The following is a 144,179-nucleotide window of genomic DNA, read 5'->3' on the forward strand; positions in this document are numbered from 1 at the left end:
CAATATGGCTATATGGCATCTGTATCCACATTTGGACCGATCTGGGCTTAATTAACGAACGATGTTGAAGGACCTGACAAAACTCACTGTACCAAATCTCAGAAAAATCGAATAATAAATGTGGCTTTAATGCTTTAACCGATCAGAGCCAAATTGATGAAAGATGTCGAATGGCCTAGCACAAATCACTGTCCTAAATTTCAGCAAAATCAGATAATAAATGTGGCTTTATGGGCCTAAGACCCTAAATCGGAGGATCGGTCAATATGGGGGCTATATCAAGATATAGTCCGATATAGCCCATCTTTGAACTTAACCTGCTTATGGACAAAAAAAAAAATAATCTGTGCTTATTTTTTGTGGAGACAAAATGCTTATCATGCGATTTGGCTTATCCCCGTCTGTTATCGCCAATTATTAATGATATTGTTGGTAAGGTTGTTAAATGGGAAAACATGTGGTGTCACCATTTAATTGGAATGACAATACCTAAAGGAAAAGAAAGCGAAATTATTTAATACTTCAACGTTCTGGTACTGAAAAAATTGTGAAAAATTAACAAGTAAAAGCGTGCTAATTTCGGCCGGGCCGAATCTTATATACCCTTCACCATGGATCGCATTTGTTGAGTTCTTTTCCCAGCATCTCTTCTTTGGGAAAAAAGGATATAAGAAAAGATTTCCTCTGCTATTAGAGCGATATCAAGATATGGTCCGGTTTGGACCACAATTAAATTATATGTTGGAGGCCTGTGTAAAATGTCAGCCAATTCGAATAAGAATTGCGCCCTGTGGGGGCTCAAGAAGTAAAATAGAGAGATCAATTTATATGGGAGCTGTATCGGGCTATAGACCGATTAAGACCATAATAAACACGTATGTTCATGGTCATGAGAGAATCCGTCGTACAAAATTTCAGGCAAATCGGATAATAATTGCGACCTCTAGAGGCTCAAGAAGTCAAGATCCCAGATCGGTTTATATGACAGCTATATCAGGTTATGAACCGATTTGAACCATAGTTGGCACAGTTGTTGGATATCATAACAAAACACGTCGTGCCAAAATTCATTCAAATCGAATAAGAATTGCGCCCTCTAGAGGCTCAAGAAGTCAAGACCCAAGATCGGTTTATATGACAGCTATATCAAAACATGGACCGATATGGCCCATTTACAATACCAACCGACCTACACTAATAAGAAGTATTTGTGCAAAATTTCAAGTGGCTAGCCTTACTCCTTCGGAAGTTAGCGTGCTTTCGACAGACAGACGGACGGACGGACAGACGGACGGACATGGCTAGATCGAAATAAAATGTCACGACGATACGCTCAAGAAGCGTAATTAGGAAACCGGTTTATATGGGAGCTGAATCAGGCTAAAGATCGATTCAAACTATATGAGACACGTATGTTGAAGGTTAAATGGAGAAGCCGATGTACAAAATTTCAGCTAAATCGGATAAAAATTGCGCCCTCTAGAGGCTAAAGAAATCAAGATCCAAGATCGGTTTATATCGCAGCTATATCAGGTTATAGACCTATTTGAACCATACTTTGCACAGTAGTTGGAAGTCATAACAAAACACTTTATGCAAAATTTCAACCAAATCGGGTGAGAATTGAGAATCCAAGATTGGTTTATATTTCAGTTGTATCAGGTTATAGACCGATTTGAACCATACTTAGCACAGCTGTTGGAAGTCATACTCAACTCGGATGAGAATTGCGCCCTATAGAGGCTAAAGAAATCAAGATCCAAGATCGGCTTATATCACAGCTATATCAAGTTACATACCGATTTGAACTATACTTAGCACAGTTGTTGGAGATCATAACAAAACACTTCGTGCTCAATTTCAGTCAAATCGGATGAGAAATGCGCCCTCTAGTGGTTCAAGAAGTCAAGATCCAAGGTCGGTTTATGTGGCAGCTATATCATTATGTTCCGATTTTAACCATACTTAGCACAGTTGTTGGAAGCGATACCAAAACACCACGTGAAAATTTCATCCGAATTGGATGAGAATTGCGCCTTCTAGGGGCTCAAGAAGTCAAGATCGGTGTATGTGGCAGTTATATCAGATTATAAACCGATTTCAACCATACTTAGCATAGTCGTTGATAGTCATAACAAAATACTTCGTTCAAAATTTCAACCAAATCGGATACGAATTGGACCGATATGGCCAATTTACAATCCCAACTGACCTTCACTAATATGAATGTTTTGTGCAGAATTTCAAGCTCCTAGCTTTTCTCCTTCGAAAGTAAGCGTTCCTTTGACAGACGGACAGACATGGCTAGATCGAGTTAAAATGTCATAACGATCAAGAATATATATATACTAACGTGGTCTTAGATAAATATTTCGAAGTGTTACAAACGGAATGATGAAATTAGTATGCCACCATCTTATGGTGGAGGGTATAAAAAAAAAAACAATTATGAATTCTGAGTATCGGTAAATAAAACAACCCAATTGTATTTTTGTGTGTAGACATTAACTTCATAGTACTAAGGTAAAATTGCTTTAGAGGGCACAACTAAATATTAAAGAATACAAAAACACATTTTCGATAATGGTGTTCTCTTATAACACCCCACTACCACCTACGTGAGCCATTATAGATATTTTGTCACAACAAAAATATATTTTCTCCAATTATAATGACATTTTATTAACATTGCATTATAATATGTTATTCTTATTTCACATTTGCGGTTTTTCTATAAACTTAGTTAAAAAGAATTTGCTAGGATTGTGTATTTTTAGTTTGGCTTATGATTCATTGAATTAGTAAATAAAATGAAGGCAAAGAAAATATACCAAACTATGCAAAGTCAAAATATGTTCGAAATAAAAAAGGTAAAAATTTTTAAGTTTGGTTGGGCCGGACTACCACTAATATATTTCTTATAAAAATAATATAACTTTAAGCTACTTACTAATGGCGCTTACTTGAATAACACCCCCTGCTTCATTGAACAAAATCGTCAAAAATTCGAAGGCGGTTTGACTTATTTTTAAAAATTTTTAACGTCTGCTTGCTTTTTTTTGTATGGATCACTTAAAAAAAATTAATTTGGTTCATTTAATAGCATTCCCACGATTTAATCAGTTTTTGATACTAAATTTTAGTTAAAGTAAAAAAAAAGTAAATTCACAATTAGCAAAATTGGTCGAACTTAGACCTTTAATGTTAAACAAAGAGAAGCCAAATAGTGATCTACAAGGAATTTGTACATTAAATTAACTATATATTGGTTGCCCAAAAAGTAATTGCGGATTTTTCATATAGTCGGCGCCGACAAATTTTTTCACAGCTTGTGACTCTGTAATTGCATTCTTTCTTCTGTCATTTATCAGCTGTTACTTTTAGCTTGCTTTAGAAAAAAAGTTTAAAAAAAAGTATATTTGATTAAAGTTCATTGTTTTATTTTATTAAATATGCATTTACTTTCTTTTAAAAAATCCGCAATTACTTTTTGGGCAACCCAATAGTTATAAAAGACTTGCCAAGTCCCCAAAGGTATTTCAAAAATCTCAAAAGATATGTCAATAATGAGAAAATTTGAGCGGAAAATTTACACATTAATATTCCATTAAGGAACAGGGGGCAAACTTGTCACATACCAATGAGTGCTGTCCGAATCAAGTTTAAGCTCTATGATGAGGGCCCTCCTTTTTATAGCATGCCATTCGAACGGCGTTCCGCAGTGCAACACCTCTTTGGGGAGAAGTTTTTGCATGGCTGCCATAAAACAATTTTTTCAAATGGCTAGTTCCTCACAAATGTCGAACCATGACATTCAGTGTCATTGGCGGACATGTTAATCTTTAAGTAGAACTGATTATTCTCTGTTATACTTAAATTTCCTTGATTCAGCTGCCGAGCCCTCCAAAATTATTTTATCGAAAGAAAACAATTTAAATTTATTCTAAACACTAAATCTTTCTTTAATGACAAAATTTCATTTTTATAACATTATATAAAAACGGATCATGGTGCTTTACATGCCATCCCAACTAGAGTGGGTTGTAAAGCCCACATCTGAATTTAAACAGGGCTCTTGAAGACGATTTGCTTCACATTGCTATCCTATTCTTTGAATAGAAAGCATATAACAATGGTCTAAGGCCGGACAATATCCTGGAATGAAATCTCAATAGGATTTTAAGACCAAACAAGTAAAAAGGCGTTAAGTTCGGCCGGGCCGAACTTTGGATACCCTCCTCCTCGGGTATATATGTAAACCACCTGTCATCAAAATCCGGTTAAAATTACATACCTTATGTCCCATTGCAGTTATATCGAAATATGTTCCGATTTGGACCAAATATTGGGTTGCCCAAAAAGTAATTGCGGATTTTTTAAAAGAAAGTAAATGAATTTTTAATGAAACTTACAATGAATTTTAATTAAATATACTTTTTTTCTAAAGCAAGCTAAAAGTAACAGCTGATAACTGACAGAAGAAAGAATGCAATTACAGAGTCACAAGCTGTAAAAAAATTTGTCAACGCCGACTATATGAAAAATCCGCAATTACTTTTTGGGCAACCCAATACTTATTAGTACAAGTCATTGTTCAATTATGTATAACAAAATATTGGCATATATGGCAGCTATATCCAAATCTGGACCGATCTGTGCCATATTGCAGAAGTATGTCGAGGGGCTTAACTTAACTCACTGTCCTAAAGTTTGGCGACATCAGACAATTAATGCGCCTTTTATAGGCCCAAAACCTTAAATCGAGAGATCAGTCTATATGGCAACTATATACAAATCTGAACCGATCAGGACCAAATTAAAGGAGGATGTCGATGAGCATAAGACAGCTCCCAAATTTCAGCAAAGTCGGATAATAAATGTGGCTTTTATGGACCTAAGATCCTAAATCGAAGGATCGGTCTATATGGCAGCTATATCCAAATCTGAACCGATCTAGGCCAAATTGAAGACGGATGTCGATGGGCCTAATAGATTTTCGATCGATTTTAATAGAGTTCGAGAAAGAATTAAGCCACATCATTTAAGCAGAATGTAGATGGCTCGTAGTAAAAAAACAATTATCAAAATACTGAAGCTGATTCGCCGAAACTATCACTGTAAAACTAAGATATTCGCAAAGACAACTAAATTTAAAAGGATTTAAAAGATTAGGAGCGGCCAATAAATAGTGTGTTGAGAATCTGTATAAAATTTTTCTCTGACCTTAAGACCAAATGTCACCGCCAATGAATCAAATTTTGCACATAGTAGCGACCACAATTAAAAAAAAAAAAATTGAGTTATCTTTACTAATTTAACAGTATCAGAAGAAGAATTTTACAATTGTTCGATTTTAAAAAAATAAAACCCTAGCTTTGTTCCTGACGGTAACTATTCCAGGTTATGAACCGATATAGACAATTCTTGGCGCAGTTATTGAAAGTCAAAATAAAATTTCTCTGCAAAAATTTACGATGAGGCGCAGAGGTTAATATGTCCACCTATGACGCTGAACACCTGGGTTTGAACTCTGGCGGGACTATCAGAAGAAATTTTTAGCGGTGTTTTCCCCCTCCTAATGCTAGCAAAATTTTTTTAGGTTCTATGCCATGTAAAAACTTCACTCGAAAGAGGTGTCTCACTACTGAACGCCGTTCGGCCTCGGCTGTAAAAAGGAGGGCCCTTATCATTGAGCTTAAACACTTTAATCGGGCTGATATGTGACATGTTTGCCCCTGTTCCTTAGTGGAATGTTCGTGGGAAAAATTTGAAATTTGTATCAGGTTATGAACTTATTTCCGACAAGCATTCTTCTCAGTTCTCACGTTGAACACCTCCATCAGGAGACAAAGATCCTACCCGTGCGAAAACATAACTTCCTGCTGTCTAAGCAATTCCTGCGGGGCTGTTATCGCAAAGACCATCCAAATCACTATCTTGTGATCTTGAACTTCTCCTGCAAACTAGAATAAAGGGTGATTTTTTCGAGGTTAGGATTTTCATGCATTAGTATTTGACAGATCACGTGGGATTTCAGACATGGTGTCAAAGAGAAAGATGCTCAGTATGCTTTGACATTTCATCATGAATAGACTTACTAACGAGCAACGCTTGCAAATCATTGAATTTTATTACCAAAATCAGTGTTCGGTTCGAAATGTGTTCATTCACCGTTCAGCGATGAGGCTCATTTCTGGTTGAATAGCTACGTAAATAAGCAAAATTGCCGCATTTGGAGTGAAGAGCAACCAGAAGCCGTTCAAGAACTGCCCATGCATCCCGAAAAATGCACTGTTTGGTGTGGTTTGTACGCTGGTGGAATCATTGGACCGTATTTTTTCAAAGATGCTGTTGGACGCAACGTTACGGTGAATGAACACATTTCGAACCGAACACTGATTTTGGTAATAAAATTCAATGATTTGCAAGCGTTGCTCGTTAGTAAGTCTATTCATAATGAAATGTCAAAGCATACTGAGCATCTTTCTCTTTGACACCATGTCTGAAATCCCACGTGATCTGTCAAATACTAATGCATGAAAATCCTAACCTCAAAAAAATCACCCTTTAGTTCTGACTCAATTACGATCCGTAGATGCAGCCGCCTCAACTCCTACAGAGCAAGGATTGATGCTAACGTGCATGATGTGTGTCTCAATTGTGACCTGGGACAACACGATACATGTAAACTGTTTAACTGCTCAGCTGGCCCCACTCGACTCAGACCTAGACAATGTGTCCATGAACCAATTTGGACTATTCTTATCAACAGTTAATGGAAGTCAGAACAAAACACCTCATGCGAACTTCCAAGCAAATCGGAAAAGGCTCACGAATTTAAGATCTGAGATCGGTTTGTATGACAGCTGTATCGAAACATGGAGGGATATTGCCCATTTACAATCCCAACCGACCTTTACTAATAGGAAATATTTGTGCAAAATTTCAAGCACCCAGCTTTACCTCTTCGAAAGTTTTTAACGTGCTTCGACAAACTGACGGACATGGCTAAATCGATTCAGAATGTTAAGAAGATCAGGAATATATATAATTTGTTCAGTATCAGATCAATATTTTGATGAAATTCGTATACCCCCATTCTATGGTGAAGGGGGTAAGTCGATCTAGCCATGTCCGTCCGTCTGTCTGTCGAAAGCACGCTAACTTTTGAAGGAGTAAAGCTAGCCGCTTGAAATTTTGCACAAGTATTTCTTAAAGGTGTAGATCGGTTGGGATTGCAAATGGACCATATCGATCAATGTTTTGATATAGCTGCCATATAAACTGATCTTGGGTCTTGACTTCTTGAGCCACTACAGTGCGCAATTTTTATCCGATTTTGTTGAAAAATTGCATGAGGTGTTTTTTATGGTTTTCAACAACTGTGCTGAGTATGGTTTCAATCGGTCCATAACCTCATATAACTGCCATATAGACCGATCTTGATTCATAATTTCTTGAGCCACTAGAGGACGCAATTCTTATCCAATTTGTCTGAAATGTACAACGGCTTCTGCCATGACCTTCAACATATGTGTCAAATGTGGTCTTCTACTGTGGTCTCCAATATTCATTCCATTAAAGTCCGAATCGGACCATAACTTGATATAGCTTTAAAACATAGCAATTATTGTCTTTTATCCTTTCCTTTCCTTTGTTTGCCTAAAAAGAGACACCTGGAAAAGAACTCGACAAATGCGACACATGGTGGATGGGATATAAGATTCGGCCCGGCCGAACTTAGCACGCTTTTACTTGTTGTCCATACGCAGGTTAAGTTCGAATGTAGCTATATATCTTGATATAGCTCCCATATAGACCGATCAGCCGATTTAAGGTTTTAGAACCATTAAAGCCGCATTTTCGTTGAAATTTGGGACATTGAGATGTGTTAGGATTCTCGACGTTCTTGTTCAATTTGGCCAAACCGATCTCTCGATTAAAGTTTTGGGCCCATTGCAGGCACATTTATTGCCCGATTTCAATTAAATTTGAGATAGCGAATTTAGTAAAAAATTCAGCACGATGCAGAAGAAAATGAATGCAATCTGTGCAAGTTTAATAAAAAGAAAATATTGAACATTTTATCGGCCCATGCCCAGTATTTCATGGGAATAGATTGATGATATTTGGAAAGGGGCAACTGACATTGAATGAGATAAATGATGTTCTGGATGGTCAAGATCCAAAAAACTGGAACAAACTTAAGTGTATGATATCGAAATTCTTTTTGAATGAATATACCGATGGCACATACATATGGAGAAAGAAGTTACAAAGTAACTTGGTTAAAATAAAGATTCTTTCAAATCTTTATGATATATAGTAAAATGTTTATATAGAAATTGTAGAAATTGAAGAGCTGGTGTAAGCATCACAGTGGTCTAAAATGTCTAATTGAGTGTGATTGCAGTCTACCACTTAAAACTAAACTACTCTATCTGGCATCTAACCCAACTTTTCAATTTTAAATTTGCTTGGCTTTTATTACATCATCTTCTAGCATTATACGTATATGAATTAGGAGTGCAGTGATATGTCAATCATCCCATTGGTGACAAAAATCGGTATCCATCCATTTCGTTTCATATTTCTTCATTCTACTCTAACAATTCGAAATGTGAGCTCAAATTTACTTTCTCTTGGTAATATCCATTACCATCCCAAACAATTTTGGAAAATTAAGAGGAAGGTTTTATTGCACAAACTTTCAACATATGTAGGACATGTTTTGCCGCTCTCGTCGAAACTCATCAAAGTATATATCTGAAAGATTTTGGATAGTATTATTATTTTGCGTCGATTAAGAGCTGTCCGTCTATCTATCTATCGAAAGCGTGCAACTTTGGTATGAGTATGAGTATTGTTGATCAAGTTCGGTTTGGATTTGATCTGATTCTTGACACTCTATTGATCTTCAAATAGATGTTTAAATTGATCTTCAAATAGATGTTACCTCTATATTAACAGTTAGCTTTATGCATTTGCCGATTTGATTTCTGAAAAATGTTTTATACTAAGTTAGGTCGTGCGTACTCTGGGTTTGTTGAGAGGTGCAGTGTGTAAAAATGGTTAGATTATCACTAAATTGTACCAAAAATATTATGGTAATTGGTTGCATGAACCCATAACAATATTTTAATTTTTAAAATATATATTCCCTTATAGGATCGACGATATTTCGAAGATGGCATACGAACAGTTGATTTTGTACTCGCATTTAACAGCGATGATTATAAGGTGGAAAATTTGAAGAAGAGGAAAATATTCGAAAGCAATCTTGAGAACGAAGGTCTTCATTTAGAGCATGATAGAAGCCAGCACATATATTTTGTTAAAATTCATGCCCCCAGGGAAGTTCTGTACCGTTATGCGGAAATACTAAAAATTAAATTGCCAATGAAACCGGTAAGACAACTTCAATTAAAATTATACAAAGAAATGCTAACCGCGTTTTTTTTTTCTTCTCCATTTCGAGGTTCCTGGAGAGCAGAAAATATTTGAAGAGGAATGTAAATTAAACAACGACACATTTTTAGAAAAAATATTTACTTTCGTGAGAATTCCAAGTGATAAATTTGAAGCTAAGACTAAATGTATTCATGCAGAATTTCAAAGGAAATACATCACTTTGTAAGTAAGTTTTGATTTGCAATCGTACATTGAGAAGGCGTTAATAAAAATATAGTTAGCATACTTGGGCATTCTATATCCCAATCTCCACAATTTCACGTAGCTAGCTTAACCCGTTCGACTGCTATCGTTATTTCCACAGTCAGACGCAAAGTTCAACAATTATGTTTTGAGTCATTCGAGGAACCCATATGCAATATTTCGTGACGTAATCGGTTGGTACTATTCCAACATTAATCCAAATATATAGGAGCTATTTATACAGTCAATCAAATAAATTCACGTACACATCGTTTATTCAACAAAGAACCAGCAAAAAATGCTCATGATGTAAAATTTCTTAATATGGCTCTTTCTACTTTCCGTAAATCTGATTATAAATGCACCTTTTTTGGGACCAAGACTTTAAATCGAGATATTGGTCTGTATGGCAGCTATATGCACATCTTGATCGATCTAGACCAAATTGCAGAAATATATTGAGGTGCTTAACTTGTCCTAAATTTCGGCAACATCGGACAATAAATGGGCCTTTTATGGGCCCAAAACATTAAATCGAGAGATCGGTCTATATGGCAGCTATATCCAAATCTTCACCGATCTGGGCCAAATTGAAGAAGGATGTCGAAGGGCCTAACACAACTCACTGTCCCAAATTTCGGCGACATCGAACATAAATGCGCCTCAAACCCAAAATCGGTCTATATGGCACCTATATCCAAATCTGAACCGATTGGAGCCAAATTGACGAAGGATGTCGAAGGGCCTAACACAACTCACTGTCCCAAATTTCAGCAAATCGGATAATAAATGTGGCTTTTATTGGCCAAAGACCCTAAATCGGCGGATCGGTCTATATGGGGGCTATATCAAGATATAGTCCGATATAGCCCATCTTCGAACTTAACCTGTTTATGGACATAAAAAGAATCTGTGCAAAGTTTCAGCTCAATTTCTCTATTTTTGAAGACTGTAGCGTGATTTCAACAGACAGACGGACCGACATGTCTAGATCATCTTAGATTTCTACGCTTATCAAGAATATATATAATTTATAGAGTCGGAAATGGATATTTCTATATGTTGCAAACGGAATGACGAAATGAATATACCTTCATCCTTCGGTGGTGGGTATAAAAATACAATATTGTAGTTGCTGTTGTAGCAGTGTGTTGTACACTAAGGTGGCAGATCTTGCCGATGAAGGACTCCATCGGGTCAATCCGGTACGTAAATCCGGCTGTCATGTGTACAATAACCTGTGCCGCAGCAATGGTGTGGGGTATAAATATCCACCACTTCGCGTAAGTGTAAGAAGCCTTGTTATGTAAGATAACAAGCGATACATTTTGGATAAATGGTTTGTCATGTTTGCTTGTTCTAAAATTGAATTTTATCCAAAGTTTTACACTTCTTTACTTTTCCAAATTAGTCTAAAGATATTCTCAAATTTCTTTTCAGATTTGATTGTGAGCGTCCAAACTTTTTCGATTCTGGCACACGCATTTATATAATTAATTTTATGTTAGAACGACAACATTTTGTTGGGGGTAAAGAAACTCCTAATAATTTAGGAATAGAAAAACTTTTAGCCGATGGAGTCTATGGTTGGGCATACACTCTACATGATGTTCGTATATTTCATCAAGGTATCACCTTAGAAATAAAAAAAGTAACCTTCATTTGCAGGAAGACGAACGAAAATTATTACTGAGCCAATGGGCTACATTAAGGAAATGGATATAGTAAGTATTTCTAATGCATTGATTTCATATAACATCGGATAGCTTAATTCGTTCGATCGCTACCGTGATTTCGACAGGCGAACGGGCGTAACCAAATCGACTTAGAATGTTAAGACGATCAAGAATATACCTGTAAACGTTTTTCTTCATAGCTGAGGTAGTGCGCTTTGTTATGCCATTCTCTTTTCGGCAACACTGGTTTAAACAGCTCACACACGTTTCGTGTTTTGTTTCACAGTCAAACATCTTCAGTTTGGTCTATAATTTAGCCATGAATCGTCTTACAAACGAACAATGCTTGCAAATTATAGAGCTTTATTATCAAAATGAGTGCTCCGTTAAGGAAGTTCATCGCGCGCTTCCATTTTACGATAAAGCTCATTTTTGGCGCAATGGGTGTAAATAAGCAGAATTGTCGATTTTGAAGTGAAGATCAGCCAGAAGCATTGCAAGAGCTACCAATGCGTGAGATACCGGCCGAAATGTTAGAATGAGTATGCTAAAATTGGCGGATGGATCATTTCGCAGTCACGGTCAACATTTGCATGAAATAGTCTTCAAACATTAAATTATATGGACCGTACTATCGATTCTAATAAGGTTTTTTTGTAAAACTTTCCTATAGGTCTTAAAAAATCGCCTTTATATAGTTTAAGCTAATCCCCTGGCACTTGCCGACATTGATCCTACTCAGATCTACCATTACTAATTTGTTTTTCTTATTTTAAGTCCATTTTAAAAGGTCCCTTGGCTTGTTTTTTTCTATTTCAAATGTGTAGTACCCAGATTTTGGAACTCAAACTTTTATGGCCAGTTCGAAGCATGCATTCACTAACATTGCATTTGAGTACCATGAAGTCTATATGACCTTAGGGACATTTTTGGGGTTTGGGCGGCCCCAGACTCTTGGTGCCCAATTTTTATACAAAACTCATTCGTTATCTACTTCCAAAAACCTTTCATTTGATATCCCAATTGTCTCATTCGGTAAACATATCATAATTGGGTGGTTTTTACCGGATGGAGCGGCCTACCAGACACATGTCCTGAAATTTCTATATCAGAATTATACTTTTCTTCCAAATATATTTCATTTGATATCCCTATTGTCGCAATTGAAAAAATGTCTCGTTGGAAGCCAATGGGGTCAAATGTTTATATCAGACACTATTCTGAAATACCTTTCATTTGACACCCATACAGTCCTGATCGGACTCGGCATGGGAAATTTAATATTTAATATAGCAAAGAGAGTGAAATACTCTCTTTGAGTATTTTTAATAATTTTTTTGACCGAATGATTGGTTTTTTGCAAAAATAAAATAAGAAACTTTAAATACTTTTTTATATCTTCCAAGCGTTTAATCAATAAGAAATCATTGTTTTTTGAAATACGTAAAAACAGAAAAACGATGCGTATACCCCTGCGCTTGTTCATTTGTTGCTGTCTCAACAACGACTGAAAAAAGAGAATAAATAAAAGTTGGACTTGCCATCAACGCTACCGTAAAAGGCTGGGCATCGATGATTTAGTAGCAAGTTTGCAAATAAAATTTCGGTCCGAGATATATCTGTTCAATACATTTAATTGTAATGTTTCCCTGTATATATGTATTAACAGTTTACAGCCCTTGGATGCTATAAAGGATTATTTTGGTGCAAAAGTGGCCATTTACTTTGCATGGCTTGGTTTTTATGCTCACATGTTGATACCACTCAGTATTTTGGGCATTCTATTCTTTGCATATGGATTTATGACATGGAACTCAGATCCGATAAGGTATGAATTAATTTTGAAATTATAGACCAAGACCTTAGTTTTCAGACCTCAGAACTTTTCAACTAATTTCAGCAAACAAATTTGTGACATGAATGAAACAACGTTAATGTGCCCCCAATGTGATAGTAAATGCGATTATTGGGATCTTAGAAAGGCCTGCCATGCTTCGCAGTTCAATTATTTAATCGATAACAATATGACGGTTGTATTCGCCTTTATGATGTCCATGTGGGGTAAGCCTAAACATTTTTTTAAAACACATACCCTTCATTTTTTCCTTTTAACACCAATAACGATAACCCGTGCCGACCCAACGTTCAAGGTTGCGTGTGCTACTTTCTCTTATGTTAGGAAAATTTAGGAAAGTATGGAAATCAAATCCTATTACCAAAGAAATTGCATTAAGTTCATTTAATTCGAATAAGAATTTAAATTGTTTTTTTCCCCTAATACCTGTTACAAAATCGTGAACTTAAGTTTAAAAATACTATCTGCAAGTAAAACAATATCCACAATTGTAATCAGTGGCATACTACAAAAACTTGTGTGGTAAAAAATCTATGTAGGTAATTTTTACTGAAACTTATTACCATCGATTTTAGGACTTGCTCGTTTGAAGTTCACCAAGTCGCAGAAGCAAGTATTTCCCAGAAAAATTCGAAGTTAGTGAAGAATATAAATAGGTATATATTATCCTTAAAATGTGTAAGTGCCCTCTTCGTTGAAAGGAAGTAGTGTTTATTGACATTAGTCTTAAATCTCTGGATGTCAGTTTTGATTTTTATACCCATCACTATTTCGTCATTCCGTTTGCAACATATCGATATCTTCTTTTCGATCTTACAAAGTACCTATATTAGGGTGAGGCGATATTAACATCTTTGCAATGATATGCGATCACTTTGGGGTATCCGGTTGATAAACATCTGTTTTTATACCCTCCACCATAAGATGGGGGGTATACTAATTTCGTCATTCTGTTTGTAACTACTCGAAATATTCGTCTGAGACCACATAAAGTATATATATTCTTGATCGTCGTGACATTTTATGTCGATCTAGCCATGTCCGTCCGTCCGTCCGTCTGTCTGTCGAAAGCACGCTAACTTCCGAAGGAGTAAAGCTAGCCGCTTGAAATTTTGCACAAATACTTCTTATTAGCGTAGGTCGGTTGGTATTGTAAATGGGACATATCGTCCTTATTTTGATATAGCTGCCATATAAACCGATCTTGGGTCTTGACTTCTTGAGCCTCTAGAGTGCGCAATTCTTATCCGATTAGAATGAAATTTTGCACGACATGTTTTGTTATGATATCCAACAACTGCGCCAAGTATAGTTCAAATCGGTCCATAACCTGATATAGCTGCCATATAAACCGATCTTGGGTCTTGACTTCTTGAGCCTCTAGAGGGCGCAATTCTTATCCGAATGGAATGAATTTTTGCACGAAGTATTTTGTTATGATATCCAACAACTGTGCCAAGTATGGTTTAAATCGGTTCATAACCTGATATAGCTGTCTGCACAAAATTGGGGGGTTTTCCTATGTGTACGTAGCGGGGGTGAATAGAATGAGCGGATTAGCTGCGGTGTGTCGATCTTTGGCCTTGTGACGTCACTATTGGAATTCCCTCTGTGAAACAAGTGGACTGTATGTAAGCGGGTTTACTACTTATTATTCCTCGTACACAGAGGAATAATAAGTAAAGTGAAAGGTTGAGGTAGCCCAAAAATTAAAAGTGTGAAATAAAAGGATGGTTAGATTTCGGTTTATGACGAGTATATGGTGTTAGGGTTTATTGTGGAAAAAGAGGAGAAATAGCTTGTGTTGCTCACCTTGACTGCGGTTGTAGAGTAAGTGAAGTGAGTGGGCATAAAAAGTTAACAGCTAACCTTTTGTACTAAACTCTTAAAAACAATTAATTCACAATAACTTAGATTCTATTACATTTCAATAGCAAACTTAGAACTAAATGGCAATTCAAATCTTATGTTATAGATAATTCACAATAATACTCTATAATTCAGGGTAATAAATTCAAAAATATTTAAAGCTTAAGTTAAGGACAAATGCAAATTTGTCCACTGTCATATAAACCGATCTGGGATCTTGACTTCTTGACCCCTAGAGGTCGCAATTATTATCCGATATGCCTGAAATTTTGTACGACGGATCCTCTCATGGCCATCAACAAACGTGTTTATTATGGTCTGAATCGGTCTATAGGCCGATACAGATCCCATATAAATCGTTCTCTCTATTTTACTTCGTGAGCCCCAATGGGCGCAATTCTTATACGAATTGGCTGAAATTTTACACAGGTCTCCAACATATAATTTAATTGTGGTCCGAACCGGACCATATCTTGATATCGTTTTAATAGCAGAGCAACTCTTTTCTTATATCCTTTTTGGCCTAAGAAGAGATGCCGGGAAAAGAACTCGACAAATGCGATCCATGGTGGAGGGTATATAAGATTCGGCCCGGCCGAACTTAGCACGCTTTTACTTGTTTTTTTTTTTTTTAAATTACTGGCTTCAGCTTTATTCGCTTACATATAGTTTAGTGTAAGTCTGCGGAAGGAGCGTTTCAGTGCTTTTGCGATGTACTAGAGAGCTCTTAACTATTGTCTTGGCTACAATTTTTATTATAGTTTTGGAGGAAGGGCCCGTTTTTATACCCACCACCGAAGGATGAGGGTATATTCATTTTGTTATTCCGTTTGCAACACATCGAAATATCCATTTCCGACCCTATGAAGTATATATATTCTTGATCAGCATAAAAATCAAAGACGATCTAGACATGTCCGTCCGTCTGTCGGTTGGAATCAAGCTACAGAGTTAAAAAAATAGAGACATTGAGCAGAAACTTTGCACACATTCTTTTTATGTCCATAACCAGGTTAAGTTCGAAGATGGGCTACATCGGAATATATCTTGATATAGCCCCATATAGACCGATCCTCCTATTTAGGGCCTTAGGCCCATAAAAGCCACATTTGTTATCCGATATTGCTGAAATTTGGGACAGTGAGTTGCCTTAGGCCCTTCAACGTCGTTCGTCAATTTGGCTCAGATCGGTCAGATTTGGATATAGCTTCCATATAGACCGATCCTCCGAGTTACTGTCTTAGGCCCATAAAAGCCACATTTATTTTCCGACTTTGCTGAAATTTAAGACAGTGAGTTGTGTTAGGCCCTTCGATATACTTCGTCAATTCGGCACAGATCGGTCCAGATTTGGATATAGCTGCCATATAGACCGATCCTCCGATTTAGGGTCGTAGGCCCATATTGTCCGATGTCGCCGAAATTTGGGACAGAGAATTAAGTTAAGCCCCGTGACATACTTCTGCGTTATGACACAGATTGGTCCAGATTTTGATATTGCTGCCATATAGACCGATCCTCGGATTTAGGTTTTGGGGCCATAAAAAGCGCATTTATTGTTCGATGTCGCCACAATTTGGGACAGTGAGTTGTGTTATGTCCTTCGACATCCTTCTTCAATTTCACTCATATCGTGAAATTTGGGACAGAGAGTTAAGTTAAGCCTCCCACATATTTCTGCAATTTGGTCTAGATCGATCAAGATTTGCATATTGCTGTCATATAGACCGATATCTTGATTTAAAGTCATGACCCCAAAAAAGGCGTATTTATAATCCGATTTAACTGAAATTTGGCACAGTGACTTATGTTAGGCTTTTCGACATCCATGTTGTATATGGTTCAGATCGGATTATTTTTAGTTATAACTACTAAAAAGACCAATATTTTGTTATACACAATTGAACAGTGACTTGTACTTATTAGTATTTGGTCCAAATCGGATCATACTTCGATATAACTGCTATGGGATATAAGGTATGTAATTTTCACCGGATTTTGATGAAAGGTGGTTTACAAATAGACCCGAGGTGGTGGGTATCCAAAGTTCGGCCCGGCCGAACTTAACGCCTTTTTACTTGTTTTCTATGCACAGATTAAGTACTCTAACGGGCAAAATCAGACCATATTTAGATATAGCTGCCACATAAACTGATCTCCCTAGGGCATAATAAATATGTTATGTTCAGCTGGATCGAATCCTTTCAAACCTCCAGCATAGATTCCAGCATAGTCATCAAATACAACGAGTAAAAGCGAGCTAAGTTCAGCCGTGCCGAATCTTGGGAACACACCACCATGGATTCTACTAAAAATGTATACAAAATAAATTAAGTTGTAGGGCATAATTCTATTCTACATACGAAACTTTTGTCAAACCAGCAAAAATTAAAGCTTTTAGGAACCGAACAAGGATGATCGAGAGACCAGTTTACATGGGAGCTATATCAGGTTATAGACTGATTTTGGCCGTATATGTGCACAGTTGGAAGTCGTAAGAGAACACCGCATGCTAAATGTCAGTCTAATCGGACAAAAATTGTGGCTTGTAACGGCTCAGGAAGTCAAATCGGGAGATCAGTTTATATGGGAGCTATATCAGATTAAATACCGATTTGAACCTTACTTAGCACAGTTGTTGGAAGTCATAACAGAACACTACGAAAAATTTCAGCCAAATCGAACAAAAATTGCTGATTCCAGGGGCTAAAGAAGTCAAATCGGAAGATCGGTTTATATGGGCGCTATATCTAAATCTGAACCGATATGGCCCATTTGCTATCCTCAAAGACCTACATTGATTTTAATTATCTGCGCAAAATTACAAGCTTTATGCGTTTGCCCGCTATTGTAATTTCGACTGACGGACGGACATAGCTAGATTGACTCAGAACGTCGAGATGATCAAGAATATATGTACTTTATGGTTTCTTAGATCAATATTTCGAGGTGTTGCAAACGGAATGACTAGATTTGTATACCCCCATCCTATGGTGGTGGGTATAAAAAGACTATGGGATGCCGTAAAAGAATACCCTTATGGAATTTTTATACCCTCCACCATAAGATGGGGGGTATACTAATTTCGTCATTCTGTTTGTAACTACTCGAAATATTCGTCTGAGACCACATAAAGTATATATATTCTTGATCGTCGTGACATTTTATGTCGATCTAGCCATGTCCGTCCGTCTGTCCGTCCGTCCGTCTGTCTGTCGAAAGCACGTTAACTTCCGAAGGAGTAAAGCTAGCCGCTTGAAATTTTGCACAAATACTTCTTATTAGTGCAGGTCGGTTGGTATTGTAAATGGGACATATCGTCCATGTTTTGATATAGCTGCCATATAAACCGATCTTGGGTCTTGACTTCTTGAGCCTCTAGAGTGCGCAATTCTTATCCGTCTGTCTGTCGAAAGCACGTTAACTTCCGAAGGAGTAAAGCTAGCCGCTTGAAATTTTGCACAAATACTTCTTATTAGTGCAGGTCGGTTGGTATTGTAAATGGGACATATCGTCCATGTTTTGATATAGCTGCCATATAAACCGATCTTGGGTCTTGACTTCTTGAGCCTCTAGAGTGCGCAATTCTTATCCGATTGGAATGAAATTTTGCACGACGTGTTTTGTTATGAAATCCAACAACTGCGCCAAGTATAGTTCAAATCGGTCCATAACCTGATATAGCTGCCATATAAACCGATCTTGGGTCTTGACTTCTTGAGCCTCTAGCGTGCACAATTCTTATCCGATCAGAATGAAATTTTGCACGACGTGTTTTGTTATGATATCCAACAACTGTGTCAAGTATGGTTCAAATCGGCCCATAACCTGATATAGTTGCCATATAAACCGATCTTGTGTCTTGACTTCTTGAGCCTCTAGAGGGCGCAATTCTTATCCGAATGGAATGGAACTTCGCACGAAGTATTTCGTTATGATATCCAACAACTGTGCAAAGAATGGTTTAAATCGGTTCATAACCTGATATAGCTGCCATATAAACCGATCTTGGGTCTTGACTTCTTGAGCCTCTAGAGGGCGCAATTCTTATCCGAATGGAATGAATTTTTGCACGAAGTATTTCGTTATGATATCCAACAACTGTGCCAAGTATGGTTTAAATCGGTCCATAACCTGATATAGCTGTCATATAAACCGATCTTGGGTTTTGACTTCTTGAGCCTCTAGAGGGCACAATTCTTATCCGATTTGAATGAATTTTTGCACGAAGTATTTCGTTATGATATCCAACAACTGTGTCAAATAAGGTTTAAATCGGTTCATAACCTGATATAGCTGTCATATAAACCGATCTGGGATCTTGACTACTTGACCCCTAGAGGTCGCAATTATTATCCGATATGCCTGAAATTTTGTACGACGCATCCTCTCATGGCCATCAACAAACGTGTTTATTATGGTCTGAATCGGTCTATAGCCCGAAACAGATCCCGAATAAATCGTTCTCTCTATTTTACTTCGTGAGCCCCAATGGGCGCAATTCTTATACGAATTGGCTGAAATTTTACACAGGTCTCCAACATATAATTTAATTGTGGTCCGAACCGGACCATATCTTGACATCGTTTTAATAGCAGAGCAACTCTTTTCTTATATCCTTTTTTGCCTTAGAAGAGATGCCGGGAAAAGAACTCGACAAATGCGATCCATGGTGGAGGGTATATAAGATTCGGCCCGGCCGAACTTAGCACGCTTTTACTTGTTATATATTTAGATAATAAAAAGAATCCCTTGTTCCTTAATGGAATGTTCATAGGAAATTTTGTATTTTGTAGATAAGAAAGCTTTTTGTAGGTGCTCATTATGTCCAATTTAGAGATCGGTTAATATAGGACTTACATATAGTAATGGACCTCTTAGGCCATGCTTGGTATGGGTATTGATGGTCTTAACAGAAGTTATCGTGCGAACTATCATCCAAATCGGATAAAAATTGCGACTTAAAGAGGCTCAAGGAGTATAATCAGGAGATCGGTTTATATGGGAGCTATTTTAGTGTATAGAACGTTTCGGGCTATATTTAAGATAACTTTAAGGGGAGATATCATCGCGAAAAACTGAAAATTTTCAGCCAAATCGGATCGAAAATTTCAAGACAATCTATGATATATATACTTTATGGTGTCTTAGACGAATATTTCGAGAAACGTATATGAAAGGTTTTATTATACCCTCCACCATAGGATGGGGGTATGCTAATTTCGTCATTCTGTTTGTAACTCCTCCAAACATTCGTCTAAGACCCCATAAACTTTATATATTCTTGATCGTAATGACATTTTAAGTCGAACTAGCCATATCCGTCAGTCTGTCGAAAGCATTCTAACTTAAGAACGAGGTAAGATAGGCGCTTGAAATTTTGCACAAATACTAAAGGGTGATTTTTTTGAGGTTAGGATTTTCATGCATTAGTATTTGACAGATCACGTGGGATTTCAGACATGGTGTCAAAGAGAAAGATGCTCAGTATGCTTTGACATTTCATCATGAATAGACTTACTAACGAGCAACGCTTGCAAATCATTGAATTTTATTACCAAAATCAGTGTTCGGTTCGAAATGTGTTCATTCACCGTTCAGCGATGAGGCTCATTTCTGGTTGAATGGCTACGTAAATAAGCAAAATTGCCGCATTTGGAGTGAAGAGCAACCAGAAGCCGTTCAAGAACTGCCCATGCATCCCGAAAAATGCACTGTTTGGTGTGGTTTGTACGCTGGTGGAATCATTGGACCGTATTTTTTCAAAGATGCTGTTGGACGCAACGTTACGGTGAATGAACACATTTCGAACCGAACACTGATTTTGGTAATAAAATTCAATGATTTGCAAGCGTTGCTCGTTAGTAAGTCTATTCATGATGAAATGTCAAAGCATACTGAGCATCTTTCTCTTTGACACCATGTCTGAAATCCCACGTGATCTGTCAAATACTAATGCATAAAAATCCTAACCTCAAAAAAATCACCCTTTATTATTATCGTAGGTCGGTTGGTATTGTAAATTGGCTATATCGGTCCACGATTTGATATAGCTGCCATATAAACCTATCTGGGGTCTTGATTTCTTAAGCCACTACAGGACGCAGTTCTTATTTGATTTGGCTGAAATTTTGGATGAGGTGTTTTATTATGACTTCCAACAATTGAGCTGAGTATGGTTGAAATCGGCCCATAACCTGATATATCTGTCATATAAACCTATCTGGGGTCTTGAGTGCGCAATTCCTATCCGATTTAGCTAAAATTTTGCATGACGTGTTTTGTTATGACTTCCAACAACTGTGCTAAGAATAGTTCAAATCGGTCCGTAACCTGATATAGCTGCCATATAAACCGATCTGGGGTCTTGAATTCTTCAGCCTCTACAGGGAGCAATAATCAATTATTATCCGATTTGGCTGAAATTTTGCATGACATGTTTGTTATGAGTTTCAACGACTGTGCTAAGAATAGTTTAAATCGTTCTATAAGCTGGTATAGCTGCCATATAAACCTATCTGGGGTCTTTAATTCTTGAGCCTCTACAGGGAGCAATTCCTATCCGATTTGGCTTAGATATTGCATGACGTGTTTTTTTTATAACTTTCAACAACTGTGCTGAGTATGATTGAATTCGGGCCATAACCTGATATAGCTGTCATATAAACCCAAGACCCCAGCTTGACTTCTTGAGCGTCTAGAGTACGCAATTCCTACCCGATTTAGCTGAAATTTTGCACGACGTGTTTTGTTATGACTTCCAACAACTGTGTTAAGAATAGTTCAAATCGGTCCATAATCTGATATAGCTTCCATATAAACCGATATGAGATCTTGACTTCTTGAGCCTTTAAAGGGCGCAAGTATTATCCGATTTGGTTGAAATTTTGTGCAACGGTTTCTCTCATGACCTTTAACATACGTGTCGAATACGGCATGAATCGGTTTATAGCCTAATGCATCTCCCCTATAAACCGACCTCCCTGTTTTACTTCTTTAGCCCCTAAAGTGCGCAATTCTTACTAGATTTCGCTGAAATTTTACAAAATGACTTTTACTATTGTCTTTAATATTCAGTTCAATTATGGTCCGAAATGAACCATAACTTGATAAAATTCCAATAACTTAGCAATTCTTTTCGTTTACCCTTTGTTTGCCTAAAAAGAGATACCGTGCAAAGAGCTCGACAAATGCGATCCATGGTGGAGGGTATATAAGATTCGACCCGGCCGAACTTAGCACGCTTTTACTTGTTTTAATAAAAACATATTTTCCGAAAAAAAAATTACTTTGGAGCAAGACCTACTAAACTCCGCAACCCTGGTAGAATTTTATTACATTGAATTTACCACCATGTTTTGACAGCAGAATATGATATATTTAAAATACAATATGGTAAAAATGTGTAACCTGCCAGAACCTTTGGATTCAACATTTTTTCATAAGTAGTGATATTCATTGCTTTAATTTTTATATATTTTTTTCATTGTTCAGCTGTTACATACTTGGAACTGTGGAAACGTTACTCTGCCATACTAGTACATCGCTGGGGCTTAACCGGTTACTCTTTGGAAGTGGAACATCCTCGCCCTCAGTATTTGAAAAAACTGAAAAAAGATCGTAAAATAGCCAAAAAACTCGAAATGATGGATGAGGAAAGTTTGTCTAATTTCGAAATGCCTTTTTGGAGAACTCAATTCATTCCGAGCCTCACCAGCTACAGTCTCATGCTTCTTTCAGTAAGCTGGTTGAAAACTTATCAAGATATGTCGCATGTACGTTCCATTCAATGGACTTTTGTTTTTACAGGTTAGCATCTCCTTGATAGCCATATTTTCCATGGTTGTATATCGTATGGCCCAAATGGCCTCCCACACAATTTTTGGTGATGCAAATTCAATGGCTGCTAAAATTATGGCTATGCCTGCAACAGCGGGTATGATTGACTTAACCATCATCACTCTGCTCCACTATGCCTACACCTATTTGGCCCGGATACTAACAAATTGGGAGTATTGCCGAACCCAGACGGAATATGATGACAGTTTGACTACAAAAATCTATATTTTCCAATTCGTGAATTACTATTCTTCGCTCTTCTATATAGCATTTCTTAAAGGCAAATATGTTGGTTATCCCAAGGAATATAATCGAATATTTAATCTTCGCCAACAAGAATGTAATCCTGGTGGTTGTTTGATGGAATTGTGCTTGCAATTGGCCATCATAATGGTTGGTAAACAGGTCCTAAATGCCATAATTGAAAATCTATTTCCATATATAATGAAGAGTATTAAGAAATGCTATGGGAAAAAAATGCAAACGAAATTGGAAAAGCGGAATCAGTGGAGTGAGGATTATCATTTGCAACCTTGGAGTTCCTCTCTAATGTTTGGCGAGTATTTAGAAATGGGTAAATACTTTGATAGTTTTAAAATATATATGTATATCTAGTTTGTTTAAAATTAAAGTTTGACTACTATTTTGTTATCCATCACCGGAAGATACAAACTAAGAAGATGTAGGGCACGGGATTATTTGGCACAAATATAAATTTATTTACGGGAAAGAGATAACATGAACTTTTATACCCTCAACCATAGGTTGGGTGTATACTAATTCCCCCATATATGTAACGCATCGAAGTAATGATCTGAGACCCAACAATGTGTAAATGGGCCATATAGGTTCATGTATTGATAAAGCTGCCGTATAAACCGATCTAGGATATTGACTTCTTATGCCTCTAGATGGCGTAATTCCTATTCAATATGGTTGAAATTTTGTTTGAGGTGTTTTGTTATGACTTCCAACACCTGTGACACAACTGTGACTTCCAACAACTATACCGATCTCGGATCTTGATTCTCCCCCTATAGGTAGCAATTCTTATCCGATTTAGCTGAAATTTAGCGCAATGACTTCTACTATGGTCTCCAACATCCAAATAAGGTATAGTCTGAATCGGTCAATAACTTGATATAGCTCCAAAAGCATGGCAATTAATAGCCATTATCTTTTGTTTGTCTATAATGAGATACCTGGCAAAAAGAATATGTCAAATATGCAATCCATGGTGGAGGGTACATTAGATTCGGCCCGATTTGGTTAGATTCGGCCCGATTTCAGATTTGGTTAGAAGACTTTTCAACCATATTAGGTGTGATGGTTTCAAGGGCCGTGCGTTGGTATGTTGTATTTGAATCGTATTAATAGCGAAAACGCATCTATGATACAATTACCACATTAACCAAGCTCGCCGCCAAATTTCCCGGCACAGGTAGCGGTAATCGCAGACGATCATAATGGGATTCGATTCGGACCCTACTAACTCCAGAATCAGCGAACGGCATCTGGAAATAAACAGGGTAGTCAACTAACAAAAGCGGAAATTGCGGCTTAAACACTTGAAGTAACGTAAGTTAGATACCGGTTTAGGCAAGCTGTGTTCTACAGTAAAGTCTCTCTCGAACCCCTGTTGAAAAGATGACAGGATCTCAGCGACGCACAGTGGAATAAAACTGAAAAAACTGGTAAAAAATATGCCGTGTGAGAACGAGTAGAGATATCTCTTGGCAGTTTGGAATGGTTACAGCTCAGGTGTTAGCGAGATCGTGTGCAAAATTTTAATACCCTAGGTTGTCCGGAAGCCTTTGGCATTCCCCTAAATTGGTAACCTCGCTATTTCGAAAATTTGTTGGGGCTGCCGAATCTTCGTTTGTGGCCCGATTTTCAAAATGTATTTTTTTTTTATTTTTTACGGACACTTTTAACTGCTGAATTCAAAAAGAATTATTAAGATATTTTTATTCGTTTTTTCCTTTTTTTCAACATGTATCGAAGCACAAATGCCTTCGTAAATTGCAAAAAACAAAGCGGCCTCACTCAAAATTTCTAAAAAAATAAAAGTCGTATATCCCCTACTACGCGAGATATTGTTGACCTCAACAGACTTTTGTAGGAATTTTTGAGCACTATTTCGAAAAATTTTGGAAATCGGACCACAAATGAACATTTTCAGGTCTAACCATTTCAAATTTCAAGGAGATATCTATAGCCGTTTTTCGCGGCAGATTTTTTACTAGTTTTTTTCGGTTCTATCCCACTGTGAGACGTAACTCAGACTGATGGGAAGAGATGCGCCTGGCTGTTTAACCGGCAATTTATTGTGCGTCCCTAGAGTCGCAATGATCGTAGGAGAACCGTTCGTCGTATCCGTGGTCTCCTAACTGATGGGCAGCCACCTAAATTTACCCTAGACGATGTTATGAATATCATCTGTGGCTTCATGTCACCCAAGGCGTTGGCCCCCGACGGAATCTCTACACTGATGCTGAAGAATCTGGATCTACCTGGAGTCGAGTACGCTTCAATTATTCTCAACCTGCCTCTGAACACTCTTATGGTACCTGATGTCTGGAAGATGGGCAGAGTGATCCTGCTACTGAAGCCAGGAAAAGACCCGAGTACGGGGGGTCGTACACACCTATCTCCCTTCTCTCACAAGCAGCTAAGACGCTTGAGGGACTATTTCTCCCGAGCCTCGTTAGAGAATTTCCATTCGGCAAACATCAGCATGGACTTCGAAAACCTCAAAACACAACAAATGCTTTGCATGCCATCAACCCACGCTTCTGTCGTGGTTTCAATCAGCCCAGAACATACGATTGGACGGTCCTCGTGGCACTGGACCTATCGAAGGCGTTCGACGCGGTCAGCCATGCCAAACCATTTGAGGACATTACAAACACATCCCTCCATACAGGCTTGAACCGCTGTGCCACGAATGAACTGTGTGGGCGCCAGTCGTTTGTGGAATTAAGAGATAAGATGTGATTAGGCGGGTTGATATCTCCGGCACTGTTTAACCCCTAACTATTCTCTATTCCACCCCCTCCAGATGGCATAGAGATCGTATCATATACGAACGATTGTACTATCATGGCATCAGGCACACCAACGTCTATCTCAACGAACTTTCCTTTTATTTCGCTGGAAGAGATATGAGGATACTTGCCATCGAATCTCCAGTAACATTGTTCATTACATACATACATGAGGTGGGTGGGGAGCTGCATGTGATGGTCGATGGAGTGACAATGCCGGCCATCAAGTGTCCCAAAATACTTGGTGTCACATTTGACAGCTCTTACAAATGCTCTCCTATATTATGAGTTGCAATCCGCTGATTTGTAATAATGGGGATAAACCGACCTTTATTACCAGGAGCAGGCAGGTGGTATTAGATATTACGTTTGTATCAGAAGATATAAAAGGAAGAATATGTGACATGGAAGTGTTGGAGGACCACAGCTTCTCTGATCGTCGTTATATTAGTTTTAGCCTTGGAGAATATACTGGAGTAGTGGTCCCTCAACTAAACAGAAGAAAGGCGGATTGGGATAAATTTCGACACAATTCTGCACGTTTATCCCTCCTAGACCAGAAAAGGAAGTGGAAACTGCGGAGGATATAGACATAATAGTCAAGCGGATCACGAAGGCCCTAAATGACTCGCTTGTGTCAGCATGTCCTAGTGCCAAGCCATGGGGCAAACAGCGACCGCCATGGTGGACCCCAGAGCTGGTTGGTCTAAGCAATGACTGCAAAAAACTCTTCAACAGGGCGAAAGCAACAAGAGCACCACACTATTGGGACATCTATAGGGCTGAGCTAAGAAAATAAAAAGGCGAGCTGAGAAAGGATCAGAAATAATCCTGGATGGAATTATGTAGCTCCGTGGAGGATACATCTGAGGACGCTAGGCTAAAGAAGATTCTGTCCTCGAGACCTATTACGGTGAGTATATTCAGAAGTCAGAGAATGTATGGACAGTGTCTAGTGAGGAAACACTAGAACTACTCGCTGATACACATATTCCGGAAAATTCTCAAACGGACAAGGTGGCGCCAGAAGAGGTTGTCACTGGAATGCATTCGTCGGAGGTTATTAGGAAAATTGTGGCTAAGCCGAAAATCCTTTGAGCGATAAGAAGTTTCGAGACCCCCTTAAGTCGCCAAAACCGGATGATGTATGACCCGTTGAATTACAAGCTGTGGTTCCTTGGTTTAGGGAGATATACTCTACTTGTATCAGAACGTCATATATACCTGTTTGATGAAGGGATACAAAGATCATTTCAATTCCGAAAGAAGGAAAACCCTACCACACGAAGGCGAAAGACTTTCGTGCTATTAGTCTGTCATCCTTTATGCTGAAGACTCTTGAGAGGTTGATAGAAACATATCTTAGTGCAAAGATCCCTAGAGATCGCCTGTATCGGCAGAAGCATGAATATATTAAAGGCAAAACCACTGAAACAGCCCTTCACGACCTAGTCGGCTACATAAAGAGTTCTCTCGCAGTCAAGGAATATCCAATGATAGCATTTCTTGACATTGAAGGTGCTTTCAATAACCGACGTCAATCATGAAATAGTTGGAGTTTCTAGGCATCTGTGGATCCAAAACAATTGGTCAGCAGAGGAACACCTCGAGGAGGTGTACTGTCTCCTCTACTTTGGAATATAGCCATTAACATGATATCATAGTATGTGGAAGAAAAATGTGTAAAAGTGGTCGCGTGTGCTGATGACGTGACAATTGCGGTTAAGGAAAAGTTTGCCAGCACTCTAAGAGATATACATCAGGACGCTCTACGTGCAATATCGAAGTGGGTTACCGAAAGTAGTCGCGGCATAAATCCGTGCAAGAAAAAATTTGTTCTTTTCAGCAGGAGATAAAAGTTACCTACAGTGGCACCTGTTCCATTCCCAGCAAGCGCTAAAACCTGGGTGTTTTGCTGGACAGGAATTGAACTTCAAATCCAACATTTTGAAAAGGGCAAGGAAGGCAACTCTTGCCCTATACACCTGCAAGGGGGCAATTGGAAAAAGATAGGAGGATATATACTGCAGTTATCAGACCTATAATGCTATAGTTACATAGTCTTCTATACGGATGTTTCTAAACTAGACGACAAGGTAGGCTTTGGGATGCACTCTTAAGATCTAGAACTGGTCATATCGAAAAGTTTACCCGACCACTGCAGTTTGTATCAAGCAGAGATCCTTGCAATTAAAGAAGTGGTGGAATGGCTAAGATATAATATAATAACGACGATTGGCATAAATATCTTTTCAGATAGCCAGGCAGCCATTAAATCCCTGGAGAACGTATATATGAACGCAAGAACCGCTCTCGACCAGCGCAGATCTCTCAACGAGATGACTGAACAATTTAAAATTCACCTGTCTGGATGCCGGGCCACAGAGATTTCCCAGGGAATTGTAAGGCGAACGAGCTTGCGAGACTAGGAACTACCTTACACATTCCAGGGACACTGAAATCTGTGGGTATGCCTCTAGGGACATCTAAGCTAAGTTTTCGGGACCAGTCCCGAAGGACAACGAATGATAGATGGTCACAATGAGAGGGCTGTGAGCATTCTAAAACTATTTATGTGGCCTAATCTAGACTTGACAAAATCTACCGCTTTGTTAGCACTGGCTAGAACAGACTTCTCAGTCATTGTGTCCGTCATGACAGGTCACTGTCTAATAGGAAAACATGCTGATATACTGAAGGTTGCCAGTAACGACTTTTGCAGAAGCTGCAAAAGTGGCTGTAGAACACCTTCTGTGTGTGTGTTTCCGCACTGGCAGTCGGAAGGAGTTCCACTTTAGGTTCTCATTTCTGTGAGAACCTGTCTGATTTAGCGGATGTGTACATTAGCAAGTTGTTGGGCTTTTTAAAGATATCTGGATGGTTCAACGGTAGGAACTAGAACGCTCATCATCCTTCTTCTCTTCCTGGGGTATCACAATGGACGAAAATGCCTAAATGTGTCTGATGGCAGACTGACACTTAAATCTCCTCACACATCACAGCGATTTCCGATAAAGTCAAAAGTAGAAAGAAGGTCCTCAAGTCACTTGCTGGCAGCACTTGGGGTGCTGACAAAGAAACCTTTTTGACCACATTAAAAGCAATTGGTCAGTGTCAAATCGTCCGCTTAGTGACGCGCAGTGGAATAATATTCAGAGCTGTCAGAATGCCGCTCTTCGAACCACGACGGTCTGTCTCCCCAGTTCTTACGTGGACTACCTCCATCAGGAGTCAAAGATCCCACCCGTGCAAACACATAACTACATGCTGAACAAGTTATATTTTTTGGACTGTTATCGCAAGGTCTATCTAGGTCATCATATTTTGGATAAGTAACCATCGCCCAGAAGCCTAAAGGTGGATTTTCGTGATCTAGAGCGTGAAATTGAGCTGTACAAGAGAGAATCTCTAGATCAACGGGTCTAGACAACATTCATTCAGACACAGTATCAGATGCGGTGAATAGCTATCGGGTCAATGTGGTTCTTGAAGAACGACCGCTTCCCAATGGACCCGAAATTTACCTTCCCAGGAGTACCGCATCAACTCCTACGGAGCTAGGATTGATGCCGACGCCCAGTATGTGTGTCCGGATTGTGACTTGGGACCACTCGGCTTAGAACTAGATCTCTCTGAACGCAGTACCTTATTCATAGAGTTCCTGGGACTGGATGTTCAACAGAATCGAGCAAACAAAAGATGGAATACAACATGCTGCTACAACAAAAAGTCAAAAATTGGATAAGTTTTTGGTTGGAAAAATTCGAGTTGTTTCAAACGATATGACGGAAAAAATACTTGACAATCATTGTCTCTATAGAACTTTATATTTAAATGCTTCCCGACAAGGTTGACTTAAAAATTAGTTTCTTCCAAATATCAAGTTCTTTTTTCCCTTTCAGTTATCCAATATGGTTTTGTTACCCTGTTTGGACTTGCATTTCCTCTGGCTCCACTTTTTGCTTTGATTAACAATATCGTAGAAGTAAGAACAGATGCATTTAAGATGTTGAAACATATTAGAAGACCTATTGCCCAGCGAGCCCATGACATTGGCGTATGGTACAACATAATGGCTATTGTCACTAGAATTGCTGTTACCTCTTGTGCCATTATCATAGCCTTCTCTACAAATCTTATACCAAAATTGGTTTATTTAATTCACACGGGCGATACCGATCTGACAGAGTATCTCAATTTCACCTTGGCTTATTTTGATACAAAAGATTTCGAAATACAACCAACATTAGGAGACAGATCTAAATATATCAATGTGACCTTCTGCCGCTACGCAGACTTCAGAAATCCACCTGGCCATTCTGAACCGTACGAGAGACCCTCGGTATACTGGAAAATATTACTGGCTCGTGTAGTGTTCATTGTATTATTTCAGGTTTGTTTCAAAAAAATTAAATAAAAGCTGTGACATTACATTGAATTTGAATTTTCAATTAACAGAATATCACCGGCGCTATTCAGACAGTGATTGCCTGGGCAATACCCGATGTTCCCAAGAAATTAGTTAAACGTATTGCCAGTGAAAACTTTTTGTTACGTGAATACATTATAGAATATGAGAAGAAGCAAGCACAGGAGGAAGCCGTTGATGCAACCACTAATGATATAGCCACTTGGATAAATGAAGTTGATGGAGATGATGAGAGTCTTTCCCTTAGATCTAGCAAAGACGAAGGAAGCGAAGAATTGTGTGACACAACTTCATTATAACAATGTCCTAATATATATTTACATATGATTATAAGTTTATATAGACTAAATAATTTTGAGTTTTTTCCTATCTATTATATAATATCTAGTGTTCCTTCTTAATTGTGTTTTAATGGCAAATCAAATGTGCAATATCCTTGTGGTCAGGAATCAATCCTCTACATTTAGATTTATATCGGATTTATATTAGTTGAAGTGAAGGCCATCGTAGCGCAGAGATTAGCATGTCCGCCTATGAAGCGTTAGCAAGGGTTCAAATCCTGGCGATAACAAAAAACAAACAAATTTCTGCTTTGGTTATCCCCTTTCTAATGCTGGCTACATTTGTGAGGTATCCTGCCATGTTAAAACTTCTGCGCCAGGTAGTGTCCATAATCTGCAGGCCGTTCGGACTCGGCATAAAAGTGAGGCCCCTGTTTTATGCACTCATCGATATGAGAGGAGCATCCCCTGCTCCTAAATCAAATGTTCATGTCTAATTTAGTATTAGTATCAGCTGAATCAGGATATAATAATCACTACGAAATATTTTAAGCCTGGTCATTTCGATAAAAAAGCAAAAGCTTGCTATTTTCGACTGGACCAAATCTTATATACCCACCGACATGGATCAGAGGAGATTTATCATGTCATGGGCCGATATTGACCCCTTTGAAGATTTAAATAGGGAGGATATGTTTCAGCTTGCTACTATTACTGTTAAATTTTAAAATTACAAGAATCTAAAATGCTATTGTTAAGTTAAAATTAAAAATTACAAAAAAAAAATAAAAATACCAAGGTACAACATTGAGTAAGATCGTTATGCATGTCTAATTGTAAATTTGTAGACAATTTTACAATTGGAGGAGACTTCAATGCAAAAAACACCTTTTGAGGTTCGAGGCTCACAACTGTAAAGTAAAGAGAGGTTCTCTCTACAATACAAGCTATTAAATGTCGTACATTTTCCGATAACTCTCCAATATCAAATGAGTTCGCTTTTACCAAAGATTATTTTGGAAACCATTTTGAGGCAAATGTTCCTTTAAAAATTATCCGAGAGATAATTCCTGAAAAACGCAGAGCAAAAAATATTGGCGTAAGAAACGTATGCCAGAGAACAGAAAACAGTTTAATAAACTAAGTTTGAAGCTCAAAAAAATACTTAAAATACCAATGATATGTCTACAGCTTCACTTCTACAAAATTTGACCCATTTTAAACACCAACTACATCTTGTGGAAATCAATTAAATATTACGACTAGCCGACGAAGTAAATTGTACCCTTACCCATGTAAGATAATACATGGGCTAGAAGCCCAAATGAAAGGTAGATAGTTTTGCTTAACACTTAGAAACTACTTTTACACATTCATCTAAGCAAATTCATCTTTAGAATGTGCAACGTTCTCGAAAAAGAGATATAACTACCATAAGTCCGATACATATAAAGAACTAAACCAAACTAGTAGAAATGATTTAAGTCCAAACAAATAAGAGCGTGCTAAGTTCGGCCGGGCCGAATCTTATATACCCTCCACCATGGCTCGCATTTGTCGAGTTCTATGGGAGGTATCTCTTTGTAAGCAAGCAAAGAATATTGAATAAGAACTGTTATGCCATTGGAGCTATATCAAGTTATAGTCCGATTCGGACCATAAATGAATGCTGAACATTGTTGAAGTCATTGTGTTATATTTCAGTTCATTCGGGTAAGAATTGAGCCTTGTAGGAGCTCAAGAAGCAAAATCAGGAGATAGGTTTATATGGGAACTGTATCAAGCTATTGATCGATTCAGACCATATTAGGCAATTCAGACCATTTAAGGTCACGAGAGAAACCGTTGTACAAAATTTCAGCCAAATCGGATAAGAATTGCGCGCTTTAGAGGCTCAAGAAGTCAATATCCCAGATCGGTTTATATGGCAGCTATATCAGGTTCAATACCGATTTACGCCATACTTAGCAGAGTTATTGGAAGTCATAACAAAACACTTCATGCAAAATTTCAGCCAAATCGGATGAGAATTGCGCGCTCAATTGGCTCAAGAAGTCAAGATCAAAGATCGGTTTATATGACAGCTATACCAGATTATGAGCCGAATTGAATCATACTTAGCACAGTTATTTGAAGTGATACCAAAACACCTCATGGAAAATTTCAGCCAAATCGGATGAGAATTGCGCCCTCTAGAGGCTCAAGAAGTCAAGACCCAAGATCGGTTTATATGACAGCTATATCAAAACATGGACCGATTTGGCCCATTTACAATCCCAACCGACCTACACTAATAAAAAGTATTTGTGCAAAATTTCAATTGGCTAGCTTTCCTCCTTCGAAAGTTTGCGTGCTTTCGACAGACAGACGGACGGACAGATGGACGGGCAGACGGATGGACGGGCGGACATGGCTAGATCGACTTCAAATGGCATGACGATCAAGAATAATATACTTTGTGGGGTCTCAGACGCATATTTCGTGGTGTTACAAATAGAATGACGAAATTAGTATACCCCCATCCTATGGTGGAGGGTATAAAGAGGCGCCTGGTTATCATTTAATTAATGAAAAGTAGCTGAAGTCATAATGATCCAAAAACCTGGAAAAACGCGAACGTGGTGTCAACATACAGGCCTGAAAAGCTTTTGTTATACAGATTTAAACCAATAATTCAGCAAAGGTAATAAATCCCATCTCATCAATTTGGCTTTAGAACCGGTCATTTCACAGTGCAGCAAATGCATAGAATTTTAGGTGTTGCTGGATCCGCAGTATTTCTGGAGGGGAAACAAGTATATGAAAAGCTATAGCATGATGGCTTGCTATTTAAATTGCATAGGGATCTTCCAAATAAATTTTAGAAAGTATATGGCACTCAAATGAAAGGTATTTAGGATAATAAAACGTATCTGATATCCAATTGTCGGACCAAGTGCTAGGGGGACCACCCCAATCCCCAAAACACCCCTAAATCGGACATATTTACCGACTATGGCAATGTGGGACTCAAATGAAAGGTATTTGCGAGTAGAATACGAATCTGATATCCAAATGTGGGACCACGTTTCTGGGGTTCCACCCCTTCTCCAAAACACCCCCCAAAGAGGATTTATTTACTGACCATGGGAATATGGGGCTTAAATAAATGGTATTTGAGTGTAGAATTAGAATCTGATATCCAAATATGTGACCAAGTGTTTGGGGGGGCCGCCTCTCACCAAAATCTCCCCCAAAGGGTACACATATACGACCATAGCCACATAGGGCTCAAATGGAAGGCCCTTGGAAGTAATGCAAAAATCTGATATCAATATTTGGGAAAAGTGTCTATGGGGCCACCCCACCCCCACAACACCACCCAAATAGTAAGTATTTACAGACTTTTGTAATATGAGGCTCAAATAAGAGGGGTTTTAGAGTGGAACACGAATCAAATATATATTTTCAAGGCCAACTCACTGAGTTGCCGCCCATCCCCCAAAACACCCCCCAAGCCGGTTATGTTTCCCGACTGTGGAAATATGGGGCTCAAATTAAAGGTATTTGGGAGTAGACCACGTATCTGATATTAAGATTAGGGACCAAATGTCTAGGGGACGTCCAACCAACCCCCAAATAGGCCGTATTTGCTCACCAAGACATTTTGGGTCGTAAAGAGAGTGGAACTAAATATTTATAGTTTTTAGGGCCAATACTCCAAACCGGACATATTTGCTGACTTTTGCAATAAGGAGTTTAAATGAGATTTGACAACGAATTTGATATCCAAGTTTGAGGGCAATATGGGGTTCAAATAAATGATATATAGATATATGAGAATAGAGCACGTTGCTGATATATTTTCCGGGCTTAGTGTTTGGGGGACCACCGCAATCCCCAAAACACCCCTAAATCGACTATATTTACCGACCATGTCGATGTGGAGATTAAATGAAAGGTATTGGGGGTTAGAGCAAGAATTGATACCCACTTTCGGGATCAATTTCCCAAAATACCCCATAAGCAGCAATTTTTTAGTGACCACCGCAAAATGGGGCTCCAATAAAGGTATTTGGGAATAGAATACGAATTTGATATCCAAATTTAGGACCATGTATTTAGGGCATCACCCCTTCACCAAAACACCGCGCAAAGGGTAAAAATTTTTCGACCATGCCAATATGTGGTATTTAAGATTAGAAAACGAATTCGATAACGTATTTTGGGCCATGTGTTTGGGGGACGCCTCATCGTGTAAACTCCCCTAAACCAATCGCAATATGAGGTTTAAATAAATGGTTTTTGAAAGAAGAGCACGATGCTGATATTTTTTCAGGTGCCTGGGGGACCACCTCAACCCCGAAAACACCCCTAAATCAGATATCATGAGAGTAGCGGGCTGAAATAAAGTATTTTAAGAATGGAGTACACCCTACATCCAAACTAAAATTCGTAGACCAATAAAGATCATATGGGATTCGGACAAAGGCACTTATATATTTAGTTAAAAAATTAGTTAAGCGATATACTATATTCGTAGCATAGTATTTCACTAAAAGCTATTTAATTGTCGAAAATAAATATTCCAAGGAAACTTTTGTTCCATATAAAGTAGAAGAAGGCGCAGCGGGCCCGGGTCAGCTAGTACATATATAAAAATCACTTAATAGTCATGCATGGTTTACATGTCCGCTTCTGTTAGTGGCATGGCACCACACTCTTTGTGCTCCAGATTTGCTTTCTACTCTCAAGTAATTTCCCTTGCCATTGTCGGTAAATATATCCGGTTTGGGATTGAGGCTGGCACCCACATACTTGGCCCCGAAAACATGTATCATATTCCTATCCTACTCACCAAAAACTTTTCTTTGGACCCCCAGACACTTGCTCCTGAAAGCAGGTACCAAGTATTTCCTCTACTTCTACAGTCGGCAACTATATCCGGTTGGGGTGGTGTTTTGGGGGGAGTTGCGGCGTAAAACAAATTTATTTGTGTAGCGATATAAATTGAACCTCAAATGGTATAAGTATTTGGCATCAAGTGTATGAGAGCAGCCTCAACCACAAAAACCGCAACTTTGCATGAAGACCGCTCGAGAAATATGGGACTCCAATTAAAGGTCTTTGGTAATAGAGTGCAATTTTTTTTAAGACTAAGCATATGGGGATTCGACCCCTTCACTTACCCAAAAAAGTAATAGCACCAAACGGACATTTAGACCTACTGGGACTATATGAAACCCAAATAAAAGGACTATAGTAGTAGAGTACGAAACTGATACCGAAATTTAGGTCAGGTGTTTGGGGCCATCCATTTTAAAAACTTCACTTTTAACTCAATCGTAATCCATTACTGTGGGTTCAGCTTGAACTTTGTGCTCTGTTGAACGAACTTTAACTACTAAAGTGTGCGAATCAGAGCATGCGGCCGTAGCTGCGGACATTTTGGATGCTCCGATTCCGGAAGGATGTGGCTGTTGCGTCTGCAACCACCCAGCTGACAATAGGACCGAACTTTGTCTGACATCCGACATGTCTGCACACAGTCGGATGAAACTATGTTCTCTCACTTTTAGTTACGACAATTCTTACAAAATCCGGAAAGGAATTTATTTTTTCTGTTCTGACATTTAAGAACGAAATCGTAACGACTTCTGTACGGCGTGTCGAAGGTGCAAGTGATGGAAAGGGATATTTTGTTTTTGGAAGTCGTATGGTGACGTTAAATGTTGCCTTGGAATTTTTGTTTTGTTTGATCCGTTGTTAGACATTCATCAAGACAAATCGTCCGCATTTAGAAAGACGTGATTCCGATCACGGAATGCGTGAGGTGGTGTGGTGCTAACGCGAGGACGTCGAGTGCAAACAGTCTTGCAGTGTAAGAAGGAGATTAATGCCTTCTCAGAGGATGGCAAAATCCGCATCGTTTGGGTACCGGGCCATAACGGAGTAAGTGGAATGAAAGGGCAGATGATTTGGCTGTGAGGGCCAGAGGACTGCCGTCAATAAACTTGGTTAAACCGAAACCAATCGGGTCGACGCAGGCCGAGTAAAGGGAGTGGGCGACGAATGCGCATGCAACATTGTGGAACAGCGAAACGGTCGGTAGGACGGCGAAAATCCTATTGGGTGATCCACATCGTGAGAAGACGAGGCTATTACCGAAAGGAAGCAAGAAGGAGGTTAGTATAGCTATTGGTATCATATAGGGACACATAGGACTACGAGCCCACTTATGTAAAATCGGTGCCACAAGTGATGGCATGTGTAGGGTATGCGGAGAAGACGATGAGACGTTGGAGCATTTCCTTTGTCATTGCCCGGCTTTCGCCTCCAACAGATACCGGCACTTAGGTGGAGACACAATATCAGACATGAACCAACTTAGGGGAATGGTACTGAAAACACTTAAGGATTTTGTAAGAAGCACGAAATTCCTAACTAAAAATTTTCTTTTTAGAGGTTACTTTATAGTTTTTAGAGATCACTACAAGCTGTTTACTGACTTAGGTGTATGTTCATAGTGGCATGGGCGGATTAATATCTGCACCCTCTTTTCAACCTAACCTAACCTAGAAAGACATTCTTCAAAAAATCGGTCCGAAATCGTTTACGAGTTTGATCCCAATTCGGTACGAAATTATGCTCCGACATCGGTACGACATTGCGGTAAATATATCAGATTCCTCGCCTGTGTCGTTCCGACAATATGGCAACCAGTTCTCTCAGATCCAATATCGGTTGATTCATCCGATTGTCGGGCCGAAATCGGAAAATTTTTTTAGCTGGTCACTTACACCTGCTGAATACTTTGGATCTACGATCGTGGCCAATCACTTGCGTCTGTTTAGTTTTTATAATAAGTATTTAATTGTATGTTATGTACTGTATTAAGTTATGATATATAATTTGTAAGATTTATCCAGCTGTTAGCTGAAGTTAATAAATAACTGCTGAGGTAAAATTTGTTTGCGTACTGTGTGATGTAGGGTAAATTATTAATTTGAGTAGACCATGAATCTTATATCGAAATTAAGGTAAACAAGTAAGGACTTAGGACTAAAGGCTAAAGTCGGACAAAGTAGACCATTTGAAGTCGTTGAAATTAAAATTTGCTTAAATTTGATATGAAGAACCCTATGGAAGAGGAAATCGCTGTGCAAAATCTTGAGTAGATCGATTTATAAATGCACTTAATTGCGCCCCCATATGCTTGATTTTGTGCCACTTGTAATTATTTTCATTACTGTCATACTTACATCGGGCGTTGTTATTAACAGACAGAATGTACTCATTCCAAATTAATTTTTCGAATTCTGTTTTAGATGATCTGATATTATTTCATTCATGCACTTGCCAAGTATGATCAAATCAGTTAATAGCTCCAACCGATCTCCCCAGTCTTATCCGATAAGGCTAACATTTTGCTCAATGCCTTTTACTATGGTCACCAACTTCCAAACCAAGTATGGTTTGAAACGGTTCATAACCTGATATAGTTTTAATAGCACAACAAATTTTATCCGTTATCCTTTGTTTGCATACAAAGAGATACCGGGCAAGGAACTTGACAAATGCGATCCATGGTGGGGGGTATATAAGATTCGGCCCAACGCTTTTACTTGTTTTTTGTTTTTAGCCAATTTCATTTATCTACATTCACTCGCAAGCTAAGGGATGAATGAACACACTCCATGAATGGGAGATGTTGTCCAGACCCGCTTGATATAGAGGATGGTTTGTATGGTACCAGATGTATTTTTTTTTTGTCTTTCAATAACTGCGCCAAGAAATTACTAAACCGGCTTATAATCTGATACATAGCCAAACAACTTCTTCAACATTAATGCTAAATTTATGTGCTGTCAAGGGTTCATTCAATTCGGCTAGTGCAGGTGAATAACACAAAAATTGCAAGGCAAAGAGAAACAAGAAACAGCAAGAAGATAGTTTATATGTACCTCAAGCTCAAGAGACCGCTGCGCTCTGTGTGCGGATAGAGAGCGTAAAATCTTTCTGAACAAGACCAACAAGTAACAAGTAAAAGCGTGCTAAGTGCGGCCGGGCCGAATCTTATATACCCTCCACCATGGATCGCATTTGTCGAGTTCTTTTCCCGGCATCTCTTCTTAGGCAAAAAAGGATATAAGAAAAGAGTTGCTCTGCTATTAAAACGATATCAAGATATGGTCCGGTTCGGACCACAATTAAATTATATGTTGGAGACCTGTGTAAAATTTCAGCCAATTCGTATAAGAATTGCGCCCATTGAGGCTCACGAAGTAAAATAGAGAGAACGATTTATATGGGATCTGTATCGGGCTATAGACCGATTCAGACCATAATAAACACGTTTGTTGATGGTCATGAGAGGATCCATCGTACAAAATTTCAGGCATATCGGATAATAATTGCGACCTCTAGGGGTCAAGAAGTCAAGATCCCAGATCGGTTTATATGGCAGCTATATCATGTTATGAACCGATTTGAACCTTATTTGACACAGTTGTTGAAAGTAAAAATAAAATACATCATGCAAAATTTTAGCCAAAACGGATAGGAATTGCGCCCTCTAGAAGCTCAAGAAGTCAAATCCCCAGATCTGTTTATATGGCAGCTATATCAGGTTATGGACCGATTTAAACCATACTTGGCACAGTTGTTGGGTATCATAACAAAACACGTCGTGCAAAAATTCCATTCTAATCGGATAAGAATTGCGCCCTCTAGAGGCTCAAGAAGTCAAGACCCAAGATCGGATTATATGGCAGCTATATCAGGTTATTGACCGATTTCAACCATACTTGGCACAGTTGTTGGATATAACAACAAAACACGTCGTGCAAAATTTCTTTTCAATCGGATAAGAATTGCGCACTCTAGAGGCTCAAGAAGTCAAGACCCAAGATCGGTTTATATGGCAGCTATATCAAAACATGGACCGATATGGCCCATTTACAATACCAACCGACCTACTCTAATAAGAAGTATTTGTGCAAAATTTCAAGCGGCTAGCTTTACTCCTTCGGAAGTTAGCGTGCTTTCGACAGACAGACGGACGGACGGACAGACGGACGGACATGGCTAGATCGACATAAAATGTCGCGACGGTCAAGAATATATATACTTTATGGGGTCTCAGACGAATATTTCGAGTAGTTACAAACAGAATGACGAAATTAGTATACCCGCCATCTTATGGTGGAGGGTATAAAAAGGCGTTAAGTTCGGCCGGGCCTTACTTCGGAAACCCACTACCTCGGGTATATATGTAAACAACCTTTCTTCAAAATCCGGTAAAAAATGCATACCTTATGTCCCATAGCAGCTATATCGAAATAAGTTCCGATTTGGACCTAATACTAATAAGTACTAGTCATTGCTCAATTGTGTATAACAAAATATTGGTTTTTTTAGTAGCTATATCCAAAAATAAACCAATCTGAAAGATATACGACACGGATGTCCAAATGCCTAACATAAGTCACTGTGCCAAATATCAGTGAAATCGGATTATAAATGCCCCTTTTATGGGGTCAAGGCTTAGAAATCGGTCTATATGGCAGCTATATCCAAGTCTGAACCTATCTGGGAAAAATTGTAGGGGGATGTCGTAGGGTCGAAGAGAACTCACTATACCGAATTTCGGCGACATCGGAAAATAAATGCGCCTTTTATGGACCCAAAACCACAAATCGGGAGATCCGTATATTTGGCAGCTATATCCAAACCTGAACCGATCTGGGCCAAATTGAAGAAGGATATCGAAGGGCCTAACGCAACACACTGTTCCAAATTTTGGCAAAATCGGACAATAAATGCGTCTTTTATGGGCGCAATACCTTAAATCAAGAGATCGGTCTATATGGCAGCTATATCCAAATCTGAACCGATTTGGGCCAAATTTAAGAAATATGTCGAAAGGCATAACACAACTCATTGTCTCAAATTTCAGCAAAGTCGGATATTAAGTGTGGCTTTTATGGTCTTAAGACCCTAAATCGTCGGATCGGTCTATATGGTGGGCTATATCTAAATCTGGACCGGTCTGGGCCAAATTGAAGAAGGATATCGAAGGGCCTAACACAACTCACTGTCCCAAATTTCGGAGACATCGGACAATAAATGCGCCTTTTATGTATGTCCATAGTGGCATGATGCGGATTAATATATGCACCCTCTTTTCAACCTAACCTAACCTAGGCTGAAAAGAGGGTGCTTATATTAATCCGCCCCATCGCACTATGGACATACAACTAAGCCATTAATCGGCTTGTTGTTTGCTCTAAAAACTAAAAAAGTAACCTCAAAAAAGAAAATTTTAAATTAGGAATTCCGTGCTAGTTTCAAAACCCTTAATTGTTGTCCATACCACTCCCCTAAGTTGGTTAATATCTGGTATTGTGTCTCCACCTAAGTACCGGTGTCTTTTAGCCGCGAAAGCCGGGCAATGACATAGGAAATGCTCCAACGTCTCATCATTTAGCTCGTAGTCCTATGTATCCTTCTTACTTCCTTTCAGTAAAAGCCTCGTCTTCTCACGATCTGGATCTACCCATATGGAGATCCAGACCGTTCCAAGGTGTTACATGTGTTCGTCGACCACGCTCTTAACTCGGACATAGGGATTTAAAAGTATGGTTAGTATACAAGAAAGAAAAATGTTTCCGCAAGTATTCAGAATTCGATAGCCGAGTTGGAGATCGCTTCGATGGCCGAGTTGGTAGCATTTTCGGACTACCAGTGCGTTCGATTCCCACCAAAGGCCTAGTCTGTCACTACTGTGGTATCCGAATGAACTTAAATAGTATTGAGTTTATTTAGGAAATAGACAGCCGCTTTAACCTAACCTTACCATACCATTTAGCAACAGAGTCGATATTTCACTTATATATATGTGTAAACCAAGTTTAAGCACATTGACAAGCGATTTCCTATATACCCCAGTCTGAGCGACATGCACCAAAGCCACATTTATTTGTAACATGTTAGGTTAGGTTGAAAAGAGAGTGCGGATATTAATCCGCGCCATGCCACTATGGACATGCACCTAAGCCAGTTATGGGCTTGTTGTGCGCTGTAAATACTAAAAAGTAACCTCGAAAAATATTTAAGTTAGGAATTCCGTGCTGCCCTTAGTATTGTTTCTCCACCTACGTGCCGGAGTCTGTTAGCCGCGGAACCCGGGCAATGACATAGGAAATGCTGATGACGCCAACCGATGGAAGACGAAACTTAATTAAATTAATTTAGTTAACTTTCGAGGCCATCGCAGAGATGAGCATGTCCACTTATGACGCTGAACGCCTGGGTTCGAAAAACCTCTTATACTATACAACTTCCCTTAGTATTGTTTCTCCACCTACGTGCCGGAGTCTGTTAGCCGCGGAACCCGGGCAATGACATAGGAAATGCTGATGACGCCAACCGATGGAAGACGAAACTTAATTAAATTAATTTAGTTAACTTTCGAGGCCATCGCAGAGATGAGCATGTCCACTTATGACGCTGAACGCCTGGGTTCGAATTCTTGCGAGAACATGGAATAAAGTTCATCGGTGGTTATCCCCTCCTAATGCTAGCGACATTTGTGAGGTACTATGTCGTGTTAAAACTTCTCCCCAAAGAGGTGTCGCACTGCGGCTCGGCGTTCGAACTCGGCTATAAAAAGGGAGCACCCTTATTATTGAGCTTAAAATTTAAATCGGGCACCATTCAGTAATATGTGAGAAGTTTGCCCCAGTACCTTAGTGAAATGTTCATGGGCAAATTTGCATTGCTATTTTACCTAACTCTTCTCCTCACAACCCCTTCATAAATTGAGCAGCAGAGTTTTTTAGCAAACAACAGACTTTTCAGCAGGCAGCAGAAATTTTCCAAAGCAATAACAGCAGACACTGTCAGCAGACAGTGTTTGCTATTATCGGCATTATGTTTTCTATGAGTGTATTAAAAAGCACTATTTCAAGCAACGCTAAAGGGGCCACCATGGTGCTTAAGTTAACATGTCTGCCTATGGCGCTGAACACCTGGGTTTAAATCCTGGCGAGAACATGAGAACAATTTTTAGCGGTGGTTATACCCTTCTAGTGCTGGCGACACTTGTGAGGTACAAGCAGCTATTTAAAAACTTTTCTTTTTGTTTGCTTACTTTCGAGACGAGCTGAATGATCGAAGATGCAAATGGAAAAGGAAAGCCGAAGGTAGCAACACACACCAACCACTATGGGATGCGTTTCGTCTTAGGTTAGAAGACTTTTCAACCATATTAGGTGTGATGGCTTCAAGGGCCGTACGTTGGTATGTTGTATTTAAATCGTATTAATTGCGAAAACTCATCTATGATACAATTATCACATTAACCAAGCTCGACAACCCTGCTTATTAGCTGTACTTTTTTCCAATGCATTTATTTTTGTGTAATGGCAGACATTCTGTCTGTGGTAAATTACACTTTCTTCCGTACTACACATGATTTTTGTGCATCTGTTGGAAGTTGTATTAATGGCTTCGAACGCTAAGACAACGGCATTGGCTCTCGCCGTTGCTCCGTGGTCCCAGATTCGAATCCTGGCCGGGCTCTGCCGAATTTTTTCAAGTTTTTTTGCCCGTTAGGGCGAGATCATTAAATTTTACAAGTTTTGTTTGTTTCTCTTACGAGGTCGGGTCACGCTGCGGCACGCCTTTAGGACTCGGCTTTATAAGGACGTTCCATTACAATAAGCTTAAACTAGAAATGGTAAGCATTCATTGATTTGTAATACATTGACTCTTTTTGCTTATGTCGTTTTGGAAAACATCTCAACCGTTTGCACTTGTTGACATGTTTTGGAAATTGCATTTTTCATTACTACAACACAAATTTTATGATACACTATTGCAAAGATTTATTGTCTTTTGTTTCTGCTGCAAAATGTTATTTGTTTTATATTTTTTTAGGAAGAAATTTAGTTTTTTATTTTTTGACATTATTCAGGGCTGTGTTTATTTGACGCAATTTAGGCATTTAGTTGTAGTTGGGCTCACGTGCTTAGAATGACTCGTTTTTGTGGCAAACGAGTCGTTTTGTAAGGAAAAACGAGTCGTTTTCAGAGCATTATAAAGAGAAAACGAGTCGTTTGCTCAAAACAGCTTTAGTTTGAAAATAGTATAAGAAGTTTGCTGCCTTTTTCTTAATAGAAAATCGTGGGAAAATTTGCAATTTGAAATTGTTTTGCTGAAAATAATAATAATATTGCAGCCTATCTAAGTGTTATTGGTATCTGACATTGACCTTTCGACAAGAAACACCACAAACAACCATAGCCTCAGTTAGAGATAACGAACCTAAATGCTTTATTTGTTAATTCTACAGTCAAAAGTATAAGCATAAATAAGCGTTGAATAGGAGTTCTTTGACATGAAGTACAAATTTAACGCACAGTAAATCCAAATTTTAGGTATACATACAAAACTTTTGAATTTGCTGATGTTTATCTCTTACCTTTTTGTTAAAATATAAATTTATATGGCGGAGATAATGTCATTAATTACACGACGAATGTTTGATGCTATCAGCTGAAAGTCTTTCTGGGGAACGGAAAGTAAAAAGTAATTTTAAGAAAAAAAAACTAAGATTTATTGATTAAGGAGGACAGAACAGAACATCTGATGGTATTAAGCCCATTAAGCCCCACGAAATAAGCAACTACAACTGAGCTAATCTTTTTAAGTTTTTTCAGAGTGTATGGCAGACGCATACATACATGTACTCAACCGCACTTTCCCAGCTAACAATATGGTCCGACTTTGTCTGACATCCGACATGTCTGAACATAGTCGAACGAAACAAACGACAATTCTTATCAAATGCGGAAAGAAAGCGGTTCGACAAGTCGGAGGGAATTCATTTTTCTGTTCCGCCATTTAATAACGAAATCGTAACGATTTCTGCACGGCGTTCTTTTTGTAGCACCCAGAAATATTCGTCTAAGACCCCATAAAGTATATATATTTTTGATTGTCTCGACGTTCTGATTCGAATAGCCATATCCGTCAGTCCGTGCGTCTGTCGAAATCACGATAGCGGTCGAATGCGTAAAGCTAGCTGCTTAAAAATTTTTACAGATACTTAAAATTGGGGTAATTGTTGGGGATTGGAAACGGGCCATATCGGTTCAGATTAAGATAAAGCTCCCATATAAACCCTCCTCCCAATTTGACTTTTTGATCCCTGGAGGCAATTTTTGACCGATTTGGCTGAAATGTTGCACATAGTGTTCGGTTGTGACTTTTAACAACTGTGCCAAGAACGGTTCAAATCGTTCTATAACCAAATATAGCTCCCATATAAACCGATATCCAGATTTACCTTCTTGAGCCCCTGGAAGCCGCAATTTTTTCCGATTTGGCTGACATTTTGTGGTGTTTCGTTATGACTTCCAACAAATGTGCCATGCACGGTCCGAAGCGATCTAAAACCTAACATAACTCCCATATAAACCGACCCCCCGATACGACTTCTTGAGCCCCTGGAAGCCGCAATTTTAGTACTTTGTTTTTTGGAATTGCGTGTGGTGCCGTTAACTGTTTCCTTGGAATTTGTGTTTTGTATGATCAGTTATAAGACATTCGTCAAGAATTCGTTCCGAAATCGTCGAGAAAATCGTCCGCATTTTGTAAGGCATTCGTCAAGAAAGCGACCCGAAATTGTCTACGAATTTGGTCCCAATTATGTGCGACGTAAAAAGCTCGCTTTTAATTACGATGTCAGTTTGACATCGGATCCGATATCGAATGATTTATCCGATTGTCGCACCGAAATCGGAAAATTTTGTTAGCTGGGTTATTTAAGTATGATTTTTGTATATCTATAACGTTTGTATAAGCTTTGCAAATCTTGCAGATAAGAATTTTTAAGCAAATTAAATGGTTGTCAAACTTAAAGACTAAATAAATTTGAACAAGTAAAAGCGTGCTAAGTTCGGCCTGGCCGAATCGTTAATTACCTCCACCATGGATGGCATTTGTCAATTTTTTTCCCCGGTATCTCTTTATAGGCAAACAAAGGATAGTGGATAAGAATTGCTATGCTATTGGAGCTATATAAAGTTATGGGCTGATTATAGATTCGGATTTTGGAGACCAGAGTAGAAGTCATTGCGCAAAATCTCATCCTAATCGGGTAAGAATTGTGCCCTATAGGGGTCAAGAAGACAAATCGAAGTTCGGTTTATATGGGAGCTATATTAGTTTAATATCCGATTTGGACCATACTTGGCACAGTTGTTGGAAGTAAAAACACAACATCTCGTGTATAATTTCAGCCAAATGAATAATGATTGCCCACTCTAGCCGCTCAAGTGGTCAAGATCCTAGATAGATTTATATGGGAGCTATATCAGGTAACCAACCAATTTTTGGCATAGTTGTTGGAAGTCATACAATAACACCTAATGCAAACTTTCGGACACATAGGGTAAGAACAGCACCCTCTAGATGCTCAAAATGCCAAGATTCAGGATCGATTTATATGGCTCCTATATAAAAACATGGACCGATATAGCCCATTTACAATCCCAACTGACCTACACTAATTGGAAGTATTCGTACAACATTTTAAACATAAAAAATTTCAAACGCCTTGCTTTCCTTCGAAACATGCAGTGATTTGAACAGACGGACGGACATGGCTTGGAATGTCAAGACGATCAAAAATATATATACTTTATTGGGTCTCAGATCAATATTTCGATGTGTTACAAAACGAATGACGATATTAGTATACCCTCATCCTCTGGTGGAGGGTATAAAAATGCATATATAAGAGTATTTCAAGGTTTATTTTGACTCAGTCAACTGCATAAAGATATAGTTAACTCTTGCAATATTAAAAAGTCCTTTAAAAATGTCGCAAAATAATTGTAAAAAACCCAAACATATTCTGCACATGAATTTAAAGGAAAAACAAACTTTTTTGGATTCATTTGATATTGTCCTCTCCGATTGTGATGGTAAGCTAGAAACTAAAAAAATGCTTTTAAAATTTGTTTAAATTTAAACATAATATAATAACATTAACTATTGAAAGTGTGCTAAAAATGGCCGAATCTTGAGTGCCCACCACCATAGATTCTGTGAACAATTTCTACAAATGATGTATAAGGTCATATGTGTACTTTACGTACAAAATTTCTGCAAATTCGATCTAAAAATGGAGATGGTCGATTATAGAACGATTTGCACAATACAAACCATGGATGTTGGAATACAAAATATACCACTATTTGCAAATTTCAGTCAAATCGGATAAAAATTGCGTCTTTCGGGGGCTCAAGATGTCAAATCGGTAGACATAAGATGGAGAGCTTTGTCAATTTATAGACCGATTTGAGCCGTACTTTGCATGGTTGTTGGAAGTCAGAGCAAAAAAGAAATTGCAAAATTTCTGACTATTCTGATAGCACTTTAGGCTTCTAGGAACTCAGGATCCGGAGATCGGTTTTATATGGGAGCCATTCAGGTCCTTATTACTTAGTTATTGGAAGTCGTAAATTAACAATACGTGTAAAATATCAGCCAAATATGATAACAATTGTGGCTTTTGAGGCCTCAAGAAATAAAGTCGGGAGATCAGTTTATATGGGAACACCGCGGATATTGGAAGTCATAACAAAACACTCCGTGCAAAATTTAAGCTCAATTGGATAACAATGCGGCTTCTAGGGGCTCAAGATGTCAAATCGAAAGGACGATATATATGGAAAATTCATAAGGTTATATACATACTGATTTGAACAATACAGTTGAACCCCGATTATCCGGGACTCTAGCCATCGGTTACCGCTGTTAATTGGCATTATGTGCTTTTGATTTTAAACCTCTATTAATCGTGCTTTACCTCTATTATCCGTGCATCAATAATGGTCCCTTTATTAACCGTGCTTACCTCTATTAGCCGTACACCATACACATGATTGTTTGATATAAAATTCTGGGATTTCCCTTTTTATTTTTTTTTAGGTGAATATTAAATCACATACAGTCGCTAATTGAAAATTGACCGGTCAAGATGTTTGTTCGAGCGTTTATTTTTTGTTTGATTAAATGTGTTTGTATGCGATGTACCTGCATTACATCTGACTCTGAAATTGCTGGAATTCTATTGTTTTTATGAGATTCCAAAAGAACACTACACCACTCTATTGCTTGAGCCATTGTGTGTATCATTATCCATTTTTAAACGCAACACCGAAGGAAACACATCGAAATATCCATTTTTGACCCTATAAAGTAGATATATTGTTCATCAGCGTAAAAATCTAGGACGATCTAGCCATGTCCGTCCGTTTGTCTCTTGAAATCACGCTACAGTCTTTAAAAATAGAGATATTGAGCTGAAATTTTGCAGATTTTTTTTTTGTCTATAAGCAGGTGAAGTTCAAAAATGGGCTATATCGGACTATATCTTGATATAGCCCCCATATAGACCGATCCGCCGATTTAGGGTCTTAGGCCCACAGAAGCCACATTTGTGATCCGATTTTGCTGAAATTTGGGACAGTGAGTTAAGTTAAGCCACTCGACATCCTTCTTCAAATAGGCTCAGATCGGTTCAGATTTGGATAAAGCTGCCATATAGACCGATCCGCCGATTTAAGGTCTTAGGCCCATAAAAGGTGCATTATTGTCCGATTTTGCCAAAATTTGGGACAGAGAGTTGTGTTAGGCCCTTCGACATCATTTTTCAATTTGCCTAGATCGGACCTGATTTATATCTGGCTGCCATATAGACCGAACTCTCGATTTAAGGTTTTGGGTCCATAAAAAGCGCATTTATAATCCGATTTCACTGAAATTTGACACTTTGACTTATATTAGGCTTTTCGACATCCGTGTCGTATATGGTTCAGATCGGTTTATTTTTAGATATAGCTACTAAAAAGATCAATATTTTGTTATACACAATTGAACAATGACTTGAACATATTTGAATATATTTAAACATATATCGATATAGTTGCTATGGGGCATTATGCAGGCATGCATTTTTCACCTGATTTTGACGAAAGGTAGTTTACATATATACCCGAGGTGGTGGGTATCCAAAGTTCGGCCCGGCCGAACTTAACGCCTCTTTACTTGTTCATACACATATAGAGCTAATGAAAACGCATTTTTTATATATGTTATATGTAATCATTAAATATTTCTCCTTTTATTTATTGAAATATTAAATGTTTGAAATTTTCTGTCGTTAATTGTATTCTCTAATTGTAATTTTTTTACATTTTTTAACAGTTGATTGGAATATTCCAATAACAGATGAAGGTGTTTTCAAAATTCTTTACAGACACAGTTTTTGCTCACAAATTGAGAAATTATGGAATTTTTTGTTTCATAGTTTCTTGATGCAGGAAGTTCTCAAAAAATATAGAGCATAGGTACAGTTTCAAAAAAAAAAAAAAAGACTTTTTTAAATTATTTGCAAAGTTTACTAAAAGGAAATTAAGTGTCTTGTTGTCCTTGAAGCGTCATTAAAGCTTATTACATTTGTAAAGAAGTGTGAGTTGATTTCCCCATTTATAAGCTTTGCATGAAAATCTCCATAGGGTTCTCCATTCTTATCCTCTTAATGCTAAGGTAAGAAACTGTTTTTGGACGAACTCAACTCTTCCTATATAACACTGATAACTAGTAGACCATATTATGGCAACGCACATAAAAACGAAAATACAGAGCTTAGCATATGAACGATGCAATCCATCGCCAATTCCTCGAACAGTTTTGGAATAGCTCATTAAAAACGCTTTAAAAATGCAACTCTGCAAACAAGTTCCACAAAAGCAACGCGCTAAAGTTAACAAATTTTCAACGTTGATGATTGAACTCGTGCGTCATTGTGCGTTGCTATACGTGAAGTAGTGTTTGAAGGCGTCAACGTATTGTCAATATGACTTATGGACGCCATACGCGCATTACCGTTTGAGTGATATGTACCAAACCCAAATTAGAAGGAAAACGTAAATTATCCTCCGAATTCGTTCACCAGAATCCTTTTAAACGTTAAAATAGCCATAAACTTAAAAACTATCATATGATACCAGTTCGGTGGAACTACTGGTAATAAGTAACACATGAGCGTAGTATACCCCGGTGTCAGAGTTGTAAAAAAGCGTCTTCAAGAGAAATCTTATACACAAAAGTCAATTTGTGTTTGTTTGTAGGTTTGTTTGAATGTTTGTGTGTTCCTTATAGACTCAGAAACGGCTGAAACGAATTTCTTAAAATTTTTAGATATGGTGCATAATGATCCCGTGGTGAAAATAGGAGGGTGGACCCTCCTCCTTACCCTAATTTTCCGAATCTTATATACCCTCCACCATGGATCGCATTTATATGTTGGAGACCTGTGTAAAATGTCAGCCAATTCGAATAAGTATTGCGCTTTTTGGGGGCTCAAGAAGTAAAATAGAGAGATCGATTTATATGGCAGCTGTATCGGGCTATAGACCGATATGGCCCATTTACAATACCAACCGACCTACACTAATAATAAGTATTTGAGCAAAATTTCAAGCGGCTAGCTATACTCCTTCGGAAGTAAGCGTGCTTTCGACAGACAGACGGACGGACGGACGGCCAGACGGATGGACATGGCTAGATCGACATAAAATTTCGCGACGATCAAGAATATGTATACTTTATGGGGTCTCAGACGAATATTTCGAGTAGTTACAAACAGAATGACGAAATTAGTATACCCCCATGCTATGGTGGAGGGAATAAAATTTGGTATCCAAATTTCGAATGGGGTACCTAGGGGGGCCGCCCCACCCTTAATCCTATATATATCCAATCACGACATATATACACATAATATATAGACCAATCACGACAATATTGGACTCAAATGAAAGGTATTTAGGAAAACGTATCTGATATCCAAATGTCGGACCAAGTGCTAGGGAGACCACCCCAAGCCCCAAAACACCCCTAAATCGGACATATTTACCGACTATGGCAATATGGGACTCAAATGAAAGGTATTTGTGAGTAGAATAAGAATCTGATATCCTAATGTGGGACCACGTTTCTGGGGGTCCACCCCTTCCCAAAAACACCCCCACACAGGACTTATCTACTGACCAAGGGAATATGGGGCTTAAACAAAAGGAATTTGAGTGTAGAATTTGAATCTGATATCCAAATATGTGATCAAGTGTTTGGGGGGCCACCTCTCCCCAAAAACATCCCCCAAAGTGGACAAATTTATCATATGAAAGGTCTATGGGAGTAAAGCACGAATCTGATATCAATATTCGGTCAAAGTGTCTATGGGGACACCCCACCCCCACAACAACACCCAAATAGTAAGTATTTGCTGACTATTGCAATATCAAATAAGAGGGTTTTTAGAATGGAACACAAATCCGATATATATTTTCAAGGCCAACTCACTGAGTAGCCGCCCATCCCCCAAAACACCCCCCAATCCGGTCATGTTTGCCGACTATGGAAATATGGGGCTCAAATTAAAGGTATTTGGGAGTAGCCCACGTATCTGATATGAACATTATGACCAACTGTCTAGGGGACGTCCAACCACCTTAACAACCCCCAAATAGGACGTATTTGCTCACCAAGAAAATTTGGGTCGTAAAGAGAGTGGAACTAAATATTTATAGTTTTTAGGGCCAATACCCCAAACCGGATATATTGGGCCATGCCAATATGTGGCTCAAATGAAAGGTATTTGAGATTAGAAAACAAAATTGATAACTAATTTTGGGGCCATGTGTTTGAGGGACGCCTCATTGTGTAAACTCCTCTAAACCAATGGCAATAAGGGGTTTAAATAAATGGTATTTGAAAGAAGAGAACGATGCTGATATATTTTCAGGGCCAAGGATCTGGGGGACCTCCTCGCCCCCGAAAACACTCCTAAACCAAAGAAAACATGAGAATATTGGGCTGAAATGAAGTATGTTTAGAATTGAGTACTCCTTACGTCCAAACTTAAATTCGTAGACCAATAAAGGTCATATGGGATTCAGATAAAGGCACTTATATTGTTAAACTGTTAGTCAAGCTATATGCTATTTTCGTAGCATGGTATTTCACTAAAAGCTCTTCAATTGTCGAAAATAAAAATTCTAAGGAAACTTTTGTTCTATATAAAGTAAAAAAAGGCGCAGCGGAGCGGGCCCGGGTCAGCTAGTACAAAATAAATTTAATTGAAGGACATCATTTTTTTCTACATACCAAATATTAAAGCTTCCAGGTACCAAACAAGGATGATCTAGAGATCGCTTACATTGGAGTCCAACGGGTTATAGACTGATTTGCACCGTACTTAGCACAACTATTGGAAGTCATAACAGAACACCACATGCAAAATTTCAGCCATATCGGACAATATTTGCGTCTTGTAAGGGCTCAAGAAGTCAAACCTGGAGATTGGTTTGTATAGGAGCTATATCATGTTATGACCGATTTGGACCGGACTTGGCACAGTTGCTGAAAGTCATAACGAAACACTATGTGCAAAATTGTTTCTAAATTTGAAAAAAATTGTGGGTGGTAAGGGCGCAACAAGTCAAATCAGAAGAATGGTTTATATGTCAGCTATACCGGGTTATAGACCGATTCGAACCGTACTTGGCACAGTTGTTGAAAGTCATAACAAAACACTATGTGCACAATTGTAGTTAAATTGAATAATAAGTCATATCGGGAGATCGGTTTATATGGGATCTATACCAGGTTATAGACCGATTTGAAGTCAAGTCAGGAGATCGGTTTAGATGGTTATAGACCGATTTAGTGCGGGTAATATCTCCAACAATTGTACACAGTAAACACTTAAAACTAAGAATCTATACCTACATCAATATAAAGTATCTATTCAAGATTTCAAGCGGCTAACTTTACGTTAGACCGCTATCGTGATTTCGACAGACGGACGGACGGACATGGCTGGATCGAATCAGAATGTCGAGACGATCCAGAATATATATACTTTATGGGGTCGCAGATCATTATTTCAATGTGTTACAAACAAAATGACTAGGTTAGTATACCCCCATCCTATGTTTGTGGGTATACAAAACATTGACTTATATATATGCATGCGAAAAGTTAAATTTGACATACACAAATCGAACCAGAAAGGAAAGGCAAAAGTCGGCCGGGGCCGACTTTATAAAACCCTACAACACCGAGTATACGTAATATTTTAATAGATAGCACTTATATCCAAATTTAGCCAGACCTTAATTTTGCATATCATTGAAATATAGAACAGAACCTTATAAGATTTTCTTAAGATGGTACGAAAATTGTGGCTTCTACAGCCTTAAAATTCGAAACGCATTAAAGATATATATGGGAGTTTTATCTAAATCGATTTTGATGAAATTTTGCACACGTATTGGGATGTCAATTAAACCATCTCATGAAAAATTTTGTAGAGATCGCCATACCGGATGAAAAATATATATGGGAGCTATATCTAAAACTGGACCGATTTTTATGAAACTTTGCACACATATGACGACTTTGAATAAAACGGCCCATGCCAAATTTTTTAAAGATCGGACCAAAATTGTGCCTTCTACAGCCTTAACAGGTCATATATGGGAGCTATATCTAAATTTTAACCGATTATGATGAGATTTTCCACACATATTGGGACGTCACATATTTCATGCCAAATTTGGTAGAGATCGCACCAAAATTGTGGCTCCTACAGCTTTAAAAGGGCATATCGAACGAAAGATATATACGGGAGCTATACCTAAATCTGGACCGATTTTTTTCAAAATCAATAGCGTTCGTCCTTGGACCAAAAAAGAAACTTATGCAAAATTTTGTGAAAATAGGGCAACAAATGGGACCTGTACCTTGATTACAAGAATACATGCACAGACGGACACAGCAAAATCGAACCAGGAAGTGATTCTAAGCCGATCCATATACTTATCGATGGGTCTAGCTCTTCTCCTTCTTAGCGTTGCAAACAAATGCACAAATCTATAATACCCTGTACCACAATAGTGGTGTAGGGTATAAAAATATTCGATTTGGAGCGATTACCGTTTGTTCGTCTTGACTATTGTTCGACGTCCGCAATTAGACCATAAAGTTTGGAAGCAACGATTTCTGTCGAATATGTGAGGACGTTGAGGAAAACGAAAACTATTAAACAGTTACTATGTACGTGTCCTGTGCCGACAAGAATAATGAGTTTCACTTAATGTTTTTTATTAAAATTTGATTAAATTTGAAATGAAGAATTGGCGATATGAAAGAAAGCCCCAATGCAATAAAGCACCAAACGAAAAATAGAATAAAGACCCAAAAGTCAGTGGAAATCGCTATTCCACATTTTAAGAAAATATGTGGATAAATGATTTTGCAAAGGCAAATCGGGAGATACACATGGAAGTTATACTTAAATCTGAACTAATTTCAATGACATTATCCAGTGATTAACCAGACTCCTATTTGTATTTACAGTATATATTCCTTATAGCATTGAAATAATATTTTCCTATATGGCGATTTTTTTGCCTTTATCAATTCATAAAATTAATTTCAGGTAAAATTAAAGCTGATGATAAACATTTTTTTCATTATAGGAGTTTTGTGGAATATATCTGCTCCTATTCCCAATGCAGGTGCTGCTATTAATCTTCTTAAAATTGCCGGCAAGGCGTTTAAATACGTATCCAATAATGATGGTCGTAGGTCTACTGAAGCTTATATCAAAAAGGTCGAGAGTATAGGTGCTCGAAATATTTTGAAGGTAAAAAATCTATATTTTACAGATTGTGAAGAAAATTATCTTCATTTTATTGATTTCAGAATGATTTTATATTACCATTTAAAGTACTTGCAAGACATGTTAAACTAAATTACCCCAGCGAGACATGCTATTGCATTGGCACGGAAACATTCTGTCAGTCATTGAAGGAAACAGATGTGGAAGTTCAAAATGTCGTAAGATACTATATGGAAGATTACCAGTCGTTGTTTATTTGTATGTAGCCTATTTACAGACACCCGGATTTGATATAAAACCTGATAAACTCATTAATGCGGTAACACCAATTGAAAATGCCAAATTGGTTATCGTAGACATACACATTAATATGACATTCATCGACTTGGCCTTGATTCATCAATATCTATTGAAAAAGAATTGTATGGTCTACATCAATGCGGTTGATGATCGATTGACAGTATCTAAAGATTTAAAAATAGTTGGACCTGGTCTATTTACACAAGCCCTTGTCGAATGTGCAGAAAGAGATTTGATCATATTTGGTAAACCGAGCGATATAATGGCAGAATACATAGTTGATGAATTTCAAATCAGCGAGCGTAAACGAGCACTGTTTGCAGGCGATAATCTATTTGCTGATATCAAATTTGGTATTCAACAAGGATTTCAAACATTATTCGTTCCAACAGGGGTCCATAGCATTACAGACATGATGACGCAGATGCCAGAAAATCAACCGGACTATTATGCTGATGGTCTGGGAGACTTTGTGGAATTTTTTAATGATATAACAGAAAGTTTGTCCAAGTAATATTCAGTCGACATCAATAGCTAGCTTAAAATTGGAGAACGGAAAATATGCAAATGCGTATTTTGAATGGAGCGTTGGAAAAAGATTTGAAATCACCGATTTTTTTATCTAAAGCCCAAAAATTTTACATATATTCCTAAAGGCGCATTTTATTTGCATATTTTTCGCCCTGTAGAAATAATGACGATATTTTAAAACCTGAACCATAATAAACAAATAAATTAATTGAGACGAATGAATTTCGTCTGTAGCTAGAGTATTAGTTGTTAGCGATTTGGACTGAATTCTTTTGAATTAACTCAAATTTGGATACTATTACACCTGGTGTTATAGCCGCCAATTTAAACTGAATACTAGTCTATTGTACAATTTAACATTTATCTGAGAAATCCTGTATTCTTAAAAATTTTTGTACTGTGGTCGCACTTGTATGGGATGAGCGACTAAAATTATTTCCAGTGCTGATATTACTATGAAATTTTTAGGATAGGTTGGTATATCAAATTTTATAGGGAAAACATTTTCTAGATCTGTCCACGTTTAGGTATAGACCCCATAAAACGGCACTGCAAAATTTAATATATTTTGTTGGTTCTGTCTTCATTATTACATTCACCACCATGGAATGGGTACTAGTCACTCCGTTTAAAACTTACCAACACTTGTAAAAAGGCGTCGCATATTGGATATCGTGGTCATGATTAAGTTAGTTAATGGTGAAATTGATTTTATTTCTTGATTGGACATCGAACGGAACGGTACATTGGAAACCATTCCGGCCTATAAGATATTATTTTTCACATAGACTACCTTTTGTAAGACGCAACTATGAAGGATATACTCCGTTTTTCCGCATAACTAAAAGTTTAATAATGCATACTACTTGTTTTGCATGTATGATACAAAAACTATAATAAAAGAAGCTGTCATGACGATTTTGCCATACTCTTTCCAACATTTCGGCCGATATCTCACGAATAAATGCTCCAATGTTGTCTTCCAATGGGTCAATTGAAGCGAGCTTGTCTGTATAGACATGAACTTTAACTTAGCCCCATCAAAAATAGTCTAAAAGCGTTAAATCGCACAATCTAGTCCGCCAATTCACCGGTCCCGAACGTGAAATTATATGTTCAACGAACTCCATTGTTTCGCGTGATGTGTGGCATGTGGCACCGGTTTGTTGAAACCACATGTCATGCGAGTCAAGCTCTTGCATTTGGACCAAAAAAAGTTGGATATCATCTCACGATAGCGCTCACCATTCCCAGTAACGTTACGATTCGTATAATCTTTGCAGAAGTACGGTCCAGTGATGCCACCAGCACATAAACCGCACCAATCTGTGACTTTTTCTGGATGCATTGGTAGCTCTTGCAATGCCTCTGGCTGAGCTTCACTTCAAAATCGACATCTAAAAAATCACCCTTTATATTTGAACACAAGCTTTAGAGCCACATATAAGAAACATCATCCAACACTCAAAAAAGTTAAATATCCACGTTATTATTATTATTATTGGAGAGGATAAATCTTATTTAGAGGTTGTCCTTGCTGTGGCAGGAGTTATATAAGTCTTGCATAACTTTGATCGTATGTTCAAAGCACTGGTTGCTCCGGCCAAAATTGATTGAAGATTCATCTTTTTCTAGTGTGTCTTCAAGCATTTCAGAGCTTTTCGTCAGTCATTAAGTCATTAAGAGCTACAGAAAGTTCTTCAAAACCTTTAGCATGAAACAATTGACTGAATCAATGATCAGTCGATGAGTAAGAAATTAATTAACAAATTTTACGCAAACTATTCCTGGTTTCAGGCACCCAGCGTGCATTGCAAATGCTTGGGATGTGGTTAAGTTTTACAAAAGGGGAATTGACACCTCTCAGTGAAATTACGAAAGACATTAGTGAGGTGGAAGAGAAACTTCATGACAGCTTTACGATTTCTAAAGGCTACTTTCAATTCATTTTTGGTTATTTTGGTCGATACATGTCGCTGTTATTTCACGCCATGTCGCTCTCGCATACCTGTGCATTAGAGCTGGCAAACTATCGATAATCGAAACATTCGATATTTTCAATAACTTTAATAATAAATAATGATAGTATAGATACTATCGTTAATTTCACCTATATTTCAAACGAAAATCAGAAGAAAAAAATCAGGAAATCTACTTATATGAAAGCAATATCAATGCACTGATCAAATAAAGCCAAGTACAAAATGTTTGCCTAATGTATCTTACAGAATACACTCAGCGTTAGATTGCTTATTTAATGGGAGCGTTTAGTTTAATTTTGCAAAAAATTTTACCTTTCCCATAATAGTATCTATCGGAAAAATATTAATCGATATTCAGTAAAAAAATTAAATATCGATAGTGCCATCGATATTATGCCAGCTCTACTGTGCATTCGTTTGTGAGTGTCGTATGCTGTCACAGCAGCCTAGCATTCATGCAATTCGGCTTGTGCAGCCCTTTGATTAACAGCGGAAAATGTAGTAATTAGATAAATTGACAATCATTTTTTTTCGCTACCAATTCTCTTGGAATACAACCACATTTTGGCGAACCGTTATTGGGTTAAATGCAATATTTATACACCACTTTATAAATCATTATGGCATTGAGGTGACCAACCTTTATAAAAGTAAAATGCAACTCACACGTGCTAGCTGACGCAATTTATTTACTAGAAATTAGGTTGATCACTTAATTGGGTGATGCGTAATTGAAATTATGTTTAGTTATATACCCTACCAGCAGTTAGTCTTCATGCAAGACTACGACATTATTTGAAACCAAAACTCCGCTCTGGTGAAAGGAAATATTCATATACAGAACAATATTTATGACAAAAGTCCGGATTTTTATGCATAATTGATATTTTTGCATTTCTCGTTTGGCAATCGTGAGTATATTGCATATTTACTAGCGGAATTGAAGTGTTGAAGTAAGTTTACAAAAAAAAAAAAAAAAAACAAGTAAAAGCGTGCTAAGTTCGGCCGGGCCGAATCTTATATACCCTCCACCATGGATCGCATTTGTCGAGTTCTTTCCCCGGCATCTCTTCTTAGGCAAAAAAGTATATAAGAAAAGAGTTGCTCTGCTATTAAAACGATATCAAGATATGGTCCGGTTCGGACCACAATTAAATTATATGTTGGAGACCTGTATAAAATTTCAGCCAATTCGTATAAGAATTGCGCCCATTGGGGCTCACGAATTAAAATAGAGAGAACGATTTATATGGGATCTGTATCGGGCTATAGACCGATTCAGAACATAATAAGCACGTTTGTTGATTGTCATGAGAGGATCCGTCGTACAAAATTTCAGGCATATCGGATAATAATTGCGACCTCTAGGGGTCAAGAAGTCAAGATCCCAGATCGGTTTATATGGCAGCTATATCAGGTTATGAACCGATTTGAACCTTATTTGACACAGTTGTTGAAAGTAAAAATAAAATACGTCATGCAAAATTTCAGCCAAATCGGATAGGAATTGCGCCCTCTAGAAGCTCAAGAAGTCAAATCCCCAAATCTGTTTATATGACAGCTATATCAGGTTATGGACCGATTTCAACCATACTTGGCACAGTTGTTGGATATCATGACGAAATACTTCGTGCAAAAACTCATTCAAATCGGATAAGAATTGTGCCCTCTAGAGGCTCAAGAAGTCAAGACCCAAGATCGGTTTATATGGCAGCTATATCAGGTTATGAACCGATTTGAACCATACTTGGCACACTTGTTGGATATCATAACAAAACACGTCGTGCTAAATTCCATTCCAATCGGATAAGAATTGCGCTCTCTAGAGGCTCAAGAAATCAAGACCCAAGATCGGTTTATATGGCAGCTATATCAGGTTTTGGACCGATTTAAACCATACTTGGCGCAGTTGTTGGATATAATAACAAAACACGTCGTGAAAAATTTCATTTCAATCGGATAAGAATTGCGCACTCTAGAGGCTCAAGAAGTCAAGACCCAAGATCGGTTTATATGGCAGCTATATCAGGTTATAAACCGATTTGAACCATACTTGGCACAGTTGTTGGATATTATAACAAAACACGTCGTGCAAAATTTCATTCTGATCGGATAAGAATTGCGCACGCTAGAGGCTCAAGAAGTCAATAAGTCAAAACCCAAGATCGGTTTATATGGTAGCTATATCAGGTTATGGACCGATTTCAACCATACTTGGCACAGTTGTTGGATATCATAAGAAAACACGTCGTGCAAAATTTCATTCCAATCGGATACGAATTGCGCACTCTAGAGGCTCAAGAAGTCAAGACCCAAGATCGGTTTATATGGCAGCTATATCAAAACATGGACCGATATGGCCCATTTACAATACCAACCGACCTACACTAATAAGAAGTATTTGTGCAAAATTTCAAGTGGATAGCTTTACTCCTTCGGAAGTTAGCGTGCTTTCGACAGACAGACGGACGGACGGACAGACGGACGGACATGGCTAGATCGACATAAAATGTCGCGACGATCAAGAATATATATACTTTATGGGGTCTCAGACGAATATTTCGAGTAGTTACAAACAGAATGACGAAATTAGTATACCCCCTATCTTATGGTGTAGGGTATAAAAACATTATTGGAAAGTACCAAAAAGACAAACAAATTTCGATTTTGCATAAAAATTCGGACTCTATTTATGACGCATAATCCAGGCTTTGCAATTTTGCACATGCAAAATTATTCATTAAGGAACAGGGGCAAACTTCTCACATATCAATGAGTGCTGTCCGATTCAAGATTAAGCTCAATGATAAGGGAACTCCTTCTTGTAGCCGAGTCCTAATGTGGCTATTCAAACCTTGGTAAGCGTTATTTAAAGGCCGCCATAAGTTCATAAACATGATTACAGAAGAATTTCTTAGATCCGTAGTCCCACAGAATAAAGCTTTCGATATCAGTTGATCAGCTTAGACTCGTATGTCAGTTGTACGTACTAGTAAATACATCAATTGAAAACTAATTTATAGCATTTAACACCCCTGCAAACATTTTTGATTGCCAAATGATCTTCCGCGAATCTCATAGATGAAGGTTGTGATCGCGGACGAGATCGTCTAAACTAATTTATAGTTTTTAACACCCCTGCCAATATTTGTGATCACCAATTAATCTTCCGCAAATCGTCTGGATGAAGATTATGATAGCGGACGAGCTCGTCTAAGAGAAGAAGATTCCCCCGTCGTGGTAAGTTGTGTCCTCAAGACGAGTCTTTTGAAAGAGAGTTGCTAAAGAATACGTCGGAGAGGTCTTGGAAGATCCTAGAATCCCGCAAGAATCGTGTGGAAGAGTAATAAATGAGTCTTTTGGAAAATTTATAAAATACTCTTCTATAAAATACTCTTCTACTCGCCTCTACCAGGCGAGTAATTCGCAATTGTTTTAAAATATTTATTAAATATTCTTCTAAAAGAGTTGAGTGTTATTCGCCCGGAAGATCAAAAAATGCATATCAAGATTAGCTGTTCATCAAAGACGTAACAACTACGAAAAAAATCTAAAAATAAAAACAATCGCGAAGATTTTTAATGTATGGACACTGCAAGTGTTTGTTCGCCTTGATTATTATCATTGGACACATCATTCAAAAAACAATACCGCCTAATGCAATCGTCAATGATCGTGAAAAATATTCTCCAAGCTTTCTTAATAAATTTGCATCTTAACTAAGATATGTGTATATAAAACAGTTTAGCATCATTTTAAACACACATAAGTGTTCATTAACTGGGCATTTCAATTTATTGTGACAACGATCCATATGCTTGCAGTACAGCAAAGAAGGAAGTGTAATGCAACGCAATGGGCCTCAAGCAAGTGTAAGGCCTGTTTCTCAATAAAAAAACAGCTCTCAGCTCTCATGTTCGTCCGATTTAGACTAAAATAGCAATAATTTGGTAATTTGTTATCCGATCTTGTTTTTCCCTTTTAATGATAGTGACATTTAAACTTAAACATCCCTTAAAGGAAGTGAACGAATATGTTCCACGACTTCACCTGTGAAACGATAAAAAGATGGGTTGAAGCGTGGGGTTAGTAACCCATCCCCCGGAAAACTTACAGAAATTAAATTAAGATGAATAAGGACGGACCATGAAAAAGGACCGTTTTTATTAAGGACCATTATTTGCGTATCTGCACCTGGAATGTTCGCACTCTCTATAGAGAGGGTGCAGTGTACGTACTGGCGGATATATCGGAGAAGTACAGAGCTGCCATTACTGCCATACAGGAAGAGCGATAGGTAGGAAAGGGTTCCACAACAACACCGAGTGGTGACGCCCTATCTTATAGCAGCCATGAAACGAGGCATACATTTGGCTGTGGATCTGTGGTTTGTTGGAGACTGATACACTTTGGCTGCAGGGTTTACTCCGGTGTATGAGAGATTGGCCACAATCCGCATAAAGGCCAAATTCTTCAACATCAACCTTATTTGTGCCCATGCCCCGAAGATGGATAAGGGCGAACAGACCATTAGCGCCTAGAAAGAGAATATGACCGCTGCATAGTGGGATGGGAAGAAATAAGTGGAAATAAGTCTGGCATTTTGGAACGGATAGAGATACCTTTATGGAATTTTACATGGTTATAGCTGAGGTGTTATCCATGGTTTTACATGGTTATGGCAGAAGTGTTATCCGTAGAAGTCCCAGGGTCCCATTGGAGGGCCTTCAAAGTTGGTCACCTCAGCCCTACAAAGTTTGTTCGGGCTGTCAAAAGCGCATTTATTGTCCGATTTTCAAAAATTGTTTGCTGGAAAGTGCTTAAGAATTTATAAATGTGCGGGATATCTTTTATAGTGTCCAAGAAATTTGACTAACAAATGTTTCTTTTTCTAATTTTTTATCTGATTTGGAAAGCTAATAAAATTTACTATTTTTTTTTTTGTTGCGATATATGCTAAGGTCAGATTCTTCAGTCTAAAATTATGCGAGTTACAAATCAAAAAATGTGAAAAAAGTTAATTTTTGGCATTTTTTAGTAAAAAAGGTAATTTCATTGTATCATTGTATTCATTGGCCCTGCACTCTCAGTTTTGCTTACTGTACTGTAAAAAAGACTTAATGTAGATGCGTTTTAAGTGTAATTTTTATAAATTGTGTTAACTCTAATAGGAGATCTGAAGATTTCTCTAACCGTTCCAAAATGACAGACCTATTTCCACATTTTTTTACTTTTAGTCATTTTTCTACCTCATAGATGAAAACTTATAATTTCGATCCGATTTGCGTTATTTTTGTCTTTAGTCTTCAATATTTTGAAACGTTTATTAGAGATGTTTTACTCGATATGCATAAGCCAAATTTTATATGAAAAAGGTATTATTATGGTATGTTATGATTCAAGTAACCAAAAATTTGGTTCGACCAGAACAAAATTTTAAATTATATGTGTTTTTTAAAGTTTCATAATGTGTACAACGTTTTATTAAAATCGGTTCAGGTTTGGTTATATTTCGTTCGATCCTTGCTTTTCCATACTTGCTTAGAATACTGGATACTTTACCCATTCTTGTTTAAACGAACAATCTATCAAAAAATTAAATGATGTTGGTAAAACATAATTTTTACCAGTTCTAAATGGAGCAGTTCTTACAAATAAATGTGCAATATAATCTGTAAAACGGGTCTATCGGCGGACAAAAAGGCCTTACAGAAGCTCACATTGAACAATTTTTCACGCCAATTCAATCATGCAAATACAACAACCGCATAAATTGTTTAAATTGTTTTTATTTGACAAAAGGAAAGTAATTGATATTACATTAAACAAGTGGCGATTCCAACGCTTAGTTGCAAACAAGACACGTCTCGGTGGACACCACGAAAAAGTGGAAAGCACAAAGCATTTAATCGGATTTCAACTCAATTTGGAATTAAATCATAGCGTTCTATCATAATTGTGTTTCCCCCAAATTCGCACCAATGTCGAACAAAAACTATATTGCAAATTTGTCCTATGTTCAAAAACGTGATTTTCTCAACTCATTCGATTTGGTTTTTTGTGACTGTGACGGTGAGTTGCATGCAAAGAGCTTAAAATGCCTTCAAATAATTGAATTATTACAAACAAAAAATTGTAGGCGTTATCTGGCATAATTTATTCGACCCAATACCTGGTGCATCAGATGCCATCGCTTATTTACGAGCCAAGGGAAAACAGGTGGTTTTTGTCACCAATAACAGCATAATGTCAACGGCAGATCAATTGAAAAAGTTCTCAAAGTGTAACATCATTGTAAAAGAGGTAAGTGTAGTGAAAGTTTCACTAGGGGTAGACCATATGCAATGGTGTCAAACCCCCGTTTACACTGCTCTTTAAATACAGATTTAATGGCTCGATCATCTGTTTTCCCTTTAAAAAATCAGCTGACGAGAGCCTTAAATCCGGATTTAATGGGCAGAGGTTTAATGGGAGGTTTAATGCAAAATATAAATATTTACATATGTATGTATATTGGGTGAAGTTGCGTCTGCTTAAATTTTTATTATCAATCGATTTAATCATAATGTAACTTCATTCTGCACTAGAGAAGAATTGTCCTAACTTTAAAGATTTGTGCCATAGATGAAGAACCTATTTTCAATTTTCCAAATTTTTAAGAATAATTTTCCTTTAGCGAATGGTTTTTGCTTGTCATTAAGGAATTTAAATCTTAGGTGGTATTTTAAAGGATTGGTAATATTGCTTCTTGTCTAGTACTAAGTGTTGAACGCACCGTATAGAAAAAATTTTACGCTAATGTTACACTCATGTGGAACAACATTTTGCAAATGACTCCTCAATCTTTTCAAAGTGTTGCCGTTTTGTACCCACCACCGAAGAATAACTGTGCATTAGTTTTGTCATTCCATTTGCAACGCATTGATATATCCATTTCCGACTCCATAAAGTATACAAAAATCTAATACTGCAATACTGTTGGAATTAAGCAACATTCACTGAAATTTGACACAATGAGTTGCGTTGGGCCTCTTAACATTTGTACTGAGTATGGTAAATATCGGACCATATTTGGAAACAGCTGTCATATATACCGATCTCCCGATCGGTGTCTTTATTTCGCTGAAATTTGGCAAATTGAGCTATGTAATGCTCTTCGATATACATGTTCAAAACGGCCCAGATCGGTCTATTTATGGTTTTAACTGTGAAATATACCGATCTCTCGATTTAAGTTCTTGGGCCAGATCAGTCTATATATGGTTATAGCTACCAAATATACCGATCCCCAATATAAGTTCTTGGGCTCATAAAAGTGTTTTTTATAAACCGATTTCGATGAAATTCAGTACTGTGTTGTATTAGATCCTTACATATCATTCCCAAATATGTTGGAGATCGGACCATATTTAGATATAGCTCAATATTTCATCTTAAACAGTGCATTAAACCGTGCCGAGTTTGTTCCTGATAGAACCATATATCGATACACGAAAGATGAACTTAATTCAATTTTCGGCGATGAGACTCTATCAAGGACCAATGTTTATTGATGGTATGGTGAATTAAACCGATGTCGTAGTTTACTCTAAGACTAATTTCATTAATGCCGTAGAAAATAAGTTATTGTTTCGAAAACCAACAACTGACATTTCAAGATCATCGTAAGCATGAGTGGGACCAGTATACATTCAATATTGCGTGAACATTTGACCGTCTAAAAAATTTGTTCGCAATGGATCCCACACAATTTGTCAATCGCTCAAAAAGGCTCGTGTCGATTGGTCGAAAGAAATGCTCCAAAAATACGAAACAACTTCACTTTTGAGCACTCAAAACATCGATGAGTCATCCGTCATATAGTCCTGATTTGGCACAATATAAAAGATAACCCTTTTAAGCAAATATTGTGAATGAATTAATAAGTTGAAGAAAGTTTGTTTAAATTGAAATCTGAACCTTTAGATGAATTGTAATATAGAAGTTGTTGAAGTATTTTTGACTTTTTGAGGCTAAGAAAAATCAAAATTTTGTTTATTATTTTGTTCTGACAGCAGATTATGTTTGCTGTTTCAGCAAAATATTACTGCTGTCTTATTTTCAGTAGATTTTCTGCTGTTACATCAAACATTACCGTTGCTTTTATTATCAAATTTCTTTGAGTGTGGACTACTTGTATGGAAAAGCTTTCCAGAGGATATTGTGTTTGAGAATATTTGAAAATAATTTCCTTTTTGAAAATTATCATATTTGGGAGGTCATACTTAATTATAAGTTGACGATAATGAATCAAATAAAATTAGAAATGCATATAAAATTGACATCGAAAGAAAAAAGTTTAAAACTATATTAACGCAGAAATCCCTTCGTATTTCTGATTTTTATACCCTCCACCATAAGATGGGGGGTATACTAATTTCGTCATTCTGTTTGTAACTACTCGAAATATTCGTCTGAGACCCCATAAAGTATATATATTCTTGATCGTCGCGACATTTTATGTCGATCTAGCCATGTCCGTCCGTCTGTCCGTCCGTCTGTCTGTCGAAAGCACGCTTACTTCCGAAGGAGTAAAGCTAGCCGCTTGAAATTTGGAACAAATACTTCTTATTAGTGTAGGTCGGTTGGTATTGTAAATGGGCCATATCGGTCCATGTTTTGATATAGCTGCCATATAAACCGATCTTGGGTCTTGATATCTTGAGCCTCTAGAGTGCGCAATTCTTATCCGATTGGAATGAAATTTTGCACGACGTGTTTTGCTATTATAACCAACAACTGCGCCAAGTATAGTTCAAATCGGTCCATAACCTGATATAGCTGCCATATAAACCGATCTTGGGTCTTGACTTCTTGAGCCTCTAGCGTGCGCAATTCTTATCCGATCAGAATGAAATTTTGCACGACGTGTTTTGTTATAATATCCAACAACTGTGTCAATTATGGTTTAAATCGGTCTATAACCTGATATAGCTGCCATATAAACCGATCTTGGGTCTTGACTTCTTGAGCCTCTAGAGTGCGCAATTCTTATCCGATTGGAATGGAATTTCGCACGACGTGTTTTGTTATGATACCCAACAACTGTGCCAAGTATGGTTGAAATCGGTCTATAACCTGATATAGCTGTCATATAAACAGATCTGGGGATTTGAATTCTTGAGCTTCTAGAGGGCGCAATTCCTATCCGATGTGGCTGAAATTTTGCATGACGTATTTTATTTTTACTTTCAACATCTGTGTCAAATAAGGTTCAAATCGGTTTATAACCTGATATAGCTGCACATAAACCGATCTGCGATCTTGACTTCTTGACCCCTAGAGGTCGCAATTATTATCCGATATGCCTGAAATTTTGTACGACGCATCCTCTCATGACCATCAACAAACGTGTTTATTATGGTCTGAATCGGTCTATAGCCCGATACAGATCCCATATAAATCGTTCTCTCTATTTTACTTCGTGAGCCCCAAAGGGCGCAATTCTTATACGAATTGGCTGAAATTTTACACAGGTCTCCAACATATAATTTAATTGTAGCCCGAACCGGACCATATCTTGATATCGTTTTCATAGCAGAGCAACTCTTTTCTTATATCCTTTTTTGCCTAAGAAGAGATGCCGGGAAGAGAACTCGACAAATGCGATCCATGGTGGAGGGTATATAAGATTCGGCCCGGCCGAACTTAGCACGCTTTTACTTGTTAGTTCTACCACCTTTTCTTATTTTCTCCAACATATTAGAAAACTTTAGGACTTATAAAGACATGATGCAAATTATAACCATATAATACAATAGAGGGATGCAATTTTTATGAAATTTTGTACGACGCATCCTCTCATGACCATCAACAAACGTGTTTATTATGGTCTGAATCGGTCTATAGCCCGATACAGATCCCATATAAATCGTTCTCTCTATTTTACTTCGTGAGCCCCAAAGGGCGCAATTCTTATACGAATTGGCTGAAATTTTACACAGGTCTCCAACATATAATTTAATTGTAGCCCGAACCGGACCATATCTTGATATCGTTTTCATAGCAGAGCAACTCTTTTCTTATATCCTTTTTTGCCTAAGAAGAGATGCCGGGAAGAGAACTCGACAAATGCGATCCATGGTGGAGGGTATATAAGATTCGGCCCGGCCGAACTTAGCACGCTTTTACTTGTTAGTTCTACCACCTTTTCTTATTTTCTCCAACATATTAGAAAACTTTAGGACTTATAAAGACATGATGCAAATTATAACCATATAATACAATAGAGGGATGCAATTTTTATGGGAAATTGTTTCCACAAAAAAACGGATTTTCGATCGATTTTTTTAAAGTTCCAAGGAGAATTTAGCTACATCATTAAGCAAAATGTATACAGCTCTTCTTTAAAATTGGTAATTTTTTTTTAATATTAGCTGCTTAATGTTTTCTGTTTGTTTGCGTATAATTTTATAGAAATAAAAGTTATTTAAAAACATTTGGCCGACACAAACAATAACCTGTAGAAATCATGAAACAAGTTTGAAAGCAAATTAAAATGAGCTCAAAACAAAAAATGCATCAAAATATTGAATCTGGTTCGTCGAAACTATTACTATTAAACTTTTTTAAAGAGAAGCATGTTTTGAAATATTTATATACATTATAAATAGTGTGTTGGCAAGCAAAACAGAGTTTATGACTAAATGTCGCCGACGATGGATCAGTTCCTGAACCCAGTAGCGACCACAATATTCTATAAAAAATATGAGTTATGTTTAACAATTTTACAGTAACAGAAGAATTTTGGCAATTTTTTAAAAAATGTGGGGTGGGCCCGCAATAGGTAAAATCCTGGTAACGTCAATATTATTAAGTATTACATCAAATACCAGAACAAATGAAGCTATAAACTATGGGCCGGTAGACGGGATGCCCAGAGAAAACACGATCCTACAACTCTTACCGATACGGAGGGAGGCTCCCTTCAAAGGGCTAGGAGATTCGCTGAACGGGCTATACCAAATGCCACACAGAAACTATTTCAAAGACGGCATCGTAGTCCGCCAAAAGGCTGCTGTCATTTGGAGGGCATCACATGGCCAAACGAGCTGAGGCGAACAATAGTAATACGGGTACAAGAATCCATGCTTATGTCGCTAAGGACAGCTTGGTGATGGTAGTTGTCGAAATGGTAGAAGAACAGGGCTGCATATCTAAGAACAACTGGAGTGGGATAGTCAATGGATTGTCATCTGTAGACTCCGATGCCCTTGTGTAATTGCCTGAGCCTCCTCCAGTCTGTGACGATGCAGGCTGGTATCGGGGCCGATACAAACGAATTGCTTTCGAGGATCAACGCTCAGTTCTAATGAATCGTTGTGCCCTAAGAAAAATTTGCGAGATCTGGCCAGGCGCTACATTGGATTTAACCAAGAATTAAGATATTTCTTCTCGACCAAAAGCACACGGATGGATACCAAGGGTTCCCTCAGGTTCTGAATCCATAGTTGGGAAATTACGGGACTGTAATCCCAATCTTGCAGGAAACTGAAAATCCCCCTGTTATGATCAAGCCAGGAGGCGAAGACGCCGAAACGGGACGCGACAAGCCCGGTGTGTATGGGTCATCCGGTTGGATTGGGCTCAAGATGAGCACTAGCGGGGAAGGACGGACTCAAAAGGTACTTCGTCAGCAGCAGCTAGTGAAGCATCTAAGGAGGAATCGTCCACACCGCAACTGTCCAGTGTCCTGAGGAAGAGTGGTTCTACAGCATTCTCACCTACCCTGAACCCAAACGGAAGCTCGTCATGACAAGATCTAACGAATCTTGTGAGGATGAACTCCTGGTGGAATCAGAAGATGAGGCTAACACAACAGTGGTGTAAGATCTGAATCCTGACTATGATCCGGTTTCTACAGATAAATCTCCTCCATTGTAAGGCCGCTTCGGTGGCACTAAAGGTCCTCCTGATGGCAGTGGGATTTGACGTGGTTCTTATCCAGGAACCATGAGTGTGTGGAGGAATGTTTCGTGAACTAAGAATTCCGGGATTTAAACTACTCAAGGGTACGGGGAATGGGAGACACAAAGCCTGTATTCTCGCAAAGAGTAGTCTAAAAGTTTTTCTTCTTCCGTCGCTAAGCACTGAAGAAGATTTAGTAGCAGCCAGCCTTGAAATTAACAAGTCTCATTACTGGCTGGCTTCCCTATATATGGCACACGATTCAGAGATGCCGCTTTCAAACCTCAAGTCGCTGGTTGAAGCCGCTTCTGTAGGGAAGAATACCCTCATTGTAGGAAGTGATGCTAATGCACATCACCAGATATGGGAAAGTTCGGATGTCAACGAAAGGTGTGAGCTGCTTATCGAATATATTATAATAGCAATCTGGCGATTTGTAATAAAGGGGATAAACCGACATTTATTATCGGAAGATATAAGTGGAAGAATATGCGACTGGGATGCGTTGGATGACCGCAGCTTCTCTCATCATCGTTACATTAGTTTCAGCCTGAAGTAGTGGTCCCTCGGCTAAACAGAAGAAAGGCGGATTGGGATAATGGAAACAATGGAGGATATAGACATAGTGGTCAAGCGAATCACGAAGGCCCTGAATGACTCGCTTGTGTCAGCATGTCCTAGAGGCAATCCAAGGGGCAAACAGTGACTGCCATGTTGGACCCCAGAGCTGGTTGGTCTAAGGAAGGACTGCAGAAAACTCTTCAACAGAGCAAAAGCCACAAGAGCTCCACACGATTAGGACATCTATAAGGCTGAGCTAAGAAAATATAAGGGCGAGCTTCGAGAGGCTCAGAACAAAACCTGGGTAGAATTCTGCAGCTCCGTGGAGAATACATCTGAGGCCTCTAGACTAAAGAAGATCCTGTCCTCGAGATCTATTAAGGTAGGGTATATTCAGAAGTCAAAGAATTTAGGGACTGTCTAGTGAGGCAACACTAGAATTACTCATTGATACACATTTCCCGGGAAATTCTCCAACGGACAACATGGCGCCAGAAGAGGTTGTCGCTGGTATATATGTGTCTGAGCCTAAAATCCTTTGGGCGATAAGAAGTTACGACTCCCTTAAATCGCCTAGCCCTGATGATGTAGCTCTTAGGGGATGGAGGCACACCTGTGGGATGGAGGCACACGAAGGTTGTTTTCGGTTCGAAAGCAGGGAAACCTTACCACACGAAAGCAAAAGACTTTCGCCCTATTAGTCTGTCATACTTTATGCTGAAGATCATTGAAAGGTTGATAGAAATATATCTTAGGGCAAAGATCCCTGGAAATCGCCTCTCTCAGCGACAGCATGCATATAGTAAGGGCAAATTCAGTGAAACATCCCTTCACGACCTAGTCGGCTACATAGAGGGTTCTCTCGCTGTCAAGGAATTTAAATGGTAGCATTTCTCAACATTTGCTTTTAACAATGTTAAACAGACGTCAATCGTGAAGGAGAAGGTAGTGTGGATTACATCGAAAAGGTTACCCACCCCTCCAGTGTGTATCAAGCGGAGATCCTTGCAATTAAGGAAGTGGTGCAATGGCTAAGATAAAATTTCATTACGACGATTAGCATAAATATCTTCTCAGACAGCCATTAAATCCTTGAAGAGCGTATTTCTGAACACAAAAACCGCCCTCGACTTTCGCAGATCTCTCAATGAGATGGCTGAACAGTTCAAAATTCACATGTTCTGGATGCCGGTCCACAGAGATGTTCCGGGGAATTGTGAAGCGGACGTGCTTGCGAGACTAGAAACTACCCTACACATTCCAGGGATACTGGAATCTGTAGGTATGCCTCTAGTGACATGTAAACTATGTTTTCCTGACCAGGCCCGAAGGCAACGAATGATAGATTAAATTGAGTTTTCAGTTTAACCCATTTTCGGTGTTTATATTAAGTGTTGGGTTTTGTGGTATTCCGGGAACTATGGCAGAAATTTCTGGCAAACATATTTGCAAAATATTTGGAGCAAAAAAAAAAGTTGATATGGTCAGATCCAATTATATCAGATATAATTGGATCCAAAAAAGTGGTTATTTGTAATTGAATCGCATTAGATACAACTGAATCTCGGATTTGTCTCAGAAATAAATAGATCCAATTATATATAATAACATCGAGGGTTCTTAAATATTAAATTAGAAACAATATAAATTAGAAACAATATTTTGTTTTTTGTTTATTTTACATCTTAATGTTGTTGTATCAATTAAACTATTAATTTTTGCAATTTTTCCATATAAGTTTGGGTTGCACTCGCACCCAAAATATCGTTCATGTTTAAAGTATTGAACCCATTTTTGTCCACCGGGTCCACATTGTGCACCGTCCTCTTTACCGATAGCAGCGGCTTACCTCGGCATGCTATCTGCGGTGTATGGCTCCATAGAGGAGGTTTCTATTGCATGTCTGCACCTACTCCGGAGAGGCCACCAATGTTTACCATCAGCAGACAGAGTTGCGCCGTTATGCTCGCGGTTGTTGTTGTCGAGTGGGGGATTTTCTCCTCTGCTTTGAATACAGTCGGATCCCAATATATTTGACCGATCTCTTGATCTTTACCTGTATGTCGTCAAAGCGCATATCCACTACCACTGGGATAATTTTTTCTCGTTAGAAGTAGCAACTCTGGCTTCTGCATTGCAAGATGTAGGCCTTGGGAGACCAGCCAGTCCTTTGTCCTTAGCATCATCTGCCGAGTTTGTGCTCTGAACCTTCCGCGTCTCTTGCCGCGATGATTGCCTGATTGCCAACACACTAGTTATAGGCCGATCGTAATCTTTCAAAGTGTGGTTGCCTTTGGGAATATCTTACTTCTGTAGTGAACGTTTCATCGAATCGGGGTCAGTATTTTGATGAAATGTTTTTATTTGCGCAGATAAAAATTACATTCAACTTTTGTCGCATATGCTTATTATTTCCTTCATGCCTTTATAAGTTCTAAAGTGTTCCTTATTTATTGGAGATAAAATAAAAAAGGTGCTAGAACTAAAAATCATAATCTCTAAAAGATTTCAAAGTTATTGCAGTTGTAAACTTTTTTCTTTCTTTGCCAACTAATTGATGTCAAATGACCTAGATTCCAATGTGAGTGTAATATAAAACTTGCTCTCATAGATAAAAGTTTGCTGTCTAATATTATTTAAAATTTTGTATACCCTCCACCATAGGATGGGGGTATACTAATTTCGTCATACTATTTGTAACTACTCGAAATATTCGTCTGAGATCCCATAAAGTACATATGTATATTCTTGATCGTCGTGACATTTTATTTCGAACTGACCATGTCCGTCTGTCTGTCGAAAGCACGCTAACTTCTAACACTAAGGTGTAAAGCTAGCCGCTTGAAATTTTGCGCAAATACTTCTTATTAGTGTAGGTCGGTTGAAATTGTAAATGGGCCATATCGGTCCATGTTTTGATATAGCTGCCATATAAACCGATCTTGCGTCTTGAATTCTTGAGCCTCTAGAGTGCGCAATGCTTATCCGATTGGAATGAAATTATGCACGACGTGTTTTTTTATGATATCCAACAACTGTGCCAGGCATGGTTGAAATCGGTTCATAACCTGACATTGCCGCCATATAAACCGATCTTGGGTCTTGACTTCTTGAGCCCACTAGAGTGCGCAATTCTAATCCGATTGGAATGAAAATTTGCACGAAGTATTTTGCTTTGATATCCAACAACTGTGCCAAGTATGGTTCAAATCGGTAATTAACCTGATATAGCTGTCGTATAAACCGATCTGGGGACTCAATTTCTTGAGCTTCTAGAGGGCGCAATTCTTATCCATTTGGCTGAAATTTGCATGACGTATTTTATTAGGACTTTCAACAACTGTGCCAAATAAGGTTCAAATCGATTCATAACCTGATATAGCTGCCGTATAAACCGATCTGAAATCTTGCCTTCTTGAGCCTCTAGAGGTCGCAATTATTATCCGATTTGCCGACGGATCCTATCATGACCATCAACATACGTGTTTATTATGGTCTGAATCGGTCTATAGCCTGATACAGCTTCCATATAAATCGATCTCTCAGGTCTCAGGTCTCCAACATATACTTTAATTGTGGTCTAAACCGGACCATATCTTGATATCGCTCTAAAAGCAGAGCAAATCTTTTTATATCATTTTTTTGCCTAAGAAGAGATGCCGGGAAAAGAACTCGACAAATGCGATCCATGGTGGAGGGTACATAAGATTCGGCCCGACCGAACTTAGCACGCTTTTACTTGTTCTCACTTAAGGTGGGTATTAAGTTCGTGTTTCAGAGTGAAAGTTTGTATATTTTACGTTTACTTCAATACATGATTTCATTCATAAGGGCATTTCTACTATTTATGATAAAATTTTAGTAAAAGTGTTATGTTATCAGTGTTATTTTTGTAGTTTTTCAAAAAAGTAATTATGAAAATCATGAAAATACCTACTTAATACCCAACTTTTTGTAACAATGCAATTTGACTCTTCGAATTTCTTTAAAGATTTTTGTACATGACACATAAAGAAATCATAATCAGAAAAATCTTTAAAAAAAAATCAAAATTCAAAAAGTAAATTTTAAAATGTTTCAAATAACATTTCACTGTTTTCAAATATACGGTCAATGCCAACAGAACTAACAAATTTCTACTAGAATTTTCGTCCCTTAATCACCATGAGCTCCGTATCAATTGCCTCATACACTGTATTGTGAATTATGGAATTCCAAGAAAAACGAAATGGTTTTATTTGAAATAATTATTTTTATACCCTCCACCATAGGATGGGGTTATACTAATTTCGTCATTCTGTTTGTAATAAAGTATATATATATATATATATATATATATATATATATATATATATATATATATATATATATATATAGTATATATATATATATATACTATATATATATATATTCTTGATCGTCATGTCATTTTAAGTCGATCTAGCCATGTCCGTCCGTCGGTCCATGATTTAATAAAGCTGCCATATAAACCGATCTTGGGTATTAACTTCTTGAGCCTCTAGGGGCGCAATTCTTGTCCGATTTAGCTGAAATTTTGCACGTAGTGTTTTGGTATCACTTCCAATAACTTCGCTAAGTATTGTTTAAATCAGTACAAGTTTTCATATAGCTGCCATATAAACCGATCTTGGGTCTTGACTTCTTGCGCCTCTATAGGGCGAAATTTTTTGAGTAGTGTTTTGGTATCTCTTCCAATAACCGTGTTAAGTATGATTCAAATCGGTTCATAATCTGGTATAGCTGTCATATATCCCGATCTTGGATCTTGACTTCTTGGGCCAATAGAGCACGCAATTCTCATCCGATACGGCTTATATTTTGCATGAGGTGTTTTGTTACCACTTCCGATAACTGTGCTAAATATGGCGCAAATCGGTGCATAGCTGCCATATAAACCGATCGGGGATCTTGACTTCTTGAGCCACTAGAGGGCGCAATTCTCATCCGATTTGGAAGAAATTTTGTACAACGGCTTCAAAATGATGAAGCCGTTGTACAAGCCGTCATTCATTACCTTCAATATACGTGTCTAATATGGTCTGAATCGATCAGTAGCTTGATACAGATCCCATATTAAACGATCTCCCGATTTTGCTTCTTGAGCCCCTACAAGGCGCAATTCTTATCCGAATGAACTGAAATATTACACAATAGCATATTCTTATTCAATATTTTTTGTTTGCTTAAAAATAGATAGTGCGCATCGAACTCGACAAATGCGATCCATGGTGGAGGGTATAAAAGATTCGGCTCTGCGGAACGAGAATTAAGAGAAAATTCATACAAAATTATATCTTAGAAAAATGTTTATTAAATTTATACCTTTTAAACCAATTTTGATAAAAAAATGTTTGGCAAGAAAATTTCATAAAGATTTTGGCTTAAAGATTATTTGGCTTAAAACAATAGCAGAAATTTTATCTTTATGATAAAATTACATTGCGTTTCGGTCTTTAAAAAGAGCATTAACCTATTAACTACGAAAAATACCCAAGAAAAAATACCCAAGAGTTGGGAAATAGGTATCGCAATGAAATTTAGATTAACATAAAGTGGACGATTGATATGAGTTATAACAATTTTTCCCGTTAGGTTTCGACAAGACAATTTGTCGAAAGTCGGCAATTTCTATATTTCAAAAATCGAATGAATAACTTCTCCAAAATCTTGGGAGTGATATTTCTGAAACCCGTTTGGATGTATTGTTGCATTTGATTGTTTCTATATTAAAAAAAAAATATTTATGACAATAATCCCACTTCTTTTTACAGCAGGTGCGATTTTATGCCAAAATCACTTAATCCAGCTTTCTTCGCCATATGGTCATAAAACAAGTAAAAAAAGCGTTAAGTTCGGCCGGGCCGAACTTTGGATACCCACCACCTCGGGTATATATGTAAACCACCTTTCATCAAAATTTGGTGAAAATTTCATACCTTATGTCCCATAGCAGTTATATCAAAATATGATCCGATTTGGACCAAATACTTATAAGCATAGTAGCTTTATCTAAAAATAAACCGATCTGAACCATATACGACACGGATGTCAAAAAGCCTAACATAAGTCACTGTGTCAAATTTCAGTGAAATTGGATTATAAATGCACCTTTTATACTTCCAAGATTTAAATCGACATATCGGTCTACATGACAGCTATATACAAATCTGGACCGATTTGGACCAAGTTGCAGAAAAATGTCTAAGAGCCTAACATAAAGCACTTTCCCAAATTTCGGCGAAATCGATCAATAAATGCGTCTTTTATGCGCCCAAAACCTAAAATCGTTAGACCGGTCTATATGACAGCTATATTCAAATCTGGACCGATCTGGGCCAAATTGAAAAAGGACGTCGATGGGCTTAACTAAACTCACTGTCTCAAATTTCAACGACATCGGACAATAAATGCGTCTTTTATGGCCCCAAAACCTGAAACCTAGATATCGGTCTATATGGCAGCTATATCCAAATCTGAACCGATCTGCGCCAAATTGAAGAAAGATGTCGAAAGGCCTAAGATAACTCACTGTCCCAAACTTCAGCAAAATCGGATAATAAATGTGGCTTTTATGGGCCTAAGACCCTAAATCGGAGGATCGGTCAATATGGCAGCTATATCCAAATCTGGACCGATCTGAGTCAAATTAACGAAGGAAGTCGAATGGCCTAACACAACTCACTGTCCCAAATTTCAGCGAAATCGGATAATAAATGTGGCTTTTATGGGCCTATTACCCTAAATCGGAGGATCGGTCTATATGGCACCTATATCCAAATCTGAACTGATCTGAGCCAAATTGACGAAGGATGTCGAAGGGCCTAGCACAACTTATTGTCCCAAATTTCACCAAAATCGGATAATACATGTGGCTTTTATGGGCCTAAGACTCTAAATCGGCGAATCGGTCTATATGGGGGCTACATCAAGATATAGTCCGATATAGCCCATCTTCGAACTTAACCTGCTTATGGACAAAAGAAAAAGAATCTGTGCAAAATTTCAGCTCAATATCTTTATTTTTAAAGACTGTAGCGTGATTTCAACAGACAGACGAACAGACGGACGGACATGTCTAGATCGTCTTAGATTTTTACGCTAATCAAGAATATATACCCCATCCTTCGGAGGGGGGTATAAAAATAAGAAAATGAAAATGATGGCCTTGGGCCCGACCCCTATATCAGGTTATAGACCGATTTGGACCGTATTTGGCACTGTCTTTGAAAGTCACAACGGAACGGAATTTCAGTCAAATCAGATAACAATTGCTGCTTGTAAGGTCTACGAAGTCAACTCGGGAGATCGGTATTTATGGGAGCTTTATCCAAATTTGAATCGATAAATCCCATTTGCAAACCCCAGCGACCTACATTAATAATTAGTGTCTGTGCAAATTTTCGTGATTTCCACAGATGGACGGACATGGCTAGGTCGACTCAGAATACTTTATGGGGTCGCAGATCAATATTTCGAGATGTTACAAACAGAATGACTAAATTAGTAAACCCCCATCCTATGATGGTGGGTATAAGAAATAAATTAAAAAATTATGGTTTACATCATGGTCTCAGGAAGGGCTCAAATTTTAAACTGCCCAAAAATGTTTTCATTCAGAAGAGAACGCGCTTATGGCAGATGAAGAGGCATTGTTTGATCGATTTACAATGTGATGGCAAACAAAAATTAGTTTTCAAATGTTTTGCCCGTTAGGGCGAATATCATCAAATTTCACAATCTTTGTTTGTTTCTTTTTCATGACGAGCTCAACGATCGGATATTTTCTTTGCAAATGGAAAAGGAAAGCCAGAGATAGCAACACACACCAACCACTATGGGGTACGTTTAATCTTTGTGTGGAAGACTTTTCAACCACATTAGGTGTGATGGCTTCAAGAGCCGTACGTTGGTATGGTGTATTTGTATCGTATTTATTGCAAAAACGCCTCTACGATAAAAATGCCACATTAACCACTCTCGACAACCCAGTCTATTAGCTGTACTTTTCTCATACATGTGTTTTCGTGTAATGATAAATTTTTTGTCGATAACCCTGTCTATTATCTGCACTTTCCCAATGTAATTGTTGCAGGTAAAAAATTGAAAAATTTATTTATTTTTTGTAAGGATTTACATCAGTATATAGATGTGTTGCAAATGCAATGAGGAAATTAGTATATTCGCCTTTATATTGGTAAAGGATATAATATTGACTTATGTACCAGAAATTTAGAAAAACACCAAACTATTGAATAAACATTAACAGATTGATTGGAGTTATTTTTTCTATATTTCTAGCATGAACTCATTCATCCTGCAAAAACCATTTCCAACTATTTAAAGAACCTGGGATTCGAAGGACTTATCCTTTGCTTTGCTTCATCAATTTTTAAACAGCATTTGCGCGAAAATGGATTTGAGGTAGTCGAAGAGGTATTATGAAACAAGATTTTTAATTATATTTTTTTTGTTTTGATAAATTATCCTTTCTTCTATCTACAGAAGGAACGTCTTATAGATGGTTCGGTTTTAGATCTACGTAATGCAATCTACAACAAAGATCCCATTAAAGCAGTGATAATTGATATTGATTTTAATTTGACCGCGTGGAAACTGATGAGGGCCCAAGTTCATTTAAAGAATCCAGAATGCTTATTTATTGCTGGTGCTGCTGATCCACGCATTCCTTTCGGAGGCAATGAACTTTTGGGCCCAGGGGCATACATTCGCTTAGTCGAAGAAGCTAATCAACGAAAGGCAAAAGTATTTGGTAAACCCGGCGCAGAGCTTGGAGAGCTTCTGAAAGTTATGTTCAATATCAAGGATCCTCAAAGAGTTCTTATGGTTGGCGATAGCTTGAAAAGTGATATTATATTTGGCAAGAATTGTGGTTTTCAAACATTATTTGTGTTAGCTGGAAATATGGAACAAAGTGAATTTGAAGCTTTGCAGCTGAACAAGATGGATAGACCGGATTTTGTTATTGAAAAATTATCAGATTTGAGTAATCTATTATAATATAGTGTGATCCTATTATAATATAATGTGAAGCGAATAGTAGAATAGAAGTGGGTTTTATCCTTTGCCTAAGCCTTTCTAACGTATATTATATTCTAACATATGTATATTATTCAAATATTCCAATAAAAACTAAACAATTATTTTTTAAAAACTAAACAATTATTTTTTAAAGTCTGTTCAATCAAATATGTTGTGGTAAAAATTAAGTCGAATTAACGATTTATTGTATAAGTGTCTAATATTTTATAAAACAGCTAAAATTGCAATAAATTCAGGAAAAAGTTTCGATATTAAGAAGTTGAACATGGAAATCGGGTTAACTTTTTAATTTTTAACTAATTTAGAATAAATACAATTTACAATATATATACATATGTATATATAACACTAGCTGAACCCGGCCCGCTCCGCTACGCCTTCTTTTACTTTATATGGAACAAAATTTCATTTGCATATTAATTTTCGGCAATTAAAGAGAGATTGCCATGCTACGAAAATGGTATATCGCTTGAATAACAGTATAAAAACATAACTGCCTTTATCTTAATCCATATGATCTTAATTGATCTATGAATTCGCTCGGAGGGTTTGGGGCCATTCTTAAAAGACTTTATTTGAGCCCGATATCCTTATGGGGATTTTGGGAGTAAGAAGCCACCCATGGTGGTGGTTGGTGAAACCCAAAAACGTGGTCCCGAAAGTGAGTATCAATTTCGTGCTTAACTCCCAAAAACCATTCATTTGAGCCCTATATTGCAATGGTCGGTAAATATATACATATGTCTAAAAAATATATCAACATCGGACTTTACTCTCAAATACCATTTAATTAAACCTCATATTGCCGTTGGTTTAATGGGAGTTTATGGGATGAAGCGTCCCCAAACACTTGGCCCTAACAATAGGTTATGAAATTAGATTTCCAATCTCAAATACCTTTCATTTAAGCCACATATTACCATGGTCGGTAAATGTGTACTCTTTGAGGAAGAGGCGGTGATCCAAATACATGGTCACACATTTGGATGTCAGTGAGAAAATACAGTTGATATCAGATTCATGGTCTACTCCCAAATGCCTTTCATTTGAGCTCCATTTTTCCATAGTTGGCAAACATGTTCAGTTTGGGGGGTGTTTTGAGGTGTGAGGCGGCCACTCAGTGACTTGGCTTTGCAAATATATATCAGATTCGTGTTCTACTTTAAAAACCTCTTATTTGCGCCTCAAATTGCAATGTTCAGCAAATACTTCTATTAGGGTGGTGTTATGGGGGTGGGGTGGCCCCATAGACACTTTTCCCGAACATTGTTATCAGATTCTTGTTTTCCTTCCTAAAACCTTTTATTTGAGCCCCATATTGCTATGGTCGTACATTGGGCTCTTTGGGGAATGTTCTCGGGGATGATATCAGAATCGTATTCTATACTCAAATACCTTTTATGTAAGCCCCATATTGCGATGGTTAATAACTAAGTCCTGTTTAGGGGGTGTTTTGGGGAAGGGGTGGACCCCCAGAATCTTGGTCCCACATTTGGATATCAGATTCGTATTTTACTCGCAAATATCTTTCATTTGAGTTCCATATTGCTATGGTCGGTAAATGTATCCGATTTAGGGGTGTTTTGGGGGTTGGGGTGATCCCCCAAACACTTAGTCCGACAATTGGATATCAGATACGTTTTCTACTCTTAAATACATTTCCTTTGAGTCCCATATTGTCGTGAATGGTATATACATGGGTGCGCCCCACCGCCAAAACCTATCAAATATATATATATGTATATATATATGTATATATATATATATATATATATATATATATATATATATATATATATATATATATATATATATATATATATATATATATATATATATATTTCATAGGTTTTGGCGGTGGGGCGCTCCCCTAGGTACTCTCTCCGAAATTTGGATACCAAATTTTTGTTTGTAGGTTACTATTAGAGAGAGCACACAAAATTTCGCTTAAATTTAAATTTAGAACAGTGAACTGGATTAAGCCTCCCGATATCCTGACTGAATATGGTCTAGATCGGACTATGGTTAGATATAGCTGTCATATACACCAATCTTCCAATTTAGGGACTTAATTGAATAAAAATCGAATTTACTGCCCGATTTCGTTGAAATTGTGACTTGTGTATGAGCTCTCGGAACCTGAATCAAAAATTGTCAAGACCAGCCCATATGGTAGTGAAATTATAATCATATAGGATGATGAATAAATTCATGGTGCTGGGTATACAAAGTTCGTCCCATCCGAACTCCGAACTTATTAATTTAAATTAAAAATAAAAAGACATCTAGCTTGAATTTAAAAACTGCAAAATTAAACACAACAGTCTACTATAAAAATAATATTTTATTTTATTTATTCAAAAACTTTTTTCAAATTTAATTTTTTTGGTTGAGACATTTTGTACTACTTTGTCCGGAGTCGGAGTCAAAATAATTTTCTCGGCTTCGACTCCGGGTAAAATTGCTCCACTCCGACTCCGCTGCCCTGGCTTATAGCCATGACATGTACAATCTATCTGTATATGGAGTTATGTCTGCTATATACTTGAAAGGGACATCCAATGAAAGTGTCAAATGCGCTTCATTGTTGAGGGTATATAAGATTCGGCCAAGCCGAACTTGATACGTTCTTCCTTTTTTTTTGTGTTTTACACAGGATTTTAACGCAGGCGACATTTTGTTAGTATTTTTTTCATAGGTATAAGTTGTTGCACAGTTGTTTTTTAACATCGTATCTATTCTTATGTTTAAAAAGAGTTATTGATCTGTATAAATTCTATGCATTAGATTTCTTAATATCATTTATGAATTGTACAAAGTCCCCCATACTATCGACATAGTAGTCTGGTATAAGATTTGGATCCGTCTGCTTACATAGCTCTTCGGGGGTCATGCCACTAGTAAGAACTAAAAGTGTCTGAAAATTGCACATTTTTCCAAAACGTATATCTTGCTCCAGCATATCGCCGATCATAAGAGCTCGGTTAGTTTCTTTAATCTCAAAGCGTTTAATAAGGATGTCAGCCAGAGCTTTGCCCGGCTTGCCGAATATCAACATTTCTTTGCCACTTGTATCTTCCAAGGCCTTGAGGAAACCACCTGGTCCCATAAATGACATATCCTTTGTAGCGGGCAGGATGTAGTCAGTAGCTCCCCCGATCAGCAGGCAGTCTGGTCGTCGCAAATAAAAATTGGCCTTCATCATGGTGGTAAGTGTGAGATTAAAGTCAAAATCAATGACAACCGCTTTAACAGGTTCACTATCAACAACATTTGCTATTAGTTGTGGCAACGATTCTTCAATAATTACATGAGGCTAAACGTTTATATAAAAAAAAGTTACTTTACGTACAATCATCAAATAATTTCACGTACACCTTCCTTGACCTGAAAGCCTTCATTGCGTAATAGATCTTTTATGGAGTTACTGGCAATAGCGTATATAAGACCTTCAAACTTGATGGATGTTAAATATTCCGCAATACTTTTACCAGGGTGTATCAAATTATCCTGCATAAAAAAATATATACAATTTAAATTACAATATTATTTTTCCTTTCTCTCATTTTCTACCGCATCGATTTCAATGCCTGTTTTCTTCAATTTTGCTAGACACTGTTCTTCGGGTCGGACACTATTATTCGTTACAAAAGTTAATTTCTTGCCAACATCTCGCAGAGCTTGGAATCCAGCACTACTGCCATCAATGACTTCGGTTACATTCCACACAACACCTATACAATTACAGGCCATTGAAGTTTTGGTAAAACGTTTGGTGTAATAAAATCATAACAGCTTACCATCTATATCCGAAAATACATGATCTATTGAATCTAAAAATGTTCTCTTTTCCTCAGTGCTCAATGCAAGAAGATGTCTGGGTTTATGCATCTGAAATTTAAAACATATTTAGGTTGCTTTATATTCTGTTGTAAAAAGCTTTTTAAGTTTAAAGAACGCAGGTGATTTGATATCGAGATATTTCAGAGTTGTATAGTCTATTTCTGGTGTCGATGGCTTTTTATAAAACTGCCCAGACGCAATTTATTTCAAAATGGCGTCTTTTTGTTCATTCTGAAAGAAAAACATCAGATGCACCTTGCCAACAAATTTCAAGAGGATATAAAAGCAAATAACAGATTTATAATTATTTCAAAAAAAGTTCGAGGTCATGTTTTTTACCCACCACAGGATAGGGGTATACTAATCTAGTCATTGCGTTTTTAACACCTCGAAATATTTGTCTAAGGCCCAATAAAATATATAAATATATACATATATTTGATCGTCTCGACATTCTGAGTTGATTTAGCCATGTCCGTCCGTCCGTCTGTCGAAATTACGATAGCCGTCGAACACGAAAAGCTAGCCGCTTAAAATTTTGCACAGATATTTACTATTGATGTAGGTCGTTGGGGATTGCAAATGGGCCGTATCGGTTCAGATTTAGATATAGTTTCCATACAAACCGATCTCCCGATTTGATATCTTGAGCCCCTGAAAGCCGCAAAATTGTGCGATTTGGCTGAAAATTTGCATGTAGAGTTTTTTTGCGACTTCCAATATCTGTGCCAAGTACGGTTCAAATCGGTCTGTAACCTGATATAGTTCCATATAAACCGATCTCCTGATTTTCAATAAAAACTCCAGAGGGAGTTAGAAAATACCAACGAAACGTTGAATAAAATGTGAAATTGATAAGTTTTATTCAGTTTGAACAACAACAAAACAGAGATAACAAAAACGCGGTAAAATACATTATCGTCCCCTTACAGCCAAAAAGATGTAAGTGCCAAATTTTGGTATTTTCGGTTTTTAATAGGAACCGATAACTGACAATTGTTTTCATCTTCTGTTAAAATGTTGTGTCGATAATATAAGCCGTTATGATTTTACAACAAAAACAATTTTAATGTAAATGCAATTTTAATTTTGGTAGGCAAATTCAGTGACAGCGAAGGGCGCTTACATTATTTTCGCCAGGCACAAGTACTTCAAACAAATTAAGCTATAATTGCAAAAATATGTAAGTTATCATAATGAAATATTTTATATTTGGAAGCAGTGTACGAATCAGTTGTTTAGTAGTACGGCTAAGTATCAATAAACCCATATTGGTCATCCACGACAATATGGGACGCAAATAAAAGGTGTTTGAAAGTAAAGTACGAAGGTCATATCCAAATTTGGGGACACCCAAAGAAACTTCCCAAGACAGAATTATGGGTCGGTTGGAAAATATAAGATTTAAATTAAACGGCTTTGGAAGAATATTATATTTGGGACGAAGGGAAAGGAGCGGGCCAGCTTCGGCCACCTCAGTCCGCTCCAAATCCCCGATTATAAGTAAGTACACTCAAATAAGTTAACCCATGGTTGAGTTAAAATAAACTACTTTCGAATAAAGTTGAACTTCATATATCGCCAAATTGCGACCTCAGATCGGTTTATATGGCAGCTATATCAGATTATGAACCGATTTGAACCTTATTTGACACAGTTGTTGAAAGTAAAAATAAAATACGTCATGCAAAATTTCAGCCAAATCGAATAGGAATTGCGCACTCTAGAAGCTCAAGAAATCAAATCCCCAGATCTGTTTATATGACAGCTATATCAGGTTATGTACCGATTTCAACCATACTTGGCACAGTTGTTGGATATCATAACGAAATACTTCGGGCAAAAATTCATTCAAATCGGATAAGAATTGTGCCCTCTAGAGGCTCAAGAAGTCAAGACCCAAGATCGGTTTATATGGCAGCTATATCAGGTTATGGACCGATTTAAACCATACTTGGCACAGTTGTTGGGTATCATAACAAAACACGTCGTGCGAAATGCCATTCCATTCGGATAAGAATTGCGCCCTCTAGAGGCTCAAGAAGTCAATACCCAAGATCGGTTTATATGGCAGCTATTTCAGGTTATAGACCGATTTGAACCATACTTGGCACAGTTGTTGGATATCATAACGAAACACGTCGTCCAAAATTTCATTCTGATAGGATAAGAATTGCGCACGCTAGAGGCTCAAGAAGTCAAGACCCAAGATCGGTTTATATGGCAGCTATATCAGGTTATGGACCGATTTGAACCATACTTGGCACAGTTGTTGGATATCATAACAAAACACGTCGTGCGAAATTTTATTTCAATCGGATAAGAAGTGCGCACTCTAGAGGCTCAAGAAGTCAAGACCCAAGATCGGTTTATATGGCAGCTATATCAGGTTATGGACCGATTTGAACCATACTTGGCACAGTTGTTGGATATCATAACGAAACACGTCGTCCAAAATTTCATTCTGATAGGATAAGAATTGCGCACGCTAGAGGCTCAAGAAGTCAAGACCCAAGATCGGTTTATATGGCAGCTATATCAGGTTATGGACCGATTTGAACCATACTTGGCACAGTTGTTGGATATCATAACAAAACACGTCGTGCAAAATTTCATTCCAATCGGATAAGAATTGCGCACTCTAGAGGCTCAAGAAGTCAAGACCCAAGATCGGTTTATATGACAGCTATATCAAAACATGGACCGATATGCCCCATTTACAATTCCAACCGACCTACACTAATAAGAAGTATTTGTGCAAAATTTCAAGCGGCTAGCTTTACTCCTTCGGAAGTTAGCGTGCTTTCGACAGACAGACGGACGGACGGACATGGCTACATCGACATAAAATGCCACGACGATCAAGAATACATTTACTTTATGGGGTCTCAGACGAATATTTCGAGTAGTTACAAACAGAATGACGAAATTAGTATACCCCCCATCTTATGGTGGAGGGTATAAAAATAATTAATTCATATAAACTTCGTGATGGTTCAACGTTAACTAAATGGAAATAAACTATAATTTATTCAGTACATTTGATGAACCATTGTGTATTACATTTTTAACTGAAAATAATTATGAAATTAAATGTTAGTGTTAATACATCTGTACAAATTTATTGCAAAATCTTTCATCTATTCCGTTCAGTTTTAACAAGACCGCCCGAAATAATTATTTTAATTGTAGTACACTATACATTTTCATAATAAAATTTAGTTTTTTATTTATTTATTTAACACAAGTCTTGTTTTTTGTTTACTAATATTGTTCATATATACACTTTGTGAATATGTATTTCATAATAATTAACAATTCAAATAAAGACATTCACACTTTAAATTCGGGTTTGGAAAAATTCCCAATTGTATAAAATATCCGTCCCGCCAAATCCACAATAATTTGTTAATACAGAGAAAATCTGTTGAAAAGAAATTTAAGTGTTAAGTATAGATACATGGTTTTATTTTTAGTCTAATATATAACAAAAAAGGTATGCGTCAGGCTGTAGTTATTAGTATAAAACCTTTGTGAAAAGATCTGCAGTAAAGAATTCCATGGCTGCACAAAATGTAGTTTGCATTTCAATTTAAAAAATTCATGCAACAAAGTTAAATAAAAAAGAAAACAAGTAAAAAGGCGTTAAGTTCGGCCGGGCCGAACATTGGATATCCACCACCGCGCGTACATATGTAAACCACCTTTCGTCATAATCCGGTGAAAAATGCATAGTTTATGCCCACATAGCACCTATATCGAAAAATGGTCCGAATTGGACCAAATTCGACACGGATATTAAGTGGTATAATAAATAATAAATAGAAATAACTGTTACATTTTGTTTAACAAAATATTGGTCTTTATGGCAGCTATATCCAAATATCGACCGATCTGAACCATACGGGACACGGACGTCGAAAAACCTAGCATAAGTCACTGTGTCAAATTTCAACGAAATTGGATTATAAATGCGCATTTTAAGGGGCAATTAATCGAGAGATTTATCTATATGGCTGCTATATTCAAATCTGAACCGACATTGGTCAAATTGAAGGAGGATGTCGAAGGGCCAAACACAACTCACTGTCACAAATTTCGGAGAAATCGGACTATAAATACGTCTTTTATGTGTTCTGGTGGACGGCGCTTGAAAAGTCCACCTACTGCTCAATGCTTAACCGGATCCAAAGGATGGCTTGTTTGTGCATCGCAGCCGCACTGAGGATGACACCATCTGATGCACTGAATGTAATGGTACATCTCATGCCTCTGGACATTGTGGCTAGACAAATTGCTGCGACTGCCAAGGGTGCTTTGTTCATGTGGCAGCTACGGATACTGTGTCAACCTTGATATAATGTCCGATGTTCTAGGCAGTGTGGGTTACGCCCTACCTGAGCCGCTTTTTGATAAAAATTACTGTACGTCTATTCCTGATAGAACCGATTGGGACCCTGGCAACAGAAATTACATAGACTTCTATACGGATGGTTCCAAACTAAACGACAAGGTGGGCTTTAGGGTGTACTCTAAAGATCTACTGGTCATATCGAAAAGGTTACCCGACCACTGCAGTGTGTATCAACCAATAAAGTAAGCGGTGGAATGGCTTAGATAAAATGTCATTACGACGATTGGCATAAATATCTTATCAGACAGCCAGACATCTATTAAATCCCTGGAGAACATGTTTCTTAACACAAAAACCGCCCTCGACTGTCGCAGATCTCTCAACGAGAACAGTGAACAGTTCAAAATTCACCTATTCTGGGTGCCGGGCCACAGATATGTCCCAGGGAATTGTAAGGCGAACGAGCTTGCGAGACTAGGAACTACCTTACACATTTCAGGGATACTGGAATCTGTGGGTATGCCTCTAGCGACATGTAAGCTAAGTTTTCAGGACCAGGCCCGAAAGACCCCGAATGATAGATGGTCACAAAGAAGGGGCTGTGAGCATTGCAAAACTATGTGGCCTAATCTAGACTTGAAGAGGTCTACTGCTTTGCTGTAATTGGCTAGAACAGACGTCTCAGTCAATGTGTCCGTCATAACAGGTCACCTTCTAATCGGAAAACATGCTGACAGAGTGAAGGTTGCCAGTAACGACTTTTGCAGAACCTGTGAGGACATCGAAGAAGAAGAAGAGACTATAGAACGCCATCAGTGTGTGTGTGTGTGTGTGTGTGTGTCTCGCACTGGCAGTCAGAAGGAGTTCCCCTTTAGGTTTTCATTTCTTTGAGAACTTGTCTGATTTAGTGGATGTGAACATTCGGAAGTTATTGGGCTTTTTGAAGCGATCTGGATGGTTCAACGGTAGGAACTAGAAGGCATCTTCCTTCTTCTGTTCCTGTGGTATCACAATGAACGAAACCGTCTTAGTGAGTCTGATGGCATACTGCCACTTAGACCTAACCTGACCCTAACCTATACCCTATCCAATGGTGGTGGGTATAAAAACTTAAGCAAAATTTCTTATTTCATCTGCTTTCTGAAGTGGTAGGCTAATCGCTTTTAATTTTTATTGATATAGAAACCATCAAATGCAACAAGACTCCAAAACGGTTTCTAAAAGTCTCACTTGGGCAATAAAAATTTGACGACTTTCGACAAGCCAAATTTCTCCCAAAAGCTATAGGACGGAAAACTAATTACACTAACATAATTTCATTCTTCCACTTAAAGCCAATTCATTCTTCCACTTAAAGCTAGAATTTTTCTAAGACGGTTCTATGTTTGGGTATTTTTCCACCCATTCGTCGTTAATGGGTTAAATGTAGGTTGTTGGCCGTTGCAAATAGGTCGTTTGGTTCAGATGGATTTTAGTTAATTATACTGATTAATTTTTAAATACTTAAAACTTTGTCGTACTATGCTTTTGAGTACGGACTTTCAAACTGTTCGAAAACTGCACGTATTCAAAAAACGGGTGCAAGTCTGTTAATTTGTTTACAAACTTATTTAAGGCATTTTTTTTTGCCTTGAAACCAAGCCTGTTGGAATTTGGAGCAACCGGTTTAGTTTTGGCTATAGCTCCGATATATTTGTTCATACGATTTATCGTCATTTGTCAACCGATCCTTGCGATATTAGGCATGAAGCTTACTCGTATTACTCTTTTGATCAACAGTGAATTTTATAGAAAACGGTTCAGGTTTAGTTATAGCTCCCATGTATATATGTCGCCCGATTTTCGCTTCTAGAGCCTCAGAATTTTGCACAAGTTTTCCTCTATGACTTCTAAAATATGTACGGATGTTAGTCGAAATTCATATATTAATACAAAATTTTCCAAAAACCAAATTTCAATGGAATTTTTAGAGACAGAACTTCAATGAAATTTTTTTCCACACAAAAAATTTTAATGAAATTTTTTCCAAACGCAAAATTTCAATGAATTTTTGTAATGCAAATATTTTTAAAGAATTTTTCGATGAAATTTATTTCAAAAACAGATTTTTAATAAAAAATGTTTCCAGGCTTTTTCCAAAATTTTTTCAAAAGACAATATTTCAATACAATTTTCTCTAAAGTCAAAATTTCAATGAGCTTTTTTTCAAAAGACAATATTTTAACGAAATGTACTAAAGACAAAAATTTAAGAAAATTTGTCCTTAAATTTTAACGAAATTTTTTTAAGACAAAATTTTAATAAATCTTTTAACTTTTTTTTCAAATTTATTGAAATTTTTGTGTAAAACTTTTTGAATGTAGCTTTGAAGATAACACATCGGTGACATTTTCTGTGAAAACAATATTTTGATAAAAGATTCTCTTAGAAAAATACCCCTGAAGCTTTAACAGCTTTATTTTTTAATTTTCCTGTTTTTCAAAACAAGGGTGTATTTTTATTCATCAATATTTTATTTTTTATTTTTATACCCTCCACCATAAGATGGGGGGTATACTAATTTCGTCATTCTGATTGTAACTACTCGAAATATTCGAAATATTTATTCTTGATCGTCACAACATTTTATGTCGATCTAGCCATGTCCGTCCGTCCGCCTGTCTGTCGAAAGCACGCTAACTTCCGAAGGAGTAAAGCTAGCCGCTTGAAATTTTGCACAAACACTTTTTATTAGCGTAGGTCGGTTGGTATTGTAAATGGGCCATATCGGTTCATGTTTTGATATAGCTGCCATATAAACCGATCTTGGGTCTTGACTTCTTGAGCCTCTATAGTGCGCAATTCTTATCCGATTGGGATGAAATTTTGCACGACGTGTTTTGTTATGATATCCAACAACTGTGCCAAGTATGGTTCAAATCGGTTCATAACCTGATATAGCTGCTATATAAACCGATCTTGGGTCTTGACTTCTTGAGCCTCTAGAGTGCGCAATTCTTATCCGATTTGAATGAAATTTTCCATGACGTGTTTTGTTATTATATCCAACAACTGTGCCAAGTATGGTTCAAATCGGTTCATAACCTGATTTAGCTGCCATATAAACCGATCTGGGATCTTGACTTCTTGAGCCTCTAGAGGTCGCAATTATTATTCGATTTGCCTGAAATTTTGTACGACGGATTCTCTCATGACCATTAACATACCTGTTTATTATGGTCTGAATCGGTCAATAGCCCGATACAGCTCCCATACAAATCGATCTCTCTATTTTACTTCTTGAGCCCACAAAGAGCGCAATTCTTATTCGAATTGGCTGACATTTTACACAGGTCTCCAACATAAATATAATTTAATTGTGGTCTAAACCGGACCATATCTTAATATCGCTCTAATAGCAGAGCAAATCGTTTCTTATATCCTTTTTTTTGCCTAAGAAGCGATGCCGGGAAAAGAACTCGACAAATGCGATCCATGGTGGAGGGTATATAAGATTCTGCCCGGCCGAACTTAGCACGCTTTTACTTGTTATTTATCAATATTTCAATGGAATGAATTTTCATGTAAAAATAATAATAATAAAAAACAATTATGACCTCGAGCTTGAATTTAAAAACAGCAAAATTGAATACATCAGTCTAATAAAAATAACAACATTTAAATTTTTTATTCTAACAAATTTTAAGAATTACATTTTTTTTGTTGAAACATTTTTTAACTACTTTGGCGGGAGTCAAGATAGATTTTTCGACTCCGGCCAAAGTAGCTCGACTCAGACTCTTACTCCGCAGCCCTGGTTGTAACTGTATAACATTTCTTCTTATTGTTGAAATTGTCATAAATTTGTCGCTTTTTATTCGGAAACGGCACTTCTATAATGTAAAACCTTTAGAAACTTTGTCTGCGATAAAGGATTCGTTTACAGTAAATCATCCCATGGTAGATTAAGTTAGGTAAGGTAAGAGTGGCTTTGCCCATGTTCCTTAGTGGAATGTTCATGGGCAAAATTTGCAATTTGCAATATCGCTGAGATTATGAGCAGTGTTCACTGAGTACGTGACGTTAAAAGCGAATACTCACACATTTTTTAATGGTTTTTATACCCTCAACCATAGGATGGAGGTTTACTATTTTCGTCATTCTGTTTGTAACTCCGCGAAATATTCGTCTAGGACCCGATACAGTGTATATTTTTTTGATCGTCATGACATTTTAAATCGATCTAGCCATGTCCGTTAGTCTGTCCGTCCGTTTGTCTATCGAAAGCACGCTATCTTTCGAAGGAGTAAAGCTAGCCGCTTGAAATTTTGCACAAATGCTTCTTATAAGTATAGGCCGGTTTAGATTGTAAATAGGCCAAATAAACCGATCTTGGATCTTAAATTCTTGAACCAATATTGCGCGCAATTCTTGTACGAGATACGATGATATCCAATAACTGTGTTAAGTATGGTTTACATCGGTCCATAACCTGATATATCTGCCATATAAACCGATCTTCGATCTTGACTTCTTGAGCCTCTAAAGGGGGACAATTCTTATCAGATTTGGCTGAAATTTGCACGATGTCTTTTGATTTGACCATCAATAACTGTACAAAGTAAGGTTCACATCGGTCCATATTATGATATAGCTGTGATATGAATCGATCTGGAGTCTTGACTTCTTGATCCACTAGGGGGCGCAATTCCTAGAATCGAATAGCCTGATACCGTTTCCATATAAACCGATGAACCCTATTTACCTTCTTCAGCCCGTAAAGGCAATTCTTATTCGAACTGGCTGAAATATTCCCCAATTACTTCTACTATGGTCTCCAACATTCAATTCAATTATGGTCCTGATTGGACCATAACTTGATATATCTTCAATAGCATAGCAATTCTTCTCTTTTATCCTTTGTTTATATATAAAGAAATAATATCAAAAGAACTCGAGAAATATGATCCATTATGGAGGCTATATAAGATTCGGACTTGCCGAACTAAGCACGCTTTTACTTTTTATACCCTCCACCATAATTTCTTCATTCTGTTTCTAACTACTCGAAATATTCGTCTGAGATCCCATAAAGTATATATATTCTTGATTGTCGTGGCATTTTATGTCGATCTAGCCATGTCCGCCCGTCTGTCCGTCCGTCCGTCTGTCTGTCGAAAGCACGCTAACTTCCAAAGGAGTAAAGCTAGCCGCTTGAAATTTTGCACAAATACTTCTTATTAGTGTAGGTCGGTTGGTATTGTAAATGGGCCATATCGGTCCATGTTTTGATATAGCCCGATCTTGGGTCTTGACTTCTTGAGCCTCTAGAGTGCGCAATTCTTATCCGATTGGAATGAAATTTTGCACGACGTGTTTTGCTATGATATCCAACAACTGTGCCAAGTATGGTTCAAATCGGTCCATAACCTGATATAGCTGCCATATAAACCGATCTTGGGTCTTGACTTCTTGAGCCTCTAAAGTGCGCAATTCTTATCCGATTGGAATGAAATTTTGCACGAAGTGTTTTGCTATGATATCCAACAACTGTGCCAAGTATAGTTCAAATCGGTCCCTAACCTGATATAGCTGCCATATAAACCGATCTTGGGTCTTGACTTCTTGAGCCTCTAGAGTGCGCAATTCTTATCCGATTGGAATGAAATTTTGCACGACGTGTTTTGTTATGATATCCAACAACTGTGCCAAGTATGGTTCAAATCGGTCCATAACCTGATATAGCTGCTATATAAACCGATCTTGGGTCTTGACTTCTTGAGCCTCTAAAGTGCAATTCCTATCCGATTTGACTGAAATTTTGCATGACGTATTTTATTTTTACTTTCAACAACTGTGTCAAATAAGGTTCAAATCGGTTCATAACCTGATATAGCTGCCATATAAACCGATCTGGGATCTTGACTTCTTGACCCCTAGTGGTCGCAATTATTATCCGATATGCCTGAAATTTTGTATGATGGATCCTCTCATGACCATCAACAAACGTGTTTATTATGGTCTGAATAGGTCAGATCCCATATAAATCGTTCTCTCTATTTTACTTCGTGAGCCCCAATGGGCGCAATTCTTATACGAATTGGCTGAAATTTTACACAGGTCTCCAACATATAATTTAATTGTGGTCCCAACCGGACCATATCTTGATATCGTTTTAATAGCAGAGCAACTCTTTTCTTATAACCTTTTTTGCCTAAGAAGAGATGCCGGGAAAAGAACTCGACAAATGCGATGCATGGTGGAGGGTATATAAGACTCGGCCCGGCCGAACTTAGCACGCTTTTACTTGTTATTTATACCCACCGTAATAGTCTAATCATTCCGTTTTTAACACCTCGAAATATTCGTCTAAGACCCCATAGAGTATATATTCTTGATCGCCTCATCCTTCTGAATCGTTCTGAATACCCACATGACATTTTGCACAGATGCTTAATATCTACGTAGATCATTGGGGATTGCAAATGGGCCGTATCAGTTCAGATTTTGATATAACTTTCATATAAACCGATCTTCAGACTTGACTTCTTGAGCACCAGGAAGCCGCAATTTCTGTCCGATTTGGCTGAAATTTTGCAAGTAGTGTTCTGCTATGACTTTCAACAACAGGTCCAAGTAGGGTTTAAATACGTATATAGCCTGATATAGCTCCAACAACTGTGTTAGCTACGGTCCAAATCAGTCTATAACCTGATATAGCTCCCTTCTGAGCCTCTGGAAGCCTCTATTTTTGTCCGATTTAGTTGAAATTTTTCATGTAGTGTTTTGTTATGACTTTCAACAACTGTGTCAACTACGGTCCAAATCGGTCTATAACCTAATATAGCTCCCATATAAACCAATCTCCCGATTTGATTTCTTGAGCCCCTGGAAGCCTCAATTTTAGTCCGGTCTGGCTGAAGTAGTGTTTTGTTATGACTTTCAACAACTATGCCTAGCACAGTTTGAATAGGTATATAACTTGATATAACTCCCATATAAACCGATCGCCCTTACAAGCCGAAATTTTTGCCCGATTTGGCTAAAATTTTGCATGTAGTGTTCTGTTATGACTTTCAACAACTGTGCCACGTACTGTCCAAATCAATTTATAACCCGATCTACCTCCCATATGAACCGACCTCCCGATTTGACTTCTTGAGGCCCTGGAATCCGCAATTTTCGTTCGATTTGTCTGAAATTTTGCATGTAGTGTTCTGTTATGACTTTCAACAACTGCGCCAAGTGCTGTCCAAATCGATTTATAGCCCGATCTACCTCCCATAAAAACCGACCTCCCGATTTTACTTCTTGAGTCCCTGGAAATCGCAATTTTCGTCCGATTTGTCTGAAATTTTTCATATAGTGTTGTGTTAGAACTTCGAACAACTGTGACGAGTACGGTCAAAATCAGTCTAACACCTGATATAGCTCCCATGTAAACCAATCTCTCGATTATCCTTGTTCTTTTCCTAGAAGCTTTCATTTTTGCTGGTTTGACCGAAGTTTGGTATATAGAATAAAATTATGCAATACAACTTAATTTATGGGAACCCATGGTGGTGGGTTCCCGAGATTCGGCCCTGCCGAACTTAGCATGATTTTTCTTGTTTTTGTTTTAAGAGATGGTGAAACAAGAAAAAACGAATATTTGCCAAAATAAAACAGAGCTAAACGGTCATTGTACGTCGGTGGCTTCCATATATAGCGATCTCCTAATTTATCATCTTGAGCCTTTGGAATTCTGGACCGATTTGGCTAAAATTTTGCACGTAGTGTATTTTGAAAATTTAACAACAGTGGTAAATATTGCCCAAATCATTCAATAACACCTTAATTAAACGATCTGCAGGTTACTTTTCAGATTCAGCTCGGTCGAACTTAGCACGTTTTTAGTTAGTTTATTTTGCCATTTATATACACCTTGTTATCCATAATAACCATCAGAAATACTTGTTATTGTTGGAAAATCCATGAACTATCAAACGATAACAACTTTAAATATGCTGCTTAGGTACATGATAAAGCACACAGACTTTTGCACTCGTAAAGCCAGCAGTTTCTAAAAGAAGATAGAATTATCTTTTTGTTATGTCTCTGCATTTAAAATACAGTTCAGGTGCGTTCGCAGCTATAACCCGTACGGCGAACCCACTGCCACAAATTAATGTTATCTCACTTAACTCGATCGTAGTGAACCGTTACTTTGCTATTATACACCATAATATGAATTCATTCATTTACTTCATTCCTCACTATGACTCGCTTATAATTTTTGAATGAATCACATCAACCTATGCTGTGTTCCCTTTTTTTCACTTACTCTAGACTTTTTGTGAATAAAATTAAAATAAATATCAATACGATTTTATCCGTCACAGTTCTGAACCCGGCAAAGATCTTTTAGCAACTGAATAAATGAATATGCTGTTTATTCGACATGTATTATAAGGTTTCTATTATTAGGTGCTATTATTGAATATTTGTTTAACGGGTGAAACCTAATATTCGCCCTAATAGTCACTACACATATTTTTGTGTGCATTTTATAATCTTATCGCTATTTCAAGCGTAGTCATCACTAGGGTTCCTCACAAACTATTTAGGTCTATATATTTATTAAGAAGTTTATTTGAATTGAAATAGATGAAATGTTGCTTTTGTTTTGGTTTTCTTAACAAGATTCTGCTACTTCTTCTTAATACACAAATGCTGAAGTCAATTATAAAAGCCTGTGAAATAGCTAAATCCAAGAAAAGCCAAGTGACTCCGATTAATAATTCGATAGGTGGTGACAGTATGAAACTAATGTTTGGCCGCGCCGAATATAACAAGTTACCGGACGTTTTAATCGTTTTAATTTTGTATAAACTCAACTATACGAGGGATGCCTTTTATATTTCGGGATTAGAGAACACAAAAAAATATGAATCATCGAAAATCGCTTTATTGTTTTTCAAAATATTCCCCATTAAGATCTATACAATTTTGTATGCGTTTAAACCTATTGTCGAATCACTTTTCTACTCTGATTGAGGTCCTTCCAAAACATGCATTCCGAACGCATCAACCGCTTCTTCAAGTGTCGAAAAACGTTGACCTCTCACTACGTACGGGAATAACAACAAGTAAAAGCGTGCTAAGTTCGGCTGGGCCGAATCTTGGGAACCCACTACCATAGATACTGCTAAAATGTATACATCATAAATTTAGTTGAAGGGCATAATTTTATTCTACATACCAAACTTCTGTCAAACCAAAAAAAATTCAAGCTTCTAGGAACCGAACATGTATGATCGAGACCGGTCTACAGGGAGCTACATAAGGTTATATACTGATTTGGACCGTATTGGGCACAGTTGTTGGAAATGGTAACAGAACACAGCATGCAAAATTTCAGCCAAATCGGACAAAAAATGCGGCTTGTAAGGACTCAAGGGCGCACTTGGTAGCCGAGTTGGTAGCGTGCTTAGATTACCAGTGCAGAGGTCTTGGGTTCGATTCCCGCCTGAAGCCTTTGTCTGTCGCTGCTTTAGTATAACAATGGACTTAAAATTGTCTAAATGAGTCTGTCAAGGACTGCCACTCTTACTTAACTTATGGACTTAAGAAGTCAAAACGGCACGTCGTTTAATATGGGAGCTATATCAGGTTATATATAACACGTGCAAAATGTCAAACAAATCGGGCGAAACTTGCGGCTTGTAAGGGTTCAATAAGTCCAATCGGGAGATTGCTTTATATGGAAGCTATATTAGGTTATAGACCGATTTGGTCCGTACTTGCCACAGTTGTCGGAAGTCATATAATTGCGGCTTGTAAGGGATCAAGAAGTAAAATCGGGAGATCGGTTTATATGGGAGCTATTTCAGGTTATAGACCGATTGGAATCATACTAAGCACAGTTGTTAAAAGTCATAACAAAACACTACATGCAAAATTTCAACCAAATTGGACAAAAAGTGTGGCTTCTTAGGGTGCAATAATCATGAGATCGGTTTATTTGAGAGCTATATCAGGTTATAGACCGATTTGAACCGTATTTGTCACAGTTATTGGAACACTAAATGCAAAATTTATGCTAAATCGAACAAAAATTGCGGCTTCCAGGAGCGGGAGATCGGTTTATATGGGAGCTATACCTTAATCTGAACCGATATGACCCATTTGCAATCCCCAACAACCTACATCGTTATTTAGTATCTGTCAATCGTGAATTCGACAGACAGATGGACGAACATGGCTAGATCGACTCAGATCGTCGAGTCAATCAAAAATATATATACTTAGACGAATATTTCGAGGTGTTATAAATGGAATGACTAGAGAAGTATGCCCCCATCATGGTGGTGGATATAGAAACGGAATAACTAGGTTAGTATACCACCATCCTATGGTGTTGGTTATAAAAAAAGTCATTGGGAGCCAAATCAGGACTATACGGTGGACGACTCATTTTAAGTGCTTAAAAATGCATTTGTTTCGTATATTTGGAGCATTTCTTTCGACCAATCGATAAGAGCCTTTTTTGAGCGATTGACAAGTTGTGTGGCATCCAACGCGAACAATTTGTTTTGACTGTCAAATGTTCTCCAATATCTGTTGGCGCACAGCATCAATGGTGTTTGTAACCATAACTGATTTTGGACAACCCTGGTTCATTGAGCTCTTCTCGAAAGAGAAAAAAACGAAAAATTGTGAAGTTAAATGTTTTTCAGCCCAAAACAAAAAAAAAAAAAAAAAAATTCGGCAGAGCCCGGCCGGGATTCGAACCTGGCCGCACGGAGTAGCAGCGAGAGCCTTTGACATTGTCTAGCGTTAGAAGCCATTAATACAACTTCCCAAATATGCACACAAATGACATGTGTATGCCATGGAAGCTAAATGGTCGTAAGGCAAAAAAGTCTCATTACAAAGAAAGGTTAAATTGTCTTCAGAGAGGTTTTTCACAGAAATTTTGTCCCTTATAATTAAATCTTTAGAAACATTTTTATTGAAATTTTTTGTTTTATAAAAATTTTTTCTTTAGAAAACGTTTAATGAGAATGTTGTCTGAAGAAAAAAAGTTTTAAAAAGGGTCCGGCCCGTGCTGAAGTTTTGTTATAAGAGAATGCTACGCTAAAATTTTGTCTTCAGAAAAATTTCATTAAAATTTGTTTAGAAAAAATTTTATTAAAAGTTTGTTTTTACAAAGAATTTCAATACAATGCTTTCGTCAAGAAATTTATAAATATGAATATTAAAAATATCAAATTTTGTCATTTTAAAAAATGTTATTAAATTTTTTGTTTAGAACAAATTTAATTTAATTTTTTTTTTTTCAGACAAAATCAATTTTGTGGGCTCGGGCCTGAGATCAAAATTGTGATTTAAAAGAACAACCAAATATTAAAGCGGTTCCTATTCCTGGTCTAATACAACATATTGGCCCATCTAAGTGTCATATGGCAACAGGTCGAATTAAACACTCAGTCCCAACGAAACTGGAAGAAAAGTCCGCTTTGTATGGACTGAAGAAATTAAAGCCGGACGCTATATCAGCTTAAAGACCGATTTGGCCTTTGCTTATGATAACTGTTAGAGGTCACATGAGAAGACTTCTTGCAAATTTTCAGCCAAATCGGATAATAATTATCGGTTTGTATGGTAGCTATATCAGGTTTTAAATCAATTAGGACCACATTTGGTATATCTTTTGGAGGTCATAGAAAAGTTCAGTGTTGAAAATTTTAGCCAAATCGTATAAGAACTGTGCTCCCTAGAGGTGCAACAAGTGTAATCAGAAGATCGGCTTATATGGCAGCTATATCTAAACACGGTACATTTACAATCCAAACCGACCTACATTATTAAGAAGTATTTATGTAAACTTTCGGCGCCTAGCTTAACTCCTTCGAAAGTTAGCATGCTTTCGACTGAAGGAAGAATGGACAGACGGGCGGACTTGGCTAGATCGGCTTAAAATATCACAACGATCAAGAATATATATACTTTATGATTTTGTAGACGAATATTACGAGGTGTTACAAACGAAATAACGAAACTGGAAAATCTGTCCATATGAAGTCATACTCCAAGCTGGACATACTCTGACTTATACTGCTAATGGACAAAATAAGGCTTACGAGTAGGTTAGGTTAGTTCAAGTGGCTGTCGTCCATCAGACTTACCTAGACGTTTTCGACTATTGTGTTACCACAGGAAGAGGAGAAGGAAGATGCCTTCTATTTCTTACCGTTGAACCATCCATATCGCTTTTAAAAACGCAACAACTTATAAACTTTCACAACCGCTTAATCAGACAAATTCTCAAATAAATGAGAACCTAAAGTGGAAGTATTTCTACCTGGCTGCGCAGGACGCACACACACAGCAGATGTTCTATAGTCTCCTATTCTTCGACTTCCTAACAGCTTCTGCAGAAGTCGTAACACAGATAAAAATAATTTTGAAAAACAACAACTTTGGTAGAAAAAAGAACTACGAAAGTTGTTAATTTTCCTACAACATTTTATTTTGAATCTCAACAGCCCAAAGTAAAAATTTCTTGTGAAATAGTACTCTCTGCAAGCCAACATATAACAACAACAACAATATATCCATGAGCAAGATAAAAGACCATCTAACCAGACATGTGATTTGCCTCGGGTGTTGGTGTTTTTATTTTCATTGTTCGGCTCTCGCTGCTTTGTCTCATTCCTTTTACTGCTGATCTCGGGTTTATCTCTGTCACTCTCCCTATTATTACGCTTAAAAACAAATTTTAATAATTTTTGTGCAGGATTGAAACTTATGATCTCTTGTTCGGTAGTTTTGCACGAATCCTCTAGCCTGCCGATATCATCAAAGGAAATGCTCCAACGTCTCATTATCTTCCCCGCATGCCCTGCTCATACTATCACTTGGCGCACCGATTTTACATAAGTGAGCTCGTAGTCATACGTGTCCCGTTATGATACCAATAGCTATACTGACCTCCTTTTTGCTTCCTTTCAGTAACGGCCTCGTCTTTTCACGATCTGGATCCCCCATTGGATTTTCGCCGTCCTACCGACCGTTTCGCTGTTCCACAATGTTGCATGCGCATTCGTCGGCCACTCCCTTAACTCGGTCTACGTCGACCCGAAAGGCTTCGGGTTAACCAAGTTTATAGACGGCAGTCCTCTGGCCTTCACCGCAAAATCGTCTGCCCATTCATTTCCCCTTACTCCGTTATGGCCCCGCACCCAAACGATGCGGGTTTTGCCATCCTCAGAGAAGGCGTTAACCTCCTTCTTACACTGCAAGACAGTACGTGCTCTTATGGCAATTTTACTGTTGGTCGATGTTCTTGTGATAGCAACACACCACTTCACGCATTCCATGATCGCCCGGATCTCCGCCTGCAGGACCGTATTATGAGGAGGCAGTCTAAAACAGATCTCAGTCCCTGGGTTCTCAATGTAAACCTCCAGGCCCACTCTGTCCTCTAGCTTTAATCCATCCGTGTAACATGATCTTCCAGATGGCAATACAAGGGTTCCGTCAATCCAAGACTGTGCCGATGGCAGCAGTGCCTCGCACTCGACTTCAAGGTTCATCTCAGGTGTCCGATCGGAAACCTCTTCCCATCCTCCCAGGTGTCCTATCGTCGCCTCGATTATACCGCCATGATATTTGCTGCTCCCATCCTCAATCCATTCTCCCATCGCCTTAAGTCTCATAGCCGCATTGGCTGCCTCACACTTAATATGTATTTCAATGGGTCGGATATCTAGAATAGTCTCCAGCCCTAGTGGGTGTGGTCCTCATCGCTCCGCCTATGCCAAGACAAGGTGTTCTCTGAACCTATTGTATGGTCCCTATGTTGCACTTTTTCTCCATAGCAGTCCACCAAACTACTGAGGCGTAAGTAAGTATCGGTCCAATCACGCTCCTGTAGAGCCAGTGGACTATCCTCGGATTCAGGCCCCATTTCTAGCCTACGGCCCGTCTACATAGTGCCCAACATCTGTGAGCCTTCTCACAAATGTTGGGCATCTCCTGTATGTGACACTTCCCATTCAGTTTCCTGTCCAAGATCACACTTAAGTATTTGACCTTGTCAGATATCGAAATCGTCTTATTGAGAAAACATAGTGCGTTAAATTGGCCCACCTTCGTCTTCCTCGTGAAAAGTCGTCAGCAGAATATATTGACAAAGTCAAAAAATTTTCGGAGGCGCAAAGCTCGATATGATGTAGACCCCCAGTTCACAAAGGCCACGGTCTTCATCACGAAATGGGCCAGCAAATTGGCAACAGGACGCATGATGGAAGAATTAAGCAAGCAAAACCAAGGATTGGTCGCTGAGAAATGAAAGGTCTTCCACAGGGAGGAAAAGGAGGAAGGAACTCTCCTTGTGGTGGGCATTGACTAAATGCATGGCGTACTTCGGGGACAAGGCTGTCTTTTTCAAGATCGGGAAAACCAGGATAGGCAAAGATCATTTATTGAGACAACAGGCCGTGCAGTGGCAGTTGACTCAATACCGCCTAAGGAACAGGGGCCGACGACGAGGGCATCTCCGAATTACTCAATATTGCGAAGACTAGGATAAGCAAGGATCCAAATTTTAAGACTTCAGGTGGTTCAAGACCGAGAGAATCAATACAGCCAAACAAACAGGGACCCGGCAGTGGAACCATTAACGACTTTATCGAGATACGGAAGACAAGGATGGATAAAAAGAACCTTATACTGAAACATCAGGCAGTGCATTGACTTTAAAGTCAATGCAACCTAATAAATAGGGAGCGAAAGATGAGACCATCACCTACTCCCAAGAACCCCATTTAGTCAAGATTTGGAAGACTAGTATAGTCAAAAATCCTAATATTGGAACATCAGGCTGTGCAGTGACAGAAAAATTAATGCAGCCTAAAGAACAGGGTGCGGACGATGAGGCCATCACCTACTCCCAAGAAGCCCATCTAATGGAAAGCCAATGATTGAGGTCATCTAGATAAACATCCACCGGAGCGAGACAGATACATACGCCCTGATGGAGAAAATCAGCAAGTGCAAGATTGATATTGCCTTAATTCAGGAGCCATGGACGACCTGGAACAAAGTTTCTGGACTGAACCAGAATTATTCTGTGCTAATTGGTACTGGTAACTGGCACTCGGCCGAGGACCTACGCTATTTGTCATAAAAATTAAAATTGTGTTTTTTCCCCAGAGTTGACAACGGTGGGGATCACTTTATCAGCCTTTCGACTCTCCGACAACGTCACCCACGTCGGAGCAGCAACGGCCGGTGAGGAAAGCAAAACTGACAGGAAACGAGGCATTAATGGGGTGCGATGCGAACTCTCACCACATTTCGCGGGGTTGTACCTTGAATACTAACGACCTTATAATGCTTAATAATGGTAACACCGCTACCTTTGTTAATAGGATTTGGGAAGAGGTTTTAGATGTGACAAAAAAATTGAAGTCCAGGATTGGAGGGTGGCCGTGGAACACTCTTTCTCTGAACATAGCTACATTAGGTTTAGAATCGCTCGGCCAGCGCAGAATCCGATATAAGTTGGTAACTAACTGGACAAAAATCGGATGGCTACGCAGAAGAAGACTTGGGGAAGATAATTTAGATTGTCCAACCATAAAAGACAGGATTACGACTGCACTGGTGGCGTCTTTCGCATACAGTTGTCCTTATCAGAAAATGAAATCAACCCAAGAAAAACCCTGGATGACCCTGGATGTCAAACCAGCAAAAATTATAGCTTCTAGGAAAGACAAATCGGGAGGTGGGTTTATATGAGAGCTATATCAGGTTATAGACCGATTTAAACCGTACTTGGCACAGTTGTTGGAAATCATAACGGAACACGACGTGCAAAATTTCAGCCATTTGGGCTTCCAGAGGCTCAAGAAGTCAAATCGGGAGATCGGTTTATATGGGAGTTATATCAGGTTATAGACCGATTTCGGCCGTACTTGACACAGTTGTTGGAAGTCATAACAGAACAATACATGCCAAATTTCAGCCAGCGACACGCCGTTCGGACTCGGCTCTAAAAGGGAGGCCCCTCATCATTGAGCTTAAACTTTAATCGGGCTGCACTCATTGATATTTGAGAAGTTTGCCCCTGTTCCTTAGTGGAATGTTCATGGGCAAAATTTGCAATTTGCATTTGTATCCAAATCTGAACCGCTATGGCCCATTTGCAATCCCCAACGATCTACATCAATAAAATCTATCTGTGCATAATTTGAAGCGGCTATCATAACGCGTTCGACCCCTATAGTGATTTCTACAGACGGACATATCAAGAATATATATACTTTACAAACGCAATGGCTAGATTAGTATACCCCCATCCTATGGTGGTGTGTTTAAAAAGTTTCTCTCAAATGTCCATGTTCAAACTTAAACGTTAGTAAAGGACATGGGAGTGAGAGCAGAGACAACGCAGGACATGTTGAGGCTTTTGATGAAAAACCAGGATACGACTGGAGTCACGAAGATACTGGAATCTTGGAAAAATGATGTTGGTCGTAGGCTTACCATTACAGAAGTTATGGTGCAGGAATCCTTGAGGAGCTTCAAACCATTTAAGTCACCCAGACCTGATGGAATATTTTCCGGTTACTATAGAAGGAGGCCGACTATCTGGCGCCACACCTGGCCAATATAGCGTGCTTGGGACTTGCATATACTCCGAAAGCTTTGCATGAGGCAAGGGTGGTATTTATACCCAAGCCCTGTAAGCCTTACGTCTTTTCTACTCAAAGCCATGGAACGTATTGTGGACACCATGATAAAGAGTAACTAATACAGCCAACTGCTCAAATACAAACAGCATGCCTATGTCAAGGGAATGTCGGTGGAGACTGCCCTGCACGAGGTTGTGCTTAAAATAGAAGAATCCTACGATGCCAAAACGTACACACTGTAAGTATTCATTGACATCGAGGTGTCTTTTAACAATGTGCAGTCCGACACACTGATCCAATCCTTAAACCATATGCTTGGCAACAGGTGGATAAATTGTGTGTCGATGACATAAATATAAGGGAGAAAGTGGAACAAGACACGCCACAAGGGAGTATTTTATCGCCACTCCTATGGGTGACCACCATAAATGAGCTTTACGGATGCTGTCTGAGAGGAGGGATGCTGACTGAGGGAAATGTAAAAAGGAGATGAACACCTTCTCTGAGGATGGCACGAACCGCATCGTTTGGGTGCAGGGCCATAGCGGAGGGACTGGGAATGAGAGAACAGATAATTTGGCAGTGAAGGCTAGACAACTGCCGTCAATAAACTTTGTTAGCCCGAAGCTTTTCGGGTCGATGCAGTCCGAGGTAAGGGCGTGGGCCACGAATCTGCATGTAATCTTGTGGAATAGCGAAACGGTCGGTAAGACCGTACCTCGTAAAAAAGTCATTATTCGTAAAATTGTTACAATATATTACAAAAGCATTTCTATGAGAAAATTGAAGCAAATTAAATAAGCCTTCATGTGTATTTATTTTAGGTATAACAGCTGGGCCGAATCTTATATACCCTCCACCATGATACGCTTTTGTCGAGTTCTTTGCGCAGTATCTCCTTTTAGGCAAATAAAGAATAATCGATTAGAATTGATACGCTATTGGAGATATATCAAGTTATAGTCCGATTCCGACCATAATTAAATTAAATGTTGAAGACCATAGTAGAAGTCATTGAGTAATATTCCAGCCCATTCGGATAAGAATTGCGCCTTGTAAGGGCTCAAGAGCATATTCGGGAGATCGGCTTATATGGGAGCTGTATCAGGCTATAGATCGATTAAGACCATTTTGAACACGTATGTTGAAGGTCATGGGAGAAGCCGTTGTACAAAATTTCAGCAATATATTAAAATTATTCCCTCTAGAGGTTTATATGGCAGCCTTATCAGGTTATTGACCAATTTGAACCAAATTTACCGCAGTTGCTGGAAGTCATAACAAAATACTCCATGGGAAAATTTCAGCCAAATCGGATAAGAATTGTGCCCTCTCGTGGCTCATGATGTCAAGATCTAAAATCGGTATATATGGCAGTTATATCAGGTTATGAACCGATTTTTTAGAACCTGATGACCAGCCACAGACCAAAATTGATAATTCAATAAAGAAAAACGTCTTAAAAAGCACAAAAGCATTTGTATGAATAGAAAAGTACTAAAATATGTTCTTTATCTAATAATCGTTTATATTTTAACATTTTACTGACGTATTTCAATATATATTGTGTAGGAAATTTTTATCAGCAATTTATTTTTTGTATTTTGCAATGAATTCGCAAAAAATACCAACAGTGACAGCGGTGAATTTGGAGTCTTGTTATATATATCAAAATTATATGAATACAACTCATAAAAACAGATTATTAAGATGCGATTAATTCTTTAGATATGCAGCAATTTATTATTTGCAAAACTATTTTTTCATAACAATAAAGAAATCAGCTCAAATCAAACCGGCAAATGCTTGCGATTCTTGATTACTGGAAAATAAGTTAACATTAAATTACGATTGCGGTCATGGACAATGTTTATTTAAATTGAATCGAAACTGCTATATTCTGCCCGGCTAAGCTATTCCAAACATAACATTTTCAGCAACCCTAGCAGTAAACAGAAACACTATTCTATAGTTGCTTGTGGTTGGTGTCTTTGCTAATGAGGCCATTGGCGGTAATGGCAAGGCCATAGACGACATCAATATAGATAAATAAAGTGTAGATAAAAACTTTGAAGTTCGCAACTAGACTTGTTGGTGGCGTTTGTGAATATAGACACATGAGAGTTATCTGAGAATATGTCGCAAAAAGAATTCTGCTCTGCCATTGCGTGCAGTTTGTGTTCTTTGAATTTTGTAAATATCTGTTACGAATATAATTCATATATTTAGAAATAACTGACAGTATTCTTGTTTTAAGCCGTTATTGATTTAAATGTACGTTTATTGAATTTGTTTCCATTAGTTTGAAATGATTTATATGTACATAGCTTATTTTATCGTCGTTGATTTGAATTAACGAATTAGAGGTACCGACTAATAATTATAATAGTTTTAATTCAATTCGTTTCCATTTTCTTTAAGTGGCTCTTTGAATTATATTTGTTCTTAAACGTTTACTACCGATTACCATTATGTTTGCATTCGTGAGTCAACGACTACTATGCGTTGCAAGAAAATTGTGAAATGGTTCGTGGCCTGGACGAAATAGAATTAAGTGAGCATTTTTATACCCACCACCGAAGGATGGGGGTATATTTATTTTGTTACTGCGCTTGCAACACATCGAAATATCCATTTCCGACCCTATAAAGTATATATATTCTTGATCGTCGTAAAAATCTAAGGCGATCTCGCCATGTCCGTCCGTCTGCCTGTTGAAATCACGCTACAGCATTTAATAATAGAGATATTGAGCTGAAACTTTGCACAGATTCTTTTTTGTTCATAGGCAGAATTAGTTCGAGGATGGGCTATATCGGACTATATCTCGATATAGCCCCCGTATAGACCGATCTGCCGATTTAAGGTTTTAGGCCCATAAAAAACACTTTTTTTATCCGATTTTGCAGATGTTTGGGACAGTGAGTTGAGTTAGGCCACTGGACACCCTTCTTCAATTTGGACCCGAAGAATCAGGGTGGTGCGATTTAAGCATATAGTACCCTAAAAATAAAAATTTGGTATCCAAATTTCGGATGGTGTACCTAAGGGGGCTGCCCCACCCTAAAACCTACTAAACATATATTTAGACCAATCACGACAATATTGGACTCAAATGAAAGGTATTTAGGATGAGGAAACGTATCTGATATCCAATTGTCGGACCAAGTGCAAGGGGGACCACCCAAGCCCCAAAACACCCCTAAATCGGACATATTTACTGACCATGGCAATATGGGACTCAAATGAAAGGTGTTTGCGAATAGAATACGAATCTGATATCCAAATGTGGAACCACGTTTCTGGGGGTCCACCCCTTCCCCAAAATACCCCTCAAACAGAACTTATTTACTGACCATGGGAATATGGGGCTTAAATAAAAGGTATTTGAATGTAGAATTCGAATCTGATATCCAAATATGGGACAAAGTGTTTGGGGGGCCAAAGGGGACAAATTTACGACCATAGCAATTAGGGCTCAAATGAAAGGTCTTTGGGAGTAAAGCACGAATTTGATATCAATATTCGGGAATAGTATCTATGGGGCAACCCCACCCCCACAACACCACCCAAATAGTAACTATTTTCTGACTATTGCAATATAAGGCTCAAATAAGAAGGTTTTTAAAGTGGAACACGAATCCGATATATATTTTCAAAGCCATCTCACTGAGTGGCCGCCCATCCCCCAAAACACACCCCAAGCCCGTCATGTTTGTCGACTATGGAAAAATGGGGCTCAAATAAAATGTAGTTGCAAGTTGGGGCCAACTGTCTAGCGGACGTCCCACCACCATAACAACCCAAAAATAGGACGTATTTGCTCACCAAGACATTTTGGGTCTTAAAGAGAGTGGAACTAAATATTCATAGTTTTTAGGGCCAATAACCCCAAACCGGACATATTTGCTGACTTTTGCAATAAGGAGTTTAAATGAGATTAGAAAACGAATTTGATATCAAATTTTGAGGGCAATGGCAATATGGGGTTCAAATAAATGATATATAGATATATGAGAACAGAGTTCGTTGCTGATATATTTTCCGGGATTAGTGTTTGGGGGACCACCCAATCGCCAAAACACCCCTAAAGCGGGCATTTTTACCAACCATGTCAATGTGGAGCTTAAATGAAAGGTTTTTGGGGGTAGAGCAAGAATTGATACTCGCTTTCGGGACCAATTTTCTGGGGGTCTACCCCTTTCCAAAATACGCCACAAACAGCAATTTTGTACTGACCATCGCAATATGGGCTCTAATAAAGGTATTTGGAAGTAGAATACGAATTTAATATCCAAATGTAGGACCATGTATTTAGGGCATCACCCCTTTCCCAAAATACCCCCAAAGGGAAAAAAAATTTCGACCATGTCAATATGTGGCTCAAATGAAAGATTAGAAAACGAATTAGATTACCTCTTTTGGGGCCATGTGTTGGGTGGACGCCTCATCCTGTAAACTCCTCTTAAGCCAATGGCAATATGGGGTTTAAATAAATGGTATTTGAGAGAAGAGCACGATGCTGATTTTTTCCGCACCATGTATCTGGGGGACCACCTCTCCCCGAAAACACCACTAACACCTGCCCTTGATGCTTAACGGCATATATGTTTTTGTGAAAACACAAACATATGTAGATTAATCTGTCATAGAGCAGGTAAACAAGTAGATTTCCCATAAATTTTTTCTATAAGAATTTCTATCGTTCATAAAACTTTAAGGTTTCTATGGCCATTTTATTTAGAATTTCAAACAAGGATCTATTGTCGTATACAAAGTGAAGTCACAAATCAAACGTTCTTTTATTATGAAATTAGCTAAACCGGGCCCGCTCCGCTGCGCCTTATTTACTTTATATGGAACCAAAATTTCCTTGAAATATTAATTTTCGACAATTAAATATCTCTTAGTGAAATGCCATGCTACGAAAGTAGTATATCGCTTGACTAACTGTATAACAATATAAGTGCCTTTTTCTGAATCCCATATGATCTTTATTGGTCTACGAATTTAAGTTTGGATGTAAGGTGTACTCCATTCTTAAAATACTTCATTTCAGACCGATATTCTCATGATGTCTGATTTAGTGGTGTTTTCGGGGAGAGGTGGTCCCTCAGATACTTGGCCCTGAAAAAATATCAGCATGCTGCTCTTCTCTCAAATGCCATTTATTTAAACCCCATATTGCCATTGGCTTAAGAGGAGTTTACAGGAAGAGGCGTCCCCCAAACACATGGCCTCAAAATAGATTATCAAATTCGTTTTCTAATCTCAAAAACCTTTTATTTGAGCCACATATTGGCATGGTCGAAAAATTTTAACCCTAATGCCCTTAATACATGGTCCTAAATTTGGATATCAAATTCGTATTCTACTCCCAAATACCTTTATTTGAGCCCCATATAACGATGGTCAATTAAAAATCGCTGTTTGTGGGGTATTTTGGGAAAGGGGTAGACCCCCATAAAATTGATCCCGAAAATGGGTATCAATTCTTGCTATAACCCCCAATACCTTTCATTTAAGTTCCACATTGACATGGTCGATATATATGCCTGATTTAGGCGTGTTTTGGGGATTGGGGTGATCCCCCAAACACTAAGCCCGGAAAATATCAGATTCGTATTCTACATTCAAATACCTTTTGTTTAAGCCCCATATTGCCGTGGTCAGAAAATAAGTCTAGTTTGGGGAGTATTTTGGGGAAGGGGTGGATCCCCAGAAACGTAGTCCGACATTTGGATATCAGATACGTATTCTACTCGCAAATACCTTTCATTTGAGTCCCATATTGCCATGGTCGGTAAATATGTCCGATTTAGGGGTGTTTTGGAGCTTAGGGTGGTCCCCCTAGCACTTGGTCCGACAATTGGATATCAGATACGTTTTCTTATCGTAAACACTATTCATTTGATTCCCATATTGTCGTGATTGGCCTAAATATATGTTTGGTAGGTTTCAGGGTGGGGCAGCCCCCCTAGGTACCCCATCCGAAATTTGGATACCATATTTTTATTTTTAGGGCACTATATGAGAGCACACAAAATTTCGCCTAAATCGCCTAATTCTGAAAATTAGGGTAAGGGGGAGGGTCCCCCCCCACCTTCATATATCAAAAAATGTAGTACCCTATTTTCACCACGGAGTCATTATGCACAATCTGTGAAAATTTCAAGAAAATCGGTTCAGCCGTTTCTGAATCTATAAGGAACACACAAACAAACAAACACAAATTGATTTTTATATATAAGATATATACATAGTTATATCTAAATAGGGGTTAGTCTCGACCATATTTTATTCAGGTCCCTAGAACTCATATGCAAGTAACAGTTTCAGCGAAATCAAGCAAGAAATCCGATTTTTATGCGATTAAGACCCTAAATTAGAAGATCGGTCTAAATGACAGCTATATCTGTATAGTCTGATCTGGATTGGGTCAGAAATCGGGAGGCGTAAAACAACTCACCACTTAAAATTTCAACGAAATAGGGTTATAAATAAATCTTTTATGGACTTCAGACCCTTAACCGACAGATTAGTCTATATGGCAGCTATATCTTAATATAGTCGGATCTGAACTATATCTGGGTCGGATGTCGGGAGGTCTACAATTACTCACTGTTTCAAATGTCAGCAAAATGGGGTAGTAAATAAATCTTTTATGGGCTTCAGACCCTTTGTCGCCAGATCGGTTTATATAGCAGCTACATCCAAATATAGTCCGATTAGGCATTTTCAAGAACTGTAGCAAAAAGACGTATCTGTGCCAAACTTCAGTTCAATATCTTTATTTTTAAAGGCTGTAGAGTAGTTGAAACAGACGGGAATTGTTAAATCGTCTTAAAATTTTACGACGATCCGATGTATATAGATATACTTTGTTTTGTGTATATGTTGGTAATCGCAGATAATAGAGGAAATCACGGTTAGTCAATTATTTCGTAATCGGTACCGAATAATTGATGTTCCCGGTTAATCGATGCCACACTTTATATAAAATTTCATCAAACTTGGACAATGGAATCGATGGTTAAATGTTGTTATACCCTACACCATAGTATGGGGGTTACTCTAATTTCGTCATTCCGTTTGTAACAGATCGAAATATTCATCTGAGACCCAACAAAGTATGTATATTGACATTTGCCTTGGCAGTCTAAGTCGATTTAGCCACGTCCGTTCGTCTGTCAAAATCATGCTAATTTTCGAAGAAATAAAGCCATGCGCTTAAAATTTTTCACAAATATTTCCTTTTAGTGAAGTTCGGTTGGGATTGCAAATGGGCCACATAGTTCCATGTTTTGATGTAGCTGCCATATAAACCTATCTTGGGCCTTGACTTCTTAAGCCTCTAGAGTGCGCAATTCTTATCCGATTAAATTTTGTATGAGGTGTTTTGTTATGACTTTCAACAACTGTGTTAACTTTGGTCCAAATCGGTTCATAACTTGAAGTAGCTGCCTTGTAAGCCAACCTTGGATCTTGACTTCTTAAGCCTCTAGAATGCGCAATTATTATTCGATTTGGCTGAAATTTTGCATGAAGTCTTCTTTTACTTCCAACAAGTATTGTTGAAATCTGTTCATAACCTGACATAGTTCCCATGTAATGAGATCTCCCGATTATATTTCCTAAGCCTATATAGGACGCATTTCTTATCCGATTTTGGCAGAATGACTTCAACTATGTTATCCTACATCCAAACCAAGTACGATCGAAATCGGTTCAAAAGTATGGTCCTAATCGGTCCAAAATCTCATATAGCTCCAATATAAACCGCTCTCATAAATATTCTTCTTGGGCGCAATTCTTATCCAAGCATATAAAATATCCATGGGGATCTCATGTTATGACCTCCGATTATCTTTTTCTAGTTTCTGCCTGTAAAGAAAAACCGTGCAAAGAACTTGATAAATGCGATCCATGGTGGAGGGTTTATAAGATTCGTCCTAGCTGAACCTAGCACGCTTTTACTTGATGTAACATAGTCATACTCAAATTAGAGACAAACTCCAACTCCCACCCTATAGCTCGATCTGGATCATCGAAAAATCTTATACAAAACAGCGAACACGCAAAACCGGACAATAAATCCGCATTTTGTGGGATTTATACCTTAAATTGGAAGATCGTGTTTTATGGCAGCTACGTCTAAATATGGAATAAAAGCTTTAAATGTTTATAATTTCAACAAAATCGGGGAAAAAATGCTGCTTTTATGGGCTTAAAGTAACTCACTGTTTCAAATATCAGCAAAATCGAGCAATAAATGTGACTTTTATGCACTTAAGACTCTAAATCGGTCTATAACACAAAATTGCATATTTTGCCCATGAACATTCCACTAAGGAACAGGGGCAAACTCCTCACATATCAATGAGTGCAGTCCGATTCAAATTTTAAGCCGAGTCCGAACGGCGTGCCGCAGTGCCACACCTCTTTGGAGAGAAGTTTAACATGGCATAGTACCTCACAAATGTTGCCAGCATTAGGAGGGGAAAACCTTCACTGAAAATTTTTTTCTGATGGTCTCGCCAAGATTCCAACCTCTGCGCTACCTCTATATGACAGCTATATCTAAATAAAGTCTGACCTGAACCATTTTTGGCTCGGACGGTGGAAGTGTGAACACAACTAGCTGTTTCAAATTCCAGCGAAATCGGATATTAAATGCGTTTTTTATGAGCTTAAGGCATTTAAGCAGCTGACAAGAAATATAGTCAAATCTGGACATGATTTGGGTCGGATGTCTGGAGGTTCAATATGACCAAGTGACCAACTTTGATATGCTCCGGCACAAAGTGGAATAGAATCGAACAAAACTAGTAAAAATATGCCATTTGGGAACAGATAGGGATAGAAAAAATCAAAGCCCTAGGTAGTCCGGGCGCCTCTTGGCAAAGCCTTAAACTCGGTAACCTCGGTATTTAGAAAAATAGTTCGGCTGTCATTATTGGTCCGATTTCCAAAATTCTTTTTTGCTGGAGAGTGCTAAAAAAATACCAACCAACCATAAAAATATCGAGATATACTATATCTCCACTGGTTTCGGGAATATTCGACTTGTAATTTTAATTTTTTGAATTTTTGGACGAGATTGACTTCAACAAAATTTGTGTGTATTTCAGTCATGTAAAACTTCTCAACAATGAGGTATCACTTTTTAGTGTCACGGCGTTCGGACTCGGCATAAAATCGGAGGTCCCCTTATCATTGAGCTTAAATTTGAATCGCGCAGCACTCAATTGATATTGTGAGAAGTTAGTTTCCCTCCGATTTTTTCCATAACGGGATATTTTGGAAACACTAAACCATTTTGAAATAAACTTTCTTACGGTAGTGTTGATTCTTAGAAACTTCAGTTCCTTCACGATTGACGTCAGTTTTACTTTACTCAAATCACCTTTAATGTCAAGAAATAATACCATTGTATATTCCTTGACAGCTGGAAAACTCCTACGCAGGCGAATAGGTCGTGAATGACTTGACCTTACTATATGCGTGCGACTTGTCGCGACAGACTATCTCCAGGAATATTTGCCCTAAGATATGTTTTTATCAACTTCTCTAGAGTCGTCTGCATAAAGGATGACAGCCTAATAGGACGAAAATCTTTCGCCTTCGTGTGGTAAGGGTTTCCTGCTTTCGGAATGAAAATTAGCTTCGTGTTCCTTCATCCCTAAGGTATATATGAAATGCTGATACAAGCAGAGTATATCTCCCTGAGCCAAGGATCCAGTCTATCAAACACAGCTTGTAATTCAACCGGTGATACATCATCAGGGCCTGGCGACTTAAAGGAGTCGAATCTTCTTATCGCCCAAAGGATTTTGGGCTCAGACATAATTTCCCTAATAGAATCCGAGGAATGCATAACAGTGCCAACCTTTTCTGGCGCCACGTTGTCCGTTGGAGAATTTCCCGGGAAATGTGTATCTGCTAGTAGTTCTAGTGTTGCCTCACTAGACAGTCCCTAAATTCTTTGACTTCTGAATATACCCTACCTTAATAGATCTCGAGGACAGGATCTTCTTTAGTCTAGAGGCCTCAGATGTATTCTCCACGGAGCTGCAGAATTCTACCCAGGTTTTGTTCTGTGCCTTTCTCAGCTCGCCTTTATATTTTCTTAGCTCAGCCTTATAGATGTCCCAATCGTGTGGTGCTCTTGTGTCTTTTTCACTGTTGACGAGTTTTCTGCGGAGCTTACTTGCCCAACTAGTACTGGTGTCTACCATGGCGGTCGTTGATTGCCCCTTGGCTTGGCACTAGGACATGCTGACACAAGCGAGTAATTCGTGATCCGACCCTTATGTCTATTTCCTCCGCAGTTTCCACTTATATTTCTGGCCTGGAAGGGATAGTTGTACAGAATGTGTGCCCAAATCTATCCCAATCCACCTTTCTTCTATTTAGCCGAGGGACCACTTCTGCAGTATTTTCGCCAAGGTTCAAGGTTCACTAATATAACGAGATTAGAGAAGCTGTGGTCATCCAACAGTTCCCAGTCGCATATTTTTGCGCTTTTATCTTCTGATGCAAAGGATTACCAACTCAATCGGATCAATCCGGTACGTACAACCGGCTGCCAATGGATAGCTCTTATCTGGCGGTATGCATTAGCATCACTTCCTACAATAACGCTCTTTTTCTCTGCAGAAGCGGCTTCAACCAGCAACTTAGGGCTCCAAGGCGGCATCTCTGAATCGTGTGATATACATAGGGAAGCCAGCTAGTAATGAGTAGTTTAAATCCAGGAATACTTAGTCCATCAACCATTCCTCCACACACCAATGGTACCTGGATAAGAACCACATAAAATTCTCCTGCCATCAGAAGAACTTTTAGTGTAGGCGAAGGACCGGACGATATTCAGGATTCAAAGTTTCCACTGTTGCGTTAGCCTCATTCGATAATTTATTGCAATAAAATCGGAAACATCAACAATTGAACAGATGGCCCTTAGCTGTAGACCAAAAGTAAACATGTGCATCCAAACAGACGCACAATTCATGATGAGTTTCCTTGCGCATCCAGGTGGATTTGAGTTAGCATTGGAACCACTGTTCTTTGAGACACTGGACACTTGCGGTGTGGATGATTCCTTCTTAGATGCTTCATTAGCTGCTGCTGTCGAAGTACCTTTTGATTTCTGTTCTTCCCCTCTGGCGCACACCTTGAGCCCTATCCAACCAGTTGACCCACCCACACAGGGATTGTCGGGTCCTGTTTCGACGCCTTCGCCCCTCTCTCGATCATGGCAGGGGGATTTCCATGCTCCTGCAATTCGCCTGACTTTAGATATGTTGCCGATAGCGTCTCAGAGACATGTTTAGCAATAACTTTTGAGTCGTCTTCTGATTCCTCAACTACACCGCTTCTATACACCCAGTTTCAACTTGTTGAAACCTTAGGATAAACCTACTTCAGACTTGTTGAGGTCTGCGAGACAACCGGAGTTTAGTACCAAAACTGCATGTCTCGGATCGCCTTATCCAATCTACAGATCTTCCAGTCGGCGGTTCAAAGATTGGGCTAACGTTTGGTATGTTGAAGCGAAATGTTAAACAGATACAATAATAGAAAAACTTCATAAAAATGTCCCAAACGTTTTATTTTTTTGCGCGTCGCTTTCTTTTGGCATATTAGGATAAAACTATTCTACTGACTGATGTTGCCAAGTTATATCTGTTTAACCTTTGAGTAGCTCTTTTTTTACACATTAATATAGCTTGGTATCCCATTGATAGTTGTGTACTTTTTTTTTGAAAATATCTTTTTAGTTTGATACATTATTTTACCTTACCACATTAAAATATTTATGTACTTAACGCATATCTAAAACGTACGAAATCATTTAAATTTGCTTTATTTGCATTTCTACCAGTCAGACTATTTACAAAATAAATACATAATCACTTAAATAATTATTTGCATAATGTATGTGTAATTAATATATTAAAAACAAACCACGCATTGACTAATGGCTGGACGTTAGGACACTATATGTGCTGTCATAGCCATCCGTGTTCGCCCGCAGTGATGGGATAACAAATGACAAATCAAACATTCATGTAAATCACACCGATTTCACTTTAGAAGTGCAATCTTCGCTTAATTTATTGCAATAAAATCGGAAACATCAACAATTGAACAGATGGCCCTTAGCTGTAGACCAAAAGTAAACATGTGCATTCAAACAGACGCACAATTCATCAATGCAGACTCTGGGGAATTTGTCTCGCGAAGCAATGCGGGAAGTTTCATTCATTGCAATAAAATTTACAAAATTCAAAGTTTGTATAAAAAACAACTTTAAAATACTTAAATAGAAATTATAAATGCATGATTTTAAAGCGTATTAATTCCAAACAATAAGCTCTCTAGAAGTTCCGTTGAGTTGAGCAGGCTCCTCAATGAAAAATAACCGTATCACAGAATAGGTACTACCTCTACCTTCAGGTAGAGCTGGCAATCTATCGATAATAGCAGCATTCGATATTTCTAACAATAAATATTGATACCATCGTTAATTTGCCATCTCCTACATTTCAAACCATAATTGTAAGTAAAAATTAGGATAACGATTTATTTTACGGTAATATTAATGCACACACCGAATAAACTCAATTAATTATTAATAAAGTCAGTTGAGAGAAATCATTGTATACAATTTTAGCTTAATAAGATGAAAATTGGACCCTCTATAGGCGCAATGCATTTCTTTGCATACATTATTATTAAATTTTTCAAAAAAATTACTTTGCTGATAGTATCGAAAGGAACAAGTAAAAAGGCGTTAAGTTCGGCCGGGCCGAACTTTGGATACCCACCACCTCGGGTATATATGTAAAACACGTTTCATCAAAATCCGGTGAAAAATTCATACCTTATGCCCCATACCAGCTATATCGAAGTCATCGTTCAATTGCGTATAAGAAAATATTGATCTTTTTAGTAGCTATATCTAAAAATAAACCGATCTGAACCATATACGACACGTATGTCGAAAAGTCTAATATAAGTCACTGTGTCAAATTTCAGTGAAATCGGTGTCAAATTGAAAAAGGATGTCGAGAGGCTGTACATAACTCACTGTCCCAAATTTCAGCAAAATCGGATAATAAATGTGGCTTTTATGGGCCAAAGACCCTAAATCGGCTGATCGGTCTATATGGCATCTATATCCAAATATGGACCCATCTGAGCCAAATTGAAGAAGAATGTTGAAGCGCCTAACACAACTCACTGTCCCAAATTTTAGCGAAATCGGACAATAAATGTGCATTATATGGGCCAAAGACCTTAAATCGGCGGACCGGTCTATATAGCAGCTATATCAAAATCTGGACCGATATGGGCCAAATTGAAGGAGGATTTAGAAGGGCCTAACTCACCTCACTGTCCTAAATTTCAGCAAAATCGGATAATAAATGTGGCTTTTATGGGCCTTAGACCCTAAATCGGCGGATTGGTTTATATGGCAGCTATATCTAAATCTGAACCGATCTGAGCCAAATTGAAGGAAGATGTCGAAGGACCTAACACAACTCACCGTCCCAAATTTCTACAAAAACGGATAGTAAATGTGGCCTAAGACCCTAAATCGGCGGATCGGTCTATATGGGGGCTATATCAAGATATAGTCCCATATAGCCCATCTTCGAACTTAACCTAATATGCCCAAAAAAAGAATCCGTGCAAAATTTCAGTTCAGTATCTAAATTTGTAAAGACTGTAGCGTGATTTCAACAGACAGACGGACGTACATGGCTATATCATCTTAAATTTTTACGCTCATCGAGAATATATTCTCTATAGAGTCGGAAATGGATATTTCGATGTGTTGCAAACGGAATGACAAAATGAATATTCCCCCATCCTTCGGTGGTGGGTATAAAAATATCAGTCGATATTCAGACAACAAATAAAATATCGATAGTGCCATTGATATTTTGCAAGCTCTTCTTTATTGGATTAGGCTCAAAATGAACTCCAAAGACCCAACAGCTGCGGTGGTGGCATCAAACCGTGGTATGTTGTCATCTCTACCTATAGGTTTGGATGCCTGTAGCCAAGAGTTATGCTTCAAGCATACAACTAGTCGTCAGGCTAACAAATCAGGAAGAGAGGCATAAGCCAGGCGGATGAGCAGTTCGCCCAAGTCTTAAAGAAAAGTTGGTATTTCTTATTTAGATTCAGATAGCGAATCAAGAGATGAGGACTGCGGGATGACGGCAGTAGCGAACCAGAGTCAGTGCAAAGCTCACAAGAACACCGAGAAAGCACTCCGGGGCATAACGAGGAGGCAGAGGAGTATGCACCGGCAGCGCAATCGGGCAGGATTCTGGATGCGATAGAACAGACATTCGAAGCACTTCTATCGAAGCTGGAAAAAGAATCAGATCTCCCGAAGAGCAGAACCCTGCTAAAACGCTGAAAAACGAAAAGAGCTGCCCGCATTCAAGTACTCTGGGAAGACCAAGCCAGCCCCCCGCAATTTCGACTTCAGCATCCTACAGAGGCAGACCAGGCGGAACATGAACGAAGGAAGGAAGGAAAAAATGGGAAGACGGTCGCTGAAAAAGGTAGGGAGCTGCCCTGTTACGCCAGAGTGGCAAAGAAGAACAATAGAAATGAACGTATGCAGTCATCCATATCAGCACTGCATCAGGTAGGATTCCATTAGATCATCGGTCACAAGATCTGGTTAACGAGCAGATTTTCTAACATGTGTGGAACTCGGAAGAGGGTCTACCCATGCAAATGATGAGCTGCGAGTAAAACGGGTACATCTTTACCCGACGACGGAACCGTCATGAACTCCCAAATAGCCTTTTTAATCAAGATTTGGAAGACTTGAATAGGCAAAGATCCTAATATTGGAACATCAGGCAGGGCAGTGACGGGAAACTCAATGCAGCCAAAGGAACAGGGAGCAGACGATGACACCATCATCCACTTCCAAGAAGTCCATTTGAAGGATGACCAATGATTGAGGCCATCCAGATAAACCTCCATTGGAGCGAGACAGCTGCACACGCTCTGTTGGAGAAAATCAGCAAGTGAAAGATTCATATTGCCTAGATTCAGGAGCCATGGACGACCCAGAATAAAGTTTCAGGACTGAACCATATCAACTATCAATTATTCTATGCTAAGACTGGTACTCGGCCGAGGACCTGCGTTATTTGTCATAAAAATGTAAATTATAAATTTTCTCCAAAGTTGTTAACGTCGGATGCAACAGTGGTGAGACAGGGAGACGGTGGAGCATACATATAAACCGATCATGCATCTAGACTTCTTGAGCTTCTAGAGAGCTCAATTCTTATCCGATTTGGCTGAAATCTGGCATAAGGTCTTTTGTTTGATTTCCAACTACTGTTGCGAGTAGGGTGTAACTCAGTCCACAACCTGATACAACTGCCATATAAACCGATATCCCGATTAGACTTCTTGAGCCGCAAAAGGGTGCAATTATTTTCCAATTTGGCACGTCTGAGCATGAAGAGTTTTGTTTTAACTTTCATCAACTGTTCACAGTATGGTCCAAATCGGTTAATAATCTAGGGTCTTGACTTTTTGAGCCTCTAGAGGGCATAATTATTACCCGATTTGGTTATAATTTTGAAGTGGTCAGAGCTGCGGAGTCGAGCAATTTTTCTCGTAGTTGGAGTCGAGAAAATTATTTCGATTTCGACCTCGGACAAAGTATTAAAATATGTTTCAACAAAACTATAAATATTTGAAAATTTTTTTAGAATAAAAACAAGTAAGGTCGGGCTTAAGTCGGGCGAAGCCGATCTTTTGATACCCTGCACCACAATGGATATGCAGGCTAAGTCGTCGAATTTAAAATTTTCTTAAATTTGATTTTAAAACTAAACAAATTTCTATGAAATTTATCAGTCTTCTGAAGAGCTATAAGATAAACCTTCGTGCCAAATTTTGTGAATATCTGTTAATAAATTACTAAATTATTGAGTATTATACAAAATCGGACGAAAATATATATGAGAGCTACACCTTAATCTGAACCGATTTCCATTAAATTCACTAGCAATATCAGGAGTCATAAGGGAATCCTTTGTGGCAATTTTCGTGTGAATCGGTTAATAAATGACCAAACTATTGCAATGCTAGTCCAAATCGGACGAACATTTAAATGGGAGCTATATCTAAATCTGAACCGATTTCTATGAAATTCAGCAATAATGTCGAGACTTATAAGAGAACCCTTCGTGTAAATCTTTCTTGAGAATCGGTTTAAAAATGACGATATAATTGCAATTTTAGTCCGAATCGGAGCTATATCAAAATCTGAACCGATTTTCTCCAATTTCAATAGACTTCGTCTCTAGGCCAAAGAAAATGGTTGCGCCAAATTTGGAGACGATCGGATGAAAATTGGAACCTGTACTTTGTACACAAATTAACATGGACAGACAGACGAACAGACAGACAAACACACAGAGAGACAGACAACCGGACGGACACACGGAGTCGATCGGTATACTTATCAATGGGTCTTTCGCTCTTCCTTTTGGGCGTTACAAACAAATTCAATAAGTTATAATTCCCTGTACCACAGTAGTGGTGTAGGGTATAAGAACAAAAAGGTTCCGCGTTTGAAAATTGAAAAATATAAGAGTCAAACTTTCAGGGAAATTTTTTTTTAGATATTTTTTTATCGAAATATTATTTTTAGTGAAAATGTTATTGATATGTTGTCTTTAAAGAATTTCATCAAAACTTCGTCTTAAGGAAAAATTGAATTAAATTTAATTAAAATTTTGTGTTAAGAAAAAAATGTCTGTGAGATTTTGTCTTTAAAACATGCCACTAATTTTGTGCTTACAAAAAAAAAAAAAAAAAAAACAAGTAAAAAGGCGTTCAGTTCGGCAGTGCCGAACTTTGGAAACTCACCACCTCGGGTTTATATGTAAACCACCTTGCATAAAAAACCGGTAAAAATTGCATATCTTATGTCCCATAACATTTATATCGAAATTTGTTCCGATTTGGATCAAATACTAATTAGTACAAGTCATTGTTCAATTGTGTATAGCAAAATATTGGTCTTTTTGGTAGCTATATCTAAAAATATACCGAGCTGAACCATATACGACACGGATGTCGAAAAGCCTAACGTAAGTCACTGCGAAAAGCCTAACATAAGTAACATAAGCCTAACATAAGTTACTGCGCCTTTATGGAGCCAGGACTTTAAATCGAGATATCGGTCTTCATGGCAGCTATATCAAAATGTGGACCGATTTAGGAGAAGTTGCAGAGAAATGTCGAAGAGCACTGTCCAAAATTTCGGCGAAATCGGACAATATATGCGTCTTTTATGGGCCCAAAACCTAAAATCGAGAGATCGGTCTATATGGCAGCTATATCCAAATCTGGACCGATCTGGGTCAAATTGAAAAAGGATGTCGAAGGGCCCAACGCAACTCAATGTCTCTTCAGCAAAATCGGATAAGAAATGCGCCTTTCATGGCACCAAAACCTAAAACCGAGAGATTGGTCTATATGGCAGCTATATCCAAATCTGGACCGATCATGGCCAAATTGACAAAGGATGTCAAAGGGCCTAACACAACTCACTGTCCCAAATTTCAGCAAAATCGGATAATAAATGTGGCTTTTATGGGCTTATGGGCCTAAGACCCTAAATCGGCGGATTGGTCTATATGGCAGCTATATCCAAATCTGAACCGATTTGAGCCTAATTAACGAAGGATGTCGGAGGGCTTAACACAACTCAATGTCCCAAATTTCAGCAAAATCGGCCCATGTGGCTTTTATGGGCCTAAGACCCAAAATCGGCGGATCGGTCTATATGGGGGCTACATCAAGATATATTCCGATTTACCCCATCTTCGAACTTAATCTGCTTATGGACAAAAAAGAATCTGTGCTAAGTTTCAGCTCAATATCTCTATTTTTAAAGACTGCAGCGTGATTTCAACAGACAGACGGACGGACATGTCTAGATCGCCTAGATTTTTACGATGATCAAGAATATATATACTTTATAGGGTCGGAAATGGATACTTCGATGTGTTGCAAACGGAACGACAAAACGAATATAGCCCCATCCTTCGGTGGTAGGTATAAAATCTCATTCAAATTTTGATTTTCAAAAAATGAAAGAAAAATATCAAAATATCTTTGAATTTTTTTTTTGAATTATTTTCTTAATAAAGTCCTTGAAATTTTGTGTTTAGAATATTTTTCATTAAATTGCAATGAAATTTTGTTTAAAAAAATTTCATAGAAATTTTGTGTTTGCAAAAAATGTCATTAAAATTTTACGTTTGGAAACAATTTCATATAACTTTTATTCTTTAGAAAAATTTAATTAAAGTTTTAAGCTTCAGAAAAATTTTCATTAGAATTTTGTTTCAAAAATTGCATTGAAATTTTGTTTTTGGTCAAATTTTATTAAAATGTTTTCTCTATATAGGAGTATTTTAGGAGTAACAAAGGAAAAAGTTGTGAAAAATTTTGATTTGAAGATCGGTTAATAAGTGCGCTTGTAAATGCTCTTGAAGTGAAAATCGGGCGATTTCTATGAAATTCACTATTGATTAGAAGATTCATAAGAACCTCATTTCTCGAGAATTGATTAAAAAATGACTATATAATAGCAGTATTAGTCTAAATCGGACGAACATACATATGGTTTCTTCCAATTTAAATGGGCTTCGTCTCTAGGTTAACAAAGATGCTTGTAGTAAATTTGTACACAAATTAAAATGGAGAAAGACAGACACACAGAGAGACAGATGGACGGACAGACAGAAGACCATAGCTATTTAAAACGAATCAGAAAGTGATTCTGAGTCAATCGGTATACCCATTAATGGGTCTGTCTCTATTCCTTGTACGACAGTAGTGGTGTAGGGTATACACATATTAAAAACTTGCACCCGTTTTTTATACCTACCATCATATGGGGTATACTAATCTAGTCATTCCGTTCGTAATACCTCGAGATATTCGTCTAAGACCCCATAAAGTGAATATATTCCTTATCGTCTCGACGTTCTGAGTCGATCTAGCCATGTCTAGCTTGAAATTTTTGAACATGAAACCTTATATTTATGAAGGCCATTGGGGATTGCAAATGGACCGTATCGGTTTAGATTTAGAAATAGCTCCCATATAAATCGATATCCCGATTTGATTTCTTGAGCCCCTGGAAGCCGCATTTTTTATTCGAATTGGAAATTTTGCATGGATTGTTCTGCTTCCAACAACTATGCCAAGTAAGGTCTAAATCGGTCTATAACCTGATATGTCACTAAAATTTTGCGCTTAAAAAAATCTCATTGAAATTTTGACTTTTGAAAAATTTAAGAAAAATATCAATATAATTTATTCTTTAAACATTCCTTTGAATTATTTTCTTAATAAAGTCCTTGAAATTTTGTGTTTAATTTTTTTTTTAATTAAAAAGATTTCATTAAAATCTTTAAAAAAAGTACATATAAAACGGTCTCCCGATTTGACTTCTTCAACCCTTAGAAGCCGCAATTTTTGTCCGATTTGCCTGAAATTTTGCTGGTGGTGTTCCGTTATGACTTGCAACAACTGTGCTAAGTTAGGTATAAATCGATCTATAACCTGATATAGTTCCCATATAAACCGATCTCCCGATATATATGATATAGCTCACATGTAAATCGATCTCCGATTTGACTTCGTGAGTCCTTACAAACCGCAATATTTGTCCGATTTGACTGAAATTTTGCATACGGTGTTCCGTTACGACTTCCAACAACTGTACCAAATCAGTCTATAACCTTATATAGCTCCCATGTAAACCGGTCTCTCGATCATCCTTGTTCGGTTCCTAGAAGCTTTAATTTTTGCTGTTTTGATAGTAGTTTGGTATGTAGAATAAAATAATGCCATTCAACTTGATTTATTTTGTATACATTTTTATCAGAATCCATGGTGGTGGGTTCCTAAGATTCAGCCCGGCTGAACTTAGCACGCTTTTACTTCTTGAATAAGCTCAGTTTTAAAACAGTTTGAAAGTCCGTACACAGAAATGTAGTACGAAACAATTTTTAAGTATTTTTAAATTGATTAGTATTATAAACTGAGAACAATATGGACCAAATTGATCCATTTGCACCGGCCAACGACGTACTTCAATAGAAGTATTTATGAAAAATTTCATACGGATAGCCTCATTCGCTCGAAAGCTATCGTGATTTCGGCTATCTGTTGAACGGATGGACGAATATGGGTAGATTGACTTAACCCATTACCAACGAATGGGTAAAAAAATACATAAGAATAGAACTGCCTTGGAAAAATCGAGCTAGGAAAGAGGTAATCTAATGAAATTTGAGTGGGTGGAAAATAGACGAATGAAACTAGTTAAAAAATTTTCCCGTCTTAGAAGGCCATGTTTTTGGGGAAAAATTGGATTTTTAAAAGTCGACAATTTTTAGAGCTCAAAAAATCAAACAAAATTTTTTCTCAAATTCTTAGGAGTGAGATTTCTGGAAAAAATTTTAGAGCATTATTGCACTTCATCTTCCCAGCATGCCCCACACGTGCTATCACTTGCCACACTGAATTGATATAAGTCAGCTCGTGATCCTATGAGTCCCTTTATGATACCAATAGCTTCTTACTTCCTTTCAGTAATAGCCTTGTACAATATTTTCACGATCTGGATCCCCCCATAGGATATTCGCCGTCCTACCGACCGTTTCGCTGTTCCCCAATATTGCATGCGCATTCGTCGCCCACTCCCTTAACTCGGACTGCGTCGACCCGAAAGGCTTCGGGTTAACCAAGTTTATTGACGGCAGTCCTCTGCCCTTTCATTCCCCCTTACTCCGGTATGGCCCGGCACCTAAACGCTGAGGGTTTTGCCATCCTCAGAGAAGGCGTTAATCTCCTTCTCACACTGAAAGACTGTTCGTGACCTTACCGTCCTGGTTGTTATTGGTCTTGTGGCAATTTTACTGTCGTTAAAGATGTTCACGCTCGACGTCCTCGCGTTAGCACCACACCACTTCTCGCTTTCGGTGATCGCCCTGCAGGACCGTATCATGGTCAGGCAGTCTATAACAGATCTCAGTGCCTGGGTTCTCAATGTAGATCTCCAGGCCCACTCTGTCCTCTAGCTTTGACCCATCTGTGTAACATGATCTTCCAGATCGCAATACTAGGGTTCCGTCAATCCAAGACTGTGCCGTTGCCAGCAGTGCCTCGCTCGACTTCAAGGTTCAAGGCCTCACACTTAATCTGAATGTCAATGGGTCGGTTATCTAGAATAGACTAAATGCGATAGGGGGCGTGGTCCTCATCGCTCCGCCTATACTAAGACAACATTTTTCTGAACCTGTTGTAAGTAAGTATTGGTCTAATCACGCTCCTGTAGAGCAAGTGGACTATCCTCGGATTCAGACCTCATTTCGAGCCTACGGCCCGTCTACATAGTGCCCAACATCTGTGAGCCTTCTCAGTACGCTCCTGAATGTGACACTTCCAATTTAGTTTCCTGTCCAAGATCACACCTTAGTATTTGACCTTGTCAGACATCGAAATCGTCTTATTGAGGAAACGTGGTGAGTTAAATTGGCCCACCTTTGTCTTCCTCGTGAACAGGCGTATTTCAGCCTACTCTGGGTTAACATTGATACCTCTGGGTCTAGCCCAGTCATATGCCATTTTCAAGATCCTTTCGGCCCTTCTGCATAGCTGGTTTGGATCATTACCCCTAAGAAGTTTTATAACGTCGACTGTGAAGCATCGACCGGTTCAAATCCCTCCTCAGTCAGCATTCGTAATGGGTCATTTATTTTTGACATCGAAGGATTCTTCTATTTTATCCATAACCTCGTGCAGACAGTCTCCTCCGATCTTCCCTTGACATAGACATGCTGTTTGTATTTCAGCAGTTCTTTATCATGGTGTCCACAAATGTTCCATGGTTTTGAATAGAAAGTCCGTAAGGTTTATGGGTCTGTAGGCCTTTGGTGTCGCTTAACTTGCCTTGCCGGGCTTGGGTATAAACAGCACCCTTGCCTCCTGCCAGGCTTTCGGAGTATATGCATGTCCTAGGCACGCTGTGAAAATTTTGGCCAGATAGTCTGCCTCTTTTTATAGTAACGCCGGAAGTATTCCATCAGGTCCGGGTGACTAAAATGGATTGAAGCTCCTCAAGGATTCCTTCACCATCAATTCCGTTATTATATTATACCTTCGATCAACGTCATTATTGCAAGATTCCGGTGTCTACGTGGGTGGGTCGTATCTTGTGGAAAATGGGTTTTCATCAAAAGCATCAACATGACCTCCGTTGTCTCTGCTCTCACTCCCATGTTGTCAACTAAAGTTTCAGTTTGGATATGGGTTTTTGAGAGAAACATTTTTATCTTGGCGGCGTCATTAACGCTATCGACCTTTTCGCAGAAAAGCTTCCAGGAGGCACGTTTTGCCGCTCTGGTAATCTTATTGTATTCCTTGAGCCGTGTGTAATACACATCCCAATATATTTCGGCTTTTTTATGACGTGCTCTGTTATAGAGTCTGCGGACCTCTTTCTCAATAATGCGAATCTACCCGGTCATCCAGGGTTTTCTTGGGCTGATTTCCTTTCCCAAAGGGTACAACTATCATCGAAGGACCCCATCAGTGCAGTCGTAATCCTGTTGACATTTTCGTCAATGTCTTTTATGCTTGGACAATCTAATGAATATTGCCCTTGCCAAAGTCTTCTTCTGAGTAGCCTTCCTAATTTTATCCAGTTGGTTATCAACCTATTCCGGCCCCTCTTATTAGTGTACTACCCCACGAAATGTGGTGAGAGTTTGCCCTATTAGTATCTCCTTTCCTGTCTGTTTTGCTTTCCTCACCAGCCGTTACAGTTCCAACGTAGATGACAGTGTCGGAGAGTCGAAAGGCACATAAAGTGATACCATGTATGCTCCACCGTCTCTCACCACTGTTGCATCCGTCGTTGACAGCCCAGGGCAAAATATATTATTCAAATTTATCCTGAATTAAGGCAATATGAATATTGCCCTTGCTGATTTTCTCCGTCAGAGCGTGTGTAGCAATCTCGCTCCGGTGGAGGTTTATCTGGATCACCTCAATCATTGGTCCTCCAGTAAATGGGCACTTTGGAAGTAGGTGATGATCTCATTGTCTGCTCCCTGTTATTTAGACTGCATTGACTTTCCTGTCACTGCACTGCCCGATGTCATCGTTTTAGGTTCTTTGCCTAGTCTAGTTTTCCGACTCTTTATAAAGTCGGTAATGGTTCCATCGTCGGGTCCCTGTACTGATTGATGTTTCAATACTAGGATCATTGCCTATCTTAGTCTTCCAAATCTTAAGTAAATGGGCTTCTTGGCAGTAGGTGATGGTACCCTCATCGGCTCTCTGTTTGTAAGGCTGTATTAAGACTCGTCGCGGCGCTGCCTAATGTTCCAATATTAGGATATTTACCTATCCCAGTATTACGAATCTTGAAGTCGGTGATGGGTCTGTTTTTTGGGCTGTATTGGATCTCTCGCCACTGCACTGCCTGATATTTTAGTATTAAGATCTTTGCTTATGCTAGTCTTTCCATTATTGACGCCGTGATTTTCTCGTTGCCAGCCCCCTGTTCGTTGGGTGGTATTGAGTCACCTGCCACTGCACGACCTGATGTCTGCCTAACCTAGTCTTCCCAATCTTGAAAAAGACAGCTTTGCTCCCGTAGCGCGCCAATCCTTAAGTCTTAGCCAAAATCGTTACGGAGAATTGTTCCATTCCAACCACAAGGAGAGTTCCTTTCTCCTTCTCCTCCCCGTGGAAGACCTCCCACTTCTCTACGACCAAACCTTGGTTTTGCTTACCCAAGAATCCCAACATGCGTTCCGTTGCAAATTTACTGCCCCATCCCTTGATGAAGACCGTCGCCTTTGTGAGCTGCGGGATATCCATCTTTCTCACCTGGTCGAGCTTTGCCCCTTCCCAGGGAGCGTGAATACCTTTGACGAGCTGTTTGACGGTATCAATACATTCCGCCGACGCAAAACGCAGCGTAAAGATGTCCCCTCTATTCTCGCAGCTCTTCATTTGTATGGGTAGACACTCTACAGATATCCATCTTTATCACCTGGTCGAGCTTTGCCCCTTCCCAGGGAGCGTGAATACCTTCGACGAGCTGTTTGACGGTATCAATACATTCCGCCGACGCAAAACGCAGCGTAAAGATGTCCCCTCTATACTCGCAGCTCTTCATTTGTATGGGTGGACACTTTACAGAGTTCCACATATGTTCGAAATTCCGATTTTTAACCAGATCCTCCACTTGAGACAGATGATCTGGTGGAATCCTACCGGATGCACAGCCGATATTGATGACTGCACAAGTTAGCTCATCTCTGTTGTGCTTTCTTCCTTCGTTCCTGTTCCAACTTTGTCTACCTCCTCAGGACACTGTCGAGGGTCTCCATTGCGGGATGGCTGGCTTGGTTTTCCACAGTACTTGAAAGCGGCGAGCTCTTTTTCTTTTTCATCGTTTTAGCAGTGTTATGCTCTTCGGGAGATCTGATTCTTTTTCCAGCTTCCGTAGAAGTGCTTGGAATGTCAGTTCTATCCCTACCAGCATCCTGCACTTTCGCCCGATTGCACTGCCGGTACATACTCCTCTGTCTCCTTCGTCGTGTACCGGATCGCTATCTCGGTCTGCTTGTGACCTTAGCAAAGCCGTCGCTCACTTCTGTCGTCATCCCGACGCCTCATCTAGTTTTCATTTTGTCTTACTTTTGTTATTTTTTACAAACCAACCATAGAATCATTTCCAGGGACATATTTTAAAACTGCTCTATTCTTTTCTCTTAAATGGCGTAAGATTTTTTTTCCTACATATAATTGTTTCTTATAACAAACCAACGGTGATGTGTATTTATTTTTCATACCCACCAAAGTATGGGGTATATTAATTTTGTCATTTCGTTTGAAACACATCGCAATATTCATCAGCTTAAAAATCTAAGCCGATCTAGCCATGTCCGTCTGTCTGTTGAAATCACGCTACAGTCTTTAAAAATAGAGATTTTGAGCTGAAACTCTGCACAGATTCATTTTTTGTCTATAAGCAGGTTGTGTTCGAAGATGGGCTATATCGGACTATATCTTGATATAGCCCCCATAAAGACCGATCCGCCCATATTAGGGTCTTAGGTCCATAAAAGCCACATTTATTATCCGATTTTGCTGAAAGTTGGGACAGTGAGTTGCGTTAGGCCCTTTGACATACTTCTTCAATTTTGCCCAGATCGGTTCAGATTTGGATATATTTAGCTGCAATATTGACCGATCCGCCTATATTAGGGTCTTAGGTCCATAAAAGCCACATTTATTATCCGATTTTGCTGAAAGTTGGGACAGTGAGTTGCGTTAGGCCCTTTGACATACTTCTTCAATTTGCCCAGATCGGTTCAGATTTGGATATAGCTGCCATATAGACCGATTCGCCGATTTAGGGTCTTAGACCCATAAAAGCCACATTTATTATCTGATTTTTCTGAAATTTGGGACAGTGAGTTGTGTTAGACCCTTCGACATCTTTTTTCAATTTGGCCCAGATCGGTCCAGATTTGGATATAGCTGCCATATAGACCGATCTCTCGATTTAAGGTTTTGGGTCCATAAAAAGCGCATTTATTGTCCGATGTCGCCGAAATTTGGGACAGTGAGTTGCGTTTGATCCTTCAACATTTTTCTGCAACTCGGCCCAAATCGATCCAGAATTGGATATAGCTGCCATATTGACCTATTTTTCGATATTAGGATTTGGGGCCATAAAAGGCGTATTTATTGTCCGCTTTAGCCGAAATTTGGGACGGTGAGTTTTGTTAGGGCCTTCGACATCCGTCTTTAGTTTGGCTTAGATCGGTTCAGATTTGGCGTCAATAAAGGTACATTTATAATCCGATGTCGTTGAAATTTGACAGTGAATTGTGTTAGGCTTTTTGACATTCGTGTCGTATATGATTCAGATCGGTCTATATTTGGATATGGCTACCAAAAAGCCAATATTTTGTTCTACAAAATTGAACAATGACTTGTACTTATTAGACCTCTCAATATCCGTGTCGAATTTGGTCCAAATGGGACCATATTTCGATAAAGCTGATATGGTGGCATAAATTATGCATTTTTCATGGGATTATGACAAAAGGTGGTTTACATGTATATCCGAGGTGGTGGTTATCCAATGTTCGGCCCGGCCGAACTCAATGCCTTTTTACTTATTTTCCTTCATTGAAATAACTTTACCTTTTTATACCCTCCACCATAAGATGGGGGGTATACTAATTTCGTCATTCTGATTGAAACTACTCGAAATATTCGTCTGAGACCCCACAAAGTATATATATTCTTGATCGTGGCTACATTTTATGTCGATCTAGCCATGTCCGTCCGTATGTCCGTCCGTCCGTCTGTTGAAAGCACGCTAACTTTCGAAGGAGTAAAGCTAGCCGCTTGAAATTTTGCACAAATACTTCTTATTAGTGTAGGTCGGTTGGTATTGTAAATGGGCCATATCGGTGCTTGTTTGATGTAGCTGCCATATAAACCGATATTGGGTCTTGACTTCTTGAGCCTCTAGAGTGCGCAATTCTTACCCGATTGGAATGAAATTTTGCACGACGTGTTTTGTTATGATATCTAACAACTGTGCCATGTATGGTTCAAATCGGTCCATAATCTGATATAGCTGCCATATAAACCGATCTTGGGTCTTGACTTCTTGAGCTTCTAGAGTGCGCAATTCTTATCCGATTAAAATGAAATTTGGCACGAAGTGTTTTGTTATGATTTCCAACAACTGTGCCATATATGATTCAAATCGGTCCATAACCTGATATAGCTGCCATATAAACCGATCTTGGGTCTTGACTTCTTGAACCTCTAGAGTACGCAATTCTTATCCGATTGGAATGAAATTTTGCGCGACGTGTTTTGTTATGATATCCAACAACTGTGCCAAGTATGGTTCGAATCGGTATACAATCTGATATAGCTGCCATATAAACCGATCTTGGCTCTTGACTTCTTGAGCCTCTAGAAGGCGCAATTCTTATCCGATTTGAATGAATTTTTGCACGAAGTATTTTGTTATGATATCCAAAAACTGTGTCAAATAAGGTTAAAATCGGTTCATAACCTGATATAGCTGCCATATAAAACGATCTTGGGTCTTGACTTCTTGAGCCTCTAGAGGTCGCAATTATTATCCGATTTGCCTGAAATTTTTTTGTTTTTCTTTACTTGTTTTTCTCTTTTGTTGTTGGCGTTTTTTTTTCGCACAAACACCTTGACCGTCTAACTTTCATTTTCAGACTTAATGTAATTTGATACACAACTTTAACTCAAGTAAAAAGGGGAATCCCACAATTTTTCATAAAAAATCATGTGTGTGGTGCGCGGATATTAGAGGTAAGCACGGTTAATAGAGGGAGCATTTTTGAAGCACGAATAAATGAGGTAATCCAAGGATAATAGATGTCCAAATCCAAAAGCACAGCATGCCGGTTAACAGGGTGACCGGTAAATAGAGGCACGGATAATCGAAGTTCAACTGTACATATTTTCAACTTTATTTTTGGTACAAATCAAATTTTTCAGGAACTTTACAACATAAAACAAGTAAAATCGTGTTAAATTTGGCCAGGCCGATTTTATATACCCTCAACCATGGATCTCATGTGTCAAGTTCTTTGCATGGCTTTTTGAAATATAAAAGAACTATATCAAGTTATAGGCCGATATGGACCGTACGAGTCATGGCTGATGGAAGCCATACAAACCGATACACTGACCATACAACTGACTTGTTGAGCCTCTAAATGGCGCAATTAGTATTTGACTATGACTTTTAACAACTGTGCCAAGTATGATATATATCGGTCTATTATCAGTTAAAGCATTCGTATAAACCAAACTCTGGATTTGGCTTCTTGATCCTTAGAGGGCGCAGTTATTGATCGATTTTCCCGAAATTTTAAGGTTGTATTTTTTAATGACTTCTAACAAACATGACATTTCTGGTCCATTTGGGTATATAAATTGATATAGCGCTTATATATTTGATTGAAAAAAATGATTCAAAAAACTTGTCATTGAATTTTATTTTTTTTCGGCATTTGTTCTTGTAATGATTCTGTTTGTCAATCTTGGCTATTCGTTTTAGTAATTTGAAATAAGCTGAATGCTATTGTATGCGCTTGTTACAATTGCTTTCTACTGTTGCAATTGCTGTACAATGTATGCATAGGTCACCTACCAACAGTTCATAAGCACATCTGAAATTTCTTTGCTATTTAACAAGCAGAGCTTAAATAATCTCAGCGGAGTTCTGAGGTGAAAACAAATTAAATTTTATCTTCCCTAGTTGGTATTGTGCTGTAGCTTATGTTGTAGCAAAAGAAGGTTGTCAGGTCATTCATAGGGATACCAAATAACTGGTAATACTATATTCCAGTGTCATGAAAGGGCAATCTATGTTGGCTGTTGTTATCTAGTCTATGCGGTTTCCTATGAAACCATCAAGTCAGCTGCAGGTGATCTTTGGTTGGTACTGGTAAGATTCGAATTTCTTTGAAGATTCGAAAGTAATTCATAAAGGTGCAGAACAAGGTGATTGCAGCTACAGGGTAGAGCAATGAATTGTATTTAATAAATTAATAGAGTTTGAAACCACAATATGTGGAAAGTATAAATGCTATTATTTAGATACATCTGGACGTAATGTAACATTGGATTGCTATAGATCTTAAAATTCATATATATCTCTAAAAGCCATTGACTCTTTTGCTATATAAATGCTGGTATTATAGTATTGTTTCTTCATTTAGGTTTCAATTGATAGAATTAGAATTAATAAATTTAGCTAAAAATGTATTTTTAGCGTAGTTGGAAAATGTAAAATTAACTAAATATCTAAAGCTTACTTGAATTGTTGTCTCATGAGTTTGTCAAGTTGTTTTTATTCTTTTGAAGCATAACCTAAGCCGTACGTGATTTTTTTAAGTTTTGATAAAACTGCACTCTCAAGGCGCTCAAGTAGTCAAATCCGAAGATCGGTTTATACGGGAGCTATAGCAGGTCAGCAAAGATGTTGGAAGTCATAACAAAACACCATATAAATATAAACTTTCAGCTAAGTAGGTAAACATCACGCATTGTAGAAGCTCAAGAAAACAAATCGGCATAGCGAATTATATGGCTGCTATGTATATCAAAAGATGGATCGATTTGGCCCCTTGACTTTTCTAACCGACATACATTCTACCAAGGATTAGGTGGAACAAGTTTTCCTGCCGATGGTATATATATATATATGGTATATATATATATATATATATATATATATATATATATATATATATATATATATATATATATATATATATATATATATATATATATATATATATATATATATATATATATATATATATATATATATATATATATATATATATATATATATATATATATATATATATATATATATATGTATATATATATATATATATATATATATATATATATATGTTTATCACACCAGGTTATAAAGTCTAAACCGCAAGACAGCAATAAGCTTTAATGAAAAAATTCCGCTTAAGTGAAACATAATGGAGAGAACAATTGAATTCGGTTAAGTAGAAAGTTTATTATCTGAAAATACCTGAAAACAAAAGGTTTTAACATCTCAGATTCTGGTTTTATATGGAACCAAAATCCCATAAGTGAAAAGTTATTACTATGGGAAATTAGCTGGTATTGGAAAAATTCGCGCCATCAATAAAATACGCAAAATCTTGTTTTAGAGTTTAGAGAGTTCTACTGATCATTGCTCTTTTTCAACTCAAGTTATTCAGAAAAAACTAGTATGTTGATGTAAAAATTTGCTTCCACTTATGCTTATATCGACTAACTGAAAATTCATTTCACTTATCCTAACTACGCCTAACTGAAAATTACGGATAAGTGAAACCAAATTTATGTATTTTTGCGTTTCAATTATCCGATTTCGATGCACCTAAATACATGCAAACAACTTTTGCGCCATCCATAATATCCCATATGCGGATTTAGGGTATTTCCGTGAAGAAAAGTGTCCAAAATATATATTTAGTTTTTTTTTTTGAGGAAATACTGAAAAATTGGAATGATGTTTTTATTGGTGTTGGTTTCATAATAATATCTATCTAAATTTTGGTTTTTTAAAAATGGGTACTTTTTAGGCTTATCTAGTGTTTTACTTAAATAGTCCGTCCAGAATTTAATATTTTAATTTCAGCTTGGGCATTTTTATACCCTCCACCATAAGATGGGGGGTATACTAATTTCGTCATTCTGATTGTAACTACTCGAAATATTCGTCTGAGACCCCATAAAGTATATATATTCTTGATCGTCGTGAAATTTTATGTCGATCTAGTCATGTGCGTCCGTCCGTCCGTCTGTCTGTCGAAAGCACGCTAACTTCCGAAGGAGTAAAGCTAGCCGCTTGAAATTTTGCACAAATACTTCTTATTAGTGTAGGTCGGTTGGTATTGTAAATGGGCCATATCGGTCCATGTTTTGATATAGCTGCCATATAAACCGATCTTGGGTCTTGACTTCTTGAGCCTCTAGAGTGCGCAATTCTTATCCGATTAAAATGAAATTTTGCACGACGTGTTTTGTTATGATATCTAACAACTGTGCCAAGTATGGTTTAAATCGGTTTATAACCTGATATAGCTGCCATATAAACCGATCTTGGGTCTTGACTTCTTGAGCCTCTAGAGTGCGCAATTCTTATCCGATTGGAATGAAATTTTGCACGACGTGTTTTGTTATGATATTCAACAACTGTGCCAAGTATGGTTCAAATCGGTTCATAACCTGATATAGCTGCCATATAAACCGATCTTGGGTCTTGAATTCTTGAGCCTCTAGAGTGCGCAATTCTTATCCGATTGGAATGAAATTTTGCAAGACGTGTTTTCTTATGATATCCAACTACTGTGCCAGGTATGGTTCAAATCGGTCCATAACCTGATATAGCTGCCATATAAACCGATCTTGGGTCTTGACTTCTTGAGCCTCTAGAGGGCGCAATTCTTATCCAATTTGAATGATATATATTTTAACCTGATATAGCTGTCATATAAACAGATCTGGGGACTTGACTTCTTGAGCTTCTAGAGGGCGCAATTCCTATCCGATTTGGCTGAAATTTTGCAAGACGTTTTTTTATTTATTGTTACTTTCAACAACTATGTCAAATAAGGTACAAGTCGGTTCATAACCTGATATAGCTGTCATATAAACCGATCTGGGATCTTGACTTCTTGAGCCTCTATAAGTCGCAATTATTATCCGATTTGCCTGAAATTTTGTACGACGGATTCTCTCATGACCATTAACATACGTTCCCATATAAATCAATCTCTCTATTTTACTTCTTGAGGCCACAAAAGGCGCAATTCTTATTCGAATTGGCTGACATTTTACACAGGTCTCCAACCTATAAATTTAATTGTGGTCCAAACCGGACCATATCTTGATATCGCTCTAATAGCAGAGCAAATCTTTTCTTATATCATTTTTTTGCCTATAAAGAGATACCGGGAAAAGAACTCGACAAATGCGATCCATGGTGGAGGGTATATAAGATTCGGCCCGGCCGAAATTTGTATGCCTTACACCACCACTGTGGTACCGGGTATTACATTTTACCGGGTATTACTTTGTGCATTTGTTTGTAACACTTAGAAGGAGAAGAGCTAGACCCATTGATAAGTATACCGATTGGCTTAGAATCACTTCCTGATTCGATTTAGCTTTGTCCGTCGGTCCGTCTGTCTGTCCATATATTCTTGGGATCAAGTTACAGGTCGCATTTATTGTCCGATTGTTATGAAATTTCGCACAAATCTCTTTTTTGGCCCAAGGACAAATGCTATTGATTTTGAACAAAATCGGTTCAGATTTAGATATAGCACCCATATATATCTTTCTTCCGATATGGCCTTTTAAGGCTGTAGCAGCCACAATTTTGGTCACAGCTCTGCAATATAGGTCGTGAGATGTTCTATTTGATGTCCCAGTATGTGTTATCAAAATTGGCACAGGTTTCGATATAACTCCCATATAATCTCTTATCCGATATGGCTTTTTAAGGATGTGGAAATCCAATTTTTTTTGTCCTATCGTAGAAAAATCTTACGAGGTTCTAAATATTTGTTATTTCAATAGGTATCCAAATTAAAATCCCACTAGATTTCGAGATAAGTTCTACATATAAAATGTACTACGTACACCAGGTGGTGTAGGATATTATATAGTCGGCTCCGCCCCACTTTTGCCTTTCCTTACAATTTTAAAATATGTGCATATATGTCTAGGTGTTTGTTAGACGATATGCAAAGTTTCAGGCCTTCGTAAATCTGGGCCCTCTGATTATGTCATTTCCATAACAATTTTTGTTCGCTCTGCGAAAAGTTCATATGTGTTTCCATTTCCAAAATGTCTTTATTCGTTGGAAAGTGCTTCCCAAGACCTATAAAACGCATGCTTTTCCGTGCCAAGTATCTCTAATTGTTTAATCGACCATTTTGCAAGTTGCGGAGACACTCGTGAAACGGGTTTGAAATCCAAAAATTGTGAAAATAAAGTAGTGTTATGTGTATTATTGTTGTTGTGGGTGCATTGTTTCGCATTCGCATTAGACAGAGAAAGCAAACAGTTTTTATCTATTTTTTGATTAGTTTAGATTTTGATTAGAATTAGAGATAACTACTACTGGTTTTCTTGGCAAGTACTACATCTAACTTTGGAAGTCGCGTCAGCATGGGTTATAGTTATCTGACCGCCATTATATTTTGTATATTGCTTATTGGAATCAAAAGCAAAATATGGATGGTATACGTTTCCTAATTTGCAAAAACAAAAAAGGCTTCTTTACATCGTGGGACCGACTAATGTACATATATGTATGTTTTTATACCCTACACCACTACTGTGGTACAGGGTGTTACAACTTAGTGCGTTTGTTTGTAACACCCAAAAGGAATAGAGATAGACCCATTGATAAGTATAGGGAGCGACTCTGAATCACTTTCTGATTCCATTTAGCTATGTCCGTCCGACCGTACAGGTGGCTTTTTTCATCCAATCATCTTCAAATTTTGTACCGGCATTTTGTTTTGTCAAGAGACGAACCCTATTGAAATTGAAAAACAAGTAAAAGCGTGCTAAGTTCGGCCGGGCCGAATCTTATATACCCTCCACCATGGAGCGCAGTTGTCGAGTTCTTTTCCCGACATCTCTTCTTAGGCAAAAAGTGATATAAGAAAAGATTTGCTCTGCTATTAGAGCGATATCGAGATATGGTCCGGTTTGGACCACAATTAAATTATATGTTGGAGGCCTGTGTAAAATGTCAGCCAATTCGAGTAAGAATTGCGCCCTTTGGGGGCTCAAGAAGTAAAATAGAGAGATCGATTTATATGGGAGCTGTATGGGGCTATAAACAGATTTAGACCATAATCAACACGTATGTTGATGATCAAGAGAGGATCCATCGTACAAAATTTCAGGCAAATCGGATAATAATTGCGACTTCAAGAGGCTCAAGAAGTCAAGATCCCAGATCGGTTTACATGGCAGCTATATCATGTTATGAACCGATTTAAACCTTATTTGACACAGTGGTTGAAAGAAAAAATAAAAAATAAAAAAGTCATGCAAAATTTCAGCCAAATCAGGTAGGAATTGCGTCCTCTAGAAGCTCAAGAAGTCAAGTCCCCAAATCTGTTTATATGACAGCTATATCAGTTTATGAGCCGATTTGAACCATTTTTGGCACACTTGTTGGATATCATAAAAAAAACATGTCGTGCAAAATTTCATTCCAATCTGATAAGAATTGCGCACTTTAGAGGCTTAAGAAGTCAAGACCCAAGATCGGTTTATATGGCAGCTATATCAGGTTATTGACCGATTAGGACCATACTTGGCACAGTTGTTGAATATCATAACAAAACACGTCGTGCAAAATTTCATTGTAATCGGATAAGAATTGCGCACTCTAGAGGCTTAAGAAGTCAAGACCCAAGATCGGTTTATATGGCAGCTATATCAGGTTATGGACCGATTAGGACCATACTTGGCACAATTGTTGAATATCATAACAAAACACGTCGTGCAAGATTTCATTCCAATCGGATAAGAATTGCGCACTCTAGAGGCTCAAGAATTCAAGACCCAAGATCGGTTTATATGCCAGCTATATCAGATTATGGACCGATTTGAACCATATTTAGCACAGTTGTTGGATATCATAACAAAACACGTCGTGCCAAAATTCATTCAAATCGGATAAGAATTGGGCACTCTAGAGGCTCAAGAAGTCAAGACCCAAGATCGGTTTATATGGCAGCTATATCAGATTATGAACCGATTTGAACCATACTTTTCACAGTTGTTGGAAATCATAACAAAACACGTCGTGCCAAAATTCATTCAAATCGGATAAGAATTGCGCACTCTAGAGGCTCAAGAAGTCAAGACCCAAGATCGGTTTATATGGCAGCTATATCAGATTATGAACCGATTTCAACCATACTTGGCACAGTTGTTGGATGTCATAACAAAACACGTCGTGCAAAATTTCGTGCCAATCGGATAAGAATTGCGCACTCTAGAGGTTCAAGAAGTCAAGACCAAAGATCGGTTTATATGGCAGCTATATCAAAACATGGACCGATATGGCCCATTTACAATACCAACCGACCTACACTAATAAGAAGTATTTGCGTGCTTTCGACAGACAGACGGACGGACGGACGGACGGACGGACAGACGGACGGACATGGCTAGATCGACATAAAATTTCACGACGATCAAGAATATATATACTTTATGGGGTCTCAGACGAATATTTCGAGTAGTTACAAACAGAATGACGAAATTAGTATACCCCCCATCTTATGGTGGAGGGTATAAAAATTGCTTCAGATTTGGAGGCAGCTCCTATATATATACGTTCGTCCGATTTGGGCTAATATTGCAATAATGTGATCATTTGTTAGCCGAAATTTTTCGATATTTAGCAGAAAGGATTTTCCTCAGACTCTCGACATTACTGATGAATTTCAAAGAAATCGGTTCAGATTTGGATATAGCTCTCATATATATATTTATATATGTTCGTCCATTTTGACTTATATTCCAATAATGTGGTCATTTGTAAACCAATTCTCTCAAAATATGACGGGAACAATTTTCTTATGACTCTTGATATTACTGATGAATTTCATAGAAATTGGTTCAGATTTAGATATAGTTTCCGTATACATATATAACACCCTTTTTGCCTTTCCTTACTAGTTTAAATTCAATGTGTCGACGATTAAGTTCACCAACTAACTGTTAAGCATGGTTTGTATATACATTATGGAGTCGTTGTCCTCTTGTTTAAGAACCATTCTAAATAGCTTATGCGCCCTACATTAGGATTTAAGTTTGTTGACTTTAGTCCTTGCATTGCCACCCCATTGACACCCACAATACAAGTCGGATAGGAAAACAAAACAAAAGCAACAAACTTGGCTTTTATTGCATTCGAATTATGCTATGCTTAGATAATGGCTTTAGTAGTGGCGCCAAAAAACTCAATTTAAGAGGAAATGGAGGAAATCGTTGGCATATGCGTTCGCCATTTGAATATGAACAATTGCAAATATAAAATATTTGCTATTAAAAGGGGCTTTGTTGTATTCAAATATATATGTGGTGAAGAGAATTACAGTAAATAAAACAATTTGGCAAATCTGAAATGAACTTTAGTCTTTTGTTCACAAAAACAACTATAATTTGTAGGCATATTAGCTGCAATAATATGCAAAAGTTATGTTATGCAACGGAGCAACCTTTACAATATCTACAGTAATCGTTAAGTATTATTTTAGACTCGAAAGGGGAAATCAAAAAGAAAAAAAATTTAAATTTGGTAGAATGGACACTGAATGAAGTAAATCCTTTTTGCTTTGAACTTTTAAAGAGATTTTAATTTCTTACTGCCGTATTCATTAAAGTTTTCTAATGAAGCTTCAAAGTGCACAATAGTTATTGAGTGGTTATTTCACAATAAACCCACTTTAGCATTTCATATTCAATAACCTAACCAACCAAAAAAAGCAGCTCAAAAACTAAAGTGCGATTCTTTAGTTTTCTTTGGCAAACCTATGCCATTTAAGTGCTAGTGCGAAAGAAAATTGTTATTGCTTTGGTTTTGTGACAATCGGTTTCCGATATTATCAAGCTTATTTGTTTAACAATTAAAAGCGTGCTAAGTACCCTTCACCGTCGATCGCATTTGTCAAGTTCTTTGAATGACATTTTCAAATAGAACAAGTAACAACGTGCTAAGTTCGGCCGGGTCGAAGCTTATATACCCTCCACCACGGATCGCATTTGTCGAGCTCTTTCCACGGTATGAACTATTCTTAGCGTAACAATTTGAACTATTCTTAGCGTAACAAAACACCTCATGCAAAATGTCAGCCAACTCGGATAACAATTGCGTCATCTAGTGGCTCAAGAAGTCAAGACCCCAGATCGGTTGATATGACAGCTATATCAGGTTATGGACCGATTTGAACTATTCTTAACACAGTTGTTGGGCATCATAACAATGCACGTCGTGCAAACTTTCAGCCAAATCGGATAGGAATTGCGTATTCTAGACGCTCCATAAATCAAGACCCAAGATAAGCGTGCTTTCAACAGACAGACGGACGAAAGGACATGGCTAGTTCGAATTAAAATGTTATGACGATCAAGAATATATATACTTTATGGGGTCTTAGATGAATATTTCGAAGAGTTACAAACAGAATGACGAAATTAGTATACCCCCATCCTATGGTGGAGGGTATAAAAACACCAGCCATAGAAAAATTTACTTTGCTTTAATTGGCTATGACAGAATATTTGTTCCACTAGCCGAACGTAGAATAGCGTTCCAAGCGCCTGGATCTTCTGCGCTCATTCTAAAATCTCTGACACCAAGTTTAGAGGTGTCTCCCACAACTTGATTTTTCCATCGGACTTTTGGTGTTCCCGGTTTGCGTGTACCACCGTGTTTGCCTTCAAAGGACTTCTTTGCTGGAGCTTCTTCATCCATTCTGACAACATAACCTAGCCAACGCAGCCGTTGTATTTTGATGCGTGTAACTATACTATCGTTGTCATACAGCTCTTGGTTCATATGTCGTCTATATTCTCCATTAACGCAAACTGGTCCATATATTTTACGAAGAATCTTTCTCTCAAATACTCCAAGCACTGCCTCGTCTGCTTTCACAAATACCATGCTTTAGAACCATATAACAGCATGAGTAGTATCAATGTCTTGTATAGTGTAATTTTTGTCTGTCGAGAGGTGGCCTTGTTTCTAAACTGCTTACTTAGTCCAAAGTAGCATCTGTTTGCCAGTATTATTCTTCGCTTAATCTAAAAACTGGTGTCATTCGTTTCGGTTACGGCGGTGTCGAGGTAGATAAAGTTACTGTCTGTCTCAATATTGTGGTTCCAAACTTTCTCCATTTTCTGTATCTGCTCGGTTGTGCAAGGCTTTTTGGGAGTTGAAACCATCCATTTCGTCATTTACTGCCAAAACCATTTTCACTGACTATCGTTCGACTCTTTCAAAGGTTGCAGTTACTACTTCCGGTGACCGACCTAGGATATCGATGTCGTCGGCATAGGCGAGTTGCATGTGTTGTCTTGTGACTAGTGTGCCATATCTATTTACATCTGCATCTCGTATAATCTTCTCCAACAGGATATTAAAGATGTTTTAATCTTTCACACAGTACGCTCGGGTGGTTTGTATGCGATGGGGAGGAGACTTTTCCTCTATAGCTGGCACATACCGTCTTGTCTCTTTCTTGTGTACATAGTATGCTGAGATTCCAATCATCGGGTATGCGTTACTCTAGCCAGATTGCGCAGATAAGCTGATGCATACGCCTTATCAGAGTGTCGCCTTCGGTCTTAAACAGTTCAGCGAGTAACTCGTCGGCTCCTGCTGCCTTGTTGTTCTTTAGTCGGGTTATTGCTACTTGGAAGTAATATGGCAGCTATATCAAAATATGAACGGATTTGGCCCATTTACAATCCCAATCGACGTACACTTAAAAGAAGTATTTGTGGAAAATTTCAAGCGCCTAGCTTTACTCTTCCGAAAGTTGGCGTGCTTTCGATAGACGGACGGACATGGATTGATCGACTTAAAATGTCATGGCGATAAAGAATATATATACCTAATGGTGTCTTAGACGAATATTTCGAGGTGTTACAAATGGAATGACGAAATTAGTAAGCAAATGCAAACTTTGCCCATGAGCATTCTACTAAGGAACAGGTGCAAACTTCTCACATATCAATGAGTGCAGTCTGATTCAAGTTAAAGCTCAATGATAAGGGGCCTCCATTTTATAGACGAGTCCGGTGGTGAAGTTTTTACATGGCTGCCATACCAAATGATACAGTACCTCACAAATGTTGCCAGCAATAGTAGGGAATAACCACCGCTGAAAAATTTCATGACGTTCTCGCCAGGATTCGAACTCTGGCTTTATTATGGAATTCTAAGGAAAAAGTTAAATGTTTTGTTTTGTTTCTCTTCGGATATATGCTTGGGAAATGGAAAAAGAAGGCCAGAGATCGTAAAACACACTAACCGCTATGGGACGCGTTTACGGTGTATTAACCTCGCTTAAAAACCCTATCAGGTGTACTTTCCACAATGCATGTGTTTTTTTTAAAAAGCTGATTTTTTGTTTACACACTTACACTACTCCCATGGTATACACATGATTCTGTGCACCTGTTAGAAGTTGTATTGATGGCTAACAAGGTCATACACTTAGGAGTGATCTTGGAAGTGCCATAGGAGCGTACCGATGTTGGACACTATATAGACGGGCCGTAGGCTCGAAATGGGGCCTGAATCCGAAGATAGTCCTCTGGGGCCTGAATTCGAAGATAATCCTCTGGCTCTTCTGGAGCGTCATTACTTACTCACACCTCAGTAGTTTGGTGGACTGCTATGGAGAAAAAGTGCAACCTAAGCACCATACAACAGGTTCAGAGAACATGTTGCCTTGTCATAGGCGGAGCGATGAAGATCACGCCCTCTAGGACACGGGAGACTATACTATACTAAATATCCGACCCATTGACAAACACACTAAGTGCGACCCAGTCACTGCTGCTATATGACTTAAGGCGATGGCAGAATGGATAGAGTATAGGAGAAGATCACACCAACGCGGTATAATGGAGGCGACGATAGCAAACCTGAAAGTAATGGAAGAGGTTTCCGATCAGATAACTGAAAAACCACTTGAGGTTTTGCCATTGATCAAAACTAGAGGACAGGGTGGGCCTGAGGGTCTTGGATGACCCGAAGCCTTTCGGGTTGACACAGTCCGAAACAGTCGGTAGGACGGCGAAAATCCTTGGAGGTGATCCGGATCGTGAAAGGACGAGGTTATAACAGAAAGGAAGTAAGAAGGAGGTGAGTATAGCTTTTGGTATCATAACGGGACACATAGGACTACGAACTCACTTATGCAAAATCGGTGCTGCAAGCGATAGCATGTGGGGTAGGTGATGAGACGTTGGAGCATTTCCTATGTCATTGCCCGGCTTTTGCGGCTAAAAGACATCGGTACTTAGGTGGGTACACAATACCAGGCATGAACCAACGTAGGGGAGTAGTATGGAAAACAATTAAAGATTTTGTAAGCATCATGGAATTCCAAACAAGCAGGAAGAGGTATGCCCATATTCCTATTTAATCTTTTCTTTTTTGTGTGATGGGGCTTATTTTCGTGGTGTCCATAAATGAGTGGATCGAGTTTGATACTTTGGCGTAGGTACGTTACGTCATATATGCATAAAAGATTGAATGATAATAGTCAAACTCAAGGTCTTTATGTTCTTTAATAGTATCCATGTATAATTTGCAATTTTATAAAAATTAATATTGATTGGTATATAATCAAACAGAGTGAAAGAAATGCGCGACCGGTTTTGATCATATTCAATTTCATGTTGATCTTGCATTCCTTTACAAATAATCCTTATTCGGACAAGGCAGCCATATAGTGCCTTGAGTTTATTTAGAGATTATTTTTCGCCCACTTCGCTGAACCGTGATTTTATTTAGAGATTACTTCACTATACCCCAATTTATGTTTGCCATACAAACGAATTACATTAATGCGATTTGTACATTAAGAAATTCATATGTTTTTTCAACTAACAAGTAACCAGAATTGCTGAAACATATCTGACCATTTTAATCTAATGACACATATACGAATTTCCACGTATCCTTATAATAACAATTAAAAATGTATTGTTACGTTCTACTCAATCAATTAAATGTAATTATTCGAAAAATTG

At 38.1% G+C, this 144,179-nt stretch overlaps 4 protein-coding genes across 5 annotated transcripts; 3 read left to right on the forward strand and 1 right to left on the reverse strand.

The window, feature by feature from the left end:
- The first annotated feature begins 9,021 nt into the window (after positions 1-9,021).
- On the forward strand, positions 9,022-30,822 carry LOC106093300 (anoctamin-1). Its single transcript, XM_059367433.1, has 11 exons — positions 9,022-9,107; positions 9,169-9,408; positions 9,479-9,633; positions 11,095-11,263; positions 11,323-11,378; positions 13,000-13,158; positions 13,231-13,391; positions 22,549-22,793; positions 22,864-23,467; positions 29,843-30,333; positions 30,399-30,822. Exons 1-11 carry the CDS (start codon positions 9,069-9,071, stop codon positions 30,666-30,668), a joined length of 2,589 nt encoding a protein of 862 aa, XP_059223416.1. The 5' UTR covers positions 9,022-9,068; the 3' UTR covers positions 30,669-30,822.
- A 15,696-nt stretch (positions 30,823-46,518) lies between these two features.
- On the forward strand, positions 46,519-55,466 carry LOC106093295 (uncharacterized). The gene is made up of 4 exons (XM_013260345.2): positions 46,519-46,624; positions 54,254-54,420; positions 54,480-54,614; positions 54,674-55,466. Exons 1-4 carry the CDS (start codon positions 46,519-46,521, stop codon positions 55,208-55,210), a joined length of 945 nt encoding a protein of 314 aa, XP_013115799.2. The 3' UTR covers positions 55,211-55,466.
- A 7,577-nt stretch (positions 55,467-63,043) lies between these two features.
- LOC106093299 (uncharacterized) lies at positions 63,044-78,916 on the forward strand. The gene is made up of 4 exons (XM_013260349.2): positions 63,044-63,281; positions 63,349-63,512; positions 78,036-78,170; positions 78,240-78,916. Exons 1-4 carry the CDS (start codon positions 63,191-63,193, stop codon positions 78,753-78,755), a joined length of 906 nt encoding a protein of 301 aa, XP_013115803.1. The 5' UTR covers positions 63,044-63,190; the 3' UTR covers positions 78,756-78,916.
- Positions 78,917-81,123: 2,207 nt separating this feature from the next.
- Positions 81,124-95,386, reverse strand: LOC106093296 (glycerol-3-phosphate phosphatase). Of its 2 annotated transcripts, none has more exons than XM_013260346.2 (5): positions 95,297-95,386; positions 82,598-82,688; positions 82,371-82,531; positions 82,173-82,307; positions 81,124-82,113 (listed from the first exon to the last, which is right to left on the reverse strand). In XM_013260346.2, exons 2-5 carry the CDS (start codon positions 82,686-82,688, stop codon positions 81,574-81,576), a joined length of 927 nt encoding a protein of 308 aa, XP_013115800.1. In that variant the 5' UTR covers positions 95,297-95,386; the 3' UTR covers positions 81,124-81,573. The 2 variants fall into 2 exon arrangements, with proteins under 2 accessions (XP_013115800.1, XP_013115801.1); XM_013260347.2 differs by lacking the exon at positions 95,297-95,386 and adding an exon at positions 94,992-95,240.
- Between the last annotated feature and the right edge of the window lie 48,793 nt (positions 95,387-144,179).

This window comes from Stomoxys calcitrans, chromosome 4 (genome assembly GCF_963082655.1).
Source record: "Stomoxys calcitrans chromosome 4, idStoCalc2.1, whole genome shotgun sequence".
Classification (NCBI taxonomy): domain Eukaryota; kingdom Metazoa; phylum Arthropoda; class Insecta; order Diptera; family Muscidae; genus Stomoxys; species Stomoxys calcitrans.

What these genes read in the sequence shown, in the direction of transcription:
- LOC106093295 (XM_013260345.2), top strand. Translation starts at nt 46,519, where the DNA reads ATGTCGCAAAATAATTGTAAAAAACCCAAACATATTCTGCACATGAAT. An exon ending in GTGCTCGAAATATTTTGAAG is followed by an intron (nt 54,421 to 54,479) that starts GTAAAAAATCTA and finishes TATTGATTTCAG; the next exon opens with AATGATTTTATATTACCATT. An exon ending in ATGTGGAAGTTCAAAATGTC is followed by an intron (nt 54,615 to 54,673) that starts GTAAGATACTAT and finishes GCCTATTTACAG; the next exon opens with ACACCCGGATTTGATATAAA.
- LOC106093296 (XM_013260346.2), bottom strand. Translation starts at nt 82,688, where the DNA reads ATGCATAAACCCAGACATCTTCTTGCATTGAGCACTGAGGAAAAGAGA. An exon ending in TGTATTTTCGGATATAGATG is followed by an intron (nt 82,532 to 82,597) that starts GTAAGCTGTTAT and finishes GTAATTGTATAG; the next exon opens with GTGTTGTGTGGAATGTAACC. An exon ending in GCTTTCAGGTCAAGGAAGGT is followed by an intron (nt 82,114 to 82,172) that starts GTACGTGAAATT and finishes ATAAACGTTTAG; the next exon opens with CCTCATGTAATTATTGAAGA.
- LOC106093299 (XM_013260349.2), top strand. Translation starts at nt 63,191, where the DNA reads ATGTCGAACAAAAACTATATTGCAAATTTGTCCTATGTTCAAAAACGT. An exon ending in GTAACATCATTGTAAAAGAG is followed by an intron (nt 63,513 to 78,035) that starts GTAAGTGTAGTG and finishes CTATATTTCTAG; the next exon opens with CATGAACTCATTCATCCTGC. An exon ending in GATTTGAGGTAGTCGAAGAG is followed by an intron (nt 78,171 to 78,239) that starts GTATTATGAAAC and finishes TTCTATCTACAG; the next exon opens with AAGGAACGTCTTATAGATGG.
- LOC106093300 (XM_059367433.1), top strand. Translation starts at nt 9,069, where the DNA reads ATGGTTAGATTATCACTAAATTGTACCAAAAATATTATG. An exon ending in ACATTAAGGAAATGGATATA is followed by an intron (nt 11,379 to 12,999) that starts GTAAGTATTTCT and finishes ATGTATTAACAG; the next exon opens with TTTACAGCCCTTGGATGCTA. An exon ending in CTTTATGATGTCCATGTGGG is followed by an intron (nt 13,392 to 22,548) that starts GTAAGCCTAAAC and finishes TTCATTGTTCAG; the next exon opens with CTGTTACATACTTGGAACTG.